We start from the raw sequence: 144179 nt of genomic DNA on the forward strand, positions 1-144179 counted from the left end.
ATGACCCAATTAATGTACCACGTGGCCTCATAATGTGGAACTGCGGACAGCATTATCTTCAAGTGTTCTTACCCTTTGTCAAAACATTCAATACCCAAAGAGGGTTATCTAGGCTATCTCTAATGCTGAATATATTTATTCAGTGTCCTCTGTTTAATATGGCAACTAGAGCCTCCCATGATTTTGGATCCATTTCATTACAGTGACCTTTCCAGCTGCCGACTCAGATGTGGGGCTCGTCCCTCGCCTCCAAACCAACCCAACATGCTGACCTCCAAACAGCTTTAACCATCTGCAGCATCTGAGCTTCCACTGGAGGGCCTCAGTCAACGATGGAGTTTAAATAAAAGATGCTGTAATCCAGAGAAAACGGCACATGCTGTCACAATCAGACGACATGGAATAGCTTTTAAACTGCAGTACAAAAAACCCAGGCCATACCTCCGTGGCATCCTCTCTACTCACTTTGCCTTTATGGTCTGCAAATGCATGCACATCTAAATCAAAGATGCAGGTTGTGTTCCTCCTGCAATTTACATGTTGTTTACTAGGTAGGCTTTTTCTTCTCTGCCTGATGCACGCAGTCACCGTTCGCTTCTCTTTCTGAAGCCGTCCCACCAGCACTGGCCCTCCATCTAATTGTCTGGGATTGTTTTGAAAGCGTTTGTCACCGAAGCACTGGAAGACTGAGCAGAACAAGCAGAAATTATGTCAGGTAAAGCTCCCTCTTGGCTTGCAGCACCTCAGCCAGTTTGAAATGGAGACCACTGTCGTGTCTGCTCATTGTTAGAAGAGAGTATTTTATGAATATTTCATCTCTACTGTCTCTTCCTGCCTCCCCACCCTCTGGCCTGCATACAGATTTGTAGTATGGGAGGGAGAAGGAGCCATATTTCTGAGTTGTGCGACTCTTTCCAAAATTGTTTGTGGTTACAAAAATGCCGTTATCATGAATGTTTTACCAGTATGTGCATTCGCAGCACGATACAGGTAAAACGTTATGTCTTTTTAAAGTTTTCCAGTTTGGTGAGACAACATTCATCAGAAAAAAAAAAATATGACCATTTCTTTAGTCATAAACAGTATATTGTTAGTTTTGTTGTGGACATATATGTACAGTCATGTTAAAAATGTTTATATAACACAGCCTTGTCTAATGTCCTCTCTTACAATTGATAATGTGCAAAAATATATATATATATACAACTCTGAAAAAAATACTACTTAAAAATAATGAGTTTCTTTGATTTTACCAAATTGAAAACATCTGGAATATAATCAAGAGAAATATGAATGATAACAAGCCATCAAACCAAACTGAACTGCTTGAATTTTTGCACCAGGAGTAAAGGCATAAAGTTATCCAAAAGCAGTGTGTAAGACTGGTGGAGGAGAACATGCCAAGATTTATAAAAACTGTGATTAAAAACCAGGGTTATTCCACCAAATATTGATTTCTGAACTCTTAAAATTTATGAATATGAAATTGTTTTCTTTGCATTATTTGAGGTCTGAAAGCTCTGCATCTTTTTTTTGTTATTTCAGCCATTTCTCATTTTCTGCAAACAAATGCTTTAAATGAAAATATTTTTATTTGGAATTCAAAAGGAATGTTGTCTGTAGTTTATAGAATAAAAAAACAATGTTCATTTTACTCTAACATATACCTGTAAATAGCAAAATGAGAAACTGATGTCTGTCAATTTTTTTCCAGAGCTTTATGTTCAACTTATTTTGTTATTATATATATTAACAATATATAATATAACACTATTATATATAATAACTATATTATTACATTGTTATTTTTAACAATTAGCAATGTTAAAATAAAGTTTTTTTATAGTATTTTATTTTTATTTGTTTAATTACATAAGTTCCACTTCTAAATGCTGTTCAAATGAAGTTCAGGTTTTTATATGATAAAATATGTTAAAAAAGACAAAAGTTTTAATGGGATGTTCTAACTGTTGCATATGACTGTATTTTAAGTAATAACTGCAATGGCAGTAAAAGATGGTCCTCAATGTGGCCACTGCAAAAAAAAAAAAAAAAGTTAATGCCTACTGGAATGCACAGTCTGGTCACAAGTACATTCTAGTAGGCAGGTCAGTTTTAAGCCTTTATTTATTTCTGTGATTTTCTGTATCTGTATCACTTCTGAAATGCAGTCATGTTCAAAAATGGTCTTTTTCTGAACATTTAGCATTTAAACATGGACAGTCATTCCTCAATGTCTCTCAAACTATCTAAATTACTTATTTCATACTTGCAAACTCTCCGCACTTTTATGTAGTGTTAAGTAATGTATTTTAATACTTTTCACTACTGCTCAAGAATGTGAAGGTAGAGTGTGTAGTTAATCAAAACTAGGCAGATTTGGAAACAAAAATTGTTAATTAAATTTATGTCAGACACACAACAACATACAAAACCTGATATGTTACATGCATGATATATATAAGATAATTATATTTTAACTTACATGTTCTGCCTGAGCCCGACCCGACCCACCCCACCTACTATCATTATGAGCCTTTAAACCTGACATTTTTTTAAGTAAGTAAAGTGTTAAAACTGAGCTTTTAAAAACATTTTATGGCTGTTTTAATAAGCAAAATTGGTTCAGAATGATGTTAATTAACATTGCAACACTGAAGAAGCATAGACCTGTTATTTCATTAAAAAAAATGTTTATTAAGAACAGATCTCCAAAAGATTAAAACACGAACAATGTGAACAATGATCCACAAACGTAAACATTGATAAATTAGGTTACAAGAATAATGTCTAAATTACTTTTCTCTAATATAATATAATATAAAATGGCTTAAGAAAAGAAAATAAATTCTGAACAAACATTTTTTTTTTATATTGAGATTATAGTCTGTGCAAAAACACACAAAAAAACAGTAATTAGGCTATGAACTGCACTGCAAAGTGCTGCACATCAAGTGTGCAATACAGACTGGAGAGTGCACTGTGCATCTGAGCAACTTTTATGTAAATAACTGTTTGATTTGTTACTTTGCTATATTGTGATTATCAGGCCATAGCTTTATATATAAGAAAAATAGCATTAAAAAACAGACGCCTACAAACTTAAGGCTTTCCATAAGATTTGGCAGCTGTTCCTGGAACGCTTGGCTCAGAGTGAGGGGGGTTGATTGATAACCCAGCCTCCATAATATGCTACACACCTTGTTACTATGCACCTATTTTGAGACGTATAATAGCAATTTTTTTGTGTTTTGGTGTTTGTTTTTTGTCTGTTAGTTATGTTTGTGTTTTTGTTTTTTTATTAACCTTTTCTAATTTCATCTTGTTAGAATGTTGTGTAGGTGCATTGTATGTTGTGCATTCTTCTGTAAAATCGGAATAAATATATATTTAAAAAAAAAAAAACAAACACAGACACCTACGTCACAGACTATGTGGTGGGAAATCTTGGCCTGAGCATCTCTTTAGTAACAGTTCCTTTAAAATAATGTATTTTTAAACAAAGCATATATAAGTCAGACTATATTTGTGTCAATAAAAATAGCAATTGTAAAAAGTCATAATAAAAGGTTATAAAGAAGTGTCATGTGCACATCAATTCCTATGAGTGAGTTTCAGTAGAGACAAAACGGCTGGCAGCACTAAAAGCTTTATGCCATTTGTTCGCTGCTCCAGCGTCCCACTGGTGTACCTGAATCTGCCATTGACAGGCCTGCTCTGTCTTTCTCTGAAGTGCATGCACATCCCCGTTGAGCGGAAAACTGCTGCTTGCCATTTTCGGCCTGTCCCCTCCGTGTGTGCTGCTGGCCTGATAACCAAACAAATAAACAAAAGAAGAGGCTCAGTAAAGGCCCTCAGGATAACCTCTGTGTTCGTAGAACTGGGAAGGCCTCCAGGATCCCACCATCCCACAGGCTTTGTGTCCCATACGCACCATTGGATTTGGAGTGCCCTGGCTCCTGTCGCTGTTTATTGTATTGCCCACTTGCTGATCTTGCTGCACTGGGTGAGCAGAAGCGTAAAATTAAATAATCCGGCCTGGATAGCTACAGTGCAGGCTAGAAGTAAGTGAAGGAGGACAGTTTCTTTGTTGCTCTCTTGCCAGCTGTGTCCAAATAAGCCATCTGTTTTAAGCAGTGAGGTCAAACGTCTGCAGAAAAACTCTCATCCGTACTAGACTCTCAAAAATAATGCTGCCAGAAAGGGTAATTCTACGAGATGTTACAGAACAGCAGCTTTCAGTTCCCTAAAGAACCCTTTAAAGGACAGCGTTTTAAAGTCATGTTTTGTAAATGAGATGAACAGCTGTTTATATATATAGTTCAAAGCAGTTAAAGATCTTCTTCACAACACTCTTCCAAGCCAAGAAATCATCATTTTTGATGCATCATTTATAGCAGGATAATGTCGCTGAAAAATAATAGTACATAATACTAGTGCTGGGCAATATGAAATTATTTTTATGATATTATGATAGATTTGTTAATGTGATAAATTATATGTTTCTTTGAGCATAATGTGGTTATCATTAGTGCTTAAGCACCACGGATCCACTGCACATTTCATTACAGCGTGCTGTAACAGCGTGCTGTTTAGTGCTGTTTAGTTGGATAAAATGCGGCACAATTTGAATATAAATCACTGTATTTAAACAACTGCAGTAATCAATTAGCATATCATTTTTAAGAATTTAAGAAAAAATATATTAATAAATATATTAAATTATTCAACTAAATATTGTGCATCATGAAAATTTATTTAAATACCATAATACAATATTTTTACCACATCGCCCAGCCCTACAAAGTATGTACTATAATATTTCAACCTGAGGTTTCATGTTATTAATTGATTATTATTATGAATATATGTTTCTGGTAGATCAGAAATAAAGTGATCCACTATGATGCATTAAAAAAATTAAATGATCTGCAGTTAAAACTTTTATCTCTTTAAGAGTAAAGAGAAACTTGTGCTCTCTTGCAATTTATATGTTAAACTTGCTAACAAAATAAACTTGCTTTTTACATGGAATAAAAATACATTTCAACATCTGATGTGCGCTCTAAACTCTACTAAAAAAAAATCTATGAAATAAAATTTATGAAATTTGCAAATGATTGCATTTAGTCTTTTTACATTTTCACTATTTTTTTACTATTTCACACAATGCCCCAATTGTCTAATATATAATAACTCAATGTTATTATTTCAGTTTAAAACCAATAAACTGGATTACACAGCCAGAAACGTAAAAGCTGTGTCACTGTCCAGTCAGTTCACTGCACAAAGATATAGAACACATTTTAGCAGTGGCAATAACCATTACTATCTCCCCTGAGGTTAAATCCACCACACCAAACACTGGCCTAGCTCCTTCCCAACATACGAGACTCGTGAGGAGGTGTGTGTGTCTTGGGGAGGGGTTTGATCAGCAATCTTTCATCCTGGCTGTCACTCTGGCCATCTCACGTCCACTTGAACTCTAGCCATTCCTGTCCTCAGTGGTATTAGTGTAGATGAGAGTTTCTCTGCAGGCATTTGACCTCACTGGAAAAAAGCCTGCCACAAATCCGCCCCAGAGACTTAAACCTGATGGGGCTTTACAAGTAGGAAAAAATCTGTTGTTGTTCTTGTAACTGCAGCTGTGAATGTGTGTGTGTGTGTGAGTGTGAGTGTGAAAGAGAGAGGGGTATTTTTTTTTCTTCCAGTATAAATCCTCAGGCTATTCGAGCTGGCCTCCATGCATCTTGCACGATGAATTTTACATGGGCTTCGGTTTGACTGGTCAGCTAGTTCTCATGTCTAATACAATCAGCATGGAAGTGTTGTGGCTGGAGAACTGGCCAAAAATCACAATTTAATAATTCAACAGGAGTTTCCCCATCGAAGACTACATAAATATGGGCTCTGGTGACAAAGCCCTTGATAAGGGACCTAAATTACCATTTGAAGACAGGCCTGCAGGCAGCGAAATAACAAATCATGGGTCTCTGTCATTGAAACAGATGTTGGAAATGCAAATGGCAGTGTTGTGCTGTTTTTATTTGTGATGTGGAGGTGCAGCCCCATGCCTGGGATGCAGACTGCTTTATTCCCCCTAGAGAAGCTGAACACAGGTGAGGAGAATGTTGAGGAAAGCTTTGTATGAGTGAAGTCAAGTCAAGTCAATGTCAGAATAATGTTATAGGAGGCATTTGTAAGTATGGAGCTTAAAAAATAAAAGCAGACATACGTATTTGAATCTGCTTTTTAAATCAAATTTAATTGATATATGCAATAGTATAATTCATAAATGCATACATTTTGATCTTGAGAGCAAAATTTGCTGTTAAAAATGATACATTTCAAAATTCAAATCTATTTAACAGATGTGTCACCTTATTCTAATCTCATATTAAGTTTTGAATCAAATAGATTTAAACCTGAAAATGTATGAATCTAGATTTTTAATCTAAGAAATAAATGTAATATTAAAATGTAATTTTTCAACTGCAAATTTCATTACCTCACAGGCACAGAAATAGCATTGTTAAAATTGCCAATGAAATATTTCCAGTTTGTTCAAAATTAAAGCAAATTTAATTTAAATATATACATGCAGATTCAAATACTTATATCCGCTTTTAACCTCCACTTGCTTCACACATCTTCACATCTCAAGATTTCCTCAAGGTAATTTTTTTCAGATATGGTGTTGATAGCATATTCTTATAAATAGGTCTATAGGCTGAATTGAAAAAAGTCTGCAGTTCTTCCGAGGGCACTGCAGCACACACTGCAATGTTTGACCTTTATGCAAGACAGTATCTATCATTTAGGACCTGCGAAACCTGACATATCTGATGCAGCTTCCAGCCCACTGTATTAATCCCCATGCTGACAGCTCCTGCAGAGAAAGACATATAAGCACAGTGCATGCCTTTGTTTCACATAATATGCGTGCAGCAGGGGTGCGTTAGCAGACGCCGACATGCATGGGAGCGAGTCAAGGAGAAAAAGTGCAGGCGTCTCCCACCTGATATCCCTCTAAGTGAATGGCAGTTTTGCAGTTCATTTGCATCAGCGCTATTGCTGTCTCTCGCCTTGTGTGTTGACAAGCGGAGCAATGTCGACTCCTACACCTGCGTCCCGCTTTGATGACCCACCACATCCCTATTCATGTAAATGGAAAAGCAAAGCCACTTTGCATGGAAACATCGCTGAGTCAATTTTGCTAACCCCTCCATGCAGAAAATAGGGGAGGCGTAGATAAGAGACACGTGCACATCCCAAACTGTGTGCTGTGTCTACTTTATGGTAATGTGTGTCTCTGCAGGATGGAGCTGTGACATTGGCCCAAACCTGAATGAAATCACATTACCATGCTGTCAATAGCATCCCCAGGGGTTCAGCCTAACTTTCCTTTTCCATATCTGATGTTTTAAATATGCCTCTTTAAAAATACAGGGGACAAAAAAGGTTATTTTTGATTCCTAAATAAAATTGAATGGATGTTTCTTTAAAAACTAATAAAAATTTTTTGTAATATTAAATAACCTCATTATGCATTTAAAGAACTACCTCACTATTGTGATTGGCATTATAGCATCACTGTTCTTGCTACACTAGGCTGCTAATACACTCTAAAAAACAGAGGTACGATATGAGTACTTTTTTGTACTCAAAGGTACAGTCTTCATAATTGTACCCTTAAAGGTACAATATTGGTCTTTACAGGGTCAGATTTGTGCCATCTGAAGTAAAAAGCAATTCCTAACTGCAATAAGTACAGATTTGTACCATTTAACCTGCAGCCAAAAGGTACATTTAGTATTCTGTATCACTGTACTAATAAACAATATATATTTTAATTGCACAATTTTTATTTAAAAAAGCCAGACAATTTTGGATCATCAAGTTTTTGAGCCATATTTAGTAGATGATAATGTTTATAATTTTTATAATCTTTACTGGCACAAAAACCATGGGTACAAAAAAGGACTTTTTTTTAAAGTTAGGTTATTAGGTACAGCCCCAGCGACAAACTTTATACTCTTTTAAGGACAAATCTGTACTAACTTTTCTTAGTGTGTAATGGCAGTGTGTAACTCTGATGTTGCAAGCAGGTTAACGCAAAATGCTGTGTTAGCCATATGTCATATTTGAGTCAAGTCTGATAAAAATAACATCTGATAAAAATAAACACCTTTCTCTTTTAATGATGGTCATGTATCTCTCAGCTCTTCCAAAAAAAAAGGTTGTTCATTAGAGGATCAAAGTGCAAATTGCACATTCTGAGCATGAAAAGACAATTTTCCATTGTGTTACTTTAACCGTTTCAGACCATACATCCATTACAACAGACATCATGTATTTTCTAGATTTTAAAATAGGTTTTGTTGCACATAACACTATTTGAGAGTTGTTGTTCATCAGAATAGACCATGAACCAGCCAAGGAACAAGTTTATAAACCAATGAAACAGTAACTTGGTAGTACAGTAGTACTAGAGCCATTAAGGCAAAGTAACTAATTTTAATCATGGTTTTTACTGGCCAATATTAAAGGATTCAAGGAGATTTTATTGTCATTCGCATCACATGTGATACATAAGGTGGAACGAAATTGTGATCTCATGATCCAGTTTACACCCAAGAGCTGTTATTAAAATAGATATATAGATAAAATAAAGAATACAATAAAAATATAATATACAAAATAGATAAAGATAAATACCCCAAAAAATAAAATAAAAAATAGGGAGAGTAGACAGGTTATTAAATACAACATATTACACACAGGCTACCAATTGCATTACACACAGAAAACAGCATTCTTACATTTTATCCATCACTGGAGATAATGCAGGTCTCAACGGGTTAAGCTACCAAAAATGATCTATGAAGTGATGCTATCACTACCTCTTTAAATCTTATATGAGTGTTAAGAACCTCTTTAAACATTTAAATAACAACACAGAATATAGAGAATCTACACTGATCACAGTATGACTGCCTCCTTGTTTCCATACTTTATTATTCTTCTTTCACCCTGTTCTTCAGTGCTCAGAACCTCACAGGACCACCACAGTGACACTGACACGGTGGTGCTGCCGGAGTTTATAAACCCCCCAGTGTCACTATTGGACTGAAAATAGTCCACCAACAGCGTCCTGTGGACAGCATCCTGTGACCACTGATGAAGGACTAGAGGATGACCCACACAAACTTTCTTTCTTTTTTTTTGCTTTTACAAGACAGGTGACAATAAGTAGTCATTTACTTAAATGTTAGTTAAAAACCTTGATTTCTCTTATAGTCCTCTACCAACATCCAAGCCAAGAACTACTTATTATAACCTTATTCTTTATGAAGGTAGTAATATAGTCAGGGTTTACAAATGCCCTAAACAGCACTGTCTCTGTATGAAAAGCGCTTCTATGCAGATACTCTAAGTTACTGAGTTCCATTTGATGCATGACCTGTGTAATGAGCTTTTGATTCACACCAGCAGTATTGGATTTTACACAGCAACATCCAGAAACTGAGCTAGAATGAATACTGTTTCCTGCAGATATTTCCCAGTCCCTGAGAATTATCTGACTGTAGAAACTGCTGCACTGTCACATTGATCTAAGTTATGAGTCTGGCTTTTCCCACTGATGTTTATCATAGGATTTATTAAGCGGCAGCTCTATATCAGTGTAAAGCTGCACACCGCTGTGTTTAAACTTAATGTTTTGGATCCCAGGCCATGTGTAAATGCCAGCCATGCATACATTTTTTCTTGGAAATTAGAATTTCCCAATATGCAGTAGGGTGTCAGTTTTTTTTTTTTTTTTTGTACACCAGTGTAAACTGGCGTATGGAATCCAAAGGAAAGCAGCAGTACAGTGCTTAAATGAGTTCTCCGGGGTATTGTTAAATACCCTGACCCCAGGGTGAATACTTATCCACCTAACAGGGGCACAATTTGTGGCCAGTGGTGAAGAGAGTGGGGGTGAAACGGACGCGTAATCTGGCAAGGCAGGGGTGTATCAGAATACATGAATATATGAATAACTGGGTTGCAGTTGGTGGAAAAAACTGTGGTTATGGCATGCTGGTAGGTGGATGCTGACCAGGGATTTTTTTTATCAGGGGATTGGAGGTACATGCCTGAGTAACATCAATTAATCTTCACCTGAGTAATTAACTTCTGCATTCCCAATGCAAGAGTTACCACAGCTTCTTGGATAGTAAGCATTTTTATGTTTCTTCAAGACATACTGCCTTGTTAAATATTAATGCTGTTTGTAGGGTATATTGGATAAGATTTATAAAGAGTAGAGAAATATACTGTAATTTAGGATTAGAAACAAAAGTTACAACCAAGAAAGCTAAAGCTTATTCACTATGCAGATGTGTTAGGCTTGTAAGCACATTATACAGTATAATAACCATTTATCCTGAGAATAAGAAAGTTTTGTTTAAAAAAAAACTCCAGATAACATTAGAACAAATGCAGGTGAACATAAATAAAGTAAAAACAAACACCAATACATTTTCTCTTTAAAGAAATAGATTAATATTCTTTGAGCTTGTTGTTGTAGTCCAATGTTTGGTTCCAGATGTCTGCTGGATGTCCCCAGCCAGCACTCCAGTGATGTGTTCAATTCCATCACCAGCTCATCTGATCTACCATCACTAAGCTCTGATTCACCAAATCATGTGTTGATATGATGAGGACTCTCAATAATACTCATTTTAATACAATGATGTAATGATGTATAATCACTACTTTTTATGTTAGTTGTATTGATTCTAATATAGGAATAATATAAGAATTTTACAACACAAAAAAACACTTACTGCCCAGATAAAGACCTTACTTATCATCATTCTCATTCAAGAGACCAAAACGTTTGCACATTTCAATATGTTTCATATATACAGCTCTGAAAAAACATTAAGAGACCTCTTCAGTTTCTGAATCAGTTTTATGATTTTGCTATTTATAGGTATATGTTTGAGTAAAATTAATATTACTGTTTTATTCTACAAACTACGTACAATATTTCTCCCAAATTCCAAATAAAAATATTGTAATTTAGAGCATTTATGTGCAGAACATGAGAAATGGCTGAAATAACAAGTTTTAAGAGTTCAGAAATCAATATTTGGTGGAATAACCCTGTTTTAATCACAGTTTTCATGCCTCTTGGCATGTTCTCCTCCACCAGTCTTACACACTGCTTTTGGATAACATTATGCCACTCCTGGTGCAAAAATTCAAGCAGTTCAGCTTGGTTTGATGGCTTGTGATCATCCATCTTCCTCTTGATTATATTCCAAAGGTTTTCAATTAGGTAAATCAAAGAAACTCATTATTTTGAATAGGTCACTTATTTTTAAATATGCGTTAAACACAGAGATCAAAGTTTTGTTGAAGTTGACTATATATTTTTGACATAAAATATACTAATTTGACACAAAGTGTCTGCAGTCTCTCCACTAGGGGGCCCTCATCACATGCTTTAAAGTGTGGTTAATTATGATCCAATAACAGTGGTTCTCAAGTCCTGAGGGACATACTTTTGCTCTTTCTATAAGCTAATGCCTCAATGTCTCAACATCTACCATCACCAGCAATCCATTCAGCAAACCTTATATCTCTTATAATAGTTATTATCACAGAATACTGTGACCTTTGTCCCTCATAACATATAATTTTGGAATATTTATATATTAATATTTTTATATTTATATATTTTTATTTATATATTATATATTTTTTAGTCTACGAATGTTTCATATTTTCTTATTTAAACATGTTTTATTTTTTTATTTCCTGCCATGCAGTTCATCCTGTGATGGTATGCTGCACAACAGGGTTGAGTGTTTGTTGTGCTGGTGAAGAGTTCATGGAGAATTCAAGTATTCAAAGTAAAGTGTTGATTTCAATTATACAGACCTTCATATATCCAGAGGCTCTTTAATCTGCTCATGGCCCCAGGGCTACATATGGTCGTGGGCCTTATAAAACTAGCTAAAATCCATAAAAACAGTGTAAGGCAATGTAACACTGCTGATTTCCACTACTGTCTGATGTGGACTAGCATGTCTCTGAGCGTCATATGACCTCATAGTCAAAACTGGACCACAAAAATCCATAGTAGGTCATGTGTTGTTTTATAGTTACATTAAAACAGTAGTTTAAACGATGATGTATGTCTTTACTGGTCTCCAAATTCTCATATTACCACTTTGATCATGCATAGAAAAGCCAAATCAACAAATCACTTTATCTTCTTAATATAATCAATTATAAATAACTGACAAATTACAAATCTACACTTTCCAACATTTCTTTTGGTACAAGTTAGTCATACCCCATTACATTAATAGCTTAACACAAGCAACACAAGCAAAGCCAGCTCAAATCTCACCTCCATCAGTGATTTCACACATCAGTATATCAGCATATATTAGCATATACCAAATAAGCTACTGCAGACTGGCTGCAACATTATCAAGTGTTTCACACCATGTCAACATCCAATGATGCAACCAGTCAACCCAACCCAAACCAAACATGTAAAAGCATATGCTGCTGATATATAATCAACATGCAACTCAGTTAACCTCAGCTAAAGAGATATATAACAAACACTCACAGAAACTCATGTATTAAAATGCAAAATGCATTTCTTTAAACACGCAAGCAAACTACTATAACAACAAAATAACAATAAACTGGCCGTAGTGGTCTGGCATGCAAAAAATATTTGATATATTATTTCTTTATATTTCACATTTAAACATACTTTTTAAATCCATAAGCAGGAACTGTGGGTTCAATAACATCTCACCAAAATAAGCTCTTATGCAACCAAGGATTCAGCCAACTTTAATGATGTCTCTGGCTATTTTAGTTTAAGAGTTATGAGGCACAACACATTGTGCTTTGCATTAGCAGCTACTTTAGGCTACTTAGATTCATGATGTTCGCCTAAGTAGTTGGAGGGACCATTATCTACCTGATGTTTCATGTCTCTATGACCCTCGGTTTAGTCTGAGGGATCTTTATTCTGTTTGAGAAATAGAAAAATAAGAAAAACTCTACCCAAAATAATAGGTTTTCAGAAATACATGCTTTAGCCCTAAATGTGTGTTTATATTTAAAGTATTGAATAAATTATTAAATACATAAATAATTTGTAAAAATATTTTATATTTTATTTCATATTTTTACATGCATATGGATTTTCTCTAAAGCATCACTGATGAATGAAATATAAATGTATCACCTTGTCATGTCCTGTCTGTTCTCTTGTCTGTATGTTCTCATGTGACCCGGCTCCTCTGTGTTTCATTCCCAGTGTTTTTCCACTCACCTGTGTTCATTTGTAGCTCCGCCCCTTCATCCCAGGTGTTTCCTGTTTCCTGTGTGTGTGCACCTCTATTTAAGGTCCGTGTTCCATTTCCCCGGTGTCGATCCTTGTACGTTTATCGTCTGTCAGTGCTCTATGTGTTCCCCAGTTTCCTCAGTCCTGTTTTCAGTTTATTCCATGTGTATTTTGTATTTGTTTTCTTTAATAAATCCCTTTTTGTTTGCATTTGCGTCCATGCACCATGCGGGACCCCGGCGTTGGAATCCCCGAGGCCTAAAGGACGCCACAGGCCTCGGGGTAGACGTTATAAGGGGTCCCGCCAGCAGGTAGAGGATTTTCTTGGGGGGGCGCTACGGGTTGGTGCGTTGAGCCTCGGGTCTCATCCCGTGTTTGGCAGTAGCCATGAGTACCCGAGGCAAGTGGCGCGCAGCCCGTGGGACTACCTGGGATGTGCGCCCAGTAGCTCCGAGGAGGAGGAGGAGCTCTACCCCGCACCAGCCCGTAATCCATTGCCGTTTCCCCAAGGGGCTGTGCTCTACCCGGCTCTCGGCCGCACAGCTCCTAAGGCCGTCTCGACTCCCGTGATGCCCGCGGCTGAATCGCTGCGCCCCGTGAAGCTCGCGGCTGAAACGCCGCGCTCCGAGATGCTCACGGCTGAGGCTCCGCGCTCCGAGACCCCGGCGGCTCATCCGCTCCACAAGACTTAAGCGGTGGCCGCGCCGCTCCCCATTATGGACGTAGCAAGGTGGCAGGCTACGAGGAGGGCGGACCTCAAATATCTCCGGTTCCTCGCCGAGCAAATTCGGGGAGATGAACCGCTCCCGGCACCTCTCCTCGGCTTGGAGCTCGTCAGCCCAGCTCCAGCTAAGCTAGCTAGCCTGCTAACTCCACTGCGCTCTCAAGCCCGGCCGGCTTCCAGCTCTCAAGCCCGGCCAGCTTCCAGCTCTCAAGCCCGGCCGACTTCCAGCTCTCAAGCCCGGCCGACTTCCAGCTCACAAGCCCGGACGGTTTCCAGCTCTACAGCCCGGCCGGCTCCCAGCTCTCAAGCCCTGCCGGCTCCCAGCTCTACAGCCCGGCCGGATTCCTGGTTTTCGACTCCTGCTCCAGAAGCAAGCTCCGGTCCGGTTTCTACAGCCTCGCCCACTGCTGAATCTGCGGTTCCAGTCCGGATCTTGGCGGCAGCCACACTCCCAGCTCCCGCTGAAGCGGCTTCTTCGCCAGCTGTGCCAGCCGCTTCCAAGCCCGTGGTGGTAACCGCCTCCACGTCAGCAGGACCCACCGCCTCTGTATCAGCGCTGCCCGCGGCTCCGGCCGCCTCTGTATCAGCGCTGCCCGCGGCTCCGGCCGCCTCTGTATCAGCACTGCCCGCAGCTCTGGCCGTCTCTGTTTCAGCGCTGCCCGCGGCTCCGGCCGCCTCTGTTTCAGTGCTGCCCGCGGCTCCGGCCGCCTCTGACTCTGTGCCCGCGGCTCCGGCCGCCTCTGACTCTGTGCCCGCTGCCACCCCAGTTCACGTGCCTGGGCTGCCCGCCTCTGCTCCTGTGCCTGCTCCCAGGTCACGAGCTCCTAGGATCACCGCGCCTGCTCAAGCTGCACCCGCCGCGCCTGCTCAAGCTGCACCCGCCGCGCCTGCTCAAGCTGCACCCGCCGCGCCTGCTCAAGCTGCACCCGCCGCGCCTGCTCAAGCACCAGCAGCACCCGCTGTCCCAGCTCCAGCACCAACAGTGCCTGCCACCCACGTGGTACCCACTGCCTTTGACCCTGTGCCCACGGCTCCGGCCGTCTCTGATCCTGTGCCCACTCCTAGAACTTTGTACACCCCCAAGCCAACTCCCAGAACAATGGTTGGTCCCAAGCCCCGTATTTCCAGGCCTGTCCCGGGGCCTCCTGACTTTGCCCCCAGTACTGTGCCCAGGCTGTCCCCACAGACTTTTGCTGGTCCTGGGCACCCTCCTGGGTTTTTTGTGCCCCTTTCTCTCCCTGTCATGGTCCCCATGTCTGTGTTTGTTCCTGTTCCTGTCCCCTGTGGTTTTTCTATTCCTGTCCCAGTCACTGTGTTTGTTTCTGTCCCTGTTAATGTCCTCGTCCCTGTTCCCATGTCTAGTCCCGTCCAGTCTCCGTCTCCTGTCCAGTTCCCCGTCCAGTCTCCGTCTCCTGTCCAGTTCACCGTCCAGTCTCCGTCTCCTGTCCAGTTCCCCGTCCAGTCTCCTGTTCTGTCTCCTGTCCAGTCTCTGTCCAACGTCCAGTTCCCTGTCCAGTCTCCGTTCCCTGTCCAGTCTCTGTCCCCTGTCCAGTTCCCTGTTCAGTCTCCGTCCCCTGTTCAGTTTTCAAGCCCTGTCCAGTCTCCCGTCCAGTCTCTGTTCTCTGTCCTGTCTCGGTTTCAGTCCCCGGTCTCGGCTCTTGTTTTCCCCGGCCTGTCCCCGCCGCCGGCCCCCGGGGTTCGTTTTTACGCGCCTCAGGAGCTGCGCGTTTAGGGGGAGGTTTCTGTCATGTCCTGTCTGTTCTCTTGTCTGTATGTTCTCATGTGACCCGGCTCCTCTGTGTTTCATTCCCAGTGTTTTTCCACTCACCTGTGTTCATTTGTAGCTCCGCCCCTTCGTCCCAGGTGTTTCCTGTTTCCTGTGTGTGTGCACCTATATTTAAGGTCCGTGTTCCATTTCCCCGGTGTCGATCCTTGTACGTTTATCGTCTGTCAGTGCTCTATGTGTTCCCCAGTTTCCTCAGTCCTGTTTTCAGTTTATTCCATGTGTATTTTGTATTTGTTTTCTTTAATAAATCCCTTTTTGTTTGCATTTGCGTCCGCCTCCGCGTCCTCCCTGCACCCGCACCTGACACACCTTTATATGTACAGAAGACTAAAACTATATAGTATGTGTTCTAATTTTTAATATTTTTTTCTCAACGTGCTCAACAACAGTAAAAAACAGTAAAAAAAATCTATTTAACAGTGTAACAGTGAGAGGGTCCTATATACTAAAGTCACTATACTAAAAAGTTTGTATGCACTATTTTACATTTCTAAAGTGAATTTCTGCGCTTGGTACAAACCCAAGCAACTTCAGCAGAGCCGCTACTCTTGTTTGGTCAGACCACGGGTGATGTTTCTCCTGCTGTGTGAGTAGCTTGCTTTCAGAGCTTCTATTTTTCTGTTTTCGGCCTCTGACTGTGCAGGATAGGAGCCGTTGAAAGTGTTTGGAGGGGTAATGATGATTCATAGACTACTCTTTGCAACAGGAGAATGTTTCATTGTACATTTCGAGGCCACCATAGAACAATGGCCAATGTTCATGTTGCACATAATGAGGCACAGCACTAACATTCTTTTGCCATTGAAATAAATCGAGAGGTTCCCCTGTTCAGCTGAAGCTGAACAGCTGAAGCTGAAGCTGAAAATGGAATTCCGGGATTTGTACAAAGGGAATAAATCCTGCCAACTCTGGATTATTAGACATAAATAGCAGTGCTAAGAAGGTAGAAAAGGTCACAAAAGTGCAAATATATGGTGGCCGAGAAAGCCCAACGCACTGCAAATTGAAAAGAGCTGCAAAAGCACAAAACACATCCATCAAAATGACAACACAGGTGCTGAAAATAGAGAAAGGCACTGCAAATACAGAAACACGCTGCATATACAGCCACAACACAACGAACTTGAGTCAGAACACAATGAAATTTCCTTGGGGGGGCCCTAAAAGATGCTGTACCCCTTAGCTACGTCTTCAGTAACATCTTGGATTTCGCTGTGTGTCCAGAGGACTATTAGTTAAATGTAAGTTATGTTTGTTAATTTTGATTACCACAGTTGTATGCATATTAAAAGTGCTGCTTCACTAAACATTACTGAAGATATAGCTCATGGGTACATCATCTTTTAGTGTCCCCTGGGGAAATTCTGTTGTGTTGTGACTCACTTCAATTGTGTGTTATAGCTGTATTTGCAGTGCATTTCTCTGTGTGCAGTGCCTGCGTTATCATTTTGATGGATGTGTTTTTTGTGCTTTTTAATTTTGATGGGGAAAAAATCCACAAAATCATTTGCTGCACAGAAACTGTGAGTCCAGTCAAACAGCTGCATCAATCCTGCAGCACACAATCAGACCCAAACAATCAGGGGTTGGAATGGTGTCAATATACTGAAAACTGCAGAATGAATTAACACACTAACTACTTCTAACCTCATTTCCTTCTTCCCCTCCTTCACTCCTCTATCCTATTATTCCCCTTTGACCTCCTTTTATCCCTATCCAAAGTTGTTTTTACCTTTAAACTTATTTTACATTGTACTTGACTATTGTAAGTCGCTTTGGACAAAAGCGTCTGCCAAATGTAATGTAATGTAATGAATTACACAATGAAAATATGGCAGGCGAAGAAGATTAGGAGGAAGAAGAGGAACAAGAAATCAGGTTGGATAACATTAAAACTGTCCACTGCTTTGCATTGAGCGAACATGATTACAACTATGGGTCCCAAAAGACTCACTATTGCAGCCAGGTTTAATTGAAATCTTAACAAGTGTTGAAACATTATTGAAAACTAGAGGTCTAAAAGGTTTCACAAAGACAACACACTGCACTCATGCCTTACTTCAGCAACATTTTAGTGTTTTCTTGATTAAAAGAGTTCCCAGGGAACTCAAATAAAAAAAATCAACATGTCAATAGTAGTCAGCAGTGAGTTATCATTCATTTAAAACTGCAGTAAGAGGTTTGGCTTCCTGTCTTTAGGTGAAAACAATGGAAGCAATCCACTGTAGCGGGCTCAGTGGTTTAATACCTGGTGCTAATTGAGATGTTGAAATATTTTTAATTGGGCGCCAGTTATTAAATTAATTTAATTAGATTAATTAATTAATTAATTAATTAATTAATCAAATTAATTAATAACACAAGACATCTCAGGGTGTGGTTTCTACAGGTGACAGAAATTTTCATAACCAAGTTATCCAGAAAAACACACTGAAATTACAGGTTTTGTAAAATAAAAGTATTTTATTAAATCACACAGATATGAGTAAATAATTAATTAAAAAGTCATAATGTAGCCATTAGATATCAAATCATAGTGTAGAATAATAAATGAAAAATAAAAGAACAAACACGTTATAATACTGGTATGAAAGGAATAAAGATTAATAGAACTATTAAGTGAATATTTCTAAATAAGGGTCTTAATGTAATGAGGTCAAACTAATCAAATGAGAACACTAAAATAAGTAGATAAGTAAGATATTTTACGGCCTACAAAGATCATCCCTTTCGCCAAATAACTAAAAATGAATCTATACTAAGAAAAGAGTTAAGGACAATAACCAAACTAGACTTGACCAACCAAAACACCAATTACTGAGAGAAATACCCAAACTGCCTTACTCTGAGACGTCTACAAAGGGGGGTCCCCATCGGTTCGGTCCGCTGTTTAAACCTCTTGTTCGGCTGACATCCTGCACCCCTAGAAGGTCCAGTGTGGACCCATCCGCAGGGTAAAGATGGTGCTCTGTGGGCCAGCGGCGCACCTGGTCGACACCCACTTCTAGTCTCTGCACAGGGAAAGCCTTCCCTGGAGCTGGCTCGGCTGGCGTACCCTCTCGGTGATCCGTCGGTTGGTCTAGTTGGTTTACTGAACTATATTAACTATCTTGGCAAGCAGGAGAACTCCGTAGATCATAAAATAGCTTAGTTATTTAAACTAGGATAACTAATACCAATATGCTTGAAGAAGATTAAATGCACTAGTCTAAGAAAACTAACCTAAGATGACTAACTAACAGTTTATCCTTTCTTCATCTCTAGGCCCTCTCTAACCTCTCTCCTCTAACTTCTCTCTTCTAACTGCTTCCTTCAACCCATCTTCTTCCACTCTCCTCAACTCCAAACTGAACTGAGCTGCTTCTCCTCCAACTGCTCCGACTGAACTCTACTGAACTGCCCAAAAACTGAACTGTGTCTGCCCAGTTTAACTATTAGTCCCTGTGGCCTGTTTGGCCCTTGAGCTACGATTGGCCCTGTGGCCCAAATGTCTGTGTTTTGATTGGTCTAGGAGCAATTTCAAACTTTGGCAGGGAAGATGATCTTATTCACAAAGGGCCATAAATCCCCCCCACATGGTCACCATGCTTCAGCTAGTGGTCTATTTTTCTAATAGACCAAACCAAAAGAAAACTCAACTAAACAGTGGATCAAAATACATTCTTCAGCATACCAGTTTGTGAGGATAAATTCAGGAAACAACAATCTTACAATTTAATCACAATAAATGTAATATATATATATTGCCCACAAACAGTTTTGTAATACTAAATAATCTTAGAAATACAACAATGGATGGTACTCTGTCAGAAAGAGATCAAGAGTCATGTTATTATTTAAACCCAATTAAATCACTTAAAAGATAATACCTGGTTAAACCACTGATAACCAAATAAAGCTAGATTATCACATGCTAGTTAAACCTTGTTGATTCAGACTTGAATGTGTAGAAAAATTTAATCAGGACACATCCAAACACATATACCATATACCAGACACATATACCATTATCTAGTAAACATTCTATAAAACACCTTTTTTATATAGTCAATATATATGTATTTTAAGCAAAATCTTCTTAGTGAGAAATTCCTCTTCCCTCTGCTGAGTGTTTAGATAAGCGGCTGGCGTCTGAATTTACGATGGTGGGGGAGTAGAGATCTTTCTGCACCCCACAGAATTTGAGCCTGCAATGTTGAAAATGGAATCCCAAGCTTAGAACATTTCTCTTAATTTCATTAATCTTATTTCTAAGTGATTGCAGAAATAACTAGGCACAAACCCCTAAATTGGTGACCAAATTCACCCTAAATTCACCAAACCCCATTTGGTGAATTAACAATTTCCAAGGCATTAATTAAGTTTTGACACTCTCTTAAGTCCGCAGTCCCGTCCTAGTGATGGTGTTCATTTGGTGTTCCAAATGTTTAACATTAACTCCGAGGTTTACGACTTGGAGAAATGTAAACAGAATTTTACCCTAAACTCGCATTTAGGGCTCTTGAGCGAGGCTGAGTGAAAAATAGTCAGTAAATGTCATTTTGAAATTTAAGGTTGTTTGAAAAAGATTACTCCAAGACTTCTAGAGTGTTCTTCTGGGGGTGATTGTAAAGTTAGAACATTCCTTTTAGACCATAAGATGGGGGTAGTGTGTGTGTGTGTGTCCAAGCAATGAAGAAATCCTCTGTTTAATCCACTACACCACCTTAATAGACTTTACAAAATCAGTAACCCGGCACTGCACCAGGAATTCATGGAAATTGTAGCCATGATTTGAAAACATATTTGTTGTGTGTACAAAACAACAATTTTTAATGTGTAACCTCCATAACCCAACTTTAGCACAACATGTTATGTTCCGGACTCACAGCAGCAGCAGCAGCAGCAAGCCGCTGGACTTTACTGTGATTAGTGTTGTGGGGGGTTGGGCAGCGCTGGCATTTCATCGAAAGCTTGAAAGTTTACTGAGTGACAACACAAGGCAGTGGCTTTTAATGAAACAGCTCAGATGAATAAGGCGAGACTGATTGACAAGGAACAGAAACAGGTATGTTCCAACATTGTGTGTACTTTTCTATTGCTAATTACCTGATAATATGTTACTTCCTGTAATTGCTTGACTAACTTCCATATACTTCCATTTAGAAGTTTAGAATAATTTATAGTATTTAGACAATTTTTTTCTAATAATAATGAATCAATTTATTCATTAACATTTAGTTACTCAATTATGACAGTGACAATAATAGTGACATTACGGACAGCATCTGTAGTAATTTGTGATTGGACACGCTTCAGCTTTTAAATTCTTTAAATTTTTAATTAAATGGTGACAAAATAATTAACCTTCTAGCTGATGTGTGCTCATATTGCAGTTGGTTTGTTTAAAAAAAGCAGTTTCGGATTTTACCTGAAGGTCATGTCACACCTTGATCAACAATTCCTCTGTAAATGTAGCATACTACTGCAAAGCTTTATATGATTCTTAGATAATAAGAATATGTTAAATGTGTTATTGGATTGATAGCAAATGATTCAAATGTAGTGTAGTTTTAGATAAGACCTTTAGCCAAACGAAGTAAATGTAAATTTTGACATATTTTTGGCAGCATGCTCCTTCTGTGTGGCTTTTCTCTCACAATTGATAGAGCTGTGTCTGAGAGTTCAATGATTGTTTCTTTTTTTTTCCTATATTGTTCTCTCCATTCAGAAAACCAGCTGTCCGTTTGTGTGGATATCACAATGGCACCTGCTGTTGGAGGACCTATTGGATACACTCCTCCCGAAGGAGGCTGGGGTTGGGCGGTGGTGGCTGGTGCCTTCATCGCTATTGGTTTCTCCTATGCCTTCCCCAAGTGCATCACTGTGTTCTACAGAGATATTGAACTAGTCTTCAATGCCAGCACAAGCCAAGTGTCCTGGATCTCCTCTATCAATGCAGCCTTCGTTTATGCTGGAGGTGAAACACAACATGTATTTAAGCCCTCATACATGTACACTTTAAATAAGTAACATTAAACATGTAGGGTTTATCCCCAGCTACATGTTAGCATTACAGTTAATTTTCTCAGAGAGTTCAATCTGTCAAGTTTTCTAGATGTACAATTTGCATTCCCTTGTAAATAAATCTACAAGAAACAGCAGTATGTCAATTTTATCTGAAAGCTCTACACGGTGCTATTTGTTTTAATTTTAGTTGTCTACATTTTCAATTTAAACACTTTTTACCCCACTTATTATATAAGAACTAAAGAAATCAGAATCAAGAATGGCTCAAGAATTTTACAATAGAGCCCTGTCCTGCCTGTAGGTCTGTCCGTCTTTCTTCCTCCTTTCTGACAGGTTTTTGAAGGTTATCAGAATGTAAATTGGCTATAAGGAAGCCTATTCTAAAGCAGAATACAGAAGATATGTTCACCTGAAAATATGTTTACAACTCTTTTCTCTAATATACCAATATGGTAATGCTTTTAATGAGATTGTATTGTAATTATATCTGGAAAGTGCCCAAGTGCTGTTCTATGATTGCACTTTACTATAGAGGTTTTCTCAATGCAGATTTTTTTGCCTATATGTAGGTAAAGCAGTCAGGGGAACTTGAAACACAGCTTTACAGTTTAATCTAACAGCATGTATCTGATTGATGCTTTCCCTATTTGCTTTTACTCCATTAATGAGTTACAAAAAAAATCTCTTGCACCTACCAGCCAAGCATTTAGCCAGTCCTTACATTTTTTTGTTTTTGTTTATTGATATGAACATTATGAAAGTGATAAAAACAACAATAGACAGAATAAAATGGCTCTCAGATGCTTTTGAAGGGCAGTAGTTTGCACTTACCAGTTCAATTTTTCTCTCTAGGTTTAACTAATGGATGTCAATATGAAATAAATATTTTATGATTTGAGATTTTTTTAATGTTCAGTCAAAATTTTGTCTCACAAAGTGACACACTTACATCTTCCACTGCCTCAGGCGTATCCTCAAATTACACTTCCCATATTCCACCTCAACCAAAAAAACTGAAGTGTTGTATCTGTTCCTCTTCACCTGAGTAATGATCACATTCACCTGTTACCAGGTACATCTGTTTGTACAGATACCTGTTCAGATTGAGTTACTTACTGTAAAGTATTGCCAACCTTATCTATCACACACTGAATATTATTCATGTTCTACATTTAAGTGTTGTCTTTTGGTTTTTACCTTTCTTAAGTTGCCTGATTATTGATTGATTGATTCTTTGGTATCAACGTTTGGCTTGGTGTTTTGCTCATGTCTGGTTTGGCTGTTGTTGTCTTTGTGCTTTGTTTAGTACTTTCACAACTTATCAGTTTATCCTAATTATGAAAAATAAATGCATTTGAGAAGATCTCATAATGTTTATAAAAGCACAGTGACAACTATACAAATCCCTGCATTCTACCAGTCCCATATATTACATAATTATGACACTGTCATAATCATGTTTATTATGCAGTGTTTGTCGCTGTGGGTATATAGATTCTCACTTTAAGGTGTGGAATTTTTTGTGAAGAAACACAGGAAATAAAACCATCCACATGGAAGATGAGACTTAATTGATTAACACAACAAAACTCTGAAAAGGAGAACTCATTAGAACTGTATTACAGCACTTAAGAAACTATGTTGACATGAGTTTATACATAGCACCTGTAATTTAGGCCTGAAGAAATTGCTTGAGGAAACACACACATGTATTAATGTAGCCTTTTAAAAAGGGGCATTTTAGAGTCATTACTGAGAACATAGGAATGTTAACTAGCAACAGTAACAGGATCTAGACTGTATAATCTATCCATGTCGAGTTCTTAAAGACTTAATTTCACTGTTCAAATTGGTTCCCTTGCAAAAATCCCTCTGCAGATTAAGTCTAGTCTTGAACTGTACAGTATTCTGAATAATGAAATTCTATTAAAAAGAGAGTGCTGCTCAGAACTAGGCTTAAAAAAGAATGCAGTTTAGGACAAGGCCTAATCCCTGTCTGGGAAACCAACTCTTGTTGATGAGGAACGGCAAAGAAAAACCTTTAGGGCTGGTTTTCCAGAAAGGGGTTAAGGCTATTCCTGGATGGAGGTTTTCCATTAATCAAAAACCCAATCCATGACAAGGCTTTTAACCCTTGTCTGGGAATCCTGTGTTTTTTGGTTAACACACTCCATGTCACACTTTTCCTGTGTGTGTCATCCCTGCTGTTTTTGTGTTTTTTATTGCCATGGGCTCTTTAGCAAATGGCTTTGTTGTCTTTTCATCTTGTTTCTTTTCTTATCGCTGCCCTGCCTTATAATTAGTGTTCTCACCTGTGATTCCTCTGTAGCCCAGCCTTTTCATTACCTTTCCCATGTGTTCATTGCCTGTTCTCCTTGCTGGTTTTGTTATTGGTTTGTTTTGTAGCCAATTATTGGTTATTTTATTATGTTTTCTTTGTTTTGGTTTGGTCTTAACAAATTATTTGCATATATGTCCACCCATTCTGTTACACTCCATAAATACATATCATACAACCATATACATATCATAACCATACCATCTTGTGTAAGAAAAAGGGGTAAATATGAATGAATAGTTCTTATCAGGACTCAAACTGGAATTATATATAGCATATAGGATTTATTTACCCAGATAAGTGAAATAACCAGCAAGCCAGAGCCCATTTGCCTCTTGGAGACATTTATTCTGTATGTCTGTTTGTTATGACACTTAGAGAAGTTAATCTGACATTAATAGTACTTAATCACCAGCATAAAAAATATCTGAAGCAAAGAACTCAGCACCCTTGATTCTAACCTTTAAATCTGTCTCATCTGATGAGGCTGAAAATCATGGTGTGGGTTTGGAGTAATTTACTCTGCTGAGTGCCAAAACACTGTGAACAGCAGCATACAGAAAAAAACAGGCAATAGATTCCAGCTTATTATTTATATCCATGTTTATTTTAATGTGATAACAAGAAATGTACAATAACATGAATAAATGTGGATACTCAGGTATTCACAAAATGCGTTTTTTAAACATATTTAATTAATATTTTTTCCACTACTCCATGCAGAATTCTTTCAGCTGTGCTGTGAAGTACAGTAAATAATTCATAGTGGATCTATGATGGAGAGCTTGCCAGGCCATCCTGTAGCAAAGCAGTCCCTAACCCTGGCATTTCCACATCCATGCTTCACAGTAGATACAGTATGGGTGTTTTTGCTCAAATGCTGCATTTGGTTTGGGCCAAACATGTCTCCTGTTACTGTGTCCAAAATAATTAATCTGTTCTAAAGAACCTAAAACGTACAAATGTTTAAATACACCTCTGGAAAAAAAGAAAACCACTTAAAAATGATGAGTTTCTTTGATTTTACCAAATTGACCAAATCTCTGGAATATAATCAAGAGGAAGATGGATGATCACAAGCCATCAAACCAAACTGAACTGCTTGATTTTTTGCACCAGGAGTGGAATAAAGTTATCCAAAAGCAGTGTGTAAGACTGGTGGAGGGGAACATGCCATGATGCATGAAAACTGTGATTAAAACCAGGGCTATTCCACAAATATTGATTTCTGAACTTTATGAATATGAACTTATTATTTTTTGTTTGTTTGTTTTTTGCGTGATTTAAGGTCTGAAAGCTTTGCATCTTTTTTTTTTATTTGAACCTTTTCTTATTTTTGCAAATAAATGCTCTAAATGACAATATGTTTATTTGTTGTCCGTAGTTTATAGAATAAAACAACAATGTTAATTTTACTCAAACATATACCAATAAATAGGAAAATCAGAGAAACTGATTTAGAAACTGAAGTGGTCTCTTATTTTTTTCCAGAGCTGTATGTTCAAAAAGACAAATGTTTTATGGGGTGTCCTATTTTTTGCATCACTGTATTGCCTTTTTAAAATATGTTGTAGTGCCAGAAAATCTGTCCCATCTAGTTTCTCCTGGCATACACTATAATCTTGAAAATGGAAGATTTTTTTTTTTTTTTGGAAAATATGGGTTCTTAAGTTATTAGCCTGCCTTTAGTCAGTAGTTTGTGTACAGTATTGTCACTATGATGATTTGTTAAGCAAATAACATAAAGGGGATGGGTTATTGGGTCACAATGTGCCATTTCTGATGATGGCCTGCCTGTGTTACACTTCTCAAAAAGAACAGACTCTTCCAGACTTCCCTTTCAGACTTAGCCTCAAAGAAAGGCCTACTGCCACTGAAGTGAAGGGCATTCTGATTCACAAAAGGCTTGAGAGAAGTTTCTACTAGAAGTCTTGATTTGACGAGACAGAAAGTTTACAAATCAATAGGCTTCTGCCAGTTCCATATCCTAACGTGCAGTTTTTTGGCACAACCCTATGGTGAAGAGATATTCCTAGAGAAAATGCATAGCCATGCTGGGAACTGCACAACATAACGTAATGGGTCGGAAATAGGTATGAAACATCTGGCCTGTGAGGTTGTTTAAACTATAATTAACAATAATAAAAAAAAAAAGACAAATAAAAAGGTTTTTTTGGTGAGCTTTTGTTTACATTCCTCTCCTGTCTCTCTGTTGTGCTCGGCATGACTTTAGTTTTTCTTGTTTTTCTGCCCGTTTTTGGGCTCCCTATCTTCATATGAGGACATTTTTTTCCTGCCCATGTCACAATTTACTAGCCGGGGAAGCAATAGCATAATGGACCGCAATCCTGACAATGTAGGTTCGATCCCGCTTGAGGAGCGGTGTATTTATTTATTTATTTATTTATTTTTCCTTTCTTCTTGGGTTTACCTGCTTTGAGATCAACTGTTCTGCAATTGGGTTTAACAACCCTCTGGGCTGGAGAGCTACTAGTCTGTAGCACTCCATCCCATTACACTTCATTTTCCAAAACAGAATATTTATTTTTGTGGTCCGCCATATAATGGCTTGGAAAATATCTGGACAAACTTAATTTCCGACCCCTGCTGTAAGTTTTCAGTTAATGTTAGCTACCTATGTATGATTATTTTGTATTTAGTATCTAAAATTGAAGATCAAATAATGTTACCAAATTGAACCATCGTACAAAACCTCCTCACCCTGTATATCCTGAAAATACAGTTCTGTGGTCTTTAAAGGATTGTGTTTGCCAATGGAAAGTGTAAGTGTGTAAAAAATAAATATAATAATGAATTAAATACACTTTATACCAACACAGGCACACTATTCTGATAATGACCCAAGTATGAAGAAGTAGGAGTATTTAAAGTCCCACCAGTAAAAAAAAAAACATGCTTATGTTCTAGTATTCTTTTCCTAGAGCAATCAGTGCTCATAAGAACCCTTTGGAAAGGTTACTCCCACCCCTTATGATGGAGTCCATAAACATTTGAATGTTTTCCCTGCTCTAATATACACAGCAGAACGTGCTTAAATTGGTTAACTATTTGTCCATTTGTACTGCAATGCTTTTATTGTATTAATTGTTGTTAAATCTTGTCACCTTACCTTACAGGTCCAATCAGCAGTATCCTGGTGAAAAAGTATGGCAGTCGTCCTGTGATGATACTAGGGGGCTGCCTCTCAGGAGCTGGACTTATCGGTGCCTCTTTCTGCAACTCAGTGGAGGCGTTATATTTCTATGTGGGTGTAGTAGGAGGTAGGCTAAATGAATTTACACTGTGAAGCAAAGAATCTACATGGTGCTTATTTTGTGATTTACATTAACATTAAAACATTTGCATCTTGTCTTTGTGTTTATAATGCCTTGACAGGTCTCGGACTTTCATTCAATCTCAACCCAGCTCTTATAATGATTAGCAAATACTTCTACAAGAGAAGGCCTTTTGCTAACGGAATTGCCATGGCTGGTACTCCAGTATTTCTGGCCAGTCTGGCCCCGATAAACAGCTGGTTTTATGACCAGTTTGGCTTGAGAGGCAGCTTTCTAATCCTGGGTGGGATTCTGCTCAACTGCTGTGTTGCAGGATCTCTCATGAGGCCCATTGGGCCCAAGCCCCAGCCTGCTGTGGAAGAGCCTGAAGCTTCAGCTGAGAAGAAGACTGTGGTGGAAGTTATCAATAGTTTCATTGATCTGTCTCTGTTCAAACACCGTGGATTCCTCCTCTACCTCCTGGGAAATGTTACCTTGTTCTGTGGCGTCTTCACCCCCCTCGTATTCCTCAGTAATTATGCCAAGACCAGGGATATCCCAAACGATAAGGCTGCATCTCTGCTTTCAGTGCTGGCCTTGGTGGACATGGTGGCACGGCCCTCAATGGGAACTGTGGCCAACACCAAATGGGTGCGTCCCCGGGTGCAGTATTTCTTTGCAGCTTCTGTCCTGTTTAATGGTGTGTGCCACCTGCTTGCACCTCTTGCAATGGACTTTTCAGGTTTTGTAATCTATTCAGCTTTCTATGGGTTTGGGTTCGGGTGGATGAGTTCTGTGCTTTTTGAGACGCTGATGGATCTGGTGGGAACAGAACGCTTCTCCAGTGCTGTGGGGCTGGTGACCATTTTGGAGTGTGTGCCAGTGTTACTTGGCCCACCCTTGTTGGGTAAGTAAAATAAAAAATATTTTTTCTTTGCATCTAGCATAAAAATACACACCAAAAAGAATTGTATACACTTTATATATGTATTATATTATACAATGAAGGTCCAAAATAGTTGCTCGCAAATATAAAAAAGTAATTTATGAATGTTTATCAGCTGTTTTGAATTAGTTTGAAAGGCTCCGTGCCTCCTTATAGCTGATGATCATTTTGTGTGTTATTTTCTAGAACCCAAGGATGCTTATAATTAACACTCTACACAATTCTTTACACTCAGCACACACACCAGCAAAAAGTAGTAGCCAGTCACATAGAGAGTATAGCTTCGATTCTATTCCCAAACCGACCCGAGACCCGACCCAAAGTTGGGCCAGGTTAGGCCGGGATTTCCCACCACTTTCCTTGGGCCAGGTTGGGTCGGGCTTAAGAAAATAGTCTGTGACGTAGGTGTCTGTTATTTAATGCTATTTTTATTTTATATTAAGCTATAATGTGATAATCACAATATAGCTAAGTAAAAAGTTAAAACGTTTTTTTTTTCTAAAAGTTGCACAAATTAGAATGTTATTATCACGCAGCTCTGGGGTGGACACATGAGCTTCTCCACTTGTCTGCAGTTGACTGTATGTAGCTGGTCTTAAAAAACATTTTCCTTAAATAATATCTCTATGCTTCTTCAGTGTTGTAATGTTAATTAACATCATTCTGAACAGATTTCACTCATTCAAACAGCCTGAAAAGGTTTTTAAAAAGCTCAGTTTTAACGCTCAACTTACAAAAAAAAAATGTGGGGTTTAAGTTGGGATGGGCTCATAATGACAGTTGGCCGGGTTGGGTCGAATTTTTATGGCACACAAGCTATCCATAGTAACCAGATAACTTCACCCAGATAGGGACTTGAACCCAAGGCTCCTGTGCTGACAGGTGAACATGTTAACCACCAAGTCATTGTGCTACCCAAGCTATTATTCATCGTGTGACTTAAAATGCCATGCTTCACTCTGCTGTTCATTTTATCTCTGCTACAACTGTACACTTGTTAGTTCATTGTAAAAAGTTGTGGATGAATTTAAAATGCTGCTATGCTTAAAAAAAATCAAGGCTTGACAGAATATGATGTGGCTGTGTCATATAAAGAGCACAATGTATTATTTGATAGTTGTTATTTCTTTGAAGAATATCCATTGATCTCCAGTCAGTGCTAAACAGAATTTTCCATATCATTGTAAAAAAAATCATTAGCCTTTTGCAACTGTTTTGAATCTCATGAGCTATACATTGTTTCATGTTTGGTACATGGTTATTTTACTGTTTTCATTATTTATTTGCCAGAGAAAACTAGATCAACCTTTAAGCAAAACCAGATGGGTGTAAGAGTTTTTTTTTTTTCATATTTCATACTCTTTCATATGCACAAAGGACTTTGTATTGTATCTAGAGTGGGTTTTAGAGGGGCAAACTGAAACCATAAGGCCAGTAAGATTGTACTACTGATTTTTATGATCATACACTTCCACACAAAATGAAAGAAATGAAAAAAAAAAAAAACCGTACTGGAAAAAACAGACACTACGTAAAAATATAGCTTAATGTTAAGCATAATGAGGAATTTACATTAATGCAGATATGTAACACTGTATGTTAATTAGATAATAATGTAAGATAGAATAAAAAATTGCCAAGAGTTTCACTTCTTAATTTTGTTAAACAATGCGAAAGCAATGTAACGCTTCTATTGTGTTTGCATTCACAGGAGCATTTAATGACATCTACCGCGACTACAAATACACTTACATAAGCTGTGGAATAATCCTATTGGTTGCAAGCTTGTTCCTCTTTGTTGGCATGGGCATCAACTACAGGCTGCTGGATAAAGAAGCAGAGGAGAAAGCTAAAAAAGCCCAGCTGAAAGGAGCGGAAGACGAATCCACCACAGAGAGTGCAGCCAAAACGACTGGCAATGAGGAGACAGTGACACAGAAAGCTGAGAGCTGAGAGCTGATTCCAAAACTGCTGGAGTACACTAAGTAATCTAGTCTATGAATGACTGGCCTGGCATGCAAGAAGAGAATTCACTGAAACAGAAAACAGACACTAGTCTTTTTATCATTATTGCACTCTCACTGCTATGAGCAGAGGATGCTCTTATACAGACACAACATATTTTTGTTTTTTGTTTTTTGTAATGGGATTTGTGCATCAGGATTGATAAATATGAGGTAGAAATAAACTAGATTAAAAACACCAGCATCTTCACTGAGACAAAGCTTATTTAAAATGGACTGAGACTGAAAATGAATCAAATTTGGATACGTTTTTTTAGATGATTAAATGAGCTTTGCCTCAAAGAAGATTGTGGGGTTTCTAGATTGTATTGGCAAATGGCATCTTTTTGCATGATACAGCTTCAACTTTTTGCATTTGTATTTGAAAACAAAGATTTTTGAAGTGTTCTTGAGCCCATCCAGTAATTACAATTATAGAATCATGCCTGTTTTTTATACTTCTGCCTGAGGGCCCGAAGATCACCAGTATCCAAAACTGACCGTCAACCTAGCCCCTTGTATCTGAAGAATTTCTCTAGATTCTCTGAATATGTTTTCTGTGTTGTATTTTGAATAAAATATGGGTCTACAAGATTTGCAAATCATTGCATTCTGCTTTTATTTACATTTTGCACAACATCCCAATGTTTATATATATATATATATATATATATATATATATATATATATATATATATATATATATATATATATATATATCCAATGGTGGACAACACCATTGCACTGTATAGTATATAAAATGTTACAAAATGACTTCAGTACATGTACAGTATGACAGTTTCCTTAAGGCATGTTGCAGTATTTTACTGCTTGTTTTGGACATTGTGTAATATGTAGAAAAGCTGTTTCTTGATGAATGGACCAATAGAAATTTTTCAAAATGATCTACTGTACATTGATTTCTACTGAAAGGTTTTATTTCTCTCCTGTAACATTGCTAATTAAAAGATACATGTTTTTTTAATGGACAGCGACAATATACTAAATATACTCTGCAATTTATTTGTAATGTTAAAAAAAAATGTTATGACTTGACCTGTTTTTATACATATGCTGCAGTAGGCTGCATATTGACACGTGTTTTAGCTAAAGAAAGTTCGCCAAAAAGTACCAAGTGAGCCTCAGGAGGAAAATGTTTGAATACCTCTGCACTAAGGGGTTCATGCTGAGCAGTAGTCCTAAATAACTGCACATTTCCACACACAAGAAAGGCTAAGTTTCCACCTATAGTTATAGAGATGTGCATCATCATATGCAGGGCTGATAGATTAAACCTAGGTTCTCTCATTTCCTCCCACTATTTGCCCCACTCTCATTTGTCTAAAACAAAAACAAACTCAGGGCCAGATTAAGATCCTCCAGAGCTCTGTTCCTGGAAACACTGCAAACAGTATGCTCTTCCTTTGGCACACTATTTATCCATTAACAATAACCCTGCACAATTTTTGCTCTGTTTTTTTTTTCTTTACCAGATTTTTAACACGACTAAACTACAGTGCTAAGGTTTTGGAGGCCCTAAGCATAACTGGCCAGGGAGGGCCCCCCCCCCCCCCCCCCCAAAAAAAAAAAAAAAACACACACACACACAAACACAAAAGGTTTACGCAAAATTTTACTATTTATTAAAATTACACATGTAACTGTGAATATTTACAACGTTATAAGTAAGGCCAATAACAGTGAAGAACAGCACAAGAGTACTATTTATAATGTATAAATAATAAATGAAACGATGCATGTCTATTTTAAGCAGTGGACACGTCATTTACACAAGCCAGCCTTAAAGGTTATGAAATTATCGTTTATATTCGTGGTGTATTTATATCAGCCTGTCAAAATCTATAGAGCTGTCTGATCCTGCTGTCATACAGACCATTTGGATAGTGCACTGACGGCATTAGTCAATAGGTAGGCTACTCTGTTTATTAATTTTTTATTAAAGTCACTAAAAATCTTCAAACTACACTACTTTTATTTGCAAACGTGCCACGTGCCTTGCAATACCCAGATTAGTTTCTACTTAAGCATTTAAAGCTACCAAATCAGCAAAGCCAACGTAACTAGCTCAGGCAACACCACTGAACATGAAGTAATCAAAACTATTTAAACCTTTATCATCGAAGTTACTCACCAGAAAGGGATGCATGGGCCTCATCTTTCTGCTTCTTTTTCTTCTTCTCAGCTCCAGACTCAAACCGTCGCTTCATAGTTGAATTACCATTTAGTAGCAACTTCGCGCGGTGAACTTGTCTCCTGCCAAACTCAAGTAGCGTTGCTACTTTAGTTAGGACTAAGGTTGCCAGATAAGTTACGATTTTTCATCCTATTTGTTTATTTTATTTTAAGTTTTTAACTTACACAAATATTGCACTGGACAAGTTTTTGTATAGAATGGCCACATACACTTTAAAAATGGTTAAACATGCGCAAGATTTAGCGCCTCCATGCATTTTTTGATTATTTATTTGACTGGAAAATGTCACATCTGGCAACAACCAACAGAGCAAACCGAGCCGTGCCATTTCAAGCAATAGGGGTGGGGGCATTATATTATGCACAAAAATAATAACGTGCCGCTTTTAAGTAGTAGAGTAGGTGCCCCATGCAATGTTTAAAGACAAAAAAGATGAGCGTATCATAAATAATTCACATTGGGTTTTAAATTTAATAATGTCATAATTTCAACACATTTCATTCTCAGTCAATTTGGCTCCCTGCAACTGCAAAATGGTTGAGGCCTAACGCTGGCTGCGTTGTCTGCGTATGCAGAGCGGCGGCCCTGACTACAGTTACTTCTTTAGCTAAGGCCTTGTGAAGATCTGCTGAGTATGTCATCCATAAGTCATGCATAAGTTACTGCAGTGTCTTACACTGTAGATCTAGCCATACATATACTACACTGTGAAGTGTGTCTGTGAAAGCCATGGAAGTCCTGAAAACAGTTATGAGCAACATAGCCTCTGTTCCTCAATGGGTTCAGTTGTCTATATATATAGACATGTTTAATGTTGACTTTATCCTGGTACAAATCTGGCATTACATGTGAACTAATCCAGTCATCTGATCTGATCTGAGTATAAAGGCTATGTATGGTGATTCCACTAGTTCCACTAGTGAGAACATTTCCAAACTGCACAGGGAATGCCTCACAGAAAGTTGCAGAAACGTTTATCTATCAGTCATTTAATAAACTAGAGTCCCCCCTTACCCACATCACATGCTGTGTGCGGTATGTTTGGAGTACTATAATACTGCATAAGAACCTTAGGAATGTAAAACAAATACAGTTGTGTATATTTCATATTCCAACTACATTAGGAACTTCAAGAAACGACATATTAACAATGTTAATTGTTTGATGACATCGATCTGCTCATGACAAAAATGTGCGCATAAATAAAAAGCAGTTACAAAAAATCTAGGGAACAATTTTATAAATAAAGCTATTTTTATAATAATGTCATAATAATATGTAATAAAAATATAATAGTAAAAATGCTCCATAAAAGAAGTGAGTATTTAAAAAATATTAAGTGAGATTAATCAAAGAAATGAAGACTTCAATATCATTTGGGAAAGACTCAAAGACATGTCAGAAAAAAAGCAGATTTTGCCATTTTAAATGAAACTCAAGGCACAAAACAGAAGTTATACAGTTAGGTCAATTGGATTTGTACACTCTTGTCCAGTTAATCCTTGCCCCCAGCAAAATGAAGCAGAATAAAGCCTAATGTAAAAGAGAGAGAGACATTTCAGAAAGCCAACTAGCCAGTCTGATTCAACTAACTAATCTGAACACATGGTGTAAAAGATATATTTAGCAGTCATTTTTTATGTTCACACCAAAATACAGCCCTGTTTAATCTGTACCATTAAAGGAAGAAAGGCTTGCACTGTCTTGAATCAATCATTTGTTTTCTCTTGGGTCTGTAGACTGTAGTACAGAATATACTGAACAAGAACTCTTTTTTGAGATGCTGCAGTGAGCATGATTAGCCAATCACATCACTGACCTTCACTGCTGTATATTTGAGTTTCATGGTCAAGTCAAGCAATCAGGCATAACTGATTTTACTGAGTTAACATGAGTTAACTTCCAACAAGAATTTCAGTCTGAAAATTAGTCACAATCAGGCAGAAATTAGTAGAAATTGTTTAGAAAATTAAAGCTTCAACTGGGAGACCTAAATGACTTTTCTTTATCCAATCAGCTTCCATCAGCTTCCAGCTTTCTTTATAAGAACTCTATATTCATGCCTGTTTGCTATTTAGAAATGCTGTCATTTCAGCTGTATTCCAAAGTCTGGGAAGTTGAGGCAGGACAGGTCCTCAACAGAACGATTCCTATAAAAACTTCTTCTCAGTAGCCTGTTGGTCACACATTGAAAAGACGCTTTGTTTTGACATCATGCACAAAGGATGCATGATGACACTCTGCAAGGAAATGATGGAATAATAAATAAATAATAAATAGTTAAAAAAAAACATTTTAAGTTGAACTACAATTTTTGTTGTCCTGTTTTTCTTTTTTCTTTTCACACATGCACAGAAAATTGTGGATAACCAAGCAACCCCTTTATAATGCAGTTGCCAAGAAATAAAGTACCTCGACTACACACTCTAGGCTTTGGAACACAGCTTTCATCTTTTCTTACTTTCTCCCTGTTGCCACCACCAGTTTGGTCCGAACCAGATGCCCAGGGAATTGGCTCCACTCCTGCCAAAAATGAAAAACGTCAAAATTAATGTGTTTTTTTTTTTCTTGTATGCTTGCCCCTGGAGTCTAATGGTAAAAGAAAATTTGGATGTTTGATCAGTCTGAGATCGACTAGGCCTTGAGCATTCTCAAATTCTACTATGTCAATTTGCCTTTTTTAATTTTATGATAGCATGTTTCTCATTTCTGCCTTGACACCCTAATCAATTTAACACAATGCATATAAAAAAGGCTTATAATGTGAACGGACCACAAATAAAATGACTCTGCATTAAAAGGGACTGAATAAAGACTTAAAACAGATGAAGATAAAGGTCATTAGTAGGGATAAAGTATCTGAAGTGTCCACCAGGTGGCACTAACATTGTGCTAGATGAAATAGGGCCATCTTTTTATATGATTTTATGTAATTGCAGGCTAAGTAATAACTTATTTCTTGGACCAATGAGTTGCGTTGGAGAAGCTTCAATATGAAAATCAACGGCAGCACACTCTTCACTTCTAAAGCCTTTAATCACTCTGTGGGTTGGCCATCTGGATTGTTCTGAGGTACAGTCAGAAATACAAATGCAACAGTGCTATTCTGATTACAAAGATCATACATTTGCAGAAAAGACTTACAATACAATAGTCTGTGCTTCACAGCTGGAATAAACAGCTCTAGTGCTCAGTTTGAGCGTTGAGTCTCTCTTTCCCGCTCTCTCTCTCTCTCCCTTCCTTTCTCTACTTCCTGGCACACCTACAAAGTGAAACAACTGGGAGAGAGATGAAAATAGCTTGTCTCTGTACTGGCACAATGAGAGCACCATATAGAAATGTCAAAATTTTCTGTGTGTCTTGATGCTAGTTACAATGAGTGAAGTATATTTGAAGATGATTCTTTTAATGCTGCATGAATTGCCACGGGAGAAGAACCATATCTGCATGGTGCTTGATTGGAGATGGAGCAGACTGACGTTACCCGTGAACCATATGTCCCGAATCCTCTGATCTATGTCCATGTGGCTGAAATTGACCCCAGCGGATAAAGAGCTCCAAATTGGCTGTTTGATACATGGCCAGTCCTTGTTAACAGTGCTCCCCTCTGTCAATTCTCTCCTTTGCTCACAAGGTCAGCCTTCTTCTTCCACTGGACAAATTGGAGGAGCTTCACAGTGTTATTGGTAATACACACACATATATGTACACACACACATGCTACAGACACCCAGGTGAATCGTGAATGTACACACACACGCATGCATGCACACACACACATGCACGCGAAGATGCATTGTACATTCTCTGCAGGCTCGGCGCCTCGTTTCCACCAGCATATTGAGATTGAGAGGTGAAAGAAAACAATAAGCGAAGGAGAGACGTGCCACAAGCCAGAGATACAGGATGTGCTGTACACCCTAAACAGTCGAGGGTGGAGACGAATAGCTGAGCTATTGCATCATTTGATTTCATTACAAGCAGTGATTTGGTTGAAGTATGGTTAAAGTATCAGTGTCCTTCTACACGTGTAATTAAATGAAGGAGATCAGAACAGTTCATCAATATTTCATAAAGTCTGAGTCCGTCCCAGCAATAATCATATATCGACCATTCATTCCTTTTGGGAGGAGTCTGTAATCTTATTTTCTATTGTAGGTTGTTTTATTTTAAATGCCCTCATGAATTAAGAAATTAATGTATGCTGTAGGTCTAAATAAAACACATTCTAGTTGTTTAATGTAAAAAAAAAAGTTGTCCAGTTTATTTTTCAGATAAAGAAAGAATATTTGATTTCTCTCAATAGGGAGAAATTATTGACATATGGTATTTTTTTTGTTGAATCACTTATTAAGTATGTGTTTAAAGTGGAGTGTGAAATGAAACATACTGTATATAGACAAAGAAAGTCATTAAATGCTCCATTTTATCATATTTGGACCTCAACAGTGGGTTATTCTAGGATGAGAGCTTTAAGGGTGGACTCAGTAAGCACCCCCACCCCCATAGCAAAAACTACATTTTAATATGATTTTGGACTGTCAATAGTAATTTTAAAAGAATTGCACACACACACAAACACACACACACACACACACACAACACATAGGACAAATTAGGTATTGGGCATCATCTGTCATATCTCATCTATCATTTTGTAACAGTAATTTGCTGATACACATACAGACACTGCTAGTCACTAGCACCTAAGCTTTAATAACAAATAACAATACACCGTCTGACCAGTGGCACCACATATGAAACTTTTACCTTTAACTTTATAATTAATGGTTTAACTCAGGACACCTTTATTAGAACCTATTACATTTATCACTATTACTGTATAGTGTGTGTAAACTTTTTGTATTAGCCTACATTACAGCAGTATCTTGTTTTACACATTGCAATAAGGAGTACTCAATTAAATTTCATATTTCCTTTAATTCAAGGTAGTCTTTACATAGCACAGCCACTAATGTTTTGCAGTTGTGTCCCAAAAGACATCCAATGGCTTTGAAGTCCTTTAGTTTCATGTTAAACTAATACATTATCCCAGAAAAACACAAGATACTTCCTGTCACATTAAAGCTTGACATTGTTAAAAATGAATGCTCAGTGGGAGAGCACGCAAGCCTCTGTTCCCCCTTAATGCAGTACTAGGTGTTTATTTTCTCAGGGTCCTTTTTATCTATGCACATGTATGAAGCAGCGCACACATATGATAGATCTGACGTCGGAGCCAAGCCTCCACAATGAGGAACACAAATAAACACAGTGGCTAATGAGAATGTGTCCCCTCCTTCTTTAGGCCTGGATCATCCGGCTTCCTCAGATGAAGGAGAGTGAGGGGACTGTTTATGAGTGCAGAATTAAATATTGACATTCACTTTTAGTTCTGCCACACAATTGCTAAAATTTCTTATGCTGTAAAAAAAAAACACGTTACAATGTGAATTATTTCCATACACATTTATTCTTAAACTTTTCTTCTTACAATGTTCTTCATTTTTGCTTAATTATATATATGTACTTATATATAGAAATGTAAAATATATACATTTCTATTTATAGAAATGTATATGTCAATAGATGGTCAGGTGTCAATAGATTAAAAAAATATTTTGATTGATCACAATATTCTGTAATTTATAATTTTACATGTATTAATGTAAAACATAAGAATTTATTAGTGCATATGTAAATGTAAATAAAATAATGAATCAGCGATTACCAAAATGAAATTATACTACTGGTGTCTTTCACTTCAAAATACATAATTAGTAATCATAACAATATTATATGAATAATCATGCGTATGTGTGTGTGTGTGTGTGTGTGTGTGTGTGAAAGAGCAAGAAGGGGAACAAGATTTATTCCAGATTTTAGCATACATAAAATGTAACCCATCTCCTGAACTAAATAAATAATACACCAACTGGTTGTGGCCAGACTTGGTAAAATAATTAATTTCTGTAAAAAAAAAAAATATTGTGTTAAAGCTTCCAGATTATTCGCATGCATTATCACATTAATGTTAGAAATTAGTTACCTGATCATGCAGCACCGTTTGTTTGCAGTGTATTTTACAGTTTCTCCTCAGTGTTTTGGCCCAGATTCCTCTCTCTTGCCTCTCCGCCTCTGTCTCTCTGTATATTCTTCACACCTGGATGACACACAGCAGGACAGTGTTCTCTCACTGTCTCTCAGCCATGCATGTTTCCAGATCATGTTTGTTTTGTATGGGCAGAGCAGAATAAGACAAATATTCTTGCTCAGGTCCTTTGTCGCCTGCTAGTTCACTCAAGAGAGAGAGAAAATGAATGTGGTGCCACTTTATTGGACAGCGGCTGTCGATACATGCGGTCTCCAGATGATTTGCCACAAGAGATTTTTCCATCAGTGATGCTTGCAACACGTCTGCCTTTTTATATGGGTCAGAATGCCTCTTTCTTTTGATTTTCTGGTGGCAGTGCTTGTTTTGCTATGATATAATATATTTGTGTTTCACTGCATTTTTATTATTGAATTATATTGTAGGATGAAGTGTTTATATACGTTTTTGTTAGTGTGTCAGAAATGTTAGCACTTGGTACTCAGTACTATTTTTGATAGTGATTTCCTATTGGAATAATAAAAAAAAAATCTATCCTCTTATATTTAATGTTATTTTATGGCTCTGAGTGGTCTAGCTGACTAATGAGATAGAACTATGATTCAATATGCTAGTTCAAATTTCGGATCACGCTGCTTGCCATCAGCAGCTGGAGCAAAAACAATTTCCACACTTCCACTGTAATGTTGGTCAGCACAGGTGTCTCAGATGTATCAGAGCTAGGGTGCTGAAAAAAGGTGATGGTCGATTTCACATGTGTGAGGCATTGGTAGTTCACATGAACAGGGACTGTGAGTTTTTGGCCTTCAAAATTGGAGAGAACATGGGGTACAATTAGAAACAACTTACAACAACAAAAATACAAATATATTATTTAGTCCATTTCATATTTGTGCTCCCTAAAGAGCTAATAAGAATTAAAATATTAAAATAATCAGGATGTTTAATCAGATATCGAGGAACCAAGCTACGTTTACTCTTCAGACAGTATGTTATTCTTTAAATTGTCCGTTATGGAGCAGAAATCTATTTGTGTTTTGCCTCTGAATCAGACCACTGCCTATTCCACAGTTACCCTGTTTGCCTGGTATGGAATACAATAGCAGGCAAACAGTGAGGGTAAATGCACTGGAACAGAAACTGCAGCAGAAATAGCATTAGATGCTACCGTCTAATATTGGGAAAGCGTTTTATGTACGGAGGCAGCCTAAAACCCAAGTTACAAGACAAATGTTGAGCTTGATAGCTAAATTTCCCCTAAACAGGTTAGCACTGAGCTGCGTTATCTTGTAAACTGAGCAGTATCAGTAAAGTAGTAACTCCAACTTCATTGGTTAAAGCAGCCAGCAGTGCTCTCTAGCTAGCTTACAGTTGAGAGCGTTAGTTAAAATCCACATTTGCTTTTTTATAATGTGAAAACATTGCAAATGTATTCATTAGCTAACCAACTTACAGAACAGACTCATTCTTACGTTCCATTGTATAAGTTATTTAACTGGTCTTATTCTCATTTTCATTTGTTTAGATTCAGAATTCTCAACCTGGCAACCAATATTTGCATCCGTGGCAGGGCTCTCCAGTCTTTTGAAAAAAATTACTTTTTCGCGCTTTTGCCGTCATTTAGGACTTGTTCCTTTACAGTTGTTGAATTCACTAAATAGAATAGGTGTCTGGTCATTTTTTGTCACAGTCAGGAAAAAGTAGCTTATCGCATCTCATTTTGAACTTCTGTATTTCTCTGCCTCCTTGACCAAATGTCTCCACAATGTTCAGGACATTCCATCCACTAAACTGTACAATACAAGCAAACTTTACAGCCTTATTGACCTTTACTAATCATCCCATTGTAGTCATTTAATAATAACAATCTGTTTACAACCTTGTATGAGTCTTTTGAGAATTTAACTGGCAGGCAATTGAACAGGTGATCTCAGAAGATTTTCAGCAGCTGCCAAAGTCCAATCATTAGTGATTGAGATTGATGCTGTCTATGTTTACATGCGTTCATCTGTAATTTCACTTTCCTGTCCCACCTTAAGCTTCATTGTGGTCCCTCACTGAACTTTGCTTAACTTTCTGACCTTTATAAATGTCCCCTGTGAATAACGTGAACAATACACAGCTTCATGACAGAACAGGACATTCACTCATTATTAGAATAACACATTAGACACTTCTTAAAATAGCATGTTAATTAGCAGTGTTTGTGTTGTTTACAAGATGCAATAAAATTCCACTGTTAGAGCTGAAGGAGTTCTTAGTGTGGATTTGGAACAAAGAACAAGGAGGTGGAGAAAAGTGGTCACAAGTGGGCAGTAGACTGTGTGCAGCCAATGGGACTCTGTCTAATCTTTTTGTTGATTTCAGGAGCCAATGAGAACTTGTCTTGCCACAATCTAGGACCAGAGTTTAAAATGGTCCAGTTCGACCCAGATTCTTACCTCATAAAGTGACGTACAATTTTGTCCTAAAGACCTAAAATTGTTGTTTTGATCTTTCCTTCATTGTTCAGGTTTTCATTCTGCTGGCCTGTTCAGAGGAGTAGGAGTGTGCTTTGGACTGCTTTCTGAACTCTGGAGAGTTTGTTGAGTGGAGTTCGAAAGGTAGGAGAAGTAAAATATGCGTTTTAAGTGAATATGCTAACTCCTTAAGCTTGCCTGTGTGACATAAATCCATTTAATCTTAAAATTAAAAAAAAGTTTTGTTTTTAGAGCTTGCTTATTAAATGGTGCAATTGTTGCTTCCAGCATTTTGAATAATATGCAATATGCACAGCTAATATCAGAAAGAAAGTAGGTCTATATAAAATTGATTTAGCCAGAAAACTAAACTATCAGAAAATTGTGGAAGTTTGTGGGGTTCTTGTTTCTGCTTCCCTAAGTCCACTCATATTTTTAGTAGTATATATATAAATATAGTTTGGAGCCAGATATTGCATTTAAGAGATATTGAAAAAGTGGCAATATCTTAAAACCTGTTATGATGAAGGCAATAGAGAGGATTCAGTGATCAGGCACAATAGCTGCAGTGTCATAAGGAGTCTTATGGAATAAAAACACAGAATCTGAGATGAATCACTGATCCCTTTTAGTTTTCGCTGAGCCTTCAACACAAATCTAAGTGGGCATATAGAGTGGTTTAAAATGCCAATTGGGAAAACAACCTGATATTACTAGAACCATAGTAGAACTCTGATCCTCCTGAAATAACATGAGTCACATTTGGAGGGAATGTTGGCCACCAAACGTATTTATAAGTCTTGCTCCAACAGCTTATGGATATTTTATGTTCTGAGGCCGGTACTGAAGAAATACAAGTCAATAAAAGTGTGGAAACATTTTGCTGCTATGCTTTCTGTGACAATAAGAGCTGGGCAATATGTATTATTTTATCAAACTGTGATTATTTTTCTTATTATGCTGAGGTAAACATGTATATTATAGCTTCAGTGCTTAAAGAACATTGACCATTACAGGTTTCATTGCAAAAATCCTGTTTAGTTGAATTATGTGCAGAAAAACAGAATAAAATCACTGAACTATAGATGAGAGATTGAATGATGGTTTATAAGAATCCACCTCTGCTGGTGCATTTTGCTGGGTATCAAAACACTGTGCTAAATATCTTGTATTGTGAACATGCCTTTAAATATCGTAATAATATTTTTTTTACCATATCGTCCAGGTCTATTGAAAATCCTTATATCTCAAATGACATATCCAGAGACAATAAGCATACAGTCTATACGTTTGCTAAGTTGTTTGCATGTATCGGATTCTGACCCATTTTTTTTCTTGCAACAGATCAACTACCAATTTGTGTGGGTCTCACCATGGCACCTGCTATTGGTGGTCCTGTTGGATACACTCCTCCTGAGGGAGGCTGGGGTTGGGCTGTGGTGGCTGGTGCTTTCATCTCCATTGGTTTTTCCTATGCCTTTCCAAAGTCTATCACTGTGTTCTTCAAAGACATCGAAACGATCTTCAATGCCACCAGTAGCCAGGTCTCCTGGATCTCATCCATCATGCTAGCTGTCATGTATGGAGGAGGTAAGACAAGATGTTTGATGAAGGTGCACTTTCTTAACATTGTAGGTTACATCTGCTTATATCAGATAGTTAGCTAGTTCTGCAGCTAAACATGGTAAGGAGAGAAAATGGAAAACACTAAGATGTGAGGTGTATGGCTATCCCAGGTATGGCACAATACAACTATAGAAACTACATCAGTAAAGTTTGACAGCAATCATATATTCCCCTGAAGCCCACCAAACCTTTTTATAAGTGTTAAGTGTTTTTTGATTACTGAGTTGTGTGAAAAAGTCATAAAATCCACAACCATATTTTTCTTAATCACCCTCTTGGTGGCTTTAACATCTCAACTTACAGTGAGTGCTAGACAGCTAGCCAAGCTGAAATAGAGCCACCACATTGCAGGACATTGCAGGATTTCCACAGTTTCAGTTTCATCATGTGAACATATGCCACATTCTGCTGAATTATTTGTAAGCAGTAGGCACTGGAAACAATGTTTATGATTGAATTTATAGCAATTTTTTGGTACAAATATTTATATGGCTTAAATCATTAAAATCATCATTTGAAATAGCAAAAATACTCAATAAAATACAAATTAATCAAAATGTAACCAGTTACCATAGGGCTGTGTATTGGCTAGACCTTGGCAATATGATAGATAACACAATATGAGCAAGGTGATATATTGCGATTATTTTAATCAAATTTAAATTTTGGAATTTAGTTTTAAAAACACACTATCATATTTTAGTTTTACCTTTTATGCACTTAGAACAGTGGTGTCTAGGGACAGAGCACTGTTAAACAGTGGGCGAGACTTAAACATAACATTAAAGGAGAGCTGTCTGCCTCCAATATTTACATGTAAATAATACTTAAAAATCAACACTGTGTTTTAAAAAATCAATTCAGTATTGCAAAAAAAGTGTTGCTATATGATTTGAAAATAATAAATAATGAATGTTTATTTAAATTTTCCTTACTTACCAGTGAATGAGAATATTACACATGCTTACATTAACAATCACCATTATACATTATAAGTAAACGCTTGTTTTACATTAAATTCTGTTCAATGTTAAGAACATTTTTACCTTCTGTAAATTCATTATTTTTCCGAGGCATATTTCTTATTAGAGAGTGACGATATCATGCTTTTGTGAGACAGACAGCAGAGCTCTTTTGGTGTGCCTGAAAGCAAGGATAAGAAAGTGAAGCCAATGCTCTCTGACAAGCCTTCTTAGTCTCTGGGTTTCTTTAACACTTTTGCATAATTAAAGATGTATTCAAATCTTTCAAACCCCATATCCCCCCCAAGCCCATTATACTCAGCAGATTAAGAATTCCCAATACAAAATTTCACTTAATTTTGTCTTACAACACCAGTCTGTTTGATATTGTAATCCTTGGCCCATGTCTTTTACTGGCTTACTTAATCCTCTCGGTCCCAGATGGGATGAGGCTGTTCCCATGTCTGTTAGTTACAGCTTTATATCATCACATTTCTCAGTCCTTTCATATGAGCAGTGAGATCATGACAGGTGATGAACATCTCGGTACACTCTATTAGCAAAACGGACTAAATAAAAAGGCTGTCATTCATTTGAATGGAGGAAGCCAGTTGAGTGCACAACAAGCTTTAGAGATTGTAAAACTGTGAGAGCAAGCTCTGAATGGGCAACTCTATCCGCCTCTGGAGCCCGTCTTCTCAGACAGCCTTTTAATCCGAGAGCAGGGGGTGTCAGATGTTTTCCTTGGAGAGAGATGAGGAGATGAGATACTTCAGACTGGAGTCACACAAACTTGTGATGACTGCTGTCAATACTCAGCCCTGTCTCAGGAACTGGAGCACTGCTGAATAAAGTCAGATCAGCTCAGATCAGGTGAAACATATACTGCATACATTTTCGTATTTAGATTTGCAGAAATCTATGAGATATAAGATAACAACCTTTATATAAAAATATAACATTATTTACATCATTATGCATATGTAAAATAAGAGTAGCAGTCAAAAGAATGGACCCACCTCTTCTTATTCAATGCGTTTTCTTTCTTTTACATGATGTTTTACATTATACATTTAATATTGAAGACATTGAAGCTATACAGGAACACATGCAGATTTATTTTGAAAACAAAAAGTGTTAAACCTTACCCTTAATCAAAGCAATGCAATGAGGAAAGTGAGGAGAAAAAAGGTTCAAGGCTACTTATGATTCAAAAATGCACCTAATCTGTGAAATATGTTGATATGAAAATGTATTTCTGCCAGTGGGATGACTTCACTATGAGGGTATGACTGTTATGTCATATTAGCAGTAGCAGGGCCAGTTCTGAAGATTACAAAAGCAACTTAATCTAACACTTCAGAACCAACCATCTGCCTTAAAACGATGGTCAGAAAGTGTTGAGCAAGGAGCTACAACTACTGAATTTTTCAATACTAATATTTTCAATTTTCTTTTCTGGTCATGGCATTCACCTTCCATTCACCTCACCCCACTGAGCATGAATTTCTCATAGTAAAGTCAAGATTGAAGGCAAAACATCAGTAAAACAAGCGGGAACTGCTTCTAGCTTCCATTGTGACAGATAGCAGACTTCAGCTGCAAAAAACTGCATCAAAAATGTTAGATTAAATTTACATTTTCCAATTATGAATAAGAATATGTATAAACTACTGTTCTTGAATGGTTCAGCTTTGTGTAAAAAGCCAGATTTATCACATTCTTTTACTTGGATTTAAAATGGGCTACAGTGAGCATAAGTACAAAGCCTGTGTCACTAGCTAATCACTTAAACACTGCAGTGTATGCAACAGCTTTGAACTGTTTAAAAACATGAAACTTACATGGGATTTGCACATACAGTAAAATAAGCCATTTGGATTATTGTGAACATATTTCTGAACATTCTGAACATCTGTATATTCAGATTGAATGAGGGCCTTCATATTTGTGCCTTGTGTGTTTATAAATGTTAACTTTCTAGGAAGTAACAGTCCAGTGCAACAGGAAATGAGAGGCACAGTGAATTAAAGTTCATAAAAGCTCATTTCAAATAATTCCCATACCTTCAGTCTTACATAGATTTCACGAGATGAAGGGATTTCACAGGGGATTTCAGGGGTTTCAGCAAAATGACAGTTACTGGTACACTAACCTGGCAATCAAGTAGCATGCAGCAGTTAATAACCCGCACATAACTGCACATATCCCCTCAAACCTTTCGCATGTATACAAGTATGTATACATAAAAGAAAAACACTCCAAAAGTCATTTTTTCAAAGCCTACTTTGATATGTTGGATATGATCTTGTGAGAAGTGGCATGTGGGGAGCACATGATTGCAGGCCTGACCTCTACACTCCCACACTGGCACTGCTGGGCCAAAAAAGCCCACGCCCTCAGTGAAACATGGCAGGGACAAAGTGGAGCACATGATCTTCATGAATACAGACTCAACCACCCATGAAGTGTAGTGTAATGCAATGCAATGCAGCTCCGATTGTGAAAGGGGCTCTAACTGTACTGTGTTTACTGTATAAATCTATGCACCGAAACTGCAACTCCAGCCAATCTGGTTGCCTTAAAATTAGGGCTGTGTATTTGGCAAGAACATGGCCGGCCATACAATATGTATGTCAATACAGGTGTTGAATATATTTAATATATTGTGATTTATTGTGAATTGTGTTTGATTGCATAACATTGGAATCTAACAATAGAATAGAACACTGTTATATAGTGGTCGGGGTTTAAACACAACACAAAGACTGCTGATCTATATATGTGAACTATAACAATTTAAATTGGATACTTACCAGTTTTTGAGAAACTGTACAGCATTGGAAAACAAAATATTTTGATACTTTGATGTACTGATATTTTCTTATACCCTTAATTAAAATATGCAATGTTGGGGACAAGCCAAGTCCAAATGGGTAGTTTTCATTATTATACATATCTGGAATTCTACAGACCACAGACCTATATTGTAGTACAGAAGTTTCTGGCTTGTCTTTTCTACATACCCAGAGAGTAGCTGTGCAAGCTAGGCAGCTGACTTTATCCCAGGCAGAATATTACCAGCTGAATCCCAAATGTAGAGCTCATATCTGCGCCACCAAGCACTGATTTCACCAATTGTGCCATTTGGGGCTTTTAGGGAGTCTAATTAGCAGCTGACATTTTGTTGCAATCATTTACTGACAAGTTTAATGTCAATTAAGCCCAAAATGTGTCTCTTTACAGTAATGTGACTGAGTTTCACAGTGCTTTAACCACAGGTCCTTGTGTTAGGCTTTACTGCCACCCTTTCTCTGAGTTTGTAAATATCTGTGCACTTTGACTTTTTGCTGTTTATCGGGGCTACCTTTTAGCAAAGCCTGTCAGATTGGATTTGTGTCTTTTCAACACTCTAGTGTTTTGGCACAACAAGCTGAGCCTTCTTTCAAGTTCTTCCTTTCTTGTGTTTTTTCGCTTGTTGTTGATGGCCCAGACAGCCCAGAGGTAGCTTGCTAGGAGCAAAAGACCCCCTGATGTGTAGCCGCACAAATAGAGAGTTGTATAGAGGAGGTTTTAGCTACCAGGTTTTCTTCACCAAGACTCACTGCTGGTACATTTCAAGTTGGATTAAAAGACTGTCAGTGTACTCAGTATACAATGTTGATTTATATCCTTTCTGTCATATAAAATGCTTGTGCCTTCAAAACGGAAACTTTACTGGATGATGTAAAAACCGTTCCACCTTTCAGTGAAGTCAATCTTAACAAGGTTTTATTTTAGAGTATTTCCACTGGTCCAGACATCATGACATTTAGATACAACATGAATAACCATTTTTAGGTTTGAAACTAGAGCTAGGTGATATGGTAAAAAAAAATATTATATCAAGATATTTAAAAACATTTCATGATACACTAAATTTACCAGAATTTTGAAATGTACAGTTAGGGCAGAATTCATGAATTACATCCTTAATCTGCTGCATAAAACAATTATTATTCGATATGGTACAAAAATATATCACTGAACAATAAAAAAGTCTTGCTTTTGTCTACTTTACTGTATTGAATTCTATCACAATATGTTAAATCGTATTGTGTATCGTGATACATATCATATCGCCAGGATGTTACAAATACACACAGCCCTGATCATAATATTAACCAATGTGGCTCTCTTTTTCTATTTTATAAGCATTATAAAACAACAAAACAATCAGGCTGTGTGTCACTGTTTGTCCTTCTTATAATTGCCTTAAAATCAGAGTGTGGCTTAAGAGTTACAGTAAAACAGAGCCTGACAAAAGAAACTTGTTATGTTGTACATTTCCGGGTTAGATTAGAGTAAGCATGTACTCATTTAAGGGCTTCAGGTCTGAAGCGGTTGCCTCTACTAGCTGTATGAAGTGGATTACAGAAAGGACCAATGAGACAGGCCATTGTGTTAGGCCTAGGAGGACGTGCACATTCTCACTACTGGCCTCTTTTCTTACGTCGGCAAGCTCTTCTCAACACAGGGATTGTACATTCAAGAATTAGGCTGCTTAAAAGCAAGCACGTAGCTGCCAACCGATTTCTGCACCACTGAAAAAGATACAGAGTAACAGAGCACTGTTTTTGTATTGTTGAAAAAGTTAACCAAGATATGTGGTCATTATTACTGTATCTCTAGTTTTCTAGGTTTAGGCTTACTCTTTAGAGGTGAAAACCCTATTAAAGTATGTGGAACATTAGCTGCTAATGGGGATAAGAAAGATATAGTTGTACTGCTTCAGCAAACATGAAACTACAAAATACCAATGCATTAAAAAAAAGAATGTTTTATTGTTTTATTATAAGTCACAAAAGAACCATTTATTAATGAGTCTGGCGTTGTAAATGTAAAATTTTAGGATTTTAGTTATTTACCTATAGATCCTAATTCTGTTTTGTCAGCATTCTGTTTTGTCTGTCTGTTGTTAATAATTAATTGAAATAATTTGTTTGTATAGGCTTTGGTAAGTCCTTGTACTGCTATTACTATTAGTCTATCTTCTCATGTATAGACTTTACAGCAGCTCTGCTATTTTCAGTATTTCTAATAAATATTACATCACATGCTCTATGTCTAGGGGGGAGATGTATAGGGTGTAGAGGGTGGGGGTTTGGTAGGTGTATAGGGTGGGAGTTGGGAGTTTGGGTGGGTGTATAGGGTGTGTTTTTTGGCCGCATTTTATATGGTGTAGGGAAAGGGAGAAGAAGGAAAATGTTTATTCGCATAGTATGCAATCTGTATGCATCTACATTCTAAAATATAAGCAATGCAGTTAATGAATTATTATAATATATTAATAACTATAGTAAAAATATATTGCTTTAATCACTTCCCCATGATGCCTGAAAGGCATTACTTTAGCACCCTAGCTGCCAGGTGCCATTACATACCACCACAGTGTAACATAGTCTATTTTACCATATGAATGCTGTGTTTTAAATAAGCTCCCTATATCTGCCAGAATGTAATGAGGTCTACTGGGCCTTTAACATATAATTTTACATGAAATGTCATGTAACAAAGTGAGGCTTTATCCAATATTTCACCTGGTGATGCTTCTGAAGCTGTCAGTGCTGGTGAAACAGCAAAGGTGCAGGTTAGTGATAGCTTCAGGAACAGGACATATCTAATCCCTCTGCTGATATATGGGGTGAACATTAAAGCAACAGTGCCCTCTAATGTTCACAAGATGCTCCTCTGTATGATATCTAGTTCATTCTCAACCCGTTTTATTCTTCTGTTAGAAGAGCTTTCACTAAAAATATCTTGTCAGTTTATAAATAACACTAAAGAAGAATACTGCTATTAATGAAAAATCAGGATATGATTAATATGTATGAAGTCTCATTTTATACCTGGAGTGAAACTTCACTTCTTGTCTGTTTTCTTTGTCTAAAATTGCCTAAAATTATAATAAATCTGATGAAAACTTTGTTTTGCTGTCTTTCTCATTTACAGGTCCAATCAGCAGTATCCTGGTGAATAAGTATGGCAGCCGTCCCATAATGATAGTAGGGGGCTGCCTTTCAGGAGCTGGACTCATTGCTGCCTCCTTCTGCAACACAGTGCAGGGCTTGTATTTCTGTGTAGGTGTAGTAGGAGGTGGGTGAGCTTCAATAATGGTCAAAGTTTACCTTCTGTAGATTTGCAGAATTTTTTTTATATTTTTTATGCCACAGATAATAACAAAAATATAACAATAATTATTAATATCATACCAGTGTTAATAATAAAGTTACTCCCTTTGAAGAGCAATGTAGTTTTATTTTTGTATTATTATTATTATTATTATCAGACATTTGAATAGAAATATACCAATCATTCAGAATTATTTTAATCTTTTTATTGGGTTTTACATTATTTACAAAATAAGGAGGAACAGTATATGCTGTGCACATACAGATGAAAAATAAAGTTAAAAATAAAGTTTGTGTTTCTTAATGTAATAAGAAACCTATTCTTTGAGGCCAAATCCAAACTCTAAACGGACATAACATGATTGGATATCCATGTGTAGAGATTTGTAAGGAATTTTAGTTGCCCTTTTTAAGATACTTCTGTACAGGGCACTGTACAGTTCTGATGCAATCTGTTTCAATCACATTTTTTAAAGAAATATCTGTTTTGACCATAAGAACCTTATACACTTTCTAGCTAGATTAAAAAAATGTAAAAGACTCTTGGTATCAACTAAGGGGTCCACAGCATTTAAGAGATTCACTTCTAAAGACAACAAATTGTATACAAGTTGCCAAAAGAATTTACTTGTAGTAATTCTGTAAAATGAACATAAACAAATTAAAATAAATAAAAGGTAATTAAAATAAATCACATGTTTAAAAATTTGCAATATATAGGCCAGTAGATTGTATTGAAATCATGTCTGTATATTGTACAACATGTCAACAATATAAATATTGTGGCAGTCCTAAGCTTAAGACCACACACACTTTATTTTACAGGTTTGTTCCAATATAAAGAAACTATATTTCTTTATTTATACTTTGTTTAAATTGCAGGTCTTGGCCTCGCATTCAATCTTAACCCAGCACTTACTATGATTGGCAAATACTTCTACAAGAGGAGGCCAATTGCTAATGGAATTGCAATGGCTGGCAGTCCAGTGTTTCTGTCCACCTTAGCACCACTGAACAGCTGGTTTTATGACCAGTTTGGCTGGAGAGGCAGCTTCCTTATCCTCGGGGGGCTTCTGTTCAACTGTTGTGTAGCTGGATCTCTCATGAGGCCCATTGGGCCCAAGCCCCAGCCTGCTGTAAAGGGGTCTGACAAGAAGACTGAAGGGGCTGAAAAGAAGACAGTGCTGGAGATGGTCAATAGTTTCATTGATCTGTCCCTCTTTAAACACCGTGGCTTCCTTCTCTACCTCCTGGGCAACATCATCATGTTCTTTGGCCTTTTCTCTCCCCTTGTGTTCCTCAGCAATTATGCCAAAAGCACACATATTCCCAAGGAAAAAGCAGCTTTTTTGCTCTCAGTGTTGGCTTTTGTGGACATGGTTGCACGGCCCTCCATGGGAACAGTGGCCAACACCAAATGGGTGCGGCCCAGGGTGCAGTATTTCTTTGCAGCTTCTGTTCTGTTTAATGGTGTGTGCCACCTGCTTGCACCTCTGTCAGAGGACTATTTAGGCTTTGTCATCTATGCAGTTTTCTTTGGCTTTGCATTTGGTTGGTTGAGTTCTGTGTTGTTTGAGACCCTGATGGATCTGGTGGGAACAGAACGCTTCTCCAGTGCTGTGGGGCTGGTGACCATTGTGGAGTGTGGGCCAGTGTTACTCGGTCCTCCTTTACTGGGTGAGTCTTAGAGAGACATTTCTTATAGCGCCCAGTGTACCTAAAACATTTTCTATTTTGCATTACTGTTTGAATTAAAATCACGTAATTTCATATTTGTATTCATTTTATTTTATTCACAGGAAGATTTAATGACATCTACCATGACTACAAATACACTTACATAGGCTGTGGAATAATCCTGTTGGTCGGAAGCTTGTTCCTCTTTGTTGGCATGGGCATCAACTACAGGCTGGTGGATAAAGAAGCAAAGGACGAAGCTAAAAGAGCCCAGCTGAAAGGAAAGGAAGATGAATCCACAATAGATATTGCAGACAAGGAGACTGGCAATGAGGCAGCAAAGCGAGTGACGGATAATTCCAAAACTGCGGAAGATGCTGTGTGAAGTCATTTAATCTATCAATGATTCAATTGTTTTGTGGCATTCATTCTGCAAAATGTTACTGTATTACCATTGTACTGTGCTGCAGATTGAATGCATCAGTTTCACTCAGGTGCTGTTGTGGTCAAATCAAAATGGATTGGGCCATTACTGTATACAGTGTTTTCATAGGTATTAGTATTAATGTTTGTGTATATAGTCCATTTTCAATTTAAAGAACTGCATTTTTTTTTTTTTTCAAATAATTTCTAATTACAAGGCATTGGCATTTTAAATCTAAACATGAGTTTGCTAGTAAACACCTTAATTTAGTTTTTTTTGTTTATTTTTTTTATTTACAATGTCATTATTATCTATTTTTACACTGCATGTTATTATATGAAAGGGTAACAAATCTTATATTATTATGTAAAATTGGAACAAAGATTATATTCATAATGGGTATTAGCAATAAAACTCAACTGAATGAACCAACAGTCAGAAAGTGTGATTTGCAGGCCTCTGGGAGTTCTATGAGGTAAATGATCTATTAGGATTACTATTATAGACCATCAGTGTGTGGTCAACGTGTTTTAGTTTTGTTTTAAGAAGAGGCCACTTGGGAAACACGTCTGCTGTGATTATAATGTTGTGGCTGGGGGCATTGAATAGGTCTAAGGTGTGGACTTTTTGTGGTAATAGGTGGAAATTAAATACCTCTAAAACCCTACAACTATGTTATTGAACATAAATACATATTTGGCTAAATGACCAAATAGCTCCTTTCATTTCAGTTCATATGTATGACAAGTAAAACAAATAAAAAGGTATTTTTTTTACTTTTAATGTACTTTTAAATATGTTTATGTTTATATAAATGTTTATTTCATTTTAATGCCAATGAAAAAAGACTTTACAAAAATAAATATATAAATGAAAAATAAAGTCATAAATGGCATAAATGTCCATTAGACACCAGTCCTCTTGGTTTGTTTATACACAATGGGTGTATGATTAATTTAAATATTTAAATGTTATTTGAACTTTTTGTAATATTATTTGGGACAACCTGATTTTGTGACAGCTTATATAGGTGTCTGAGAAGGTATGTTGACTATATATTATAGACCATGTACCACCCATGATCAAAATGAAACTTCAGTACCACCTACAAGACTTCACAAGAACACACACACAGAGACGCTGGCCTCCACAGATCACACATATAAAAAATATACAACTATTATTGATGCAAATATTGTAAAATATTTTTGGAGTCCCACAGGATTTCTGTGCAAACTATGAAACCGATATTAATCTTTTAAGTTCTGTAGTCATAAGAGTGAGGAACTGCCATGCAGGCTTACATTCTGAGGTAGTGTATATAAGAGTTAAGCCCCAAAAACAGACAAATGTAATGTTATGAAAATTACAAGAAAAATTTTTAAGAAGTTATATAATTCTTAATATTTTGAGGTCATCTGTTTTGCCACAAGAAAATGTATTTTTTGGGCCAAAATAAAACAGATCTCAACATTGTTCCACTAGTTTCTGAAATCTTTCTCCTAAACCCCCTTATTAGAACAAAGGAGAACACCAGATCAACATCAACACTTAACTGTAGGGGGGTTTGGCTACAACTAAAGTACTAAAGTAAATCTAGCATTAAATAATGAATATTTATTGTTGGGTTTTTTTATGTTTTATATATATTTTTTTTATTTCTATGTATTTTAATATACATTGTCCAATCTGGCTTCCTTTAAAAAAAAGTTTGGAAACTCCTGTCCTCAAGATTATATGTGCAGATCTAATAGCATTTCTTTTCTTATGTTCTTTATTGTTTTGTTATAATTGAATGGTAATTGTTTGTACTATAATATTTGTTATAATTACATGAATAATGTTTGTTATAGTTGATAAATGGACCAATATAAACGCTCCAATATGACTTAAGTAAAGAAGCTATGGATTTGTCTTTTATCTACAAACTTGCATTTTTAAGGATAAGAGAGTACTTTTGAGTGGTGGGATTATATATTTAATTTCTGAAGGTATTCTGTGTGTACTGTGTGCTGCCACTACTGAGTGAGGTTTGAAATGAGCTCGCGCTGAATTTAAAATCCCGGCCGCGCGCGTCAGAGCTGCAGTTCGTTATACAGCCGTTGGTGTCCTCAGGGAGACGGCCACAAACTGATGCACAAAAACGCTGGATATTCGGACTATTTTACATTTTTAGAGAGTTTTAAGGTAACTGACGTAAACTAGCCCACTAGAAACAGAAATACGAAACAGAAATACGACCTAACGAACGCACTAGTCTAGCTAATGGCTCGCTACTGCGTTTTTAAGGAGCTAACGCTAGCTAGCTAAGTAGATAAGGTTTTTACCAGCTTAGCTAGCTCACTAACTGCGCTTTTAATGAGCCAACGCTAGCTAGCTAACTATATAAGGTTATTACCAATTTAGCTAGCTCGCTAACTGCGTTTTAAGAAGCAAATGCTAGCTAGCTAAATAGATAAGGTTATTATAAACTTAGCTAGCTAGCCGCTCGCTAACTGAGTTTTAGGGAGCTAACGCTAGCTAGCTTACTAGATAAGGTTCTTACACACTTAGCTAGCTAACCGCTCGCTAACTGCGTTTTAAGGAGCTAACGCTAGCCAGCTAAATAGATAAGGTTATTATAAACTTAGCTAGCTAGCTAACCGCTCGCTAACTGCGTTTTAAGGAGCTAACGCTAGCCAGCTATTTAGATAAGGTTATTATAAACTTAGCTAGCTAGCTAACCGCTCGCTAACTGAGTTTTTAGGGAGCTAACGCTAGCTAGCTTACTAGATAAGGTTATTACACACTTAGCTCGCTAACTGCGTTTTAAGGAGCTAACGCTAGCCAGCTATTTAGATAAGGTTATTATAAACTTAGCTAGCTACCTAACCGCTCGCTAACTGAGTTTTTAGGGAGCTAACGCTAGCTAGCTTACTAGATAAGGTCATTACACACTTAACTAGCTAACCGCTCGCTAACTGCGTTTTAAGGAGCTAACGCTAGCCAGCTATTTATATAAGGTTTTTATAAACTTAGCTAGCTAGCTAACCGCTCGCTAACTGCGTTTTAAGGAGCTAACGCTAGCCAGCTATTTAGATAAGGATATTATAAACTTAGCTAGCTAGCCGCTTGCTAACTGAGTTTTTAGGGAGCTAACGCTAGCTAGCTTACAAGATAAGGTCATTACACACTTAGCTAGCTAACCGCTTACTAATTGCGTTTTAAGGAGCTAACGCTAGCAAGTTATTTACATAAGGTTATTACAAACGTAGCTAGCTAGCTAACCGCTCGCTAATTTTTTTAGGTAGCTGGTAATTAGTTACAAAGTTAACTAGCTAAATTTCTTAGTTAGGTTAACTATATAGTTAACATTGCTAGCCATCTTTGCCATCAAAAGTCAGAGAAAATATGTCGGCTATATTTTTTATATTTTTAAATTTTTCATATTTACCTAATCTATACTTTATTGTTCACTTATACTTTCTTATATTTCATATTATATGTGTGGAAGTGTGGGGCTCAAGGTAAATTAGCTATACAACAGCAGTATCTACTAGTTATTCCTCTTACAAAAAGGAACCATACGTATAGTATGGTATATATATATATATATATATATATATATATATATATATATATATATATATATATATATATATATAGTATTATTAGCTAGCTAGTAAGGTTGTTTACTATGAACATACTAATACATTCTTTATGAAATCCCATGTAATTAAATTTGATTATTTGTATTACTATAAAATAATACAAATAATGTAACTAGCTATAGAGTAAAAGTTATTTTACTCCCTATCTGTGTACAATTTTATTTCTCAATATGTAAGTCGAAATATGAATTTTTGACTGCAAAATTGTTGTACAAAAATCTAGAAAAGGGATTAAAAAGAGATGTATGTCTGTTTTTTTTAAGTTAATGGTATTTGGATACTCATTAGCTGCTATAGCTATAGTTGAACTATGGAATGATGATTTTTTTAATACTGTAAGAATGCTGAAGGGTAGCTTAATTTGTTCTGTAGGACAGTCATATTCATAAAAATTATGCTTTTGCCTGTGCCTTTTCACAATTTAACTGACTGAATTAATAATTTATTAATAAATTAGTGTAGGTTAAAGGAGAAATCCAGTGTAAAATTGACTTTGGGTGTAGTAAAACATGATATAAAGTACTTACCTTCGTTGAAAAGCCCACCACCGCTCTCCCACAGCTTTCTGATATACAGTAATTTAGTATTTTTTCTGCAGCACTCTGTACAAGGCCGTATCGGGGAATATTTTGCCCTGATAAATTGCTTTTTACACCGTTATCCAGGCTCAAAGTAGCTCCACACCTCCATGGTACAGTCTAGGCATAAATAACTTAAAAAGTTTACAAGAAAAAGTTTACATCCCATAACGCTAGCTTTCAGCTCTGGGTGCCGCCCTCCCTGTACTGATAACGACAGACATATATACTTAGACTCCACATAGTCTGCCTCATAGCAGCTGATTATGTCAATATTAGTACAGTGATGGCGGCACCCAATATGAACCATAATAATGTAGGATGCCGTGATGAGAATTTAACACCATGCAACTAATAGCTAGTTGAGCTTATGCGATATAATAGCTAACTAAATGTTTCTCTTCCTTTTGTTCTTTAGCTAACTGCAGTATGGAGAGGGCATTTAACTTTAAGCTGTTGGTACCTCCAAGGACCAATTTGGGTCAGGTATCAGCTGTGAAGCCTCAAGATTCCAGGTTGTTTGAGGACAACAGTAGTTTTAAGCCACTCATACAGGTATGGAGATTGTTGTTTAACATTTTTATATCCTACAAAGCACGGGAGGGCCTGGGAATTAAAAAAAAAGAATACATTGATTTTGCAGCTCATGCACGACTTGCAAAAATTACTCACTTGAATTTTGGAAAATATGAGCAGGATTTAAGAATCGTTTTTCGAATTATAGAAAACGTGAGCACAAACTGAAATTGTTTGCTGTAGAGGCCAGATATGTAGCCATTTATCTTTGTTTTTCTTTTAGAGTTACACTAAGTGTTTTGATACAGAGGCAAGCTTGCCATTTTCAAACACCAACATGGTGTTACCTACAAAGCCCCAAAGAGCAGGTAAGAGCATCGTACAGATGCTTTTCTTTTAGCTAGTAATGTTATGTATGTAATGTTATGTAATGGTATGGTAAAACCGTAACATTTGAATGACTAGTCATTTTAATGTTACTTATTCAGCCTTACGTAGAGTGTTAGAATACTAAAAATCTTTTGACTTTTTTTCTGAAGAGGTTACAAAGAAGATTGCTGTGATGCCAATGGAGAAAGAAGAGGGAGTATGTGTCCATGTTTGTGCTTTTAATATAATAAAGTTATACTAATAATTTAGTTCGAAAATTAAGCTTGAGGCAATGTTTGATGTCTGTTTACAATTTGCCAGACACTAAGATGCAGCCAACTGTATTCCAAACTGTTTGAAGAGGCAGAAAAAATAAAATCTTGGAAACTGAAAACAGAATCTGAGATTTTACAGAAAGATAGAAAGCTTCAGGAAAACAGAAGAACAATTGAGACACAGCGGAAAGCCATTCAGGAACTTCAGGTATTTAAAGAATATTTGTTCCTAAAGTGATTCGTGCAAGAAAGCTGATTTGTATATATTTTGTATTCGTTCAATTTAAAGTTTTCTTTATGAGTTTGTTTCAGTTCGGAAATGAAAGTCTTAGTATGAAGTTAGAGGAACGACTCAATGAAAATGAGGATTTAAGGAACAAGTATGTGTAGCATATATAAAGTTAGCACCTTAGACCTTAGCATTTAAACATTGCAGAGTCTGTTGGTAATTGTGCTTGATTGTTTGTTTTTACCTTAAAAGGAATAATGCAACAAGAAATTTGTGCAATATTCTAAAAGACACATTTGAGAGATCTACTGAGAAAATGGGTCTGTGTAAGTAATGCTTAGAAAATGTAATTGTAGTCATGTTGTTGTAAAATTTGTGATTATAATTGTTTAACTGTGTTCTGTTTGATAAGATGAGTCTGAGAGGGAGGAAACCCATGGCCTCTTTATGCAGAATCTCGAAGATATTCAGGTAACAGATTTCTGGAGTTTTACAGTGTCAGTTCTCTTTCGTTTAAAATTATTATCCTTAACATCTTAAATATTAACATATTTTATGATTTTATTGTCTTAAGTTTACAGATTAAGTCTAATCTTACAGTAAAATATTGCTGGGCATAGTGATACACTTTGGTTAGGTAATTTGTTTTTTATCTTATGTTTTTCTACGGCAGAGAATGGTCGCTGCATTTGAAAGTCTTCGCTTAAAAGCAGAGGCTGACCAGTTAGAAATGCTGAAAGGTAAATAATGAGCACTTAAATGATTTATTATGCAGTGCTGTTCTTTAAACCTAATGTAAGTGTTTTGGCCATGATCTCTTTGGCCTGCTCGTGAGGACTATTTTCATTTGACTGTTTAAGCCATTTCCTACACATGATTAATCAACTGATTTTGAAGTCACCTCCTTATGAGGTAGATCATGTCTGGTGGGGAAGGAAATGGTTAAAGTTATGCAGGGGTTATCGGAAGCAAGATTAAGACACTCTTCTGGTTAATTTCTGTTTTCATGTATTACAGTTAGAGAAGGCCTTAAGCAGTTTGATGACCTTAAGTTGCAATTTGAGAATGAGTATCACATGAAGGAAAAGGAGGTATGTGATGTTTCCTTATGAATAGTTCAGCTACATACTGTAGATGCCATTATTGGCATTAAATAACATTTTCTAGCAATTACCTCACAACTAAATATTTTTGCATATAATGTATATCATGTTTTTAAGTATATATTGTTTTTTTTAAATCTAATATTCTCGTCTTGTAATTTACTTGTCTGCCTTTTAAGATTTCCATACTGACAGAAAAGCTAAGGGAAAAAGAAAGTGACCTTAAAGAGATATTACTTAGTTTCCAAGAGACCCAGAAGGCCTACAGTGACCTTCAGAAATCTGCTAGTATGATTACACATTCAAAATAATAATCTTGTTCCATGCTGTTTTGTGCAATTCTTTAATCAAATTATACATTTGTTTTGCTTTTAGAACTGCAACACGAATTACTTCAGAACTCTAAACAAGAACAGGATAAACTTGAAGAAAAACTGAACAAGGCAGACCAAATCCAACAGGAAACTGAGGTTTATGCAATTTTTATATATATAATTTATTGAAATTTCTGGGTTTATTACATAATTTTTGTATTGCTAAAATGAGGTCTGCATTTCCTGATTTTTCCACAGAAGCATCAGAAAGCATTAGCTAACTTACTTGAGCAAACCAAGGAGAACTATGCAGTAAAACTTCAAGAGAGAGATGCGAAACTTCTGGAAGTGAATAATATCAAAGAACAAATGACACACAAACTTGAAGAGATGAAGATGGCAGTAGAGTCTCTACATTGCTCACTGAAATCTGAGAAACAGAGGTAGTTGATTAGATGATATTCTATGACACCAATTAGCTCTGAAATATTTATAATGATCATACAAGAAATTCACCAGTGAATAGTTAATATTAAGACAATATTTAAGGCAATATTTTTTTATATGTAGTGTGATATTAAAAATACAGTAATTTTATTCAGTAACATTAATAATGCACTTTGTCCAAGATTAAACTAAAATGAATTACATTTGGCAGATATAATGTACAGCCATAATGAAAATTTAAATTAACATGCTTATTGTTCTCATTTTCTTTTGCTAATTTTATCAGAGCCCAAGATCTTGAATCCAAACTTGGCTTAATATCTGAAGGACTTGACAAGAAAGACACAGAACTAGGTATGTACACATATAATTAGCTTTTTGCTTGGCTGCCATCTTCCTGATTTTAAATCGAGTGCCATCACAGGAAAAATAGCAGCAGAAAAAGAGGAGCAAGACAACCAAATACACACTCTGAAGCAGGAATTGGTATGTAGCCTTCACATTACATTATTTGTGTTTTTATTAATAATTCTTTTAATATCACTTATCAACCGTAGTAACTTACTTATGCATATTCATACCCATATGGAAGGACACAAAGTCAAACGCCCTTGAATCTTTAGAGGACAAGATAAAGACAGATGGAGATAAGATTCTTCAGCTCATCACAGAACACAAAAACAAACAGGCCCAAATAAATGAGCTAAAGGTAAAAGGAAACCTCTAAGTCAGAATGAATGTTTGTAAAATGCTATATGCTGTATGTGTACGAATGTATACAATTTAAATGTGGAACTAATGCTGTTCCTGCTAATGACTTTGTATACAGCATGTATGCAATTCCTGTAAATAAATTGAAATTATTCTAAAAGTAGAGCATGTGTAAATTAATTGCGTACAGATTTGTATTTTTACTAGAACGTTTTTGACAAGTGTACTCACACTATTGTCAGGTTAAGCAAAACCTACATGTATTCACAAATGTATATATTATAACCCTTGCTTTACAGGAACAACTGAAGATTGCTTCTACTGAAAATAAAAATATGGTGGTGACCCTGGAGGAGATTACAAATGAGCAAAAGCAGATAAAGGAACTTGTCTTTGAGAAAGAGGTAAGATTGTTTTCATCCATGAGACGCAAGACCTTCCAACTAATAACTGTTTATTTCTTACTTTGGTGAGAGAGCAGATGTTTTCTTAACTACTGTGAGTTTTGTTTTAAAAGCCTCCATGGGTAAATAAATATTTCAAATAAGCACATGTAGTTTTTGTAATGTAAAAAGAAAATAAATAATAAAACAATAAAGAAAGGTGGAAAGAATAGATATTATTTAAAAGCGCTCAACTGACATTTAAAACTGCTTAATAAAGAACACCCCAGTTGCTATTTAATCTTGTACATGTTACTATATATATGTGCACTTTGTAAGTGTACTATTGCCGACTGTAGCCTATGTGTTACTGTGCCATGTGCCAATTTTATGACAGCCGTGTGATAGTCTTGTTGTAGTGCTATTGAAATGTGTGTTGAAGTGTTTCATTTGTTTTGGGCATTGTGTTTTGCTAGGGGTTTTATACACTCTTTTATATACAGATTTGTTCTGTGGACAAAAATTGACTTCTGATTAAGGCCTTAGAGAATGTGTTACTTCCAAAAATACTAAAGTCAGATGGGCCTATTTTAGCTATAGATGAGATGTCAATTGTGCATCACGCAGCTGGATTTAGGGCATCAGTGTGTCTTTGGTATTGGGAAGATGCCAAAGACATGTACTAATTCTCTTAATTTATCATGGGTGTATTTTGGGCGTAATGGAAAATAAACCAATCAGTGTTTCACTTGCCATTTCTTTAAGAGCCAGGTGTGCTCTGCTGACCTGCACGTTGACGCTGTGAAGGTGTTCCAGCAGATAATTTACAGGAACAGCAGTGCTAATTTATTTTGTATTGTGTTTATTGTTGAGGTAAATACTGGATTTGCGCACTGTAGGGCATCCGTCTGTGTGTTTAACGAAAAGGAGTGTAAACACGCTGAGTGCATGACTGACTGATTGTTGTCAGGTTTTAAGTCAGTCACATGCACCTGTGTTTTACGCCACGTACCTGATAGAGGGAAGGTGCGTAAAGGTTGGCTAGTAAGTGCACAAAGGATGTAAAACCCCCAGCAATGCTGCTGTGTCTGATATAATCAAACTACCATGTCAGTGTCACCATGCAGTCAGTGGTCCACTACTGTTCAACAGTGCTTTTATTGTGGTCACTTTCCATTGACAGAGCAAAGTGGGGTACATAAAGTAACTTGTTCTTTACAGTCAGTAACTGTGAATCCAAAAAAACACCTATAATAGGTTGATCAGATTAAATGGAACAGGCATATGACAATTTTTGTGGTATTGCTGTTATTGTGTACATCCCTATATTTTGTAATGTCTCATCCAGATTAAACTCAAAGATATTGAAGGGAAGTTAGCTGAAGCACTGAAGAATGAAAGACAATCATCCACTAATATTCAGAGGTTGAAAAAGGAACTGAATCAACAAAAGTAAGAAGGCAACATAATGAAACATGCATTTCCTGAATTTATTTATCACAACAATGTATTGGCTTTGTACATTTATTTAGTGTTTGGGCAGGTTTAGTTTTATATTTGCTTTTTCTCTTCAGGGAGATGTACAAAGATCTGCTCGAGAGGTTTAATCAACTTCAACTTCAGAAAGATGCTGTGCAAGAACAGGTTGATGGAGGTTCTACAGAGACCAGGGTTCTTGAATCCTGTCTCAAGGTATGTGAATTGAGAATTGTGTCTAAGATGGAATCTTAATTTGTATTTTAACAAGTTGAAATTGATGTTTGATAAAAATGTTGTATTCAGGAAACCAAAGAAAATGAGGAAAAGTTGAAAATGGAAGTAGAGAGACTTGAGTTGGAAAAACAACAACTAGAGTAAGATGAAAGGGTTTTGTTTTGTGGTAGATATTGTACATGTGTGATTATTTTAAGTTTGTCTTACTATGACAATATTAAAGAACACAGGTAGAGGTTCTGGGTGCAAACATTGAGGAGCAGCGTCAAGAGATCGAGACGTTTCAAAAGCAGTTGAAAGATTCTGTAAGTTACTGGTATACATTGATTTTACTTGTGAAACAGAAGGTAAAATTAGCAATTTGTTGTGTGAATAATTTAAATTGGATTTTAGCCACAAATTATTCATCAACCTATGACATATACAAAAATATATGTTTAAATTTGTTTCTGAATGACCCAGAGCAAAAGCACTCACAGTGAACTTATGAAAAAGGAACGACAGATCAAAGCTCAAGAGCTAAAGGTAAAGGTTCTGTTTGACTTTTTACATTAGCTTTATGTTTAAAATAATGACTTTTTTGACTTTTGTTTTTGTTATTCTGTTAAGATGACAAACATGAAAACAAAACTGGAAACCAAAACCAAGGAACTGGATGAAAGCCTTAAGGAAGTATGTGGTGAAGACTTTTTTTTTTAATATGAACAGCATAAAGCCAGTTAAATATAAATGTACTGATTCTTTCAGAATAAAACCATGAAGAAGCAGATGACACTGGATAATGAAAAACTTTTCCAGTTTGAAGATGAGGTTAGACTTAATGTAGAGAAATCTATATGTTTATATTCTGACATTTGTATGCTTTAACACAGTTTTTAAATACTAACATAATCATATTCTTTCTTCTCACTGTAGTTAACTAAATTGAAAGAAGAGTCCAAGAAGCACAAGAAACACCATGATGAAGAGCTTAGAAAAGTGTGTTCTGAGCTTAAAGACAAATCAGCTTCTGAAGCTCAACTTTCGCTAGAGGTGATGTCTGCAGCATTTTTGGGGGTCATCATTTCTGCTATTATTATTTTATTTTATTTTTTTCATTAAAACATTCAAGATCCTAGCAATTCAAGTAGTCATGATGATCTTTAAAAAAAGCCCAGTTTGTTTTCTTCAGGTTCAGGACCTCAAACAATCAGCAGTGAATGCTGTGAAAAGCAAGGAGGACACTGAAATCAAATGCCAGCAGAAGATATCTGATATGGTTGCCTTAATGGAGAGACACAAAGTTATTTTTTTTAAGTTATCTTTTATGTATAGCATTAAAATCAGTCATTAATTAACAGTAACAAGTAATATAATTAAAAAACTTATTTGTTTTTAATAGCATGAATATGACAAGATGGTGGAAGAGAAGGATGCAGAACTGAATGAGAAGAGAATACGAGAAGCTGAAGTTAATACTAATAAAATTTCGTTGGTAATTTTTATTTTACTTAACACAAAATTTTACCTCTACAAGCAGAGAAGTACTTCTTTATTCACAAGTAATTAAAAAAATACAAACGTTGTCGTTGTGAGTAATGAAATTAAAGAAAGGTATCACTGATCAGTATTTTAAATGTGCTTTTTAATCAGGAACTGGAACTGTCTCACCTCCAAATTGAAAATGGTCACTTAAAACAGCAACTTGAGAAGGTCAAAATGGAAAAGGTAACTTGTCTCATATTCATTGGCATCACAAATATTTTTTAATGCATAGCTGTAACTTAATTGTTAACATACAGGAAAAAATAAGGCAGGAAGTGGAAGAACTGACCAGGATGCAAACCTCTCAGAATAGCAGTTTTATGGAAAAAGAGGTATGTGTTTTTCTTTGAATGCTATATAACGTGATAGTTTCAAGTTAATGTATTATACTAGAAATGAAGATGCATCACATTTAATTTGTTTTCCTGTTTTAGGAGCATCTGGAAAAAGAAATTCAGTCTTTGAAGAAGCAAATTGAATCCCTTGAAAAAGAGAAGGCTCAAAAGGTGCTGCTTTTATATTATGTTTAGCATTGGTATATACAAAGTCTACAATATACAAATATAAAGCAGTGCAAATAATAAAGCTTTGTTGTGATTTGTTTCAGATTTCTAAGGGAACAGCCAAAAAGAAGTCTTGTGAAACCCCCAATAAGGTGCCCGCTTGTGCTATTTCAGATGCATCTAAAAAGGCCTTAACTACACCTCTTGTAAGTTTTTATTCAATATTTGCAGTGCAAAGTGGCTGATATAATAAAACTGTTTTTAATTTTATGTAAATTACCCTTTCTTTATAACAGAAATTAGGTGACCTCCTTCAAACTCCAACTTGGACTATGGGACCAAAAATAGGGGCAACACCTCGGATAAAGGTATGTATATATATATGTATATGTTTTATCTGTCAAATATGTGAGAAATGTAAATGTATCTTCTCCTCCAGTCTTTCAGAGTACGCACACCACCATCAACAGAAAACTCAGCACCATGGAGAAAAAACACTCTGGCACTCGACCCAAAGTCTGATGGCTCAGAGCAAAATGATATACTGGTAAACAATATGAAATAATATTCCATTCACTTGGTGTTAGGCCCTAACTACACTTCTTTTTCACAAGTCTTAAACATTGTACTGTATATAATAGGGAAATGCATTACCTTATAAATGCTTTTCCTCTATTTACTGTGGCAGAGTTTCTCTCCAGCGCCTTCAACATTGAGCATGTCTATACAAGCCAAAGAGCCTGGAGCAGAGTGCCTGAGCTTACTGAAGAAGGTTTGGAATATAAGAAAATATATAGACAAGTAACAGTTTAAGATTCAAGAGATCTTCTCAGATTGATTTTGATTTAGGTTAGAATTGTGTTAAAGTTTCATGTAAGATAAAGTCCTCTTATTGTAGGTGCAAGGTTCTGGTGTTCATAAGTCTCCAGGGGCAGCTTTAAAACTTGCAGCAATGAAGAGAATGCGGGATGCAGGCTGGACAACAATTACAACTTCAGAAAAGAAAAAGAAAAAAGCAACTGATAAAATCTTTGCTTAGCCACTTTTGTGCTGTCTATGTACAGCCTTCATGAACTTAATCAGTTAGGTACTAAGGTCACTGTTCATTTTACTGGTTATATGAGTTTAAGGATAAAATGTTTGTTAGATTTCTCAGATATTTAGATATATAGAGCAATACAGATAGAAATGTATTAAATATTAAATACCAATCTAAGATTTTATATATTTCCGTTTTAAATCTTCATTTTGTGCATGCGTGAAAGAGACTTAGAGTAACAGTTATTTCAGTGCTGTATTAAATGTGTTACTGTTCGATGTTTATTGCTTCCTGTATTAATCCTTTATTGAAATGAAACATTTGAACCACTTGGCATTACTCTAAAAAGTCCAGATTCTATGGTTTTTATCTCAATAAACACTGTTTCCTGCAGAGTATTTTTATAGTAAAAGTCTTTTTTTTCTCATAGTAACAAAATCTGATTAATTATGGCTTGTGTCAGATGTCTTGAAGGTTTCAAAGCTGGTAGCTTCATAATCTTGATCTGTTCCCTGTTCTTCGTGCAAGAACTCTAGGCGCAGCTGTGTAGGCGTGTAGGAAAAAGTGAGCTGGTCTTCATCATTTAGTGCAGCCACAGTAGGGTTGTAGATCTGAGGGCCATCATAGAGTCCTCCTGAAATCACTAGTGTGTCATCTGGCACCACAAAGTGTTCACCTATAAGAGTGCATATGCAAGATTAGTTTTAAAAATGTTTGTAGTATAAAATGAATATGTGCACAAACACAGGCTTATGTAAATTCATCTAAGTAATATTAAATTGCTCTTACCTGTGTCTTCGTTATAGAGTGGGCGGTGGGAATACTGGACACTTCTGTGTTTATTCCTGCTGACTTTGTAAACGATCTGCCCCAGAACTAAGAGAACTATGACACCAAGTATCACACTGAACAAAATTGTCATAGACTTTTCCGGAAGCTTCAGGCTAGCACCTGCTGGTAGAATAAAAATATATAGAATATATAATATAATATATAGAAATATATATATAGAAATATAATATATCAATAATTTTTTCATTACTTTTCATTAATTTCATATACACAAGTTGTTGAAGTAGTAATATAAACTCGCGCTTACCTGTGGGTTCATTGTTTGTTTTGTTTCCAGGAGCCTTTTCAGTGGTTAACCTTGTTGCTGCCGTGCCGGATGTGCTCTCGTTGCCATGCGCTGTTACCGCTGAAGAATTGAGAGTTGTTAAGCTGGTGTTGCTCTCTATAGTTGTTGCAGGTTTCGAGGCAGGCTGTGTTGCAACACTTGTGGGAGTCGTGTCTGTGATGGATGAATTTATTTGCACTGTTGTAATCTGGGTCTGAACTGTTGGGCTTGTAATTGTTGAGTTGCTCAGGCTGTTAGATGTTGTGCTGTTAGAGCTTGTTGAGGTCTCTGAGTAGCTGTTGGGTGGAGTTGTAGTACTGATGTTTTGAACTGAATTGTTCGGTAAAGAGTTTGAAATGTTGCCTGTAAGAATTCCTGTTGTAGTGTGCCGACTTTGCTCTGTAGTGGAGGTTGAGGGAGTGGTGGTAGCGTTGGTTAGAGCACAGGAAAGTAAAATCAGAAGACCACACAGCACAATAAGATGATAGAACTTATCCATGGCTGTTCAGATGTTCTTTGTACCCTTAAAAAATGTACACAAGAAAGGTATAGATTTACTAAACATACATATGTTTTCAGACATCATTTAAATATAAATCTTTTTTACATTATTATCTGAATGATTTAAACTATTATCTAGTTTCTCATGTATTAGCAATATATATATTTTTCAGATATTACTAAAGTTCTGTTGTCTATGCCAGTAAGATAAATGGTTGGTACATGAGTAACAATATTCAAGAGGCGATACCCTCCTCACAAAAAAAATGTGCCTGCCAGCTGTTGTGTTCAAAATAAAGCAGTAAGATGAAACTAAATCCATCTCATTTAGAGTCTGGCTAAACAAAGCTCCTTGTGTCATCTCTATATGTATACTGATAAAACTCTCACCTGTTATTTTTAACTATCAGTCTAAACATAAAGGATCAGGTTCCCGGACAGGGATTATGTCTATTCATAGACTTAATTTTTCTTTCAATAGAAAATCTCCATTCAATATGCTGTATAGTCCAATACTAGGCTTAATTTTCTGTCAGTTCCTGACTGTGAAACTACCCCTGAGATGTTTGTAAGACTGATGGAAAAATTATATGGGTGTAATCTCTGTCTCAGAAACTAAAGATCTAAATAGTGTTATAATTTAAATAGTGTTATGTTTTCTTTGTATCCTTTGCTGAGATGTAGAAAACAGTAAAGTGTTCTACTCACCTTCTCGAATGAAGAACGTCTAAATGCCGAAACCAGGAACTGAATGTTTATCTAAGGGCTATTGTTTCCTTATTCAGCGAGCTCTGTTCATTTTCCACTCCCAGAAGAAAGGAGTGTTTAACAGTTGGCCCTACGTCACACGGGCAGGTAAGAGGGAGGGCCTCTCTACGCTACTTCCTTTATGGTACAGGAGCTGTGAGCTACAGTATGTTTAACCCTTTGTGTGTGTGTTTGCATTGCAGTAGTTTCTTTTTTGAAGTGCTGCTTAGTCAAAATAAAAAATCACTGTATACAATTTTAATTCAAAGATTTTTTTAATTATAAACATTAAAATCAAGCTTACAAATGATGACATGCTTTTAAATAAACTGGTGCATGGGGCCTTTACTTAAAATAAATACACTTTTTTGCATAAATAATCTACTTTAAATAAGCTTGGCATAATTACATTGTCAACATTTGGGGAAAAGATGTTAATTTTGGTTGAGTAATTATTATTTTTAAAGTAAAGGAATCTGCCTATTTTTTTTCTGATGAAAAACACAAAAATATATTTACAACACTGTGAATGAATGCCAAATTGTAATGGCAATTGAGGATTTGTTTTAAATTGTTCACCAACCCAACTTTTAATCATTTATTGTTCCTGTAACCATAATCTTCCTTCTGCATTACAATCTGACACTTCCTTCTGAGTGCAATTATGTTTGCAGCTATTTCTTTGAAGATGAGTGTATGTATGTATGTTGTTGTTTTGAGTTTAGGCTTGCCAGTTTTCCAGATAAAGGGTTGGTTACCACTGCTTTAGAACTTGCTTATCTTATCTATTTCCTTTTCCTTCAGTTTGTATTCTTTGTCAATGAAGTATGGGTTGTCCAGCCCATAGAGATGGTCTCCTCCAACCTTTTCTGTTAATTCTGATTTAGGATTCTGTTGAATTAAAAAATAAAGACATTAATCTCTGGTAAGTTAAAACTTATCCAGATAAGGTAATGTGATGTAAAATATAAAAACATAATGTTGCCTTAGTACATGTATGTAACTAGTTCTCATCTACCTCAACTCATTTAATGTTTAAAATTAGATTTCTTACTCTGCTTTAGACAGGCCAGATGAACAACTTTACCTCATCATCGTTTCTACTGCAGCCGAAGCAGATGAGATCTCGCTTACTGATCAACAGCTCTGGTCGTATCTTCTCCTGCTTACAGCCACCTATGCAGAGACACCAAAAAACATGTAGGGTAAATCAAATGGGAGTGGAAAAATAAGGTCTAATGGGACAGTTTATTTATGCCAAGATTTTTTTATTGCATGAAGGGAGATAACTAAAACTATTTCTGCTTTTATAGCTGTGAAACCACATAATCAAAATTATAATCTTCAGTATTGATGAAATGGATCATCTGTTTGGCTATTTAGTTTCATTAATGTCAATGAAGTTTAAAAACACCCTACTTTAAAAAACTCACAGTCATCTGTAGTAAAATGTTTTGGCAATCTCTCTTACCTGTGATGGCACTAATGATTAGCCCAGTGATCATGGTTGTCAATGTGCCAATTGGACAGAAGTACAGATAGGACACAGAATACCAAGAATCTGCAAGAGCTGGTCTCTCAGTGCTGAAATAAAGATCGATAATGTTAATAATAACACTAATAAAAACATTAATCATTAACAGTCGTCAATTAAATCACACGTTTAAGATAAAAGTAAGGGTTTTCTTTTATCTGTTAAGTGGAGCTTAGTGCATAACAGTTTTTAGCAAATTAACAAAAGTAAGAACATTTAATAGACAAAATTCTTGCCTTGGTTGTGATGTCACTAAGGCTGGGCTGGTCCATGCTGCCGCTGTCGTGGTAATGTTTATGTCTGAGACACATCCAGCTACACTAAGGGGAAGTGGTCTTGTCTTGGTAGGTAGTGGAGGGTACACCTGAGCACCAATTCCCACCCACAGTGTTAGTATAAGGCCGATGATCAAACCTGACAGACCTCCCTGTAAAGACAGACATTAAAGTTCACCTCAGATCCATTAAGACAGTGTGATCAGTGAATTTATGGTGTTCACAGAAAGAGGATTTAACATAACTTTATTTTAACCCTCAGAGACCATCTGTTGCAAAACTGTATCAACTGTGTAAAGCACTAACTACACTGATTATTCATTTCTAGATGACAGTAAAATTACATATTCCAGTTGTTCACACAAACTGTATTATAACATCATTTGTGGTTTAAAAAAAAATTAATCTTTAAAGTAAGACATTGATCTGGGTTTGTCATTATTTTTCTAGCATGTTTTTATTTTTATGTTTCATGTAGTATTATTCACACAACCGTTTATTTTCCTTTATTACAGACAGTGGGTCCAGGAATTCAGTCAGGAACTTCCTGAAACCGTTATGAGTTGGATACATACACACACACACACACACACACACACACACACACACTAGGTTTTAGAACACCCCTATTTTTTAGTGGTCCAGTGGCAGTGCTGTATGCGCTTTTTTCTCATCTTAGCAATGACTTTGTTACTGCACCCTCTACTACCTCTAAAGACATTGTCATGTGGGTCAACCATGTGTACCAGTTTTCTCCTATTTCCTAGAGTCTTTCAAAGGTGTAGGAAACAGTACTCTCTGGCTTCATCTGTAATTTCTCTAAAGAAAAGACTAATGGTTTAATAACTTTTAATAGTTTTAGAGATATCTATGTTTCTGTGTCTTTTTCTAGATGTAGCGCGATCTGTTTCAGCACTACAGACAATACTTATTTTTTTATTATATTTTTTTTTTTACATTTTTTTATTCATTTCCAAAACTGAGTTCATTTCCATTGCCACTTACCAGCTATAAGCTGTTAATCAATTAATTGTTTGTGAAGAAAATAACCCCTTCTTTTTTAAAACAATATGATTTTTTTCAAGGTTTTTGTGTGTGAGAGATAATGTTTGAATCAAAACATTGACAAAGGTCATCTGAGCACACATTGTACTTTTGACCTTATGTTGATTTCCTGTTAACCAGAGCGCATGTTTTGTTATTTAGCATTTTTTACTTCATAAACATCCAGAGACTCAAGAGTGAAAAGGAAACGAGAGTGATGTTAATAGGTCTGATAAAGGTGCTCAGACATTGCTTGTGGTCACTGACCTGGACCAAGAAAGGCCAGAGGATGGAGTTGAGGGATGGGACAAGGTCAAGATGAAGGTCTAAGAGTAAGTGCATGCTTTTTTCTGTGTTGCTAAATCTATAAATATTTGTTGTTAAAATCACACTTAGAACAATTCCATAACCTATAATACAAGTACAAGTATAATACAAGTATGTCAAAATATATTTTCAGGTTCAGAATAAAATGCATCCAGAAAATGTAGCTTGAGATTCTGCAGAGTTTTTTCCCTTCTATTTAGCTCTTCTATTGTAAATGAGAAATATATATGCAGTAAGGAAGTACTACATCATAGACTCTTACAGTGGAATTGGCGCAGCGGAAAAACATTCCCATCAGGAAAAGGCCCAGAAGAGGTCCGCTGATCATACCGAATATGGACAGGGCTGCCTGTGGGGCGGAACAGATCAGTGTCATGTCATTACAGGTATCTGCCACCAGGTGGTACTATTATCTCTTTGATAAATTGTAGGCTTTATTTACAGAGACCTTTCTGCTGCAATGTGTAACCAGAGACTGCCTCCTATTTACCCCGTTAAATAAAAAAAAATTAAAAACCACTAGAGGGAGCCAGCGACTAAGTTCTCTGTGAATAGGGTGAATGGAGGTTTAAATATAACTTTATATAACTTTATAAAGTTATATAACTTTATATAGTTATATAACTTTATAAAGTAATATAACTTTATTTATATATATATATATATATATATATATATATATATATATATATATATATATATATATATATATATATATATAAATATTGTGGTTCTAGATGTCCAGGATATTCTTTTAATTTTAGAAAGTAGAATTACGTGTTTTGCTGAAAAAAAGGTTCATGTAAACTTACCTGTATATTTTCATTTTTATACAGTAAACAGGTTTTGGGCAATAGAGACTTTAGTATTACTGCTACTGTTTGCTGATTGGTTTGTAAGGTGATGTTGGAGTTGCAGCCTGTTAAAAATATTTATATGTTGAAAAAAGATAAAAAGCTTGTGTCTGTGGTACTAAGTCCTTAGGTATTGCCCTGTTTTGAGGCTGTGACTCCAGCATCAGCTCATCAACCAGTCAGCACACGCATTATTGCTACGATTTCTACTGTCCCAAACCTGTTCGCTGTAGAAGAATGGAAATATACAGGTACGTTTTTAAAATAAAAAAATACATCATTCTACTCTTTAAAATTAGGTAAATATCCAGGACACGTAGTTAGACACTATTTTAGCACTGAGTTTTAGTCATTTAGCTCCATTCACTATTATTCATGTTGGCCCACTCTATTGGTATGCAGACATTTACTGATATAAAAACTCCAATCAATCAATAAAGTAAGTAGATAAGTACCTGCAGTACACTTCCCATCAAGGAAGCAACAGCTGCCATTGCAATGCACACAGCCCCAAAAAATACACCTATAAAAAATGACCACACAAGCATTAGAAAAATTAAATATGAATGACTTTGATTAGCTTTATCTGGTGATAAAGTGCAGGCTAAACAACTATGAATCATGTCAGTGAAGAGAACATGACATTAAAACAGGAAAACCCTGCTTACAGTAACTCAGACTGTGAACTCTGAACAGAAGCTTTAAACGATGTTGGCAGACAACAATCATTTTCAGCTTTAACCACAGTAGACTGGACAGTAAAAGTAAGCACGTGCGTGTGTTTACACCAGAGCAGAAGGTGCCTATATGATAAGAGGAGAGAGTTTTATGGCGCTAAAGTGATCTTGAGGTAGCATACTTTCTTATCCTCTATTATCCCGTCTTCTAATCAAATTTATTTCAAATCAAATGATTTCAAATCAGTCTTGATATTAGCTTGCCCACTTTTATATATGATTTATTTGCTTATTTGCAAATTTAAAAAATAAGTTTATAAAGTTTTTAGGAAATCCACATTGCATTACATGTAAAATGCACCAGATGGTGCTGTAATTAGTTTTTTGTCCTGAGTTAAATACACAATGCTGCCAAAAGTGTTCACTGTCCCCATCCAAATCATTGGATTCCAATCACTTAGAAGGCCCCTTATAAGACCCACACCTCCAAACGTCATGTAGCTTCAGATTAGTTTAAGTGTGAAGAGAGCTTCGTGGAATTGGTTTCTATGGCTGAGCAGCTCCACCCAAGCCTCACATCCCCAAAAGCAATGCAGGCGAGCGGACACTTTTGGTAATATAGCGTATGAAATGCTCATTCGTTTATTGTTCATGTATGTAATTTCTGTGTTAGTACTTTTATAAATGCATAATATACCGTTTATTAGATGAAGTATTATTTTGTCAAAGTATCTGCAGATTCTTAAAAAGTCTTAAAAGGTTATTCATTTATCTTTAAAAAAAGTCCTTAAATTATTAATTTATATACTTAAAATGCCTCAAATTCATCTCCCAAAGCTCATAAAAATGCCAGACATGAAAAATACCATTTTATTTAATCAAATTTGATTAGCTTACTGATTTAAAAGCAGACTAAGTTATGCAAAACCAACACATTATTTATGCTTCTGAAAGGCAAAAAACACAATAATCATAATCCTTTATTTATGTCCTTATATCTACAGATACCCTGTTCGTGTTTTCTCAGGAACTCATCACATTAGAGTATCTGCCAGGTAGGATCTTCATAATATACCCATACTATAGTCATACTATATCAATATTTCTGTGGTTGCCATGTCTATAATGAGCTTTGGGCAATTTAATCCATTCATAATCTCAGATTAATGCATTTTCTGAAATATATAGAAACAATTTTAACTGGTTAACTGGGGAAACAGTGGCTACTGCGATGGCCACTGGCGACAGTAAAATACCTTTATAACAAACATGCATCAGCAGTGAGGCCTTGTCAGTGTGTCAGTGAAGCAGCGCTCACATACTATCTCACATATTGTTTGGGTTTGCAGTGTCACTATTCATTGTCCTGAACCTAATTAATGCAAGACCTGTTTTGTTCTCCACTCTGGTAATGTTTAAGATCAATACATGGAATTGTGTGTGGGAACTGGTTGTACTGAAACTCACTCATGCCCATATTAAGCCAGGACGCCTGTTTCTCTGTCATAGTGGGCCACAAAGGCTTCACAAAGTCCTCCACTGTGACGGCCACTAAAGCATTAATGCTGGATGACACCGTACTGAAACACAAAAGCACATCACTGAATTGGTAACCAAATAAAGGACATTTGTATGCAAAAAGAGCACATGCTGCTTACTTTTAAATATATTAGTTACCATGACTTCATGGATTGGGTACAGAATTGACTCCTCACCTCAGTGTCCCGCTGTATGCAGCTGCCACAAACAAGCCTGGAACACCTGGGAATTCTGCTAGGATGTCCATTACCAAGTATGGAAGGAGCTGTGTTCACAAGTGAGATCTGAGGTTACTTCAGCAGTAAATCACTAAAACAGTGTTTTTTTTTTACCTTGTCGTTGTAGTTTAGAGCTTCACCTGGTCTGAAGATCCAACATCATTGTTGATGAAAGGATCACAGTTTTTGTAGATGGAGTACATGGTAAGACCAGACAGCATGGCCAGGCTCACAGTGACCCACAGCCCGACCATATTAACATACAGAGACCTCCATAAGAAAATAAGAAGCAAGTCATGAGTTGGGATGTAAGATATGATTGTTTTGGGGATTTGAAAATATGAAATAAGATATAAATCTGTCGCTTTAATTATGTACTCACATTTTGGCATGAGTCATAGTTCGACATGAGATATAGCGCTGCACCTGTGATTGGTTGATGGCATACATTGACACCCACATTAAACTGCCTCCAAAAACAATGGTCCAAAACGTGTGACGCCTCAGAGGATCTGTATCAAAACTAGAGAAACATTTCAGTATTTTAAAAAGCATGTTCTAAGAAATGGACTACATTTTTAGTTTATTTAGGGTGGTCCCTTTTACATAAAATAACAAAACAATCATTAGACTCTCTGTAATATACTTCCACAACAATAATGTAGCATCATAACATTCAGTAGATCATCGAGAGACATCAGATAAAAGGGCTGTATTTCCAAATGCTGAGGGTGAACAGAGGTGGTATATAAGTTGCTACACCCCAAGACCATTTCACACCGGATTTCCACTTTAAGTCTGCTTTATGTAACATAACAGAACATCTACTTAATGTAAGTAATGCATCAGCAGTACATATTAAAGACATTTACCTCAATAAATGTAGATGCTTCAATACTGTTACTACACTGACATGTTGTAAATGTGCTGCTGATAATCTGTTAAGATTTATTAAACATGTACAAAGTTTGACATGAAATAAAGCTTTACGTTTCCTCAGTATGGTAATGTTCACAAATTGTAAAGGGCAGTTGGTATTTTCAGATTGATATGAATATATTGTCACAGTTAACCTTGTATCTCCATCCTTGCTGTTTCCTAAACTCACGGTAGCATATACAAAAATCAGCCTCATTACTGTGACATCTAAGCCTTTTCTTCAGTTAATGAGCAACATATCTCAAATCAGTGACTTACTCAAATGTGTTCAGGCGTTCACCATTGTAGCTGTCGTTCCATATTTTTCCTAAGCCTCCTTGGAGAATGGCCCCCCGAGTGATGACTGCCACAAACCCACTCAGCATAATCACCATCTGGAACACATCTGTCCATATCACTGCCTTCAGGCCTCCCTGTGAGGAAAAGCTCAGGGCTTAATATCTCTCAAACCGTATGCAGAACATTCACAGCTTCAGGAGCAGTTTTAGACCAGTCAGATAACGACATAAAGGACGAGTTGTTATTTAAAAAAGCTTACATACACTACAAATAATGATGTGGATTAAACTGCAGTCAATAGAAATGTGTGGAATTGAACTGAAAGAGAGCTGTCTCCAATGAGCTTATTGCTTCCTGAAAGTAGTTACTGACCAGAGTGCAGTAGATGATGCAGACAGCCCCAGTGGCCACCAGCACTCCCCAAAGGTCCAGCCCAGTGACTGCAATGCAATCATAGAGTAAAAATAGTAAAATTAAGATCAAAATATTAAAACTCATTTATAATGCATGTGTAACTATTGGATTTGTACCTTTTAATAAAGTGATCTAAAACACCAAATCAGAAATAGCTGAAACAGTATGGAAAATATGAAACAATAAAACATATTTTTCATTTCTTTAGATTTTTATTTAATTGATTGACAGATAGTTTAATTCCAAAATTTCTTGTTTCGTCTGCTTAACTTTATTACATTCCAAAAAATGGGACAGTTGAAATTTAGAGTTAGAAATAAAGTAAAAGATATAAATAAATAAAGATGTGACTCCAGACAGATGTCAGCAGTTTTTTTTTTATTTGTGATGTGGTTCAAAAGTTTTTGAAGAGCAAAGATGGGAAAAGGATCTCAAGTTTGTGAACAAATAGATGAGAACATTTTTAAATGTTTAAGAACAATGTTTTTTTTTTTTAAAGAAAGATTGAGAGAGATTTGTGTATTTCTCTCTACAGGCCATAATATCGTTAAATGATTCAAGGAATTGGGAGAAATTTAGCAAATCAGTTACATTTATTCGTGACACCAATTTTTACTGTCTAAAATCTTATGCTAACCAAGTCCAGATCTGCCAAGTAATGTCAGAATTACAAATTTAAAAAAAAATTAACTATCTTATCTTTTTTTTATCTGTTGCAGGCATTAAATGCAGGAATATTAAATGTTAATGAATGAAATTAAGTTAAGCAGACAAAACATGAATTATCTTGCACTCATACTGTCTGCAGTCAAAGTCAAATGAACACTGCAGATGTCTTTGTTTAATTTTATATGTATGTATAGGCCAATTATAAATGCTTTTTTTATAACTGGCCTTTTTTCTTCTAAATCACATTTTTTTTTAGCTTATTTTAGTTTGGACAGCACTACATATTAAAGTGAGCCTCAAAGTCATTTGTAAATTAACTGTGGCTAAAAGTTCTATCCTTCAGGTGGGAATAAACTTAAAAAAATAATGTTAAAAATGTGAAATTGATTAAGAGAAATGCATATCAAACTGCTTACAAAATATTTAATTAATTTCGGCCACAGCTTACTTACAAAATGCACAAAATATGTGCTTTATCAATTTAAGTTGGCCTTATTTCACGTTTATATGTCCATGCAAGTGTTTTTGTTTGATATTTTGTATCCTGGAAATGATGTAAATGTAGGTAAAATGGGACATACTTTGATTGAGGGCAAGAGCAGGAGCATATATGACCATGCCTGTGTACAAAGCCTGATGGAGACATAACAACCATTAGATAATTAGCTATAAACCTCATGACTCTTAATTTATGACTATATTCAATACACTGTAGCGTGATAACAGTGCCTTAACTTATTACATTACGTCAAACAAGGTACACTTACACATAATTACCTTTAGATATGCCAGAATCACTACATTTAATAATGCATGACTGAATGAGGCATAAATGTCATGAAAAATAAACTTACGGTCTGAACAATATACATTGTTGTTCCTATCACTCGGATGAGCTTGTTGAAGCGCATCTCCAAATACTGCAGAAGAAAAATTTTAAATCATTTGTGATATCAGAAAATGTGCCATTCATTACAGTATTTAGTTATTCCACCAGAGAACAGTATGCTAATGATAGGATTTCTGATCCTATATTTATCTAAGCTATAAATAACCTCTGGAACTATAAATAATCTACTATCACTGAGTACTATTACAAAGTGTTTGTTTTTGTATTGATTACTTTTACTATGGAAAGACCTTAAATTACTTTTACTGTGGTAACCCAGCTTTACCGGTACAAAACATTCAGTATAAATCAATGGAAATAGAAGTCTGTGTAGCCTAAAGAGCAAACCAGTGGTTGTGATTAAACAATTTAACTCAGACTAATGTATACAACAGACCAAATGCTGAGAAACAATGCTGTAGAATTATAATTATAAGAGAATATAATACTCATAATGTCTTATCAAAATCACTGGACAGTATCTATTTTTGTTTCCACCTATCGATTTCCCTGCAAACAAAAAAAAAAAGGTGTCTGAACTAAAATCAATGGAGCCTGTGACCCTATTAAGCTCCCTCCAGGCTTTTAGGGGCTTGCCTTGTTTTCTGGTGAACTTTTCTGTCCTCAGCTCCCCCTGCATGCTTGTATTGTATGCTCTTACCTCGTATGTACTCGTGATGCCCAGACGGTAGAACAGGGGCACAAAGATCTCTGCGCTGATGGTGGACATGATGGCATAAGAGAAGGCAAACAGCCAGAACGGTGTGCCAAACTTGTAGGCCTCTGCTGGGGTGCCGATTACCGTTATCCCTGACATGAAACTTGCCGTGAGTGACATTGCAACCGGCACTGCGGTCATTTGACGACCCCCCAGCAAAAACTCAGCACTGCTGGTCTCCTTACGCCCCCGAATGGCTTGAAACAGCCCAACGCCGGCAGCCAGCAGGACGATCCCAGCAAACACCACATAATCCCAGACTGAGAATGTAGCCACTTCACCTCCAGAACCGGCCATGATTTGTTTCGACTGAGCCTAAGTCTAAGCTTTCAGGATTCAAAAAGTTATTTTCTATACTGCTAAAAACGGTTTTAGTACTTTATATTCACTTCCACAACTTTTATTTTCCACTTTTTCTTCTTTTACTTGCTGTCAGTAATTAAAGTAATTGACTTAAGAAGATTCAGCTTCAGGTAAATCACAGGTAAAGACAGTTCATCCAACAAAGACTGCAGCTAGAAAAAAGACTCTTCATACTTCATCTTCCATTGGTATTAAGTGGTGTTCCTTATTGCTTCTTATTTCCAAAGACAGAAATGGTGGGTAACCATATATATTATCAATCCATGTGTAGAAGAAGTGGAAGGAGCCTGGAAGTTGCCCACCCTGCCAGTGGCTGATAGCAAATGGAACGCTCTGCTGTCTTGTATCAAAACCACAAAGAAACCTGAGTTAATGATCTGTAAAGGGGGAAGATATCCCATCATATGCTGCTCTGTTTGATAACTAAAGAGAGACTTTATACCCAGGTTCATAAAGTGGGCTTGGCTCAGCTGTGTGTTGAACAGAGTCAGTGTCGAGTGCCGGGCAGAATGTTCATAAGACAAAATATTTCTGTGATGAGATGTGTCAGACTGCCCTTAGATTAGGAGTTACAAAAAAGCCAACTCAGTACATCCTCAAATGCTGTGTTCCCGCAGCTCTTTTGATCTTAGAATTAATAAGCACATCAAGGTCAACCTCAAAAACCATGATGTTTTGTTCATAATGTATTCCTGTAAATCCTGATATTAGAATGAAAGAGGCATGCGTAAGAAGTGTGACGATGATGCTAACATGAATGACCAGAGAACAATTTAATAATATACTCCCATAAACTTTCCCCCTTTTAGTGAGATTGTAATAATTTTGTGATGAATAAGTCCTTATGATTGAAGTTGGGTTTGTTGGGTTTACTTAAACCTTTTCGAAGAATATTTTTTTGAGTTGTATATATTTAATTATTCTATTAAATGTAAAGTTTTAAGCTTATCACACAACATATAAAGAGGAAGCACATTTAGTTCCTAAAAAAGAACATGTATAGGTCTTTAATGAAACATAGTAATTATAGGAGCTGCATGATGTCTTTAATTCACAATCACAAACAATCAATATGATCCTGTGCAATTTATTGAATCAGTCTTTTAATTGTTACTATCGTTATGACATTGCTGGTTCGATCCAGAGGGGAAGTCTCAGGACACTTTTTTCACCAGCATGGTGCCGGTGCTGGTGCCAAGATCCCAAACTGTTTTGTGCTTTTGCACTGCAAAATAAAAGGGCGGGGCATTCAAGCGTCATCGCTTGAATCGAAGTACATGCCCACATTCAGATACGTAGTAAGTGACTGCTTAAAGCAGTGGAAACATGGACCAGTTCTTAAAAGGTTCGCAGGAAGCGGCTCTGGCACCAGCGCTTTGTAGGTATAAAAGAGGTATCAAAGACCATAATTGGCCCTCCTTAAAATTAGCCTTTCTCTCTGACCATCGCTGTGGTGCTACTCGGTCAATGTCTGTTAGCTGACATAAAAAAACAGCAGTTAGTGTTCTCCTCCAAGCATGTTCAGTTGTCCAGTGATGCTGTGGTTAAAAAGATGCAGTGGTGCTTCACGTCTCAGTAGAAGCACAGGCTCACCAAGCCTGCTAATTGTTGGAGGTAAACAGAAAATTATTAAATTTTTGTTATATTTTTATTAAACATTTCTAATAGCTAAATTCAGATATACATGAATCATATACCTGTATATAGTGTAAAAATGTTTTTTAAAGGTCTGATATGAAGATTTCTTATTAATTTAAATGGTCATAAATGCTTCTTAATTTTCTAACCACTCAATTGTAAACATAGATTTTGTGGACTTGAAAGTGTTATCGCTTAAAGAACAATTTGTAGCACCTTTATTATTAAATGTGCTAAACTGTCACTGAGGTGGGACTATGCCTGTACACAATTTTACCAGTTTCAGTTCTGTTTTTGTTGTTCTATGTGTTATATGAAGGTACAAATATGCACCGTTTCCTATCCGTAACGCTATTGGGCTTTAAAAATATAGTATTCTTTATTGAAAATTCACATTCTTTGTACTCTTGGACACAAAAAAAGTACCTGCACACTACACGGTTAAGATTGCTTTTCAGATTTCTCAGAAGGCAAACCTTTTCTAGGCTGAACTCTTTGTAATGTTAATATTATGTTAACAGTTCTCGCTCTTTAGAGTAAATCAGAAACACTGGCAGTTAAAAGCTGACAGAGACGTCAGAGAAAAAGATAAGTGTGAATAATCATTACCTTCTTGTAAAAACAGAACCCGATGCTAGGTATAGATTAAAGCAGCCATAAAATCAGCCAACAAAAACCAGTAGACAATGTGATCTGCACGGTATCGGTGTTTAAACAGAGTTAGTGATTAAGATACAGATTAATCATCCTAAAACGTGAGAATATAAGCAGCTTCATGAGGAAACAGGTGAGAGATTTATTTAGCCACATTTTGTTATCAATTCCAAATCTAAACTCTATTCATAGACTTGTCATCTTACTTCAAGCTAATCAAGTAGGGCCTGATAGGTGTAATAGTTAATGACACTTAGGAGCAACGTGTCATTAACTATTACACCTATCAGGCCCTACTTGATTAGCTTGAAGTAAGATGACAAGTCTATGAATAGAGTTTAGATTTGGAATTTGTACACTGACTATTGCTCAAACATTTGTGTCGTAATGGATCTAGCAAAGCATTAAAGCAATGCCAGATCCACAAACGGCCGAATACATTAACAAGACTGGGCAGTTAAACAGTTACATCTTTTTAGACTGAAGAATGCGGTAACCTTTAAGCTTTTAAGGAAAAAAAACAAAGTTTTGTGATGCGCTTAACTTTTGGAGTTAAGTACATGTTCCTGATTTGCTTTTTTATTCTGTGAACAAACTAATGTAATGGCTGAAAAATAAGCAACAGAACAGCTGGGCTGTGTCGTGTTTCTCGGATAGGTATATAAACACACTTATGGCCAAGTTGTGTAACCTGCCACACCACCAACCACAACCTGATGTGATGATTACAAAGTACACTGTTGGTACTAAATCCCTAAATTTGCCATAAAAGTATATTACAAATCTACATCACCCATTCCTGGAGTGTTAACTGCTGTAAAACAGCTATGGCAAATCCATTGTTCTTGTCACGGCCCTCTTAATGGTGCTGATCTTAGATAAAGGCAGTAAGATTACTTTTTATGGCACAAATTCAAATCTCAGACTAGAGCTGGGGTCATGACTTTAATATGAGAATGACTAGTTCCAGCTGGTCCTTGAGCATGGCCTAGTGGTGGCTACAGTAAAAGAGTACAGCTAATTGGGGTCACGGGCAGCGCTTTTTATGAATTTGTATGAATGTGGTGCTGCTGAGATTGTAGATAAGGAGACAGTGAGACAATTGGATTAGAGGGTCTGTATAAGAGAAGGTCTTTCAAAGCCTCAGCAGGCATTTGGCTGCTCAGGGCACCCAGGTAGGGCAAAGCGCTTTGGATTTTCTCTCAAAAAAGCATATTGTATTGTTTTGTTGTGAGGTAAAAGTATTAGTATCTGCTGTTATTCGTCCTTGTTATTCGTAAATATCAGCTTAATATTTTGTGATCAGTAGACCAATGGTAATACAGAATGCTAGGGCTGGACAATATAATGTAAGTATTTTTATATCTATAAATGTTTAATAAAAGATAGAAAACTACCATAATATTGTTTCTCCTATACTAATTACCCTGTGTGTGTAATTACATTGGAACCTGACTGTACCTGCTCTACCTCATGGCAGATGTGTATTGGCAAATAAAATCTACTATAATTTTCAGAGTATTTTAGTTTATTAGGTTTTGATTAATCAAATTATGTAACTAAATTATTATTATTTTTTAAATGTATTTATTTATTAGTATTATTTTTTATGCATTTGTGCCTAGCTGTACAGAATACAAAGTTCAATAAACAATTTCTTTAGTCTCTTATTCTTGACCTACAACAGTAACGAAATAGAACAGTTTGTGCAAAATCTTACTTTAGGACATAACGTTTTTGCATATCAGACAGTATTAATGTGATCTGCTTGCAGAATTAGTATAAGCATCTGAAAGCTCCACAAAGTCATGTGATGTGTGTTATTTTGCAGCTTTAATCTAAAACTTGTTTGTTTTATTCCAGGTCTGCACAAACTGTGGGGGTTTAATAGCCTGCCGGGGTCATTATGTCTGCTGCTGTGTTAGTGGCTGGTATACTGGGCCTTCTGCTGAAGACAGCCATGCCCATGTGCACTCCGACTGAATACACTATCTACATTGATAAGCAAGAGTGTGACTACTGTGTCGCAGTCAACACCACCATTTGCATGGGCTTCTGTTTTTCCAGGGTAAGAGGCCTACTGAGACAAACTGAAAGTGTGAGAGAGAGAGAGAGAGAGAGAGAGAGAGAGAGAGAGATACAGTGTAAGAGGTGCAGGTTTACATTACAAAAAGCTTATCAGGCCGTTGCGGTTCTTTTCTTACCCAAGCACAGGCTTGCAGAATTCTCTAGAAAAGGATGTGAAGTTGTTTGTGAAAGTCACAGATGAGAAAGAGAGAAGCTTTTTTTAGCAGCCGCTTCGAGAAAATGATAGGCCGCCTACTAAACTAACTGAATTTAACCCTTTCTTAGTTCAAAACTTTCTGTTGTCCTTTTTTCATGTAATTTCACAATATATTTTGAAATACATAATTAAAAATATGTACATGTAGGTTCTTTTTGCATTACATACAGGTGTAAACCACAGTTTGAAGAGAACTTCCCTGCTTGTTTCAGTGAGCTAGTAATAATATATTTATGACAATACCATGTACAGTGGTATGAAAAGGTTTGGGCACCCCTAAAAATTTTCATGATTTTCCTTTATAAATCATTGTTTGTTCAGATAAGAAAGTTCAGTTAAATATATCATATAGCAGATGAACACAGTGATATTTGAGGCAGGTGCATAAATTTGGGCCCCTCCAACAAAAAATGACATTAATATTTTGTAGATCCTTCTTTTGCAGAAATAACAACCTCTAAACACAAATTGTGTTTATTAGGCAAAGAAAGCTCACGGACACATCCATATGCTTATTTTGCAACACTGTTTAAAACGTCAGATTTTATTTGTTATTTATTTAGGATATCTTTTTATGTATTCCAATTCAAATGTCTTAATATTCTTAATAATTTAAACTTGATTTTGCTTTTTTACGCACTTTAAAAAGGAGTAGTCATTAATATGCTGTGTTTTATTAATGCATCAGTGGCTTAAAATGATGAGAATTTTATTGTTGAGTTATCCTAACAGGCCTAATTTTCTGTCATCTTCTAAATGTAGCTTTAGTTCTTTGGAATGCCTCTTACATGAATGTTATGTAACCTTCAGGACAGTAACATGAAGGAGCTGGTGGGGCCTCGCTTTCTGATACAGCGAAGCTGCACTTATCAGAAGGTGCAGCACCGCACAGCTGTTCTCCCCGGCTGCCCCCCACATGTCGATCCTCACTTCACCTACCCTGTGGCTCTGAGCTGCCACTGCAGCATGTGTAACACACACAGCGATGACTGTTCTCACAAAGGCAACAGTGCTCTGGCTAAATGCTCTAAACCAGTCAGGCCTCTGTACCCCGATCCTGCTCAGAATGACCTTCTCCAGCCTGACTGGCTTCAGCTGTTTTAGTATGACTTTTTAACTCAACTGGTTGAAAAAATAAATATGTCGGATTACAGTACAAATATCCAGCCTGGCTGGCTTTAGCTGTTTGAGTTACACTTTTTTAAACACAGAAAAATTATGATGTTGTTATTGAATTGGTGATTTTGACTGATCTGTATGTGGAATAAAGGCCATCATACACATAATAAAACATGCCTCAATGTAGTCTTGTAAAGCAGTTGTTTTGTGGGGTCTTGGTATGAAGTCCATGTTACAGTCATAAACGTGGTCGTCCTGACAACCCCGGCAGGTGTTAGTTTATCAAGGCCGGAGGGATCCACATGACGTGAGTCATTGTCTCTAGATTATTCCATCCCTTGTGTGTGTGTAGTGTCACTTACTGTAGTTGTGAAACAACAGAGAGATGACAGAGATTCTTTGTACTGATTCAGTCAAAGCTCATCCTGGTATGTGATAAAAAAAGGTACCTGAAAGATTCCAAAATGTTAACAAATCTTAAAAGGATGTTCTATAGGAGTAAAGGCACTAAGAATGAAATTAAAAAAGGTATAATTCAAATATATTGCTTATTAGTACAGTAACACAGAAACCTGAATGTATCTTTTAGCTGGTTATATGATACAAATCTGTATCATATAACAGCAGTACTTCCTGCTGTTAGGAAAGACTTTGTACATCAGAGGGAAAACATTTGACTCTGTAAAGACCAATAGTATACCTTTGAGGATACAATTATGAAAAGTGTACTTTTGAGTACAAGACAGTACTTATATTGTATCTCTGTTGTTTTTTAGTGTTTTTAGGCACTAGTTGTACTAAAATACACAATTACATATATGTCCATGTAGGTTACATTTGTATTCTGTACAGTTTGAACAGAATTTCTCTACTTCTTTCCATTAATTAGTATACTATTGCACCATGCATTTATTATTTATTACCTGTAATAACAAATGCATCTTCTGAAAGTGACATTACACATAAGCTATGTAACCCTCAGGACAGAAACCTTGAGCATATGACTTGCTTTCTATATCAGTGAATCTGCTCTTATCAGGTTAAGGCTGCTAACCTAAACTTGCTAATTCATCCTGGCATGCAATGAAACAAGCTTACTGAAAGAGCTTTCTGAGAATGGGTAGTGATCTCTTTAAAAATGTTGTGTTCACAAAGTTTAGAACCTAGTCATGAAACATGAAATACTTCTAATTATAAAGGTGCTACAATGTTTTTTTTGTGAGTGATGCCATAGGTGAACTATGTGTGATTCTAAAAAGAACTAGATAGAAGTTGGTAACAGAAATATGTTAGTGTGAAGAACATTTAAAGGTCTAAAGAACCTTCACTTAATGTAAAAGTTCATGACAAGTTTAACCTTTTGAACCATTGAATTTTTATTATGTTATTAACCCTAATGCAGAAAAGATTGTCATTTATTTGGTTGGTGTTTGGTTTGGCTTAACTTAAGGAATCCCACAGGGTTCTATTTTAAAGCATATGAAACCTATGTTAATTATGACAATAATGTTAATATAACAGCGTGAGGGGTGTAGGCCTAAATAGAGAATCTTAGGGGCTAAAATGTTCTATTCTCACAAATCATCACTCAGTAAAACTTTATAGCATGTTTATTTGTAAGAGTGTAGGAGACTTTAATTTAAAAAAATGTTCAATTAAAACCTACATAAAACCTACATTCTACATAGCACTGGAACATTTTCTGTAGTCGTTGTAAGCCATGAACCTGTTTTATTGCACTATACATAATCATTTTTCTAAAAGTGTGATTGAATACAGAATTATAGATTTATGAGTGTTATAATACAACTAAATGTTTGTGAAGGACAATTATGATGAATGATTTACTGGTATCTGTTATCTTATGACAGAGTAAGAGTTTCACAATAAGAAATACAAATATAGTCCAGGACTAGGATCAATCCCTATGTGGAGAATCAAATTTATGGGTCAGTTCCTTAGATGGATATTATGCCTAGTGGTAGACTAGATTTTCCTTTCAATATAACATTTTAATTCAAATGCTATGTAGTCCAATACTAGGGTTAATCCCTGTCCTAAAACTCAACCCTATGAATATTTTGTGAGGATGAACTGATGTGAATAATCGTCATTAGGAAATGTGTGTCAGTGCTTGTCAGAAAGAACAGCTGATGTTTATATTTAGACCACCAGCTCACTGAGAGAGCTGAGTGAAAAGACTCAGTGTCCTGCGGAATGTCATTCACATGCTCTTCCTCAGGTCATGCTTCTCGCTAACGTACATTCGTAAACTTGTGTTGTGGGTGTGTGTGTGGGAGTGTTTTGGGCATAACCATGTACTAACAACTCTGTTGTTAGTCACAGGGTGGTAGGTATAGTAACAGGGTCACATGCTACAAGGTCAGGAAGGGTGAAGGGCAGATACAACAAGCCTGTAAAGTGTAAAGTGAAGCAATGGAGAATGGAGCCTCGCCCTTCTTTGTGACTGATGGGTTAAATGGGAAAAATGAGTCTCCATCACAACAAAACCCCTCCACCTTTTATTGTTTTTCTAGGAACTAGACAACCTGCATGAAACAAAACGTAGGTGTTCCGTTGGTACAAAACGGCAGCCACTTATTAAATGTTCCTAAATTAAATTCTTGCAAGGGCAAGTCCACTTCACTTCACCTCCATGGCTTTCTGAATGCGTGTTTCAGCAGTGATTAAAGTTCACCACACATATTTCAAGGTTGTGTTAGATCAATGTTTCTCAACATAGGCCCTGGAGGCACCCTGCCCTTCGCATTTTAGTGCTTTCACTGCTTTAGCATTCCTTACTGAAACTAAAATGTGAAGGGCACGGTTCTTTCAGGACTAGGGTTGAGAAACATTGTTTTAGATCAGTGTCCTAGATCAATCTGAAACACAAACATTTAAAGTAATCAGTATTTTTAGGACAAAAAAACATTTTGTAAACATAATCATGACAAGTTGTTCCAGAAGATTTAAATGTGGCATATTGATGTTGGTGTATGTCATACTGAGATACACTGTATGTTGAAGGAATAAAAAAAAAATTATATTATTATATTATATTATATTAGTATTATAGCCCTACATACAGTACAAATAAAAAAATAAAAGAATTACATTTATTATTGGTTTAAACCATTTAAGGAGTGTTATTTTAGAGTAGAAACACATTCTGCTTAAACAGAACGTCTTATTAAAGCATTCAAAAAATTACCAAATACTATGGCCTTTTAGTGATATTACATACAGTACATCTCTGCAGTTAAACTTGAAAAGACACATCAAAAGAACTGTTGCAGTTAACCTTAAAGCCGGCTTTTGAAGTGGAACAAAAATTCAATACACATAATGACAGAGCTGACAACTTGGCAGAAGTTACGCTTCTTTTCAAAAATGCACGCTGTGTTTAAGCAGCTTTGTCTTTCGCCTGTTTCCCTCAGGCAGTTACAAACCTGAACTGCTTCTTCTCTTCAGCACAAAAATGAAGGTGCCTGCAATCGGCCTGTTCATTATCATCCACGCTTTATTAGTCATTAGCACATATCACATGTTTCAAGGACAAAATCAATTATCCCCTGCAGTGTGAGCACATTAACACCACACTCTGAAAGCAAGGCCCCCTACTTCTCTCTTATCATGTATGTTGTGTTCCAGTTGTGTCTCCAGTTTTGTTTTTCTTTTTCCCAGCCATAACTTCAGTTTTATCATCTGAATTCACTTTAAAGAGGCAGCCATTCCTCTATAATCCACTGTCCATAACACCATGATCCCCTCAATGCTCCGGCACAATCTGACCAATCGTATCAGAACGCTATGACAACTGCCCAACAATAGCACATGGGTCTGTAGTTTGAAAGGGCTAAAGCTCTGATAACATAATAGATCAAGCAGTATACTTGGTGGAATGTGACCGCTCAGCATTCTGTTCAGGGGGCTGTAGGCCATGCATACCTAAACCCATGTGTCCAGTGTCCATCTGCATTTTTCAGCCGCATTCCTGATGGTAAAAATGGCGAGACATGTAACACAACACGGGATGGTCTATGAAAGTGGTCTATGAAAGGGGGTTAAAGCCCTAAGCACCAACATGTTTGGCTATGTCAAAACAATCTGCGTTTGATGCCTGTAGGGCTAAATCTGACCTCAGATATGTCAGTGTGAGGTGCACAGCTTATCTGTTTCTACTGTAGAATGAATCATTTAGACAGCAGGTTCTGACTAGTATTCACTTTTCAAGGTGTTGTGGAGAAGTATGAAGGACGTGCCTTGCAAGTAAAAACATGCAAAAGAGTCAGTGACGCAGTATCAGCACTATGCCCTTCAGCAAGTGACCTAAATTAACAAAAGAATTGTCAAAAGAATAGCCAAAAAGCATGCATAGGCTTTTTAATCATATTAAAAAGCTTTAAAACAACACTGTTTCTAGCAATCCACTAGTCTGAACATTTGTGAATGATTTATTTAGTGCTATTTTAGGTCTGTGACAGTCACTGTGCTGGTCAATGCTCTTCTGGTCTTATCTGAGGGAGAGATTATCTTGATCATGGTGTTTCCTGAAGCTTCCTTTAATCGAAAGTGAGTCATACAGAGTATTAGCTATTCCAAGCAAGGATTTGGAGCTTTCCACTGTGTTCTATTTTAGGAATATGAAGCTGTGTGCATGTGAACTCATCAGCTTGAGGATGCTTTGAGATGCATGTTATGTTATATTTTAGGATCACAGGTAATTTAGTGTTTACTTGGCGATTTACTTTAGAATGACTGAAAGCGTAGGGCAAATGCAGAAAAAGCAAAGCAGATTAGAAAAAAACTTGAATGTGGGACTCTTTTGTCAAAATGAACACCACACCCACGCACAGTCCATGATATCTGGGAAAGACTCGTTTGTCTGGTTTTTAAAGAAATTCAGTCTTAAAACATAAAGGAAGAAACATGAGAGCACACTTTGGTTAACACATAAACCCAAACTGATAGCGGTGTTGGAGGTAAGATGTATTTATTATATTACTACTGCATAGTGGGTTTATGTTCTTAAAAGCCGGCTCCAGTGTAATTTGATACCATAATCTCTCATGAATCGAGCTGTAGTGTAGATATGCAAATATGAAGATTTTGATTGGACGGTTTACGGTACGCCTGAACCGGTGACTCCGCCCAGCTCCGCCCTCTCTTTTAAAACTGGAATGGAATTTTCCAGTAACCATTCATTCAAACTCCAGCGTCGGTTGAGGAGTGCAGTGCGGAATTAAGAGACGAGACTCTGTATTTATAGATATCTACAAACACAGGTAAGGTCTTATCTTAGTTATTAAGGTTAGATTTACTTAATAATCGGTGTTTGTTTTAAAACATGTAATATTACTAGTTAATTCAGACATCTGTATAGTTATCTAACTTCGTCCCTGCTGCTGTTAGCGAGCAGCTAAGCTAGCTCCAGCAAATTTTCTTTCAACAGAGTTTATACGATTTTTTTATTTGGGTATCTAGACGTCGTTTATATATAATCTACTATTATCCAAGGTTAGTTAGCCTGCAGTTAACGCTAGCTAAGCTAACCTTGTTAATGTAACGTTAGTTTTCAATACCTCAGTTTAGCAAACGCTAGCTTAGCTAAAGCTAGCTGCCGGTTAGCCGACTGTCTCAGGCTAGTTTATGGGGCTCGCTTGGGCTTGAGCACACCGCTCATTGGCGACCAGTGGGCGTTGTCTGTCTGAGCATATTTTACTAGCTACTCAATTTTTTTTTTTTACACTTTCCCCTGACAAATTTTAGCTAGCTAATCTAGTTTAGGCATCTATTTATTCAAATTTGCTCGCAGGTTAGATTCATGAGCTAATTTTCGCGGCCTTTTCTCTCTTCCTCGTTGTTTAAAAAAACTAGGAAGTATTATAAACCGGCTGCAGTAATCATTTGTCTTAACTATTATTTGTTAAAGTTAACTTTAAGTATCTAACGTTTCCTCTGTCGCTTTTATTTTGTTTTTACTTTCAAATAGTAACTTATCTAGAAAAAAAGCTAGGTTGAATAAACTAAATAACCAAGTTAAAGTTACCTAACTCGTAACTTCCTCAGCTTAAAAAGGCATTTTTACTTTTAGTAAAGAAAATAAGGCAAACTAGCTAAGCTAGGTTAAATATCTAGTTAAGTTAGTTAACGTGGGCTAGTTAACTAGCTTGAGTTAAAAAAAAAAAAAAAAAAACTTTAAAAAAGAAACTTAATCCAAAAAAGCCCAGACCCAGTTCTGAAGTTCAATGAGCATCTAATTTATTTTTTTCTTTTAATATATTTTAAGGTTGAAATACTGATGCAGCACAAATGATAACAATTTGATTTATTTTATTTAACTATCTAGGACAGGATGCAGGAGTGCTGTAAGTGCTTTAGATAAAACTAACTCTCTTTTAAAAAACTATATTCTATGCATACATAAACACACACACAACACTAAAATAAATTTTTAAAGGAAGCTAGTTTTATCTCCAGCACTAACACAGCACTTCTCCATTTTTTTAGCTAACTAAATATGGTCAAATGAACGAACGCATTCATTCACTGTCCTAGTGATTCTCTCAGCAAATACAGTATATAATACTTAGGGAGTTCACGAGTTAAAATCAAGAACAGGCAGTGCTGTAAGAAACGTTTGGGTTAAGTAAATATTAAAACTAGTAGATAGATTTTTCTATGTAGCTAAATAACTAGGTTGGCTAACCTTAACCTACATAACTTTAGATCGGTAGGAAATGAGTCAGTTTTGACTCATTCATATCAGTTCCTCTGTTTCAAGTAAACTTAGCTAGCTGCTTATCATGTGATCACCTTGTCACAAGCATGAAAAACTGATATAGTTTACCGAGGCTGACCTCGGTGACCACAGTACTGTCACAGCCGGAACTATGAGAGTGGGCGGTGTCAAGGCCAGCACAGCTACATCCTGTGTGTGGGTCTGTGCCTAATATAGCTTAGCTATTTGAGGTGAACTGTAAGGTTATATAGGCTGTGTTTGTGTAGGCTTACCTCTAAATCGTCTACATTCTTGATTTGCAGGTCCCTGCACTAAGCAACTGAAGTCAACGTCAAATCACTGAAAGAAGATCTAAAATATTTCACATCGCTTCTCTACTTTTCTCACTGTTCTGCTATTTTAAAAATGTCTCAGCAACAGATCAGGTTAGTATTTTTCTTACTTACCTTTTTATTTTTTTTTTACAGTGTGCCATAATTGTTTTACTTCTTTGTTCAACAACATTTACAGGATCTTAGTGATGTAATTTTGGTTGTTATATCCTTTTTTACACAGCCTCCCAGCCAAACTAATCAATGGTGGCATTGCTGGCATTGTTGGGGTCACTTGCGTATTTCCGATTGACTTGGCTAAGACCCGACTCCAGAACCAAAGACAAGGACAACAGATCTACAAGAATATGTAAGCACCCTCCCCATTTTATTTTTGTGCATTTATATTTGAACACAGTAATTATTGATATTTTTTTTTAATAAAAAATGATTTATATTTGTATTAAATTTTAGGGGCTGTACTTTTTATTTGGCAGTGGCAGTTAACTTGTTTTGTGCTTAGCATAGTATGGTGTGTTCTCTTCCGTGGCTAGTATGTGATGTAGATGTGGTTTATGTATTTGGTGTGACTGAAATACTGTGGTGTGAAAATCAAAGGCAGTAATGCAAAACCAATATTCTGTGTTCTTATAGGATGGATTGCCTAATCAAAACAGTACGGTCAGAGGGCTACTTTGGCATGTACAGAGGTAAGATTCGTTCTTTATTGTTTTTTTTTTTCTTGTTATATTTTGTTAAACATAATAGAATTTAATTTTGATAGAAAAATGTACAGAGTGTTAGATAAAAAGTGCACATTACCGAGGTGCAAAAAGATAAAATTACGTTAAAATTAATTGTGGTGGTAGAAAAGATGGCATTATGCTCTTTAAGCACACATGCCTCTAAAAACATTTGTAAAGATGTGTAATTACATTATGTAAATTTACAAATCGAAGACATTATAGAAGTAGAAAACATTTTTTGGTTTGAAACATGATCAGGTAAATTGATTTTGAAGTTTGCACGTAATCTGGTAGACAAAATTTGTTTAACTTTGGAGAAAATTTGAGCCCATATTGTTTCTACAATATGGGTCTCTACTTCTGTGAGGAATGCTGTTTGTTTGCATCTGTGTTTTTCATGTTACAGACATGGGTCCCCCCTGGGATAGTGAAGGCTAGCCGATTTAAGGCGCAGCCACGCTGGAGGCAAATCATTTATCATGGTTCTTACCACTCCGCTCTCTTAATTAGGCACAAAGTGTTTTTGTTGAAAGTATTTATTTGCTCTTTGTTTTCTTCATACCCCTGAACTTTTGTGGACTGTTCTGTTCTCTTTTTACTGTTCTCTTTTTCTACTAACCTTTTGTCATGTTCTGTAGAACTAGGTTACTCTATAACTGTCTTAATTTCAGTTACTTGCATTTTTTTCCCTGTGTCTTCACTCATTCTATTTTTTTTTTTACATACCTTTACTTGCCCCTGTACCTTGCTCTTCAAGGCAGTGGAATCTTGAATTAGAATGTTTTTTTTTTTTCTTATTTATGCCTGCCTTCTATTTTTCCATTCTCACATTTGTGTTTATTCTTTTGTCTAATACTAGATTTGTTTTTTTTTTTTTTTGGTTCTTGGTGTTATGCCAGATCCCCCTCCATGATCATTCCTTGATATTCATGAGCTTTGTTAATATTATCATAATACAATAACTGTAAGGTTAAATGTTTATTTGGTTATTTGCCATGGCTTTTTATTCTTATTTTTGGTTTGATGGTGGTGGGGAATGGGTGTTTCTGAATAAACTTGTGTGACTAGATTTGTTGCTTCTGTTTTGAGTAACCCTTTGTGTTTTTGTCTTTTAGGTGCTGCAGTGAATCTTACTCTTGTGACACCTGAGAAAGCTATCAAGTTGGCTGCCAATGACTTCTTTCGCCACCACCTTTCCAAAGATGGGTATGTCAGCCAGGAGATTCTTAGAACAGGACATGTAAATGGGTTTAAGTCCTGCAGGTAGTGACTAATGCTGTGTGTGTTTACAGGAAGGGCTTGACTGTGGTTAAAGAGATGTTGGCTGGTTGCGGAGCAGGCATGTGCCAAGTTATAATCACTACTCCCATGGAGATGTTGAAAATTCAGCTACAAGATGCTGGAAGATTAGGTAAGCTTCAGTGTCTATGTCAAGCAAGATCATAGTTTATGCTGTTTCATGTTAAGCCTGTTTAAAAATAAATAAATCTCCTTTTAGTTGCCCAGCAGAGAATGCCTGGCATCCTGGCTTCCAGTAAACTGGCCCCAACAAATGCTGTGCTGAGCCGGTCATATAATGTGTTGCCAAGCTCGTCTGCCCGGACTGTCTCTGCCACCCAGATAGCAAAACAGCTTCTGCATACGGAGGGTATTCAGGGCCTGTATAAAGGGCTGGGAGCTACACTCATGAGGTGAGTTCACATTTCCAGTATGTGAATGGACACCAAAAATTCTGAATCTGAATGATTTGGGCACATTTCAGTGTTCTCTGACCTGAATCGAATGTTTCCTTTTGTTTTATAGAGATGTGCCATTCTCTGTCGTGTACTTTCCTCTTTTTGCTAATCTTAACCGCTTGGGTAAGCGCTCTGAAGATGATGTGGCTCCATTTTATTGGTGCTTCCTATCTGGCTGTGTAGCTGGCTCCACTGCTGCAGTGGCGGTTAACCCATGTGATGGTGAGTAAGCTCTTTGCTCTCTTTTTTTTTTTCTTTTTTTTTTCTTTTCTATTCTTCACCCTCCCACTTTCTTGTCTTAGAGCTCACTGTTTCCTGTTCATTTTTTAGTGGTGAAAACAAGACTGCAGTCGCTAAGCAAAGGAGCTAATGAGGAGACATATAGTGGAGTAATGGACTGTGTGAGGTAACTATTGTAAACCACGATATCTTCATTCATATCTAGCCATAGTCTAAACTTTTGCTTTACATTTGAGTTTATTGGTGTATTAACCTGGGTGTTATGGTCTCTTCTTTTGTAGTAAAATCATGAAGAAGGAAGGGCCTTCTGCTTTCCTGAAGGGAGCTGGCTGCAGGGCACTTGTCATTGCACCCCTCTTTGGCATTGCACAAGTGATGTACTTCGTTGGAGTTGGAGAATTCATCTTGGGCCAAAGCCCCTTTAACCTTCTCTCTCCTTAAATAATATCCATGGCTGCCTGAATCCAGTTTTCTGATGAAGGCAAACAAAATATATTCAAGTAGATAGAACATAGTTAGCAAGAGTTTAACAGATCTGCTGTTATAAACTTCTTGAGCCGCCTTCTGGCCTTACTGCACTTCCTGTTTGGTTTACTGGCTTCTTTGATGGGCTGTGGCCAACATTTTGCACTTGTTGGTAAGGCTTTTCCAGAGGTTGGTGCTTGAGTTGGTGCTGTATGTCCTTCTTAAAGGACTCTCAAACAATTTACCCTCAGTGAGGGAGAACGGTGTCTGTATTTGGCACCTTGTTCAACACAATGATTGAAGTCCTTTTTGTATTCTTTCTTTTTTGTGATGTAGCTGTTTTGTCTTTCATGTTTTCCCTCTTTATTTTGCTGAAGTATGTCTAAGATTTCATACATTACCTTTTGCAATGGCTGGTAATCAGTCTAGCAGTTTTTAATGTGACTGTATTTATTTTACTTGGTAGCTGAAATGGTCAGACTTTTTCATTCCAAACAACACTTGTTACAGAGGATGTTTTGAATAGACATAACTTCTGTTGTGTACTAGGCTTGTTACTCTCTTTTGTCATCCTATCCTATTTTATTCTATGCATTTGTCAAATGGAGTGGACCAGTTTGAGCAAAAAAAAGTTACGGTGGCAGACATTTGCAGTTCCTGTATAAAGCACACCTCAGGTTTGGATTCTGTTTGCTTCAACTTCTATAACTTTTTTTTTTTTTTTTTTTTTTTAAACTGACACAAAGGGCAAACAGGTGCTGAACACCTTTAATGCTCAGTACACTAGCTGTGGCATTTTTTCTTGCTAGCTAAATAGAGAACAGTAGTGTTAATTTACTGTACTGGTAAATACTGGCCATTTGCAACCCTTAGTGAAGGGTTAGGATGAACACGCTGTTGAACACTCAAGCAGTTTCTAATTTTACTTGACATGCATTCTGTACAGATTTATGCAATGTTACAGCAGCATGACCATCAATAATTACTACCTGCATGTCTGATTTACATCTACAGTATGAACATTTTGGATATATAGATCAGTTCAGTGACTGCTACCATTTAAAGTATTAGTTCATTTTCTACTGTGATGATGCAAACATGAAAAACAATAAATGCATCTGAAAACCATTGTGAATGATTACTTTATTTTTTCAAAGCACTTACCAATACAAAACTCATGCTATGAAAACTGTCAGTTTCCTTTTAGATTCTTTGCAAAATCCATCTACACCTACTGTTCTGCTTAAAGTACTGTGTATGATGCCATACACATTCAGAACATGTTCTATGAGAAATTCCAAACTCACAAAATATACAGGTACATGTATTATAATTACAGATCACAGTCACAGCATGCTCAGGCAGGAGAGCCTATTGAAGAAAGGCTTGTGTCGTTCTGAAGGTGTGGTGGAAGGCACAGAGAGGTATTGGTCAACACCGAGTTGTGCTTATGTGAATGCGAACATGAATAAAAGAAGACTGATGACTGAACGGCAGCTATGAAACATTGAGATCCACATCGGTAGTGATTACTCCCCTGTGAATTTAAGAGCTCCTCATTTACACTTCTTAGCTTGCAGGAGAAATGTTTGCATAACATTTGGTATATATTTTTTCTGTTTGAATATGAAGGCTTTGACCTTGAAAGTGCTTAATGGTGAAAGTCACTAAGCAAAAGGATTGACAGGTCAATGGCTAAAAGGTTGAAATGATGTACTACAGATGACAGGTTGGTATGTCAGGGGGGTGGACTATGGCAATGCCAGTAAATACTGTAGCCGTGGATTAAATTTAGAACAAGGATCTCAACATACATCATCTTGGGCTCTTGTTTTCTGACAGAGGTGACCAAATCACATGCATGCACTTTAAATGTTTATAGAGTATCACACACCATCTGAAGACAACAGATTACTACAGCAGACATGGACAAGATTTATGCAATAAATAAGATTACAAAAAGCTAATGAGTAGGTGTTCTTTACATACAATATTTACAAAAAGTGGTTTCTTGTACTGGATAGAGGGCTAACTGAATATAAAGACAACTAAAACATGGCATTTTGCCCAGTATTTTTAAACTGCCCTTAAAAATCAAGTTGTAATTGTACAAGATCTCTCAAATTACCTAAAAACAGCAAAATAAGATCAAAGATTAATGTGATTACAGCGACAAGTCCATGCAGTGCTGGTCCAGCCCTAACAATGAATTTAATTAAACACCAAAAATAAAATTAGAAAGTAATTTCTATGTGAGCCTTCTCCATTTTGAACCTGGATGTGTTTGCTCAGTGTAGTCCAGAGAAAGGTTTAGGAAGGACATCCACGTTGGAAAGCAGGGTCTTCGAGTACTTAAATGACCTCCCTGTTGTTCCGAATAGCACAGCATAGAACCATACTGAAGACCATGCCAATTATCTGCATTAAAAACAGCATGTTGTTACATATTTAAAAAAAAAAAACATTACACTAGTCAAAAACATAATAAATCTCATGGATATTTTAGAGAAGTTAGAGCAGATAGTTTTATCTACGTACCAGAACACCTGCAATGCCAAGACCCACACATCCAATTAGGAAGAGTTTGTCATTGAAGAAGTCACTTATAGCATCGAAGCAGTTCTACAGAAAAACAGAAAAGTAGTTTCTGAGGTATCTCTGTTTCAGAGCTATTCACTGTTGGGTTAATGTGTAGTACTGGGATGTTGGTGATGTTCATATGGAGTGAAATGATATTAATACAACCACAATTCCATCTATAGAGGCCAATCAATGTGTCTGCAGAGTTGCTAATAAACAGAACTCTGGTGCCTCAGTGTCTCTCTGGGTTTACAGGACCAGCTAACAGATAAAACACCTTCCTATTGTTAGTTAATCTCTCTCTAAACTGCACTCTTCTCTACTAACTCAGCTGCTCTCTCTGCACTCTTCTCTACTAACATTTCCCTTCCAGCCTTTCTCTAAACACCATCCATTCCTCACCTCTGAACTCAAATAAAAAGACAGTCATTATCGCCATCTACTGGACTCAGTAGAAACAAAACATAAAGCAGAACTATGACAGGAACTATTAGCACTGAAGGCTAAACATTATTTAAACGTTATTTAAACAGATGTGCTCAAATGGCAAAACATGTATTATAATATATAATAATTTAATGTCATTCATATATTACAGCCTAAAAACCCACTTTAAAAAGGGAAAAAGTATAGAAACATACATTTTGAACTTTTTTGGAACAGTTAAGGTCCTTTGTCCTTTTAAAAAAAAAAAAAAACTGATCCAGCACCAGGGTTTAAAATACTAATGAATCTCAAGAAAATATACTTTATTAATGTATACATTAAATCACTGTTTAAAATATATAGAAAAGCAGAAATGCTACTTAGCAGCTTATTTTAGTTTCAAACACAGAAATGAACAAGTAGTCTGATACTTTACTATACGAATCAATTATTTATCTCTGTTACTGAGTGCTACTAAAGCATGAGTAGACTGATAAATAACTGTACTGACTAATCAATCAGTTATCACTTATGTATCTCAGTGTTACTCAGTAGGTAACAGATTAACTAGTGATAAGCTTAGTTTCAGTGTTATGCCAGACTTCTTTTATACTAGAATTATTTTAGGTACAGTTATGGAAATCCATTACTGCACATTTTATAGTCAAATTAGCAGGATTGTGTTATTGTGATATGGTGAAAGTTTTTTTTAGTTAATGAGAGAGGTGGCCTGTTCAGAGGATATGTAAGAAGCAGTGGAATGAAGAAGGCAAACAGGGAAGACGGGGACATTTTGCGATTTTTTTTTTTTAATAAGCATTTAGAAAAAACTACATGAAAACACATCAGCAAGTATGAGAACATTCATTCATACAGCAGGTATAAGTAGCCAGGGTAGAATATTTTTGAATGGACAGATGTGTAATATGTGTGACTATGCAAACAACAGCAAAAATAGGCACGAGCACACTAGAAAATGGATCACATGGGTCTCATTAAAAACAATTTAAAATATACCAGATTTGGTGATAAAATAGGATTTGGGCAACTTTTACCTGCACAGCCCAAGAGTAAGGCACAATAAGAATTTATCTGTCATGTCAAAACTTACCTTGACTTCAGGCTGAGGACACATAGTAGGGTTTGGGTCAGATCCCCCACAGCAATCAAGCTGCAAATGAAATATATATTATTATAGATTAAGCAGTAAAGTAGCTGACCTATAAGTAACGGTTTTGGTAGAAGTCGGTCAATCCAAAGGCTGCACTTACAATTTTGTGATAATTTTCGATTAAGGTGCTGTTGTCAGTGTCCTTGGTGGAAGCAATGTAGAAGTTTTGAACCTCCTCAATAACCTGAAACAAAAGACAACAGAAATAAGCTGCATTCCTAAGTCTACTAACTAACTCTAACTAACAAACTAATTCTGCCCCAGGGTTATCGTTTCCTGCCATTTTTGCTCTTTTGAAATTTTGTAGTGCGGTTTTCCATTTATAATGCAGCCTATGACTCAGAATACAGCTACAGTATTTGGCAAAGCATCTGATCTCAAGTCAAACACACATTTTAAGCAATCATACCACTGGTGATGTATGCAGTAAGGGCATTACCTTTTCTTTCATCAGAAATCCGAAAACCCCTGCAGCGACTTCGGCACCAAAAATCACCAGAAGACAGGCAAAGAACTAGAAGACAGAAAGAGGAGGAGGATTGTATAAGTATTGTTTTCCCAGTAATAATAATAATAATAATAATAATAATAATATCCACCAGTAAGAGAAGTACAAATAAATTAAAAGGACTAATTATTCAACATTTCAGAAAAGTATCCTATGCTACACAGGTTTACCATAAATAACTAATTACACAAATGATGCCAGATGGCTGATTATCCCATGACCAGTTTTGACCAATCATGTCCAGAGTTCTGCATTTAGAGAATTTAGAAAATTGTGGCAAAATATGTTAACATAATAAAAAATTACATTATATTAATCTTTTCCTTACATGTTATTAAATGTATTCCTTAATCTACTCTACTATTTTCTGAAATTTTCAGTTAAGCATCTCAGCATTTGTTTCTATTTCTGGAAAATAAAGTTCTTATCTTCAGTCCTTAACACTTAAACAGTTAGAAACATCTGGTCAAATACAACAAATTTTTAGCTCATTAGAGTTATGGACTTAGAATTTCTAATCTAGACAATGGTCTCTACTGACCTCCTCAGTGACAGCTGAACTGCACTAGAAATCATAAGTGGACTGACTGGTTTAATTTACAAAAATGAGTGACATTAAAACTCATAGATCAAGCTTTTGAAGGAAAGAGTAAGTTGATTAAAGACTGTGAGAAAACTATGAAACACAAGGTGCCATTTTCCATTGCAAGCCTCAAATGAATAATGAAAACATTCATAGAAAAAAACAACAAAAAAAAAACACAACTGAGGTCAGTAAAAGAGCTGCACAATATATTGTTTTAGCCTTGCCATTGCAGTGTGTGCACAATAGTAACACTGCAGGAAACGCCATGTCAAATAGGGAAAATTAAGTTAAAAATGTGAGTCTAAATGTGAGCTGACAGCAAGCTCTATTATTTTCCAACCTGAAAAATACACTGATATCATTGTCAAATATATGATTAAGAATATATATTTTTCTAATATATCATCTACTTTACTCCAATCATCAATACAAAAAGGGCATCATCATCATGTCTGATTAAATTTTGTGTAAATTAAATGTAATATTAATATTGCAATATACTGCACAGAAAAATACTGAAATTTCAGTTCTTTCCAATATTTTGCAGCCGTATTCTGTACTGCAGTTTTACCCACCGATCCCAGAAGACACTGCGACTCCCTGACGGCCCCACAGCAGCCAAAGAAGCCCACCAGCATCATAATGCCTCCAACTCCAATCAGTATATAAACAGCTGTGAAGAAAACAGAGGAAACAGGTTAGGTGGAGATCACAATGATGGAATACATCCATATATACAGCTATAACAGCTTAATTATTATCTTATGTTTGAGACATTAATTAAATAACCATGAATTAGCTTTAGTGTTTTACTTAAGCTAAACCTTCATCCTCCATAAAAGTACATTCCTGCAATTCAACACATGACCAGAGGCTGGCAGTATGCAGCAACTCAACTGAGTTACAGCACTTTTTGTATTTTATTTTATTCTGTTTAATGACACAGACAAGAACAATGTAGTGTTAACAAAAACTGGGAGGCAGATATTCATTTACTCCCACATTTCAAACAGGTAATTTTGACTTGTATTTACGAAAACATTCATTATTGTGGTGAATACTTAGTACCAGTCCTTAAGAAGATGTAGCATACTTGATTTAGAGGAACAGAAAAGGGGAACAAAAGCCACCTGCTGACTTGTCAATATGTTTTCACACAATAATAGGTCCAGGTGTTTGTGGTGAGCTGAACAGGAATGAAAACTGCTTTTTTAATATCTTGTCGGTAATCATTTCAAACTAGGGGTGCGCAAAATGACTAAAACCGAAGTTAAGCAAAATGAAAAAATTGTCCAAAAGTATACTTTTTTTTTTTGCAGGTGATTCTTAAATTTGCCAATTTTCCCACTGCTGAATACATTTCATAGCCCAAAATATTTTTTCTTGTTTTGCCAACAAAATTATTAAAACATATTTAATGTGCACTTTAAGCATTTTATAAAATCCCAGCAGACAAACCAACAAAGCACAATTTATTTTAGCAATGCTACTCTAATAATTCATTTATATTATTAATTTTAACAACAGCAGTGGGATGCAAGTCTGATGTGAGTGAAATTTACACAGAAAGGCAGCCATTGTCTTTTTGTAAACAGATGCTAATGCTATATTATCTCTGCTGACAATGTATAGCTTGTATTCTTAATCAGAAAAACAGACAGTTTGTAAAGTCGTAGACTCATTACAAGTTTGATAAATGATGCTAAATGCTTTTTTTATTTTTTTATTTTTTACTTTTTGTGAGTGAGGTAAAAGAAAAAATAAATAACTTGCACTTTCTGCTAGGTCTCCCTCACATATTACCTTACCACTCAGTGCACAGTAGTGTCTGGGGGGAATGTTATGTTAACGGAAACACTGTAATATACCTTTGAACAACATTTGTATTTGTTCTGTATAAATGATTCAGCTATTTCACACATTCAGCCAAACCAAAGCATCCCAATTCCCGACAGTATATATTTGGTGTATCCCTGTTCGCTATTTCATTGTGAATAGCAGGTAACTTGCCTGCGACACACAAACAAGCAATAAGAACATCAGATCAACTACAGCAATCAGTCTGTGTGTTGGTTTAACACTGCTTTGCATTTTCTAAACTGTGCTGTGGGTTTGGGGGAGCAGGCTGCTCTATGTAAAGCAGAGCTCGTCTCAGCAGACATCACAATGTAGAGTCAAAGGCTCTCTCAGAGGCACATTATAAACAAACTGCTCTTTGTGTACACAGCACACTCGACCTAATATGGCACAACACAAGCTTAAACTCTGCTGTGCTGAAATGCTAATCTTATTTACCAAAAACGTCCACTGCTTGCTGTTAGCACAGTCTTTATTTCACACTGAAGTATGGAACGTACAATATTTTAATATTCCTGATATTCACAAGCATGCCAGAACAAATATATTAACTTCAATTTGTGATGGAATACGGACACAGGGGAAACTTCAAATATTAAATAAAAAAGTAATGGAAAATGAGTGAAATATAAAACTGGCTAGAGCAATGATGCAGGTGTGATGATGAAAAGACACTTACTGCATGTTTTAATAAATATTTTAATAAAACGTTACTCTGGCTTTACTGATTTACTGTACTGTTACAACTTAAAAAAGCAAGTATTCTGATTAATGTTCATAAATTAAAAAAGTAAAAGTCTATATGAATATTAAAATCATACATTTAAGTGACTCACATCTGGCCCAAACTAGCATGGAGTAAAAAAACAGCCTGATTCTGATTACCTCGCTGAATTCATATCGCAAAGCCACTTCACAGGAGTTTTCACAGTAATCAGACATATTTTCTTTATACATCAAAACTTTTGCATCATAAAGGATTTTTTAAATAACTGAACTGTGTATATATAATAATATATATAATAGTATATATATAAAAACGATGAGTTTGATTTTACAAAAATGAAAACCTCTGAAACACAATCAAGAGGAAGATGGATGATCACAAGCCATCAAACCAAGCTGAACTGCTTAAATGTTTGCACCAGGAGTGGCATAAAGAAGACTGGTGGGGGAGAGCATGCAAATATGCATAAAAACTGATTATAAACAAGGGTTATTCCACCAAATATTGATTTCTGAACTCTCATATGAATATGAACTTTTCTTTGCATTATTTGAGGTCTGAAAGCTCTGTATCTTTAGTTATTTCAGCCATTTCTCATTTTCTGCAAATAAATGCTCTAAATGACAATAAATATTTTTATTTGGAATTTGGGAGAAATGTCTGTAGTTTATTGAATGAAACAACAATGTTCATTTTACTCAAACATATACCTATAAACAGCAAAATAAGAGAAACTGATTTAGAAACTGAAGTGGTCTTTTAGTTTTTTTCCGGAGCTGTATGTATGACTGAATTCAAATGCGGGGACTGTAATACTGTTCTGCTGTCATTAAACAATAAGAGCTCACCATGCGAAGTACAACTGCGAATCCTCATATAAAAAAAAAAAACAATTTTCACAAAGGGCCATGTAAGTCTAGATTTATTTTCTACCTTAATACTGAAATCCTTCATTTAAAGGCTGCATTTTGTGTTTATGTGTGACTTCTTTGACAAATATTTCTTTGATCTGAAATATTTAGTGACAAACATGCAAAAAAAAAAAAAATGAAACTGGCAGGCATGTAACCAGATTGGTTACATATCAAATTAATCTGAGGATTCAGCTATATTCCAGCTAAAAAGTGCAGGTTTCAGTTTGATTGAACTGATCAAAAGTTTACTGAAATGACATCTACATCACAGATACTGGGAATTATCCAACACAATTTAATTTGCCCTTTTGGTATTTCTGCATAAGAAACTGCATTTTGTGGCCCTAAAATAACACGTACGTATTATTTCTTCCTCAAAAACCACACCTTCTAAAAACGTCTTTGGCAAAATTATAGCAGTTGTTTCACATTTCTTATTGCAGATCTACTCTAATCATTACACATCAGATGCATGTGTACAGGTGGATATACGCATGTAATTTAGTCTCTGGATGACATCAGGCCTCAGGGACCGACCATCATGTTCAGGTCCTCTTTAATCCCCTGCTGTTAGTGATAGGATCCCTCCACCATAGCAACCATTCCCCATGGCCACAACAGGCCACACAAGAGTCTGCTCTTCTACTGTCTGCACTTTAAGAGGATGACTCTTTGGAGAATGCTCAAATGACTCTTTTTGCTCCTCCGGGGATGTTGTTGCTAGGATGGCATCATCTCCCCAGTGAAACCTTATATTCCTTTGCCCCCATGTGTAGCAAACTGAAGTCAAACATAGAATCATAAAATGAAATGCTAAGATTCATGTACACACTTAACAGCCAGAGTATTTGAAACGGATCTTTAAGTGATGCCATAGAAAAAACATGTTTGATTCCACAAAGAACTGCGTGTAAGCACCAGTATTCTAGTGAAAAACAAACAAACAAACAAAAAACAATGTTTTTAAATTTACCATGACAAATTAAAAGCCTTTTTTTCCCATTTTCCCCCCAACAGAGTGCCTTTGATTTTTTTAATAAACAAAAAAAGCATCTTACAAGGGTTAAGATTCAATATATATTGTAATACATTGCAATTGTTTAAATAAAATTTTATGAAATCTCTTATAATATAAAAACATGATATTCACGAAAAGTGGGTGCAACACTATCTAGTAGGTGAGGTTTGAATACAACACCACTGTCACTGAAATTAACCACTGTCTGTCAATCTTACCATCTAAAGTGACAGTTAAAAACTGATACTTTTATTTAATAATCAATACCATATTACAAATATATTGAAATACTTCAATACATCAATATTGTCTTCTACTTCTACATAAGAAACACATCAAAACCCTAAAGTTTAGAACTTAACACCTTAATTTATCACAATTTTTTTGAAAGCCACAATATTTAAAGAGTTAAAATGAATCAATTAATCTATATAGCTATCCATGAACTTACCCCAAAGCACCAAGATAATCCAACTTGGGGTTGTAAGAAAATATTAATATATTTAAGTATCACAACACTGTGCCAATTTCTAATTGTTAGTTTACATGTAAAGATTGGTGTCAGATAGCAGTTTATTTTGTGTTGTGTTAAAATCCTTGGTTCTGTACTCATTAAATCCCACTGTGCTGATTGCATTAAAATGAAACTTTTTTTAAGTTAAATTTTATAAATATTGTTGGTTTATACTATGAGTTTTAAAAAAATAATAATTTAAACTATCGCAATACATCACCATGCTTACAGTATCGTAATATATATCAATATATTGAATCGTAACCTATGTATCGTGATGGGATTTTTTTTTTCTTTTTTTTTTTATAATCACCACTCTCATAATTAGCCAAACACAGCATCAACATGACAACACTGCCCTGTCTTGCCGGTCTTCTGTTTTCCATCAAATCAAGCTCAGGCGGGGGGGCTTGGCTGGAGGTGTGTAAAAAGGCAGCAAAATAATTTTCTCTCCCAGTTCAGTTTGAACTGAAGAAGGACTTCAGCCACTTCACACTCCAGTCTAATTAAAACCCCAGGGAGAAGCTGAGCTGTTGTTTTCCTTAACACAAGACAGAGGAGACTAAAGCAGAAAACACAGGGCCCTGCTCTTCCTGCTGACTGCCACGGGGATGGAAACATGCAACTGAAAGCAGCCACCATTTTAGCCTATATAAACACTGCTTGTGTCTATCAGATAAACACTCCTGCCCTGCAAACTGCCTGAACAGGTTCTGTTTATTCCCCGGCTGATAAGCAAATGCAGGTCCTCACCTCTGCTAAAATACAGAAATAGGTATGTAAAAAAGGTTGCACCAGCAGGTTACAAAGCTGCATGAGGTCATGTTCATCAAACACTGCCACACAGGCTGGAGGCTAGGTACATAACATTTTAACAAAGAGGTGAACAAATTTGGTGGCACCATATTTTACGGACTATAAGGCACATCGCATTATAAGGTGCACCATCAATGAACGTCTACTTTCTGGTATATTTTCATACATAAGGCTCACTTCAAATGACAATAGCAAGGAACAAGTGTGCCATGTGTCCCTTCTAATTTAGCAGGTCTCGCTGCTGGGTGCACCCAAGTAAACGAAACTGTAATTCTTAAAACAAAAACAAAAAAAAACATTTTCTTTTAAACTCAAATGAGCACTACATAGATTTCATAGATATATAGATTTTACAGTCTGATAAACTCACCTCTGAACGGCGTATGAGCTAGTGCTGCAGTTAGAGGCTAATGCTAACGCTGCTCCAGCCTCGGTGCTGGAGAAACTTCATTGAAACTCCTTTATAATGCTGTACTTCAGCAGAGTGGCTTTACTGCTCCTTACAACCTGACTGTCAGAATTCATGGATAAGGCGCATCGGATTAAAAGGTGCACTGACTTTTGGTAAAAGTAAAGGATTTTAGGTGCACCTTATAGTGTTATGGAAGTCTTATACATGTGTGTCTTTGAAAAGTCAGAAAAGTAAAGTAAGAGTAGACAAATATATATAAAATAAATGCTTTTTCTACAAACATATTCTCAAATTTGGACAGTTTTGATGGTGCCCCTAGAAAATATTGCCAATCCTTGAAATATAGTGGCTAAAATGGTCTTTAAACATTTAGCCTATTAATATGTAGAAAAGTAGGAGAATGAGTTCTCTAAAGTAGCAAAACCAATACTACTATCTCTTAGCAGCTTGACGTCACTACATTATTCTTTAATTTAAATTCATCAAGGGAGATCCATGGATCAGTAACTTAGCTATCTTAAAGTTAGGCAAAGGTGGAAATCTCAAGAATATCAAAAGATTATAGTGCAGAACAAATCACTTACAATGCAGTTTGACTCAAAACACAACTAAAAACACCCAAGAAAGAACATCTATAAACCCTGATCTAAATCATCTACGGAAGAAGCTCAAACATGCAGTCTGGAGAGGACACCCTGCAGACCTGCACAGAAAAGTTCGCCCCTCTTTGAGAGGTAACAGTTGTTGTTTGTAATGATTACCTGTAAAGGTTGTGGAACAAACTATAATTTTCATTTGGTCAGTTTGTTAGTGATGCATCACAACTACTTTTTAAGATTATAAAATTTCAGTGAGAACTGTGGTGTATTCTTTTTATTGCAGGCAGGGTACCAAAAGATTTGTCCACACATGTACATTATTTACAAACCTAACCCATAAATACTATCCCACATTTATTTAATCATAATCAGACTTATTTATGAGAGCTAACAAAGTTAGTTCACTGAAAAGAAACTACTTCAAAAAATAACCTGTATATTCCAACGTCCATTTTAGATTTCTGTTTGACTTCAAACCCACACAACGATTGGATGGCAAGTTAAACAGTCAGCTCAAGCTGTGCTTAAGAAGCCATTGTGTGTTAGCATGATGTGTTTAATGATGTAAGAGGCAATCGATTCAATGGAACTCTATGAACAATGGAAGCAAGGATATCAATGTTTGCTCTGTGGCCAATTGTTATGTCCCATACACTCTGCAATAGCAAGATATATACTTACACTTACATAATGATCCCCTTATTTTCACCATTGATAACAGGTTAAATGAGTGAGCAGGAGTTTGGTATTTTCTCTCTGTGTAAATGTTTATCAAATGTGTGCCTATGATGTATTTTTTCATTTAGCCCTAAAGTTAAACTTACCTACAAAAATACCATACACAAATACAGACACATCCCTTTACTCTGAGAGGTCCATATTCAAATAAAACAACAAAAAAAAAAAAATGAAAATACACCACCCAATGTACATAGGAATAAATATTTCACTAAATTTATATTTTAATTTTAAGTTTAAACTTTCAATTTTACATACTAAAAGCAGAAGGTTTCTTAATTTGTTTTTTTCTCAAACTGGTAAAACTGTTGATTCTGTATAAATCTTTCATCCACAAAGAATGTAAACCAGGTCTGTGAACAACAGCTATACGCAGCTTAATAAAGATTAATGAGGTGAGTGGATAGAAATCCACTGGTGCTCTGCTGTAGCTCGCCAGGTCAGACCTCAGAAGGAATTCTTCTACACAGGGCTACAGCTACATGCTTCCTCCTGTGAGAAATACCCTTTAGCCATTAGTGAGAGATAAAAGTGTCTCCCCTCATTCATCATGACCGAGCCCAATATTGGTTACCCATCCCCCAATTACAGAGACCACAGGCAGTCTTTATACAAGCCTAAAAAGGCTGTAATTTATACAGATCAGATTTTGTTTTTAATGTTTTAAAGTCTCTTTAGATTCTGTGTTCTAAAGATTCTGCCAATATAAATTATTCTTTCATCTGAAGTCAGACCAGATAGCCATTTGATGGATGATGCAGAATAAACTGCCAGCATCCACTGCAGAGCACACCAATGAAAAGAAATCGCAAAATAGTACAGCCACTGTATCCTTTATTTAAAAAGGAAACCTTAATAAGGATATGATTTTAAAGGAAGTATTAAGATTTGTAAGGACTTTTGTAATAATACTGATATGAGAACAAAAGGCCATCAGATACATTTTTCAATTTAGCTGATATTTCAGTCCATTTTACTCTGTGTGTAATGCAATTTAAATATATTCAATAATCGAGTCCAGTTAGATGAAGTTAACTTCTACAAGTTTGTATGTATCTGCATTAGCAAAAAAAGAAAATGGCCTACAATTCCCTTATAGGTTCATTACTTTTAATGAATAATACTAGTCATATTATACTATACCTATAAATGCACATATATACACCACAAATGAACTCACACTGTACTTGTTTTGTACACCATACTGGAAAAAAATCTGTAGGACTTGTAACTAAAACACTATTCCATCTAGGTTAGTTTTACCTGAGGTGGTTCCACTATAGAAAATCATAGATTCTTTATCCCATATGAATTGCTTAGTCAAATCCTTTGCAAATTGAATTACAGAACCTACTCTGGTTCAACTAATCCAGCCTTAATAGTGCTTAAGTATAAGATAGCATGTCCACATAATGAGAAATCCAGACTGTACTATTTCAGTCCAGTCCCAAACATATAAAAAAGTGTAATGAGGTATTTATCAGATGTCTATTTTTGAGAATTATACTCTCTGCAATAGGGGTGGGCGATATGGCTCTAAAATAATATGACGATATTTCAGGGTATTTTTGACATAACAATATACTTGGCGATATAGGAAAACTAAAATAATTCATTCATTTCAGGAATATAGTATAATAGTATAACAGTATAATCATAATGTGGCAAAATAAATAATATAGCATAAAATAATATAATGCAGCAAAAAATATTGCAGAATATTTAGTGCATGCATATAAACTGCAAACTAAAACAATTATACAATAAATACACCTAAAGCTTCACAGTAAATAATAGACTACTTTTAACCCTTTCCAGACTAGGGGAATAATCCCGATTTTTGGATATTTTCTTAATTTTGCCTTTAAAGGCACTTTCATTTAAAATAATACCCACATATTTTATATCAAAATGTTCAGAATAATCTCAACTATCTCAATAATAAGGGAATAAGTGGCCTGGAGGATGTATGAAGAGATTATGTGGCCCTAAACCTCAAAAATGTGAAATCCGATTTAAAAATTATTCCTATATAATGTTAAAAATATATTTTACTCGTGTGGATAAAATGTTTTGGTGCTTGAAATTGATTTACTAAAGTCTTAGCTTCACATCAGTAGTTAACTATATATAAAATAATATATAAATGTAAAATAAAGATATAAAATTATTTTTTTGTAAAAACGTTTATTCAGTAGCATGTTGCCATTCTACTTGACACAACAGCAAACAGCCATAAACTTGGACATAAACATAAAAAAAATCACTGTTCATTAGTAAATGTTTACTTTACTGTATTAAAAAACATTGTCTGTTCATTAGAAAATGCCTACTTTCACATATAAAAGCTAACTAAGTTTCCCTTTCTCCCACTCACCTAAGTGGAATGCAGAAGAGCCCACCTGAAGAGACGGTGGATTTACTCTCTTTTATTTCACTACACTTCACTTTACACCTAAACAGACTACCAGTGTTTTGCATTCACTACACACACAAATAAAAATTAAGAATAAAACTAAATACAACAAAGTCTAATTTGAACATAACAGTATGATATATATGGCACAATCCATCAGTGGTCATAAAATGTTTATTTGTATGCAATTTGTAAGTGAAGCTTACTTTTACTAAAAGAAAGAAAAACTTTATACAATAAATATTTACTAATGGGTAGAAAATGAATTTTCCAATAGCAAAGTAAATATTTACTGTGTACTAATCAATTTTGTCAGATCATGACTATAGAAACCTAACTAGCTTCAGTGTTTACTGTGTGTGTGCATGAGTGAGTGAGTGAGTGAGTGAGAGAGAGAGAGAGAGAGAGAGAGAGAGAGAGAGAGAGAGAGTGTGTGTGTCGGTATGTGTGTGTGTGTGTGTGTGTGAAAGAGAGAGTGTGTGAGTGTGTGTGTTCGCGTGTGTGTATGGGAGAGGGAGAGAGAGATTCCAGCTTCTCTATCAGCCCTGCGTTTCCCCAAAGATCCTTTCTCTACATACGGCAGCAGCATTTAGCTCGCTAGCTCGCGAACTCACATAACAAAACATCCCTAATGAGTGACAGTTTTATAAATACACTAAATACACTCACAGATCTTCAGTTGGATCCTGATCGGTTCTATATTTTTCCTCATTATAAGAATCAAAGCCGCTGATGCACTTCTACCTAAAACCGCTGCTTCTCTAACGCTGCTGTAACTTGAGCCGCGGTGAACTGTTTACACCCCGCCCCCACGTGTCTTTCTATATGACTCAGACTGATGTAATCATGTGTGGGAGGGTTTTTTGTGATTTTCTGAAAGCCTATTGGTCAGTTTTACACAACCAACAGAGATGACAGACACATGAATCCACCAATTATAGATGAGAGGCTGGTGACAGACACATGAATCCACCAGTCGCAGATGAGAGGCTGGTGATAGACACGCGAATCCACCAGTCACACAAGAGAGGCGGACCGTATTGCTCGTCTAAAAGGCATATAAATCCGGACCTGAGTGACGTACAGACTCAGGATTGGATATCATAAAAGGGCGGACTCTGTTGATTCAGGAAATGTTTGAACTGTGTTTCTGTGCCGTATTATTGCAAATCTATTTATAGAAACACCCAGCAACGCTGCGTTTGACGCGCCCGCGCGTCCGTCGTCTGGAAAGGGTTAAGACAGAACAGCCCTATTATCACAATATGGATTTTTAATATCCTGATATTTCTGTGTCACAATATATTGTATACGATATAATATTGCCCACCCCTACTCTGCAACCTGTACGTGTTGTGCATTACTTACCAATAAAGAAGGTTTCAGGGGCTCCATCTTCATTTAGTAGTGAGGCTACATTGGGATCAAACCTCAGCCACAATCCCACCGCCAACACCAGTGAACCTGACAGCTGGGTGAGAGGACAAATGTTAAATATTCATGAATGTCACCATCACACAGACTGTGATATATTTGCTTTCCTGCTGCTGCTGTATACATGGTATATTTTTTACTTACGCATGTTCCACTTGCATGAAAAAAGGTCACATCTTAAAAATCATGAGCTACAGAATCTCAAAAAAAATGGCTTGACCTGAGTCTACACAAGTGTCCTATGTGACTTTGTGAGAAGTGAACATTTTGTTTGCCTGTTAAAGTTCCCAAAGGGATAACCTCAGCTAAGACAGGCCATTGATTGAAACTCTGTAAGATAAAGATCTGTGCTGTGCAGTGCTGTCTTAACACAGCCATCTGTCCTTCTCCGAGGATAGCAATGACAGACAGTTGAGTCAAGTGTGTCTTCAGACCTCTTAGTTCTCCATTACCCTCTTAGAGAGCAATTTACCTCGAGAACACAAAGTAGGAGCTGCCAAAGAAGTCATTAGTTTTCAGTGTTTTCTGCCAAGCTCCACTAATAGAACAGCACAGAAAATGTCATTCCATCCCAGATTTGTTTAGTCTGGCAATAAAAGGAATTAAACATTCTTTTCTCAAAACTCATGTTCTTAACACACTGGAATTTGATAGGCAGAGACGATGTTATATTTGTGTTTTGCTTGCAGAGCTTTAACATATCTCCTAACTCTTTTGTATTAAAATGGAAGCAACGTGGAGAAAGATTTAGGTCACATTGGGCCTAACATGCTTCTGTTTAGTAAACAGCCTGAAACTCAGAATGCACAATTCCAGCAATACTAGAACTCCTCTTTAGTCTCAAATCAAATAAATTAGGGGTGTCACGATCTCGATATTTTATCGAAATCGAATCGAAATGAGGTCACGATCTCGAGTATCGAAGTCAAAAAGAGGATCGACGATCCCTCCCGCGCGCGCTACGCAAATAGCGCAGCGCGCTACGCAAATGGCGCGGCACCAACACAGCGCATCCTATTCATTTAAATAGAGATAGCCACTGCATGAGCGCAGTCGGCGGGAGTGTGATCACTGTTTTTATCTGTCCAACGGGGGAGGGGGGGCGGGGGTTGGGCGCGCAGGTTTTGTATCTGTATCTGACGGAGGGGTGGGTGCGCGCAGGTGAGAGCGTGTGAACTCGCTGAAATGCGTGTGTCAGTGTGACTTGAGAACACTGACTATAGATCACAGTGAGGTGGATTAAAAATCTTAAACTTATAATTGACTACACCTGTTGCTTTCCATTGAATTAAAAAAAACATCTTTCTCTCAGATAAAGTAAACACAAGCGTGTTTCTGACTAAAATAAAAGCTTTTCAGGAGAGATATAAGTTATGTGTAAATATTTATAAGACAATACCCACATCACTTATCTAACCAGCCTGTACTGATTTCTGCCCCCCAATAATGCTTTCAATAACCTCTTGTAACCCCTGGGAGCCAGGGGTTACACTCTAATAGCCTTTAATAGTCTTCAGTAGCCTTTAAAAGACTTACCTGGCGGCCGTGGTGTGTCCACTAAACTCCGTAGTTATAAACATCCTGAGGTTAGCAGCGCGCTAACTGACCTGTTTATAATGTAATCCGAGCAGTGCCTCCGTGTCGGCTGTTCTAACCTGCTGCTGTTAGCTGCTTGGGCTGAAAGATGAACTGTAGTGAGCTGTATTATCCGGTTAGTGGGGTTAAAACCTTTATTTGTTTACAGAAACAGTAAAAACGGACTGGCTGAGCTCTGTAGCCCGTGGCTGGGCTGTACTGAAGTAGTGACTGAGTGAAGAGAGCGGGGCTTGTGCTGCTGCTAGTGGTTGGATGAAGAACTGCAGCTTCATGTAATGAGCAGTTTCACCAGCCATCCACACACAGCTCTGATAAACTGCTTGTTTTAATAGTGCACACTGTTGCTACCAAAAAAAGTCACTAGATGGCATTACCATATATATCTTAATAAATAATAATAATAATATTTATAATATTTATAATAATAATAATAATAAATATATTATTTAAATTTTATGAGGCATAAAATAATAACAAGAAAAAAAAAAACAAGAAAATCGAGAATCGAATCGAATCGTGACCCACAAATCGAAAATGAAATCGAATCGAGGATTTAGAGAATCGTGACACCCCTAAAATAAATACATGCTACACAAAACTGTGAGGGTAAACAGCTCATTTCAAGTTTAAGTTTGTTCTGAGTCCCATGAGATCTAACCCAATCAACCACTCCCCACTGCTGTGAGTAGCGGGCAGGCTGTGCCAGTCTCACAGGCCTGCCGTCATTTCTGCTGGAATCCTCCATGCCCTGGCACTGTTCCCTCAAATCCCCACCGTGCCTAGGGTCTCACCCCTCCCAGTCACTACACCAAGCAGCCGACACAACAGTCCACTTCTTTGCCTGTCCATTCTGAGACAAAAGCATTGCTGTCTATCGTGGTGACACCACTTCACAGACAACCAATGACTACAGCCACTGTGCCCTTCATTACAGTGTTCTCTGCTCTAACTGCTTAAGCAGATCTAATTTGACCACTTAATTAGTGCAATGATAAAACCATCACACCAAAAAAAAATGGGAGGTGCAAAACCAATGTGGGTTTTAGAAAGTTTATTTAATGTGATGTTTTGAAATTAAGTTAAGTTTTAAGGCAAGTTGCCTCTGTTAATTTGTTTAATCATAAAGCACTCAATAAATACAGAAAATTCCAGTGAGTTTCAAAAAAGTAAAATGAGATTCAATTTAAACTAATTTTATCAACTTTTAACTCACTGTAAAGTAACAAATTCACTTAAAGCCTTTTAACAATGTTTTAAAGTTATTTTAGATAGAAGCAAATTAGTGTGACAAAGCCTGGTCTGAAGTGAACCATGACTTTTCCGTCCACTCAGAAACGAAACTGAAGCTGGTTCTCACATGATTGAAAGCACCTTCCTATGTAATATCTTAGACCTAAGACTTGTGTATGTGACATTTTTAGTGATATTTTTTTTCTAGGGTCACACTGCTAGTCTTGATGATCCAGAACTACAAAAAAATGTGGAATCTTAAAAGCTCATTTCGGTTTTGCACACTGATTTCTGATTTGACAAACAAGACACCTTTCAAGCTCAAGGTCTAATTTTATATTCCAAGGGCTGATTACCCTTTTACAACTCTTCTTCTTTCTGAATGAGATAAAGGCATGCAGTAAATCTGACCATAGGATTTACACCATCTTGATCTTGCTAGGGCAATAAAATACAAGATGTGCCAGTTTCAGTGATCTTTTAGGAGTTTGAATGGAAGGTTCATGGTTTGTGATCAGACTTTGCATTGTTTAGATATAAAAAATTAAGCCAAAGAAAAATATTCTTAATTGGTTGTCAACAACTTATTTTCTTGATTAAAAACTACTGATAAAGAAATCCTGAAATTTGAATGAAAATTTTAAGAACCCAATAAACCCAAAGAACACAATAAACTGGTGGAGAAGCTGAACATTCTGTGCCACACCTGAACCAAATAGGAAATGTTGCAACAAACTGACTATTTCGCATCTGGCATTGAATGTCTGCTTTGAAAGTCTACTGAAGTGTGTGTGCCAATTCAGGGTCATGACCAGAATAGTTCCCCTCTACAAAAGTGTTTTCTTTTCCTGTCATGGTCTCCTAAAAGTTGCCGCAATAAAGTAAAGTGCTCACTGGGCTAAAAAGGTGTGGCCTGCACTAACAAACACAAATAAACCAGGGATGTGGGACTGCTTTGAACGTCTACAGAACTGTTATGCCAGTTTAAGGTCACGATCACAACAATTCCCTTCTACAAAATAACCTATTTCTCTGTCATGGTCTCATAAAAGTAGCTGCAGTAAAGTGTTCCCTGGGCTAAAATGTGAGGACTGCTAAAACAGATATAAACTAGGCCTCTTCTTAGATCCACTGTGTCCAAACTGGTTGCACACACCCAGTATAAACACCAGTATGGAGCAAACAACAGTCACAAATGTGGTTTCAGCTTATAAATAAACACCTTGGCTAAACATCACAGGCCTTCACATCATTAACCCAAAATAGCCTTTGTTTTCTTAAAGCACTCTGTCCATAGTTTTAATTTATGAAGTTCCTAAGTGACATATACTGAACATCCTGAGAGAATCTCTATACAAGACTGTGTGTGAATGTGTTTGTTCATCTCACCTTTTTTACAGATCGTAGGAGTGTTGGAAATAAAAATAAACTAGCTCCTTTTAAAAGTGTATTTTCTGCTTCTACAGCTCTGTTCTACACATTTCAACAATTTAAACACTAATGAAATGTTTGATGACCCATATAACTAGTATTAAATTTATCTGATTTAGTTTTGAATTTGGTATCAATATTCAGAAATAGGTCTGGCTCTTATGGGCTAAGGAGCCACTTATGAAAGGATACTTAATGCTACCATTCTGCTTTCTTTTTCTTGTACCTGCTTGAGTATTCCCAGTTGGCACAAAACCAACCTTCAGCATTGAAATGAGGTCAAAATGTAGTTGAAATGTAGTTGAAGTAATTTTTGTTGCTGTTTTAACTTTGAAACTACTTGTAGACAACATGTTAATTTAAAATATTAACAGTAATATTTAATATTAAATTAACATAATGTGCTCAACCTTTTGCCTTTTGAATTAGCATTTTACATTTCACTGCCATCCTATTTTAAAGTATGGTTGGATAGAGGGATGAAAAAGTGATTTTACTTCCATTAGCAGTAATTGCTTTTTAATTTGGCACCAATTTCAGCATACCTGGGTGAATGTTCATGTTTTATTTGTTTTACAGTTGTGTTTTTGACACCAAATGTTCAATCAGATTGGTAGTGGTGGGTAACATTTGTTATACTCTGTAGCTTCACTACAGTGATGCAAGTTTATTGTTAACACTGTTAATCATAGGATTTTCTAGTTTCAGCTTACGTTGCTTTTTTGTTTGTAGCTGTACAGTTCCTACTTCTCAGAGAGATATATTTAGAGAGAGAGAATTAAAAGAAAATTGTTAATTTTTCATCATGGCATACAGTTATTTTTTTTGTTTGGGTTTCCCCTCTTCCTCTGAGCATCCCGAATGTGAGCTATGGTTTATTAGCTTAAGGTTGAAGTACGATGTTGAAACAATGTTTCCATTTCAAAGTTCAACACCAAACCCAACGGTGATTCAACTTTCAAATGTCAGCTAGGGTCAGCTAGATTTTTTTTACGATTATATGTAGAGAAAAAAAAAACATATTTTAGCCTAGTTTTTGAGAGCTCAGTTTTCCTATTTAATATTATATATAATAGATATGCATAGAGCACCACAACCAACACAATTCTAGCTAAATAAATCATATTCAGATAATACTGCCATAAATAAAAACTCGAAAAATAGTCATTTCACTCTTTAAGAAAGGAGAAAGGCTTTCTAAGGCTTCACTAACTAGAGCAGCACTGTAGCATCAGTGAGCCTCGCGGAGTGCAAGTGCACCAGTTGCAGCCAAACAGAAAACAAACAAGCCAACTGAATTTCTAACGAATCCCATACAAACACAGGTTTCAGAGCAAAAAATAAATTAATTCGCTAATAATGTGATTAAACACAGCTCCAGGCGAGCTGAAGACCTACCCAGAATATGAAGTTGAAGAAGAAGAGCAGATATTTCACACATTTCATGCCGCCTTGCACTTTGCTCATTTTGCTAGTCGCCGTTACCTCCAGCGTGTCTTCCGTTTCGACAGTAATGTGTTTATTTATAAACCGCAGGGTAAATCTCCAGCTCCGGCTAAATGAACAGGTCGCTATAAGACAGGTTAGCTGTTTGTGTGTGAGTGTTTAAAACACAGTGTAAGCACAGCGCGAGGTCTTCCCCAGAGAAACACTCGAGTTTAACGCGCCCCGGCAGCAGCACCACCCACCCGCCTGTCGCAGGGCGGAGCTACACCCACAGCACACATCCCCATAATATTTACACAATAAAAAACACTAAACTAACGGTACTTCCACAGTTATTCCCCTAAATCTACTCTGTTTACAGGCTTAATATTTTTAAATTTCAGCAGTACGAGAAGGCATCACAATTAACCATTGTTTTAACGCTGCCTTTGATTGGACTGTGAGGTCACATGATGCAGAAATAGCCCACTGGTCTCCTGTCCTGTTGTGTCCTCATATTGTTGTAGCCGACGCCATTATATTTATATATGCCCATCTTTGGCACATATAGCTCCGGAAAAAAATAAGAGACCTCTTAAAAATTATGTTTTTTTTTATTTTATTTTACCATATAATCAAGAAGAAGATGGATGATCACAAGCCATCAAACCCAGCTGAACTGCTTGATTGATTTATGTATTTTTTTTGCACCAGAAGGGGTCTAAAGTTATCCAAAAGCAGTGTGTAAGACTGGTGGAGGAGAACATGCCAAGATGCATGAAAACTGCAATATAAAAACAGGGTTATTCCAGGAATTATTCATTTCTGAACTCTCAAAACTGTATGAATATGAACTTTCTTGCTTTGCATTATTTGAGGCCTTAAAGCTCTGCATCTTTTTTTGTTTTTTCATCTATTTCTCAATTTATGCAAATAAAAGCTCTAAACGACAATTACCATTTTTATTTGGAATTTAGAAGAAATTTTACCCATAGTTTAAAGAATAAAACAACAATGTTCATTTTACTCAAACATATGCCTATAAATACCAAAATCAGAGAAACTGATTCAAAAACTGAAGTGGTCTCTTAATTTTTTCCAGAGCTGTATTTTCATTTTTAGAAATCATACAGACGCTCTAAGGTGACATTATGTAAACAAAAATAGCACTAATAAGAATGTGTGGCCACTATTTATTCATGTGTGGGAACAATATCCTAAAGCGTACCATGACTTACTAAGGCGTGGGAATGAGATAACTAAGTCATGGGGATGACTTATCCCTTCCAGACCCTGCATCCATTACAACAGATATCATGTATTTTCTTTATTTTTTTTATTGCACATAATGCTGCCCATACACTTACACGACTTAGAAAAGACTCTGAAAAGACGTTTAACAGACTAAAGTCTGACACCTTCTCAAAACTAAAAATGAGGAGAATTAAAATTGTGAACTTTGAACGTGAACTGTTCACTTTGAGCATGTATGAACTGAACTTGAACTAGTTCAGAAAAGCTGTGACCTGGCACAACACTGGGATGGAGTGTGGTTTGGACGGATGGATGGGGATGAAGGATGGTTTGGACGAATGAATAGAGATGAAGTATGGTTTCGATTGATTGATGGGGATGGAGTATGGTTTGGATGGATGGACGGGGATGGAGTATGGTTTGGATGGATGGATGGATGGATGGATGGATGGATGGATGGGGATGGAGGATGGTTTGGATGGATTGATGGGGATGGAGTCTGGTTTGGGTTGATGGATGAATGGATAAGGGTGGATGAATGGATGGAGGAAGGTATTGGATGAATGGAGGAATGTAGTGGATGGATGGTTTATCTTAAAATACACAAAAATATAAAGCTCAGTAAAACAATACTGCTACAAACCAAGTGATCAAAGAATAGAAAAAAAATAATCAAAATGGACAAATTAACATAAACAGATAAAGTAATAGATAAAAGAAGAAAAAACACTTACACAAACACAAATCCAAAAGGGTACAAATCCTCAGACCATGCCAAACAGAAAAAATAAAAATGGCCTACAGTGACCTTTAAAACTCTAAGCCCCACCTTATCCTGCTGCAAAGGATTATGGTCTTTGTATTTTTTTTTTAACCTTCTCCCAGGAAATTTCCAACAGCTTTGTTTGTACATGGGATTTTGTACCAAAATATCACACTCCAGTGCAAATTAGACCTTCCAGTAGTAGTTTCAGTTGCCAAAAATCCATTAATTCCTACCTAAAACCCAAATGTGCAATTTCTTAAAGATTAAAGCCACTAGAAATAACAACAAGCTCTGATACATTTGATTTACTGCGTTTAACAGTTAAACAAACATCACTGAAAAGCCTGTTGGTGCTCTGTGATGGGCCAATGGATGCTTTAATGCTTTTGAATATTTCCTTTTGCCCTTTCCTCCCAGCACTTTCTCCAATTTATCATTAAAGTCTATTCCAGTTCTCGCCCACTAGCCAACACTTCCTTATTACACAATTCTACCAGTTCTGAGAGGCCAAAAAGAGAGCAAGGCCAATTATTGCCCCTTCAACTTCCACCCACAAATGACTATGGTACTGCCAAGGATCAAATCCAAGGCTCAGACCAGGGGTCACCTGTCATATCCACCTTCTTACGTGGTGTGGCTGCAGGCTTTTGTTGCAATCATGCTTGGGCACGCCTGATTCCACTGGCTTTTACTCTTTTCAAAAATATGGCCAGTAAGCTCCAGCTTGGGGCTCCCAGTTGCCTCGAATCATTACCAGCTTAAAGCCACTTAAAACTTTAAATTTTACGGACAAATCAGGTTCAAAGAGCCTAAAAGTAAGATAAATTTTTTTTTAAAAGTTGAGGTATGTGACGAGATGGATCAGAGAGTCTCCATGGCCGATGGCAATGATGGCAACAGTGGCACAAACCCGTAATGAGAAAAGGTCAACGTGGGCGTAATTATTTAAGAACTGAGAGAATGATTTTTTTAAACTGAAATAAAGGCAAAGGCAGAATTGTGAATGTGGAGAAGAGAATACAGAACATAGAGGCTGTCACACATTAGCCTGTGTCTGTCCTGTGTTTTCCCCTCTTTTGGTTTTCTGTGCTTCTTCCCTGTGTTTTTTTTGTCTTGTGTTCCCAGCCATGTGCTTTTTTGAGCACATTAGCCATTAGTGTTGTCACCTTTTGTCTTGTTTGTAACCCCGCCCCCTTGTTACCTGTCCTCACCCTCCCTGTGTATAAATAGCCCAGTGTATGAGTGTTTTCTCTGTTTTCTCTGGGTGTGGTTCATCTGTTTTCTCTGGGTGTGTTTTTCTGTTTTCTCTGGGTGTGTTTTCTCTGGGTGTGTTTTTCTGTTTTCTCTGGGTGTGTTTTCTCTGGGTGTGGTTCATCTGTTTTCTCTGGGTGTGTTTTTCTGTTTTCTCTGGGTGTGTTTTTCTGTTTTCTCTGGGTGTGTTTTCTCTGGGTGTGTTTTTCTGTTTTCTCTGGGTGTGTTTTCTCTGGGTGTGGTTCATCTGTTTTCTCTGGGTGTGTTTTTCTGTTTTCTCTGGGTGTGTTTTTCTGTTTTCTCTGGGTGTGTTTTCTCTGGGTGTGTTTCCTCTGGGTGTGTTTTCTGTTTCCTCTGGGTGTGTTTTCTGTTTCCTCTGGGTGTGTTTTCTGTTTCCTCTGGTGGGTGTGTTTTCTGTCTCCGGTGAGTGTGGTTTCTATGGGTGTGGTGGGTGTGGTTTCTATGGGTGTGGTGGGTGTGGTTTCTATGGGTGTGGTGGGTGTGGTTTCTATGGGTGTGGTTTCTATGGGTTTGGTGGGTGTGGTTTCTATGGGTGTGGTTTCTATGGGTTTGGTGGGTGTGGTTTCTATGGGTGTGGTTTAAAAGAAAAGAAAAAAAAGATTCACAGACTTTTTAGTCTAAGAATAAGATTTAGCAAAGACTATGGCTTACTATTTGCAAGACTGCAACTAGATTCTTTCTGAGATAATTTTCTCTTTCCTCTTGCTCTTTTTTTCATGGGGTGGTCCTGATGAGAGCCAGTTTTATCATAACGTTTTTGATGGTCTTTTTGACTGCACTGGAGGGTACTTGCAAATTCTTGATTCTTTTTTTTTTTTTTTTTTCAAACCGACTGACCCTTATTTCTTAAAGATTTTTTTTCTTTACTTACTTGAGTCATTTTTGCCCTGATATGAACAAGAACATTACTTAATGCTATTCACTCTATACTACTGCTCCCTCTTCACAACAAAACTGAAGGTGTAAACCACAATCATGGCGATGGCTTATACAGGTCCTTCTCAAAAAATTTGCATATTGTGATAACGTTAATTCTTTTCCATAATGAAATGATAAAAATTAAAGTTTCATATATTTTAGATTCATTGCACACCAACTAAAATATTTAATTTCTTTTATTGTTTTAATACTGATGATTTTGGCATACAGCTCATGAAAACCCCATATTCCTATCTCACAAAATTAGCATATCATGAAAAGGTTCTCTAAACGAGCTATTAACCTAATCATCTTAATCAACGAATTAACTCCAAACACATGCAAAAGCTTCCTGAGGCGTTTAAAAACTCCGAGCCTGGTTCATTACGCCGACCTGACTGCTGTCCAGAAGGCCATCATTGACACCTTCAAGCAAGAGGCTAAAACACAAAGACATTTCTGAACGAATAGTCTGTTTGCAGAGTGCTGTATCAAGGCACCTCAGTGGGAAGTCTGTGGCAGAAAACGCTGCACAAAGAGAACAGGGGACAGGACCCTGTGGAAGATTGTGGAGAAGGGCCGATTCCAGACCTTGGGGGACCTGCGGAAGCAGTGGACTGAGTCTGGAGTAGAAACATCCAGAGCCACCGTGCACAGGCATCTGCAGGAAATGGGCTACAGGTGGTGCATTCCCCAGGTCAAGCCACTTTTGAACCAGAAACAGCGGCAGAAGCGCCTGACCTGGGCTACAGAGAAGCAGCACTGGACTGTTGCTCAGTGGTCCAAAGTACTTTTTTCAGATGAAAGCAAATTTTGCATGTCATTCAGAAATCAAGGTGGCTGGAGGAAGACTGGGGAGAAGGAAATGCCAAAATGCCTTAAGTCCAGTGTCAAGTACCCACAGTCAGTGATGGTCTGGGGTGCCATGTCAGCTGCTGGTGTTGGTCCACTGTTTTATCAATGGCAGGGTCAATGCAGCTAGCTATCAGGAGATTTTGGAGCACTTCATGCTTCTACCTGCTGAAAAGCTTTATGGAGATGAAGATTTCATTTTTCAGCAGGACCTGGCACCTGCTCACAGTGCCAAAACTACTGGTAAAAGGTTTACTGACAATGGTATTACTGTGCTCAATTGGCCTGCCAACTCTCCTGACCTGAACCCCATAGAGAATCTGTGGGATATTGTGAAGAGAAAGTTGAGAGACGCAAGACCCAACACTCTGTCGAAGCATGCTGGGCCTCCATAACACCTCAGCAGTGCCACAGGCTGATTGCCTCCATGCCACGCCGCTTTGAAGCGGTCATTTCTGCAAAAGGATTCCCGACCAAGTGTTGAGTGCATAACTGAACATAATTATTTGAAGGTTGATTTTTTTTTTGTATTAAAAACACTTTTATTTTATTGGTCGGATGAAATATGCAAATTTTTTTCTTTTTTTCTTTACTTTTTTGCCAAAGTCATCAATATGAAAACAATGAAAGGCTTGAACAACTTCAGTTGTGTGTATCTAAAATAAATCTAAAATATATAAAAGTCTAATGTTTATCAGTACATTTCAGAAAATAACTTTACCACAGTATGCTAATTTTTTTTTAGAAGGACCTGTATGGCCAGGATTTATTTTCTCCTTCCCATTTCTGGGAGTCAAGCCATGTCTGCATTAATTTCTCGTTCCCATGCACAGAATGATGCATGACATCAGTGGTCTGTGAAAGAAAATCAACTGTTTAGAGATGAACCAAGTCTAAGACAAACAAATGACTCATTTATACTCAAAAAAGTGTAATTAAGATATTCATTCTATAAGTATATGTGCACTTATGACCTATTTTTGGCATTCAGCTTGAAATAATATATTTAATTAAGAACTTTGTTTGTTGGATGCCAATAATGATGCACACAAAAAGGGGTGGCATATGCTTTGTGATTTTAGCAGTGAAAAATAGTATATTGTAATGGGAAATTGAAAAAATGTAATTTTGGTTGATCCTTTGATCATGAAATATCCACACAACTAAAGGAGAGTTTGCGATTAATTACCATTTAATTATTTTCAAAAAAATGAAAGAGAAGCTTTTGTTTAAAAAAAATGTTAATATCATATTGCATGTATTTTATTAATTAGGATTTAAAAAACAACCAGTTAATCCAAGTGCAGAACTGTTGTTCCTATGCTACACTTTTATTTGTTTGTTTACTGCAATATTAAAATGCTATATCCAACTGAACAAGATAATGCAACCATTTAATTTACCACTAAAATGGAAGAGTTATAGTAGAGGGAATTTATGTTTTTTGTATACAAAAATACAGCATATAATGTGTTTTGCTGTGTTTATATAACATATTCTAATAGTATTGGATATGTTTTCCACGTTGAGATCTAAAAGGTTTAACAGTGTAATAAATGTGCATCAATCCATATCCTGGGGCGTGTGTTCAAGGTTCTTAAGTAGGTTAATGATCACACTTTTTCTGACCTACTTTTTCATTTTCACACCTTCACTTCATATTTATAATTCTGTTGTGGTAAGTGTCAAACTCTGCTTTCTTTAAGCCAGTTGATGTCCACAGTGCAGCAATGTTTAGTTTAGTCGTGTTTTATGAATAGAGCATTATTTATCTTCTTTATTGCTTTTTAAAACTGTGAACAGATCTTGCAAAGACTTGCAAGACCAAGTATGCTGTTCATAGCCTCCTCATGTGACCAGACACTGAGAGTGTTCCTCATTCTCACTCTCTCTCTTTTTCTTTCTCTCTCTTTCACTAAACAACACATCACTCACAATCACTGTCAGTTCCCTTCACACTAAGATTCTATTGTCTGTTGGCATGGGGTCATACTCAGGGCATCCCATGCTCTGATGTCTCTTCATAGCTGTCTTCATGTTTATCATGAATAAAATTAAATCAAATACTACTACTACTACTACTAATATCATTATTATTATTATTATTATGTTTCATCAATTTATCTAAAAAAGTAAGGAATATTTACCTTTTTTGAGACACACAGCTTTATCCTGTATTTTTCAATACAGATATATTTCTTTTACATTCATTTCTAGTCTTTTTTGCTGTACATTTCACTCAAAGATTACTCCATTGCTTGCATGTAAGCAGACAGGTATTTCAAGACTTTGATGCCAAAACAGATACTCAGGTCACCATAATGCTGTAATTTGATGTTCTTGAAGCACCAACCCCATCCCCCATCCCAACACACACACACACATTGGAAAAAAAGGAATCTTAAATCATGGAACATACACCTGGCAAAAAAAATAGCTGTGCTATAGCTATAGTTGTGCTATAAAATGTTTTTTTTGTGTTAGTTTGATTGTTTCTGACCAACTTTAACTATGATCAAGCTGGTTGACCATCATTACCATCCAAAGGAGAATCTAGTTACTCTATACAGAAACCCTGAGCAAGCAATCTTGTTAGCATCTATCTTAGTTATCTATTCACCACTCTGTTAAATATGTACATTCCTAAAATGATCTGAACATTAGAGAGGTATTAATTTGCAAATTAAAACATAAATTGTATACACACTCATGTATTGTAGCACATCATGCTTTCTCTCATCAATGTTCTTTCACTTGAAAACATAGCATTCCAATCTTGGAAATCCCTTATGTAGGGCTGGATACAAATTTAAACATTTTTTTATTTCCTGTCATGCATGCACCCATCCTCTAATGACAAGCTGCAAGACCGGGTGGACAATAAATCTATTGTTGCACAAAGTCTGTTTGAAATATAAGCAATTACACTCTGGACAGAAATGCACATTATATTGATATTGACCCTGGAAAATGTTCTGCTATCTCAGTAAGGAGTAACCAGTAATAACTGCTAACATTACAAATACTGATGTGTAGAGTAAAATATATTAAACAAATAAATACATTACCATTATAAGCTCCTAAAATCCACCCCACTGAGAAGCTGTCGGAAGTTCCTTCAGCCCCCAGGAAATTTTAGAAATGTTTAGAAATGGACAGTTTTAAATGGGAAACTCTTGATCTAGAGGCTACAAGTACACAACTTTTAAGTCAGGCTATCTTCACAACATACATAGTGATCGGTCAATTTTGAAATCTGGCCTTAAACACATGGGTGAGGAACTGAAGATGTTCAGCACAGTTGCTAATTCTAAATCCTCTGACCCCCATCTGATATCCCACCTGACCCATCTGATCATTTAACCTGATAATTAACTACTGCTGAAAGTGCAGATTTATGCAGAGAAGTCACCAAAAGTCTTTGACATACTGGAGTTCCCCATGATGTGTCTAGAAGCAGGTCTCCTCCTAGTGGCTGAAAATGTGATATTTCCTTCTAAAATCATGTTTAAGTAAAAGGCTGTCTGAAAAGTGCAGTATGTTTTTTGAGATTATGTATTTTACAAGGGAAGGCAACTATACACCATATTTGTGCTGGGCCATACAGATTGAATTTAGCCTCAGGCTTTAACCTTTTTGAACAGTAAACACACACACATACACACACACACACACATTCACCAGTGAGTGCATTCAGAGACACTGTGATATTGGGAACATGTGCCCGGAGCAGTGTGGGGCCTGGGAAGCTCAGAAAGCAGTGAGGGTTAAGGGCCTTGCTTAAGGGCCCAACAATAGCAGCTTGCCAAACCTGGGTATCAAACCCACCATGTCACTGTTGCTAAATAATTGTGCAGCACTGTGAAAAATATATGACATTTTTCCTTTCCAAAATTGTCTACCCATAACAAAATATTTAGGTCTTAAGCACTGAAGTATGTAATTAATTAAATATGTCTATAAGATACATTTAGATATGGGTTAATATATTTGGAGTCCACAGCATAGATGTTTAAATTACATACTGTGTAACTGTATGTATGTGTATGCATTTCTCAATATTTACTCTAAAAGAACTAATTATTGCAAATATAGAGGAATGGTAACCTTCACTTTTAAGAATTGTTCTACATTTTGTACAATTTCCTCCAATCTGTGGGGAGGGAGAATAGTTCCTAATGTTTTTTCAAAGAAATCTAATAATTAAGACATTAAACGATTATCCATTGAGCTATTTTAATAAACACATCCTGTTATTTAAAATTTGTCAAGGAATTTCATGTCATCTTGGGTCAACTCTGCCCCTTTGAAAAAGTAGTTTTATTTCCAAGGGACTGAAGATACTGCATGTTTAGCAATTTATTATATTGATTTTACATAATGTCTGTCATATTTTCTCAGCTTAAAGGATCCACCCTGTTGTTGCTGTAAAATTTCAAGATAATTTACATAGTTTTACATAATCAAAATGTATCTTTGAAACAGAACAGAAGGTCATTATGAACAATTAAAAATGTTTGTAGCTCTAGGTTAACCACGTTTTTTATGTGGTTATCTTTCATGTAGATTGAAGACTTTTAAACATAATGATTAATCAAAGGATTTAAAATAGTGAGTGTTTTTTAAGTCTTTTTAAATAATGACTCAGAATGTTTCTATGAAACATGCAAACATGAGAAACAAACACTAGAGGGAGACATCAGTCAAAAATACAGCTTATGTGTATCTGAGCAGCTTGGTCTGGTGGGATATTTGAATTAATTTTGTTTCATTACAACTATGAAGTCATTCTTATCTGCTGTCTTACTCGGATGAAATCTCTAAGGTTCATGCTGCAATCTTCAAATCACTTTAATGTCATTAATATTCCATGTAGAACTACATTAAACAAAATGAGCTCAATCACTCACTTTCCTCAGGGAGCTGTTCTACAAACAATCAGCTGTAGAGCCATAGCTGCTAATCCACTCTAAAATAACAGTTAAGAAAGATTTCCCAGTGCTTAACAGAGCCAGTGGAGGTTTTGTGTAATTTTAAACATGGCCTACACCATGGCCCTGCTCAGTGCTGTAATTAGTACTGTGTTGTCCTGCAGAGGACGGTGACAAAGAGCAGGAAATCCTGAGCCTGCAGCTCATTAATCAAAGAATATTATTCATGCTTCCATCAAAGAGAATGAGAGATGTGGTGGCTGACAGTTGCACGTCTACCTGATCCTTTGAAATGATTGATAATCTGAAGCTCTTCTAGGCTGAATGACTACTGATTGATGTTTATATGAATGCAAGAGAGAGTGAGTGAAAGAGAGAGTGAAAGCCAGAGTGATTACGTGAAAAATAAAGAGAAAGTGAGAGATTCTACCATCAAAAGCTTGGAATTTCTTGCAAAAATAATCAATTTGTTCATTTATCTACAACAATAACATATTGTTAAAGATAAGACTAAGTTTTTAGTATCATAATAAGAACTGCCTGAGTTTTAAAGCATGGTAAACACTTTAAGTGTTTTAGATTACGGATTCATTGTGTCACAGTGCTTTGTGTTTTATTATCCATATTTTATACGTTAAGCCTAAGGAGAGAACAGTACTGGTACGTTTTTATTTATAAACCTCTGTTGGGAAAACTCCCATTATATTTGTGTAATCTGCTAATAACACAGTTACTGCAGATTATGTAACAGTCCATATGATTCTCCAGATTCTACGATTTTTCCAGAATTTTGCTCTACAAGGCCCCCAAGATTAGTTTAGAACTGGGCAGAAAAGCTTTGTCCTACTTTGAACCATGGTCTTGGAATAAACTTCAAAACAAATTACATCTAAATGAGTTGGTTTCCTTAAGTGAGTTTAAAACTTTGGTAAAAAATGATGTGATGGAAACATGAAATTGCTTCTCCTAAATGTACTTTCTGTCTGTTTTGTACTTTCATGTTGATTTATGTTTATTCTGGTATCAATGTATTATGTCTCATCTCATCTCATTGTCAACCGCTTAATCCGTGAAGGGTCGCGGGGGGGTGCTGGAGCCTATCCCAGCAGGCATCGGGCGGAAGGCAGGATACACCCCGGACAGGCCGCCAATCCATCGCAGGGCAGACGGACACAGACAGACAAACAGACACATTCACTCACACACTCACACCTAAGGGGCAATTTCAATCAAGTTCCAATTAGCCTGAACGTGCCGTCTTTGGGAGGAAACCCACGCAGACACAGGGAGAACGTGCAAACTCCACACAGAAAGACCCGGGTTGCCCCAGCCGGGAATCGAACCCAGGCCGTCTTGCTGTGAGGCGGAAGTGCTACCCACTGCGCCACTGTGCCGCCCATGTATTATGTTATTATGTTTATTAACTGGAAATGGTGTGCAGTCTTGGCCAGGTCACCCTCGAAAAAGAGATGATGGTCTCAAGTGACCTCCTGGTTAAAAAAAGGTAAATAAATACATAAAATTCTCTATTTGTCAAGATGTTTGTGAACACACCTTCTAATGAATGTATTCAGCTACTTTAAGTTGTACCCACTGCTGAAACAAGTATGCAAATGCACACACACACACACACACACACACACACACACACACACACACACACACACACACACACACACACACACACACAGTTTGAGCCTTGCAGGTTATTATATATATATATATATATATATATATATATATATATATACGTATGTATATATATATATATATATACATACGTATATATATATATGTATATATATATATACGTATATATATATATATATATACGTATGTATATATAAATATATATATATATACGTATATATATATATATATATATATATACACCAAATATCCACAAGTATGACTATTTCACGCTTTATTTGATTATTTTGGGTAGCTTATTTTACATATTAGTAGATATGGTACATATTACTATAATTAATAATTGTTTGTTTTAAAGGTGTCCTACTAAATATTTGAAACCTATGAAGTATTAGAAGAAATAAATACACATTTAATTAAAACTACATGTGTTTATATTGTTAAAAATGCACAAGGATGTGTAACAGGATGTTCATTTGAAGTTTAAAGTCATCTAAACTAAAAAAGACATGTTGCTTTTGCATTTGCTCTTAAATTTTGGTATTGTTTGAAATGGGTTTTGTTCCAAGTTTTTGATCAGTAAAATGATTGCAAACATTGTAAAAATCATTGGTTGTTTTGACGAACCAGTGTTTTGAGGTTGGAATTGTTTGAGGTGGTTAATGAAAGACACTGTTTACACAGTGGTGTCGTGCCCACACTCCCTATCATGACCCTACTACAAATTATACAACACAAAAAGCACCAAACCCTCATTAATGATCTGCTAAGCTAACAGTCCTGTCTGAAAGTCTACATGAACTTTGATCTTTGACACTATCTATCTAAACCCCAGCATTCCAGACCCTCAGACATGACCTCATCATTAGGCCGTGCACCTGACCTTTGGTGTGCCGCCCCCTTTGGTTCACACAGGTCTTTCCAGCACTGCTGGAGTTCAAACCAACCAGGGAACAACCCGTACGCATTCCTGTCCACACCAAAACAAGCTCAGACGTCTGGTTGAAGGAAAACACCTGTTTGTGATGGTTGGAATGTGTTTTAGATGTTTTGTATTTTTTTTCTCCAAAAAATGGTGGACTTGACAGGTCAGGTCTTCTTAAATATTCCTCAGACTCTTTGTTGAGTCTGCTGACGAACCACGGAACGTTTTTTAATGTTGGAGTAAACGTATAAAAAAAGTATCCTCCAACTGCCTTCATAATTGTGAGAAGTATACCATCTGGAGGAAGGTGTGAGGTAGATCTACTCCATATTGCCTTCCACACACACAAGCTTTAACTTTGATATTTTTCTCCAGGAAAGCAACTGAACCTGTGTGGGTCATGTTTGGAATGTTTTAAATCAGGGGAAAGAGTGCACAGAGCGCACCAAGCATTTTTAAAATGCAGCCCACAAGTGATGCCATATGTAGGCCCACATTTTTCAAAGGCATTTCAAAGCTAAACGAATCCAAGACGATCCTCAAAAATCACCCACTAATAACCCTTTACTGTAATACTGTAATACTGTGCTGTGACAAATGGCGAGCTACCTTTCTAAAGTTTGAATTCACATGTCATATTAGTCATTTTTTGTAATTTTATGTTCAACAGTTGCATACAACACAGAAGTAAACATTCGCCAACACACTAAATTGTATTTTAGATGTTTCACTTAAGTTATTATGCAGCAAAAAATACCTGATCTAGAGTATTTGTAAATATCTACCTGCATATGATTGCTTAAAAATGATATGTAATGGCTTGCTAATATTTGGTGTTGTATTTATTATACTTCGTTTATTATATGTTTTTTACTAAGCATTACAGCTTTTTCAATAGCAAATAGGTCAGATTGTTTAGATTTGACTTTAAGCTTTCCCATGCTGCGTTCATAAAGTGTTTCACTTTAAAAAAAAGATGCAATTGGCCAGTGCCCCATCTCTCAAATGAAGCTTAGACTAGCCTTTACACTCCCAGCATTAATAGTGAAATAGTAGATAGTGGATAAGCACTGGTGATGGCTGTATTGGACAGAATAACTGAAATGCTTCTGTATACAGAGACATCAGCAGATATGTCTCTGTAAGTCCTGATAAGTAAACTGAAATGGTTTGAGAAAAAAACATGGTTTGTGTTAAACCATTTAGGTAAACAAATCAGTTTTTTAAATAACACCCTAAACTCTGAGTACTCTGAGAACAATCAGATCTGACTTGATTTAACTTCCATATTTGAAGAACTGTGACTGTAGAATAGTTGCTTCCACTGAAGACAATCAGCTACTGTCAGTTAATATCATAAACTGACAAACTAAAAATGACCATCTTCATAAATGCTAAAGACTTAATTTTGCATTAGTGGTCACTGTTGCAGTCAGCCTACATAAAGCCACACTTAGCAACAGAGAAAGTGGTAGCTCACAGCATTTAACGTTGAGGTAAGGCAAATGCAATGCAATTAAGATGATCACATAGAGAGAGAATGACTAAACTCTGGAGGAGCCACAAGCTTTACTCATCAAGGCTGCAATGCCCAAACATTAGGCACACCCTAAAGGTCACCATAGTGCAATGAAACAACTCTGTTCACTCTGTCAATATCACTGTAAACTGAATAAATTCACCTTAACTTGTTCCAAAGCAAGATCTTACACAAATGTGTGCCCCTCAGCAATTCAGTTTTGAGTTAGTTTGAGTTTGAGTTAGGTAATTCAGTTTAGTAATTCAGTGCCCATTTTTGTTCATCCCCAATGTCCTGTCAAACTATCTGAAATTTAAAATATAAGGTATTCCATGTATTAAAATATTGTAGATATCTAGGTGCTTTACACTTTCAGCAGACAGCAAAGCATCATTCATGATTCTCTTCATCATTGTGGATATAAAATTCTTAATGTTTCATGGTTTTTATGTTTGTTTGTTTTTTTCATGTGGTTTCATCAACTGATTTAACCAGCAGGTTATAAATATGTATGTATATATATATGTTAGAACTATTTCATTTTAAACCTTAAAAGTGTAGTGTTTAACTCAATCAGCATATCTCACTCAGTATACAACAGAATGCTCCAGATTTAATAAATAACAATAGCATTAACAACATTTGTACAGAAATACATGCAGTCCTCATGCTGTCACCACAAAGGCAACCAATACTGTCCATCAGGAGCAATAATAGCATAGTAAAATGTTCTGCTATAATGTTTACCATATGACTTTGCATGAAGTCATATAAAGCCATTAAATGATTGACAGTAATGAGGCATGTTGAACTAATGCGTTCTTCATAAACCTCTTGTGATTGATGTGTACTGAATGTCACACATGTAACAACATCAGCATGAAAGCCAGGATCCAGTATATAGATGTTACTGGGCTGTTATGGAGATCCTTAAGGCTGGCACTCATTGGCTTATGGTAAGGTTGGTATTGCGGTAGAGGTGGGCTGCCTGCAGGCAGAGGGTCACTGTCTCCAGGACTTACGGCTGAGGACGCAGACGCAGGCCACATTGATCCTAATAAGTCTCCAAGCCACAAGGTTCTTGAAGGAAGTCAATGCCCGTACAAAGGTGTGTGAGTTGGTGCAGTACGAGTTCCAGTGTCGCCCGTCGATGCCCAGACAGCCCGAGCCCGCAGGTCTGGCCCCGCTGCAGGTGGTCTCAAAGAAGTACTGCTTTTTCTTAACGTCATTGATGTTGACATCAGGCAACACCAGCACCTCATTACCTGAGATGTCTGTTGCTTTGGTCTTATTCCCCACCCAGAAGCTGACGCTCTCACACACTGAATACACGCCGCGGTGCTGGGGCTGCGACCCTGCTCGCCGCCTTGTCCTGCCCTTTGATCCGTTGTTCTCCGCAGGCTCAGAATCAGGCGGCTGTTCACTGAACAGCACACGGGGTGAGCGGTAGCGTCTTTTGTTGAAGAGTTTAGGATCAACAGTGGGTGTGGGTTGGGTCGTCCTGGTGCCATGCTGCTCCTGGTTGCCGTTCTGTGGGCAGACATCACCCATTCGCAGTGCCAAAGTGTGGCTGCAGAACAGGAGCAGCAGGGCTAGCATGGACCACTGCATGGGCACACTGGGACCTGCATTAAAACATCAACATAACAAACTGAAATGAAAGAACCCAGCACACAGCACATAAATGATAATCAGCACACAATATATATTAAATCAACATTAATTAGTGAATTGTGTCCCCTTATGCTTTATAAAGCAAAAAAAGATTTTAGCAAATAAAAATGGGTAGCATGCATGCATAAACTCTTAACTGGTTACTGTGGTAATGTGGAATATTATGTATTAATACTTTACTTTTTTAAGAGCTATAACATTTTATGAAGTTTATTCTACTATAAAAATCATTTGAACTGGCATAGAACCTTGATGTCTATTGAACGCATTTTAAGAGGTTCTTCACAATTACATAGTTTTTTTTTAAACCAAGCATCCTACTCTTAGGCATTGCTCAAAGAACCTTCTAAAATACCTTTTTTTTTTTAAGTATATAGTTGTGCCCTTGAGTACCGGAGTACACCAGCTCAGCACATGTTTAGGTTTTCCCACTTGATTATACTAATTAGATAAGTAAACAGGCTCTTCCTGAAGTGAAGACGCCATGCAGTGTAGGAAGGTTGTAAACTACTGAATCAGTCCATGACATTTGCAATAACAGAGAATTTAGCTAAAACCCTCAAATGTTTACAGAAACGTGACTAAAAAAAAAAAAACAGGGACATAAAGTGTTACTCAGGAATATTTACACTTCCACAGAACCATAAAGGAGCATTTGATGGGTGTTGGCAGTGAGGTCTGAGTGACGTTGAAGCTCTTTGAAGGTGGGAAAGGCCTTGTACAGGCAGCGACTTTGTTGTGACAGGCCGGCTCAGGAAGTCATGGCTTTTTCTCTTAAAATCTGCATGATAAGACAGTCAAGCTTCCACCGTAATGATGGCATGTCACAGGCCTGTCCTCTGTTATTTCTGCCCATCAAAGCATTGGGTTTGCGTGAATGTTTCTTTGAAAGTTTGTACCTATCATATTTACCTGATCTAAAGGTCAGCACAGGAAGTGTATAGACTGTGTAGAAAGTCAGAGCTGCAAACTGTGTAAAGGTCTTTGCTTGTCATTGCTTGACCTGATTATTAGAAACAGAAGTGAATGGTGGGGTGGGTGTGTTTTTAGTGTGTTTGTACCTGTGAGACGTGCCCAGGTGAACTGTTCTTTCCAGTCTGACCTCAGGGCGAGTGTTGTTGGGTCATTGTGGTCTGAGCATCCACCATCAGCTGATCATCTCCTCCAAGTTTTCTGTTTCAGGCAAATAATACATTTTCAGTCATGATGTACTGTAAAGGCCTGAACAATAAAAAAAAAAATCCAGGATCTGTCTGTACTTATGTATGAACACCCTCTATAGTATCAACTTTATAGGAGTCCACTGGACTCTAGGCTTATTGCAGACTTAATTCAGAATGGTTATAATGACCATTTTCCCATCAATCTACACTTAATCACTCATGCCAAAGTAAAAACAAGATTTGAGATGCTTCTGAAATGTTATACTTTCAAAAGTATCCAGACCCTTTATTTAATACTTTGTACGGGACAAGCCCCTTTGGCAGCAATTACAGCTGCAAGGCTTCTTGGATACGTCTCTACAAGCTTTGCACACCTGGATTTGGGCAGTTTATCCCTTTCTTCACAGCAGAGCCTCTCAGGTTCCATCCAATTGGATGGAAAGTGTGTGAGAACTGCCGTTTTCAGGTCTCTGCACAGATGGTCGATGGGGTTTAAGTCACTCAAGGACATTCAGAGGCTTTAAAGGCCAAAAGCCACTTCAGTGTAATTTTGGCTGTATGCTTTAAATTAGTGGTAGTATTCATTATTATTTTAGGTCAATGCAGTATGGCTACTGAGATATCTTGACACAGACAGAAGGAAATAACACAAGTGTAAGACTATGTAGAGAACTACAATGTCTGCATGGCATCCACTTGAAAGTTTATTAGGTTAATTATTCAGAACACAGGGTTCTGTATCAGCCCTGTTAAACGTATAATTAAAATAACTGTAGTTATGAAAGTAAAAAACAGAAGTGTGGGTCTATTGGATTACGCTCTAGACAAAAACATATGTAAAGTTATGAACATTTCCGGTCAAATGTTTATGAAAGTTAATTATTAATATAATTGAGAAATTTTCTGACGTTATCTGGAGTATCACCCTTGCTACCCTTACTACTAGTAATGCTGTACGTATCACTAGTAGTAAATGTATCATAGTTTCAGAATCACTGTTTTGTTGAAAGGTAAACTCTCACACACTCTGGAGGATGTTTTCTCCAAATGTGTTTCTGTATTTAACTCAATTAATTTGTCTTTTAATCATCACCAGTTTCCTTGTCCCTACCCCTAAGAAGCACTCCAATAGAAAGATTCTGCCACTACCATGTTTCATTCCCAGGCATAGTATTAGCCAGATGATGCACAATGCATAATACTTACTGTTCTGGTTTTGATATGCTTTTTACTCAACAGTAGTATCTATCTTGTCACTCTGCCATAAAGGTCTTTTTTTTTGGAGTGCTGCAGAGATGGTTGTCCATCCAACCATTTCTCACATCTCTAGACAGGCCTTCTATAACCCAGAGTGTCTTTCTAAATTAACCCACTAGTGGAATACTCATGATTGTGCCAATCTTTTTAAATTTAAAAAATTAAGACCACTATTACCTTGGGAGTCTCAAAGCTTGGATATTGTAATATATCCTTTTAAAGTACTATACTATTCTCAATACAGTAAAGTTTACAACAAGAAAAGGGGTCTTAAAACATTTAAATCATCCAAGTATTAATGAATCAAGTGTATTTATTGTTTTTATGTGATTTATAGACCAGTTACAGTTGAACATGTCAGTTCAAAATCTTCCATCAGAGTTAAAGTGAGCTAAGATTTAATCACTGATTACATCACTTTTTTTAAACTGTTAAGTAAGTCCTCATGCACTGACAATCAAAGATGAATGATCATTTAGGATGAGAATATATATTTCCAGTCATGATAGATATGTTTTATTAAATGTTAAAGGACATCAATCAGAATAACTTTTGGTTATGTATTGGTTTGCTGTGGCTATTCGCGTTAAAGATCCAAGTTTTCCCACCCACAGGGCCTGTACTTTTTACATAAATTAACCTTCAAATGTGTATTTCTTTTTGTAAAAAGACCAGTTATACAGTTATACTCTGCACTGTACTATATGTGCTCCAACCTTCACGCAATATTCATCTCTGCAGAAACATTATACGAATTGAACGGGTGCCGAAAACCACATTTATTAATGTCTTTTTTTATAGATTCTAAATGAAGACACCACTGTAGACACTTTTCCTGTTGAAACACTGGCCAGCTGAGTAGTTTGGGTGACTAATGCTCCTGCTATTCGTGCCCCAATAGTGAACCCACTTTTAGAGTCAGTTAGGTATTTTCCTCTTGCCATCTTCATCCAAAATCGAGATCAGCTGGCCTGCCAAACATTTTATACTGAAAGCATCTGCTCTTGTTTCTGAAGTTTCTCTACTTTTTTAGTCAGGTTTTTCTTGTCATTTGTCAGCCTCTTGTACATTGGCCCATTCTTCACGAGGAAACCAAACATGTGAGATGTGAGAATTATGCTACAGAAAAAGTTTTATCTGTGGAAGAAATCCTTAATCCTTTAACTTATATTAATATTTAAGTTACACCTTCTTAAATAATATCTTATTTAAGAAGGTGTTAAATGTACCCAAACCTGATTGTACCTGATTGTACTAATCAGTTATGTTTGTTAAGTAAAATTACCTATAGCTTACTGTGTCTTTCAACAGTATGCTTTTTTAACTTCTCATCTATAAATCATCTGTATCTTTCAAAACACAACATTTTCAGCATATTATAGTTTGACGTGTTTAGATGAATGAAATTATGTAAGTTTGTACAACTGACACTTAAGAATTATTACTTTGTATTTTCGCTTTTTGTCATCTAACATTTTTGGATGTGTATCATAAAGGGGAAAAAACACTATTTTTTATTATTGTGGCAAACAAAAAAAACAAAAATCAAATATTCCTAATCAAAAAAATTCAGATTAGGACATTAAAGGGTTAAACTGTGCTGAGCTTCGTTTTCACAGTTTTTTTTTTTTTTTACTTTAAATGATGCATGATCCAAATAAAACAGAATTGCATTGTAAGTGTAGGAAATCTATACTGGTGGTGCACCTTCTGACCACAAGCCACCAGAGCTTTGCACAGGATTAAATTTGACTACTTCTCCCACCACACAAATAAGCCAAAATCTAACACAAAGCACAGTCTATCCAACTCTTATTGCCCTCCATCCTCACGCACTGCAGTCTACACTGCCCAGACATATACAGGCCGTGCCAGAGTTTGCTTGTCAAACTAATGCCACTCTCGCAGTGTTTGAGCGGCGGTGTTTTTATTCCATTATCCTATTCCATCACTGCACGCCTGCTCTTTCTGTGTATGTGTGGCTTGCCGAGGTGGTCTAGCAAACCCAGAGTTGCTGACCTAGAGCTCATTAGCTGTAATGGAGTCAGTTTAACACATTCCTTCTCGCATGGCCACCAATTGTCCCGGCGACACGTAGAATCCAGAGAGGGAATAATCTGTCTCTAAAAACACCGAGCGCTTTCATATGGTAACAGTTCCCCAGTGGCACATGTTTCAAAGGGTAATGTGAACCCCTCCAGTCGTAGCCACACACACACACAAACACATACTTATCTACCATCATAGGCCTGCAAAAGCCAGTGCCTGCAGTCGAGCTCTGTGTGAGCATTCATGTGTGGAAGAGCTCATGGATGAAGCGTGGCTTTGTGCTGGCTCAGAGCTAGTGGCCCACAGCACCCAACACCAGCCCACATACACCACACTCAACATCACTCATTATAGTGTGAGCACATGGGCCACAATGTGCCGTTTTCCTGCTTCTAGATTCTGTAAGACTGTAGGATTTTACCAAGATCTAAGAACTTATCAGTTGATTATTTTTGATTAGCAGTGTCTAAGCCATGGTGAATAAGGGAATTAAGTATATATATATATATATATATATATATATATATATATATATATATATATATATATATCATGATCATTAAATGATCAGTTATCAAAATCACTGCATATTCTGCTTTAAACAGTCCTTGCAAAAAATAAAGAAGTGATGCAATTGAATATCTGAACTCTCAACTCAAGAGACACGTTTAGTCCTCCAAAGACATTCTTTTATAAATGAGATACACAAAAACATAAACTATCTATAAATTACTGTTAATGTCCGCCATTCTGCTCTTAGCTGCTCTGCCTTGAGCCTTGTTCAAAAAGTCAGGTCACGCCAAAGTACTTCCTGTACCCTGAACAGGATTGAACAGGGTTCACCTGTTGTCTGTTGTAGGTGTAATAGGTGGATACTTGTAAATGCTTTGGTTGAATGGAGTGCATTTAAAACATGTTTTAACAGCTTTAAATATATGCCTAATTATGTAAATTACTATAATGTAGTTTACTTCACATTAATAGATAAACATGCTTTTTAAAATACATAAAATAAAGAATTAGCAATAAAGGCTTACGTTTCATTTACATTTAGAAGTATCATTTTTTTTCCAATTTTTATATGTTTTTTTATTTTATACAACCTGTAACAACACAGTCATTAATCCCTTTTGGAATAAATAACAGTTCTGACATGAATTTGAGAAAGTTACATTAGCAAAGTCTATTTGATCCCATGGTTCAAATAGATATAAGATTTTCTTCTATTTTCTCTATGTAATAATACATATAATAACAACACATTTTACTTACATATTATGCTAGCTATGATCCATATTTAAACACTGTTCCTAAATAAAATATTATCCAAAAAAAGTGTATTAACATAGTTGACATAGTGTTAAGCACATACTGTGAACATCTTAATTGTAAATGACTTTTTGTACAACAGTGTTTTATAACATGGAAAGACGTTATCCATTTTAGTGCAAGACTCTTCAACCCTGTCAGATTAAAGCTTGCAGCATTTTTAAATGTGAAAGGCTTGTTCTGATCACTTTTTTTGCTTCAAAAAGAGTATTTTTTTATGTCATACAATCTTTAAGACAGATCTGGGCCTAGTTTCCCAAAAGTTTAACATGGAGAGATTGTGCTCAGTGTGATGCTCGCTTGACCATCTAAGAATCCTCTTAGTCCTAAAAACCTTTTGGTAAAACCCACCCAAAGGCTTTTTCCTCCGGGCAACATATCCGTCACTCAACTCAACAAAGAGAAAAGTTCATATAGCACTATAATATAATGTCAAATACTGATAAACAGTTTTAAATCATATTGTTTTTTATTGTCATAAAAAGCAATATAAATAATACTATAGAGACATGCTTCTTTTCCCCAACAGAGCAGTAGCTTTCCATAGCCTGCTGTGATATACTGACGCCTGTCTGATTCCTTAGGTGCTGACCATGACAAGAGGAAATGGGTCTGAATTATTACAGCAGTTCAGCTGAAGCACAAGCAGCCTAAAGGGGTTTAAAGCAGCGTGGAGTTCTCCACAAACACCTGTGCCACCGATCTGAGAGCAGACCAGCAGTAAACTACCTACACCTCCGCTGTGGGAAGGGTCGTCATTCAGGAATGTGCAGGACAGCTATCGCTGTAAGACAGACAGGTCAGAGGGGTTGTGTGTCTGTCTGCATGTCTGTGTGTGGTCTGCATTGTTGCAGGACCTCTTAGAGGAGTGGCAACCCTGAGGGCCAAATCTAGATGTTGATTCGGTGTTAGCTGACTATTTTATGTGGCAGGGAGGAAGTGTTGATGCGATTCAAGATTTATAACGTAAGATTGTTCCAGATTGAGCTGCAAAGCCCTGGATGTACTGTATGTTAAGCATTTTGTGCTGTATTTCTGTACGTACAGTCATGTACATGTGTGTAACATTATGAGTATGAGTCCCCCCCAGTCACAAAGAAACAAACGGAAAGGAAAAATGACCAACAGTTCCCTATGTGAATATAAATAAGTACAGTAAATAGAGACTATAAACACTGTTGAAACGTGACACATGACCAGTCAGCAGGAAACCAGTTCAGAAAGCTTTTACTAGGCAGAAACACAGTCAACGGCACTTTACTGATCCAGTGGGAGGTCTAAAAACAGGCTGCAGATATCAGAATGCATTGCTGAGTTAGCGTAGACACTATAACATATTATTTTTCTGATTGCAATTAATAAGGTAATCAATAACCAGTAATAGAATACATTTTGAAAGCAGTTCCCAGCCCTGCAGCAGAAGACATCTCTTTCAAAACAGTGGCCTAATATTACAGCAATGATGTTGAGACATTTCCAGAAACAATAAAACGTAACCGTTCTAATTTTCGCGCGGTGATTAGAGTTTACATCTGAGATTTCCTCTCTGGGAACTCACACATTCCACAATTTCTTCGTATCTCACAAGCCTAATCCCGAACAACTCCCAAACAACCAGCTGTTTGGGATAATCACAGACCTTCCACAGAGACGCAGGATTGTGTCATTCACTTGGGACCAGCAAAGACAGTAAGACTCTGTTCTATGTAAAACTTACTCTAAGGTGGGTTAAATTATCGGACACTTGGGATTCTGGGCAGGAAAACCATCTGTCACATTTATATAACACGATAAATATGAAGAACAAAATGAAACAAAAAAAAGCTTTCATCACTGAGGAATAATAAAAATGTATTTACTGCCTCTGAGTTTATTTAACTGGTTGAAACAATAAGACTTTGATAAGATAACAAGTTTAGGAGCAATAGAACTGCTAAAATAATGTCTCATTTACAGGAAGATAAACCAGTCATAAGAGTTGTGTCTAAATTCAGAAGGAAACATTCCAAGAGCAAATTCACTCCAAATGGACAGATGCTTTAGGCCAAGAGGTTTAAAGGAAAGTGTGCTTCACCTGCCAGCTAGCTTCAGCTTGCTAGGAATCTGGGAACCAAGACAACCTTTTTGCCCCATGGCCGTTGTTTTGAACGAGCAATCTACAAAGGATAATGGTGTGCAATTGAGACCAACTGTTGGGTTTCCCATTTCCCTGACAGGCTTTCTGTTTCTATTAACTAAAGTGTCTAATATGAGTAAAAGCTCTATTACAGTGGTATAACTGTCAAAAGTTAACAGCCATAGATGAGCACTCCTGAAAACAGGACACACATTTGTCAGACTGTCTGGATTCAAAACAGATGTGCTGGATCTTGTATCTAAAATCAGCAAGTACAGGTGGAATTCACAAATCAATATGAATGTCTAAAGCAGAATCTGCGCATGGTAAAAGGTCCTCTATAGAATCTATGTTTGTTTTGTGCGCTTATCCAAGAAGAGTGCTGTTTTAACATGTTTTACTCAGTGTAGTTTACAGAACCCTGCTATGACAGCACCGTTTATGTGCTGCAGATTGGAAATGTGACGGCGTGATGTCCAGAGTTCCTGCTGGGTAGACAAACTCAGTATGAAATGGGTGTAGAGCTCCATATTATAACAGGGTAACACTTTATAATACTGTTCCATAGTTAATAGGTAACTAAGCAGGAACTAAGCAGTAACTAATTAATAGTGCTGCATTAACACCTAAATATTTTCTATTAACTACCAGGGAGTACTGAATAATTACTCAGTAGATAGTACTGAACTAATGATTATAGTAGTTCACTATTAACTCCACAATAATTACTGAGACTTACATATCTCCCAGAGAACTACTTACTAATGATGTGTTCTTTATAATAACTACTTATTAATTACTGCTCAAATCAACATTAATTACTGAAAACCCTTACATCCCACCTGGGGAACTATAGATCTAAATCAGGCATATTTGAGTTAAATGCATAATAATTGAAGGCATATTTGAATTAAGCAAGTGACACCATTTGTAGTAGTGGTAACCTTAATTACCTTACTATCCTCAGTTCCTTCCAAATATTAGCAACATATCGTAAAATACTTCAGTGTGTATTACTCTGCTTAACCATCATTTTTGGAAGAAAAAAACAACATTATAACGTAATATTATTGCATAGAAGACATTGATGAAAGTTCTCCAGAAGGCATCTAAGACTCTAAGAATGACTGTAAGACAGTAATAATGTAACAATCATTGCTTTAATACTAGGTATCAGCCTTATAAAAGTGCATCTTCACCCTTTGCAGTCTCACAGAGATTTATTTAACTGCGCATTATTAGGGTAATTACGGTAATTTCACAGCGGACGCAGCTCTCCTGGTCCTTCGTGTAAATTCTCTGCTGTGCTGCTGCTGGAAGAGGATTAAGAGCGACTCTGCTGCTTTCATATTTCTGTATTTGATTGAACATAAACTAGTAATCAAGATATTGAGATCTTTTCCAGCTTATTTTACCCCCGGATCAGAGGAGGACTCTGTGGGTTGTTAACCAGCTTTAGGATGTGTGTTAGCTAGCTAAGTTAGCTAGGTTATGTGTGTGTTAGTTAACTGGCTAAGTTAGCTAGGTTATGTGTGTGTTAGTTAACTGGCTAAGTTAACTAGGTTATGTGTGTGTTAGTTAACTGGCTAAGTTAACTAGGTTATGTGTGTGTTAGTTAGCTAGTTTAAATGTGTGTTAGTTAGCTAGGTTATGTGTGTGTTAGTTAGCTAGTTTAAATGTGTGTTAGTTAGCTAGGTTATGTGTGTTCGTTTGCTAGCCAAGTTAACTTTTATGTGTGGGTTAGTTAGCTAGGTTATATGTGTGTTAGCAAGTTAAATGTGTGTGTGTCAGTTAGCTAGGTTAAATGTGTGTAAGTTAGCAAGCTAAGTTAGCTAGGGGAAATGTGTGTGTGTTAGCTAGGTTAATTGTGTTAACTAGGTTAAATGTGTCTGTTAGTTAACTAGGTTAAATGTGTGTGTGTTAGTTAGCTAGGTTAAATGTGTGTTATTATTATTATTATTATTATTAATGTATATTTCCCTTTATAATACTGTGACATGATCTGCAGTAATTCCTAAAGAAGAACACAGTAACTCCTCAGTAATTAGTAATTAGTTACCATGTTTCTCACTTTATAATACTGTGGTATGATCTGCAGTAACTCCTAAAGAAGAACACAGTAACTCCTCAGTAATTAGTAATTAGTTACCATGTTTCTCACTTTATAATACTGTGGTATGATCTACAGTAACTCCTAAAGAAGAACACAGTAACTGCTCAGTCATTAGTAATGGGTTACCATGTGCTGCTGTTAACTCCCGAAAAAAGAAGACAGGGACCCCTTATTAATTATCTATGAAGAACACAGGGATGCCTAGTTCGTTATCTAACACAAATATTTATTCATTTAAACATGATTTCCCCCAGAATAAGGATGTTGGACACAGCCTAGAGTAAAGCTGTATGTGAGCCATCACTTCTACTGAGCACATCTCCAGGAGGACTGAAGAAGAGCACAGGTTTAGAATAAACACCTGTAACACACTGACAGAATATTACAAAAATGGGGGTTAAGCAGACTACTGCACATTTGGAAGATATTGAGCATTCTAAGGTAAGTAAAGTTAATATATGATAAGTGGTGTCACCGACTTTAATATCACCACTGATAGAATAACCTGCAGCATCAGATAAACACACTGATAGAGGCTAGCGGTCCGGCGCTGTGGAATTACCGTAATTACCCTAATAATGCGCACTAAAAGTCTGTGAGACTGCAAGGCTAAAGATGAACGTTTATAAGGTTGGTGCTGAAAATTAAAGCAGTGACCATTAAAACTAAATTGAGTGCAGTCAGTCTTAGAGTCTTCTGGAGAACATAAATAATGTCTACTATGTAATAATATTACGTTATTTTTTATAATTTTTTTTCTTTTAAAAATGGGGTTTAAGCAGATTACGACACACTGCAGTATTTTACTATATGTTGCTAATATTCGGAAGATAATGATGATAATAAGGTAATTAAGGTTACTACTACTACAAATGGTGTCACTCAAATATGCCTTTAATATCACCACTGATAGAATAATTTTTGTGTAGACTGATTTAGATCTATAGTTCCCCAGGTGGCATGTAAGGGTTTTCAGTAATTAATGTTGATTTGAGCAGTAATTAATAAGTAGTTATTATAAAGAACACATCAGTAGTAAGTAGTTCTCTGGGAGATATGTAAGTCTCAGTAATTATTGTGAAGTTAATAGTGAACTACTATAATCATTAGTTCAGTACTATCTACTGAGTAATTATTCAGTACTCCCTGGTAGTTAATAGAAAATATTTAGGTGTTAATGCAGCACTATTAATTAGTTACTGCTTAGTTACCTATTAACTATGGAACAGTATTATAAAGTGTTACCTATAACAGTCACGCACACCCTCCTGCAGATTTCCCCTCTGGTTCCAAGTGATGTAGACAATAATAAAATACTGTATAACTGTATAACAGTAACACTGCATAAGTCCTTGATAAGAATGCTCAAAGCCATTTGTGTTTGAAAGCATGTATTTATCAGTGCCAAAAAACGAGTCTGCCAGATACAAAATTCCTGATTGCTACTTTAAACCCTTTTCTTATTCTGTACATAAACAAATCTATTAGCAATACATCTCAAAGCC

The 144179-nt window shown here is 36.6% G+C and overlaps 9 protein-coding genes across 14 annotated transcripts in view; 5 read left to right on the forward strand and 4 right to left on the reverse strand.

Moving 5' to 3' along the window:
• The first annotated feature begins 20756 nt into the window (after positions 1-20756).
• Positions 20757-31044, forward strand: LOC103033959 (monocarboxylate transporter 1). Its single transcript, XM_049479293.1, has 5 exons — positions 20757-20926; positions 21590-21838; positions 27364-27507; positions 27623-28408; positions 30159-31044. Exons 2-5 carry the CDS (start codon positions 21622-21624, stop codon positions 30398-30400), a joined length of 1389 nt encoding a protein of 462 aa, XP_049335250.1. The 5' UTR covers positions 20757-20926; positions 21590-21621; the 3' UTR covers positions 30401-31044.
• A 10130-nt stretch (positions 31045-41174) lies between these two features.
• Positions 41175-53957, forward strand: LOC103032899 (monocarboxylate transporter 1). Its single transcript, XM_007253346.4, has 5 exons — positions 41175-41380; positions 42581-42826; positions 49816-49959; positions 50877-51671; positions 51794-53957. The coding sequence occupies exons 2-5, from the start codon at positions 42610-42612 to the stop codon at positions 52054-52056; spliced, it is 1419 nt and encodes a 472-aa protein (XP_007253408.1). The 5' UTR covers positions 41175-41380; positions 42581-42609; the 3' UTR covers positions 52057-53957.
• A 191-nt stretch (positions 53958-54148) lies between these two features.
• On the forward strand, positions 54149-65847 carry sycp1 (synaptonemal complex protein 1). 2 transcript variants are annotated; one of them, XM_049479290.1, is made up of 35 exons: positions 54149-54282; positions 56742-56878; positions 57123-57207; positions 57379-57425; positions 57530-57691; positions 57796-57863; positions 57965-58038; positions 58125-58183; positions 58386-58452; positions 58730-58803; positions 58995-59103; positions 59191-59285; positions 59388-59572; positions 59863-59930; positions 60001-60062; positions 60169-60285; positions 60587-60691; positions 62019-62122; positions 62245-62362; positions 62453-62523; positions 62607-62688; positions 62846-62908; positions 62993-63055; positions 63131-63193; positions 63299-63415; positions 63555-63665; positions 63765-63857; positions 64016-64090; positions 64165-64239; positions 64342-64413; positions 64515-64616; positions 64707-64778; positions 64850-64957; positions 65099-65182; positions 65309-65847. In XM_049479290.1, the coding sequence occupies exons 2-35, from the start codon at positions 56753-56755 to the stop codon at positions 65447-65449; spliced, it is 3117 nt and encodes a 1038-aa protein (XP_049335247.1). In that variant the 5' UTR covers positions 54149-54282; positions 56742-56752; the 3' UTR covers positions 65450-65847. The 2 variants fall into 2 exon arrangements, with proteins under 2 accessions (XP_049335247.1, XP_049335248.1); XM_049479291.1 differs by having other exon boundaries at positions 60010-60062.
• On the reverse strand, positions 65708-67960 carry si:ch211-105j21.9 (sialomucin core protein 24-like). 2 transcript variants are annotated; one of them, XM_022675684.2, is made up of 4 exons: positions 67776-67960; positions 66549-67089; positions 66239-66400; positions 65708-66125 (listed from the first exon to the last, which is right to left on the reverse strand). In XM_022675684.2, the coding sequence occupies exons 2-4, from the start codon at positions 67063-67065 to the stop codon at positions 65893-65895; spliced, it is 912 nt and encodes a 303-aa protein (XP_022531405.1). In that variant the 5' UTR covers positions 67066-67089; positions 67776-67960; the 3' UTR covers positions 65708-65892. The 2 variants fall into 2 exon arrangements, with proteins under 2 accessions (XP_022531405.1, XP_022531404.1); XM_022675683.2 differs by having other exon boundaries at positions 66239-66403.
• A 110-nt stretch (positions 67961-68070) lies between these two features.
• Positions 68071-78906, reverse strand: slc5a8l (solute carrier family 5 member 8, like). The gene is made up of 15 exons (XM_007253345.4): positions 78134-78906; positions 77438-77503; positions 77165-77216; positions 75873-75940; positions 75480-75634; positions 74665-74805; positions 74423-74552; positions 74241-74329; positions 73993-74105; positions 72304-72371; positions 71257-71343; positions 69585-69775; positions 69286-69398; positions 68902-68990; positions 68071-68705 (listed from the first exon to the last, which is right to left on the reverse strand). Exons 1-15 carry the CDS (start codon positions 78485-78487, stop codon positions 68580-68582), a joined length of 1842 nt encoding a protein of 613 aa, XP_007253407.3. The 5' UTR covers positions 78488-78906; the 3' UTR covers positions 68071-68579.
• Positions 71279-84423, forward strand: tshba (thyroid stimulating hormone subunit beta a). 2 transcript variants are annotated; one of them, XM_015606917.3, is made up of 4 exons: positions 71279-71380; positions 73530-73580; positions 82709-82913; positions 83940-84423. In XM_015606917.3, the coding sequence occupies exons 3-4, from the start codon at positions 82752-82754 to the stop codon at positions 84231-84233; spliced, it is 456 nt and encodes a 151-aa protein (XP_015462403.2). In that variant the 5' UTR covers positions 71279-71380; positions 73530-73580; positions 82709-82751; the 3' UTR covers positions 84234-84423. The 2 variants fall into 2 exon arrangements, with proteins under 2 accessions (XP_015462403.2, XP_049335251.1); XM_049479294.1 differs by lacking the exons at positions 71279-71380; positions 73530-73580 and adding an exon at positions 81588-82020.
• A 4989-nt stretch (positions 84424-89412) lies between these two features.
• On the forward strand, positions 89413-95616 carry slc25a55a (solute carrier family 25 member 55a). Of its 2 annotated transcripts, XM_007253343.4 has the most exons (10): positions 89413-89533; positions 91293-91415; positions 91546-91671; positions 91956-92011; positions 93163-93253; positions 93340-93458; positions 93546-93738; positions 93851-94005; positions 94114-94189; positions 94305-95616. In XM_007253343.4, exons 2-10 carry the CDS (start codon positions 91396-91398, stop codon positions 94462-94464), a joined length of 996 nt encoding a protein of 331 aa, XP_007253405.2. In that variant the 5' UTR covers positions 89413-89533; positions 91293-91395; the 3' UTR covers positions 94465-95616. The 2 variants fall into 2 exon arrangements, with proteins under 2 accessions (XP_007253405.2, XP_022531408.1); XM_022675687.2 differs by lacking the exons at positions 89413-89533; positions 91293-91415 and having other exon boundaries at positions 91580-91671; positions 91956-92529.
• tspan2a (tetraspanin 2a) lies at positions 95615-118893 on the reverse strand. Of its 2 annotated transcripts, none has more exons than XM_049479151.1 (8): positions 118875-118893; positions 111139-111241; positions 100335-100432; positions 99105-99179; positions 98766-98849; positions 98606-98665; positions 97027-97110; positions 95615-96906 (listed from the first exon to the last, which is right to left on the reverse strand). In XM_049479151.1, exons 3-8 carry the CDS (start codon positions 100398-100400, stop codon positions 96841-96843), a joined length of 435 nt encoding a protein of 144 aa, XP_049335108.1. In that variant the 5' UTR covers positions 100401-100432; positions 111139-111241; positions 118875-118893; the 3' UTR covers positions 95615-96840. The 2 variants fall into 2 exon arrangements, with proteins under 2 accessions (XP_049335108.1, XP_007253406.2); XM_007253344.3 differs by lacking the exon at positions 118875-118893 and adding an exon at positions 116860-117182.
• Positions 118894-131560: 12667 nt separating this feature from the next.
• The window catches only part of ngfb (nerve growth factor b (beta polypeptide)), an 18648-nt gene continuing 6029 nt past the window's right edge, over positions 131561-144179 (reverse strand). The window contains exons 2-3 of the mRNA XM_007253342.4: positions 133709-133820; positions 131561-132598 (exon numbers count right to left, since the gene is read on the reverse strand). Of these exons, the coding sequence (XP_007253404.1) occupies positions 131976-132584 (609 nt within the window). The 5' untranslated portion in view covers positions 132585-132598; positions 133709-133820 and the 3' untranslated portion in view covers positions 131561-131975. The remainder of the gene's footprint in view (positions 132599-133708; positions 133821-144179) is intronic.

The sequence above is a fragment of the Astyanax mexicanus genome, chromosome 5, assembly GCF_023375975.1.
Source record: "Astyanax mexicanus isolate ESR-SI-001 chromosome 5, AstMex3_surface, whole genome shotgun sequence".
In the NCBI taxonomy this organism is placed as follows: Eukaryota; Metazoa; Chordata; class Actinopteri; order Characiformes; family Acestrorhamphidae; genus Astyanax; species Astyanax mexicanus.

What these genes read in the sequence shown, in the direction of transcription:
- LOC103033959 (XM_049479293.1), top strand. Translation starts at nt 21,622, where the DNA reads ATGGCACCTGCTGTTGGAGGACCTATTGGATACACTCCTCCCGAAGGA. An exon ending in CTATGTGGGTGTAGTAGGAG is followed by an intron (nt 27,508 to 27,622) that starts GTAGGCTAAATG and finishes ATGCCTTGACAG; the next exon opens with GTCTCGGACTTTCATTCAAT. An exon ending in ACTTGGCCCACCCTTGTTGG is followed by an intron (nt 28,409 to 30,158) that starts GTAAGTAAAATA and finishes TTGCATTCACAG; the next exon opens with GAGCATTTAATGACATCTAC.
- LOC103032899 (XM_007253346.4), top strand. Translation starts at nt 42,610, where the DNA reads ATGGCACCTGCTATTGGTGGTCCTGTTGGATACACTCCTCCTGAGGGA. An exon ending in AGCTGTCATGTATGGAGGAG is followed by an intron (nt 42,827 to 49,815) that starts GTAAGACAAGAT and finishes TCTCATTTACAG; the next exon opens with GTCCAATCAGCAGTATCCTG. An exon ending in CTGTGTAGGTGTAGTAGGAG is followed by an intron (nt 49,960 to 50,876) that starts GTGGGTGAGCTT and finishes TTTAAATTGCAG; the next exon opens with GTCTTGGCCTCGCATTCAAT.
- sycp1 (XM_049479290.1), top strand. Translation starts at nt 56,753, where the DNA reads ATGGAGAGGGCATTTAACTTTAAGCTGTTGGTACCTCCAAGGACCAAT. An exon ending in AGAATCTCGAAGATATTCAG is followed by an intron (nt 58,184 to 58,385) that starts GTAACAGATTTC and finishes TTTCTACGGCAG; the next exon opens with AGAATGGTCGCTGCATTTGA. An exon ending in AAAAAGAGAAGGCTCAAAAG is followed by an intron (nt 64,414 to 64,514) that starts GTGCTGCTTTTA and finishes GATTTGTTTCAG; the next exon opens with ATTTCTAAGGGAACAGCCAA.
- si:ch211-105j21.9 (XM_022675683.2), bottom strand. Translation starts at nt 67,065, where the DNA reads ATGGATAAGTTCTATCATCTTATTGTGCTGTGTGGTCTTCTGATTTTA. An exon ending in AACAAACAATGAACCCACAG is followed by an intron (nt 66,404 to 66,548) that starts GTAAGCGCGAGT and finishes TTATTCTACCAG; the next exon opens with CAGGTGCTAGCCTGAAGCTT. An exon ending in ACTCTATAACGAAGACACAG is followed by an intron (nt 66,126 to 66,238) that starts GTAAGAGCAATT and finishes GCACTCTTATAG; the next exon opens with GTGAACACTTTGTGGTGCCA.
- slc5a8l (XM_007253345.4), bottom strand. Translation starts at nt 78,487, where the DNA reads ATGGCCGGTTCTGGAGGTGAAGTGGCTACATTCTCAGTCTGGGATTAT. An exon ending in ACTATGACTCATGCCAAAAT is followed by an intron (nt 74,553 to 74,664) that starts GTGAGTACATAA and finishes TTTCTTATGGAG; the next exon opens with GTCTCTGTATGTTAATATGG. An exon ending in CTGGCTTAATATGGGCATGA is followed by an intron (nt 72,372 to 73,992) that starts GTGAGTTTCAGT and finishes CATTTTTTATAG; the next exon opens with GTGTATTTTTTGGGGCTGTG.
- tshba (XM_015606917.3), top strand. Translation starts at nt 82,752, where the DNA reads ATGTCTGCTGCTGTGTTAGTGGCTGGTATACTGGGCCTTCTGCTGAAG. An exon ending in TGGGCTTCTGTTTTTCCAGG is followed by an intron (nt 82,914 to 83,939) that starts GTAAGAGGCCTA and finishes TGTAACCTTCAG; the next exon opens with GACAGTAACATGAAGGAGCT.
- slc25a55a (XM_007253343.4), top strand. Translation starts at nt 91,396, where the DNA reads ATGTCTCAGCAACAGATCAG. An exon ending in CAACAGATCTACAAGAATAT is followed by an intron (nt 91,672 to 91,955) that starts GTAAGCACCCTC and finishes GTGTTCTTATAG; the next exon opens with GATGGATTGCCTAATCAAAA. An exon ending in GGAGTAATGGACTGTGTGAG is followed by an intron (nt 94,190 to 94,304) that starts GTAACTATTGTA and finishes CTTCTTTTGTAG; the next exon opens with TAAAATCATGAAGAAGGAAG.
- tspan2a (XM_007253344.3), bottom strand. Translation starts at nt 116,928, where the DNA reads ATGAGCAAAGTGCAAGGCGGCATGAAATGTGTGAAATATCTGCTCTTC. An exon ending in TCTTCAACTTCATATTCTGG is followed by an intron (nt 111,242 to 116,859) that starts GTAGGTCTTCAG and finishes CCTCTCACCCAG; the next exon opens with CTGTCAGGTTCACTGGTGTT. An exon ending in GTCCTCAGCCTGAAGTCAAG is followed by an intron (nt 97,111 to 98,605) that starts GTAAGTTTTGAC and finishes GTTTTTCTGTAG; the next exon opens with AACTGCTTCGATGCTATAAG.